Source organism: Pipra filicauda, unplaced genomic scaffold, assembly GCF_003945595.2.
Source record: "Pipra filicauda isolate LSUMZ 115617 unplaced genomic scaffold, ASM394559v2 scaffold86_size2582843_pilon, whole genome shotgun sequence".
Taxonomy (NCBI): Eukaryota; Metazoa; Chordata; class Aves; order Passeriformes; family Pipridae; genus Pipra; species Pipra filicauda.
This window is the reverse complement of record NW_024105053.1, coordinates 392,780-493,754: the sequence shown is the minus strand read 5'-3', so window position 1 is coordinate 493,754 and position 100,975 is coordinate 392,780. Positions and strand designations below refer to the sequence as shown.

At 40.3% G+C, this 100,975-nt stretch overlaps 2 protein-coding genes across 2 annotated transcripts; both read left to right on the top strand.

Annotated features, from left to right (window-relative positions):
* The first annotated feature begins 11,125 nt into the window (after positions 1–11,125).
* On the top strand, positions 11,126–43,593 carry MTMR12 (myotubularin related protein 12). Its single transcript, XM_027745637.2, has 16 exons — positions 11,126–11,317; positions 19,319–19,373; positions 20,275–20,414; positions 22,209–22,281; positions 23,069–23,199; positions 23,851–23,944; positions 26,417–26,540; positions 27,734–27,809; positions 30,092–30,198; positions 32,359–32,483; positions 35,116–35,194; positions 36,816–36,886; positions 37,912–38,084; positions 38,801–38,968; positions 39,742–39,903; positions 40,902–43,593. The coding sequence occupies exons 1-16, from the start codon at positions 11,141–11,143 to the stop codon at positions 41,475–41,477; spliced, it is 2,331 nt and encodes a 776-aa protein (XP_027601438.1). The 5' UTR covers positions 11,126–11,140; the 3' UTR covers positions 41,478–43,593.
* Positions 43,594–59,843: 16,250 nt separating this feature from the next.
* GOLPH3 (golgi phosphoprotein 3) lies at positions 59,844–91,119 on the top strand. The gene is made up of 4 exons (XM_027745657.2): positions 59,844–60,355; positions 78,095–78,226; positions 84,003–84,117; positions 87,302–91,119. The coding sequence occupies exons 1-4, from the start codon at positions 60,137–60,139 to the stop codon at positions 87,724–87,726; spliced, it is 891 nt and encodes a 296-aa protein (XP_027601458.1). The 5' UTR covers positions 59,844–60,136; the 3' UTR covers positions 87,727–91,119.
* Positions 91,120–100,975: the final 9,856 nt, after the last annotated feature.

Sequence of the window (100,975 nt, the reverse complement as noted above, 5' to 3'; positions counted from 1 at the left end):
ATTCACACAATGCTTAATTCTTTTCTTTATGAAACAATTAAGACTGTCCAATTAAGGACTGTCCAAATGGATTTGAATAGCATAGCATTAATAATGGGGGGGAGTAGACACAGTTGGCAGTGTTTTTTTCTACTTTTATGGTAAGTTTACAAAGTACAGTGACAGATTCAACAAAAACATCTGTTTTCCTTCCGTTTGTTGGGGGGTTTTTTTCAATGACGGCTGTAAACCAGAGAGTTTTCTAGCCAAAAAGACTAGCAAATTAAATTTCTTTTGAGAGATTATTTTATAGATCTTCTCAGAAGATCTTTTTTTGCCTTCAGTGTGGTATTTCTCAGGCTTTTAATAATGAAACAGATACTTGGTCTTTTTGAGGAGGAAAAAAAAAATCCAAGGAGTGTTGTCTATAGACTTATCATGATGATTTTGATTTATATGCAAATAAAAATCAGGCTTCATTCTGTAAATATCTGTTAATTGTTATTCTCCCATTTTGTTCCACTTTTTCATTTGGCTTACAAAAATCTGAGAGAAGTTTGCTGTTTGTTGAACTGCTTTCCGATTGTTTACACTTTGCATTTTAAGAAATGCTGCTCTAATAATACTTTACAAGTGTAGAGTTCCTGCCAGGATAAAGGTCACTGTTTCTCAGGGGTACATGACTTGCAGCTCTTGCTGGGGATCTTTACCCTGCACAGAGCACACTTTCCCATATAACATGGCCCTTACACACTTCTCTTAGTAAAGATCATCATTAAGAGTCATCTTCTTTAATACATGTGTCTTCTTCAACTATTTTGCAAGGCCATGGCTGTTAGTATTTATTTATTACAGGGTAGTTTGAAGCCTATCACCTTTTAGAGGCTCAACCTCTAGTTAAATACTTTCCCATATACTCTGCATCAGTCCCACCTGAGGCTGATTTCCTAAACTGAAAGAAACATGGAATGGCATCAAGAAACCTCTGTGGATTTTTTAAGTTTCCTGTACGTAAAAATCTAAGATTGCAGAGTGGAATAGGTGGCCAAGAGAAAATGAATGGCTTTTTCTACAGAAAAAGGTTACTTTAACATTAAAAAGGTGACAGAAAGCCTTTTATTTCTACAAGAGAATCACAAACCTTGCTCCTTACATAAGCTCTTTTCTTTTCTGCATGCTGCATCGTGCTTGTATTAATAGTATGCATACTATTAATCAGGAAATTCTGTCCAGAATATGTAAAGCAGCCTTATCACAGGCTTCACTTCTGGCACACATTTACATTTGCCAGTAATTATCCAGTTATGCAAGTTAATGGACAGCATGGGAGAGATGAAGGTGCCTGAATACAGAAGTTTACTGTCATGTTTTACATGCTTTATGTGCTGCTCCAAGAGAGGGTGGGTTTATCAGAGGTTCAGGCCCAGGGCTGCCAGTCCCACATGGATACCTTGTTGTCATAGGATGTCAAGAATGTCATGGCTTAGGTAACTACCCTATATTTACACACATGAGAGAAAAGTGCAGTAAGTTTAAGAATTGGGAGTCAGAGTGGTCCAGAATGTTGCCAATCTGGTCATGCGAAACTGCAGCCCTGGGAAGGTGGGATAACCATGAAGAAAGCATTGTGGTACCAGCAGCAGAGTGTGTTTGTCACAGGAAAGTGTCTGTGATAATTGTCATCCTGATTTCTACCAAGAACTTAAATAGTTTATCTTAATGTGTAAATAGTGGAAAGGGAAAGGGATATAAGTAGCGGAAATGGATTAAAGTAGAATATAATAGAACAGACTCCTTCAGTTGGAAAGGATCTGCAGTCACTGTCCAGTCCAACTGCTTGACCACTACAGGGCTGACCAAGTTCGAGGATGCTTTTAAGGGCACTATTCAAATACTTTTGAACACTGACAAGCTGGGGAGGCATCGACCCTTTCTCTAGGAAGCCTGTTCCAGTGTTTGACCACCCTCTCAGCAAAGAAATGCTTCCTAATGTCCAGTTTAAATCTCTCCAGGTGTAGCTGTGAACCATTCCTACATGTCCTCTCTCTGGATACCAGAGAGAAGAGCTCAGCACCTCCTCTCCCCTTATCCTCCTCAGGAGGTTGCAGAGGGCAACGAGGTCACACCTCAGCATCCTTTTCTCTGAACTGGACAAACCCAAAGTCCTCCGCTGCTTCTCACAGGAAATCTTTTCCAGCCCTCTCAGCAGCTTTGTTTCCCTCCTCAGGACACATTCCAAACCTTCACATCCTGCTCCACCTGCAGGGCCCAGCACTGCACACGGTGAGGCCGCACAAGGCTGAGCACAGCGGGATCATCTCCTCTCTGGGCCGGGTGGTTGTGCTGTGTTCGAAGGATCCTGGGATGTGTTTTCCCCCTGGGCTGCCAGGCCACACTCTGCTGACCCACATTGAGCTCAGCGCCAGCCAGGCCCCCACATCCCTCTCTGCAGGTGTCCACCCACTCCTGTGCCTGTCATTACTCCATCCCAGAGCACAGAATCCAGCATTTGGACTTTGTTAAATTTCTTTCCATTAGAAAGGGGGAAAAAAACCAAGAAAAATGATTACAGAAGAACAGAAATAATTAAATGGGTCCAATTGAAGAAATGAGGAAGGCCATTAGAGAGCTACAAATTAAAGCTAAATTAAAAAGGGGGGAAAAAAGATCAAGTAGTACAATAATCAACTCCAAAAATAGTGTGGAAAATTGAAAAGAAAGACTTTATTTCATGCAGAAAGAAGACTGGTGCATGGTTTGCCACCCATGCATCAATTGGAGTGCCCTACAAAAACAGAACTAAAAAAGAAGTTCCAGATGATTGAGGAAGTTGAGACCAAAATAATTTAGGCCAGCTGAGTTAAGGTTTTAATAAATGTTACATGTCATGTCACTGCAAGTGAGCTGGGGGAAAAGGTGAAGGGAAATTTGAACAGAAGTGACTGGAATACTGACCTTTCATGCATCTGTCCTACCTCACATACAGAACTGAACATGTAGTGTCCACGCACTGCTCCCTTACACGTGAATGAAGGGTGTTAAAAAGTGTGTGAAGACACTTCTCCAAACACTTGAAACCCAAGTGAATGCTTAACAGCCAAAAAAGAAAGTGCACTTTTATGCAGCAAATCAATGGGTCTGTATTTGTCCCTATGTGCTCCCAGCAGCAGAGAGCGCTGTGTCCTCAGCAGCAGCTCCCACTGGAAAGACAAAGTTCATTCTCACCTTTCTGTGACAAGCAGGTAGGGAAAACTGATCAGTTTCAGCTACTACAGTGTTCCTCTCTATTGCTGAAGAATGCATTTTAAAAGCATTTTAAATAAGTTTTCTTTAAGTTGCCATGGCAGCAAAACCCAAAATAAAATCTCCTGGTGCATTAGAAGAGAGCAGTGGTTACAAACACAATCAGGACTATCTCATGAATAAATTAGAAATAAATACGGAGATAAAGAAATTAAACAATTCAGAGCAGGCAGAAGGGAGGAGAGATTCAATTTGTCCAGAGTCACTGGGAAGCTGCAAAGAAGAAAAGAGGTATGGAAGTTCTGCAAGGTAAGGATAGATTCCCACTGAGGAAGGTGACCTGAGAAAGGTTATAAAGGAAGACTTGATAAAAGCTTGTCAGAACACTGTATCTGGCAAATCACTGATAACAGGAGGAGAGGGACATTTCAGATGTAATTCTTCTGTGAGGAGGTACTGTGCGGTTTTGCTTTCTTACATACATTTCTTAAGAAGTTTCTTGCAGGCTACTACCAGGGTTGATTTCAGGGCAATATATTCAGGATAAACATTCCTCATATCTCAGTTGTAAATCATAAATGAGGATTCTGGATGCTGTAACTAATGTCCCCAGCATGTTCTCCAGCATATCCAAAGGCATAAGATGTGCCAATTTACAAGCTGTGTGACCTGTTCAGAGCTCCAGTTACAGGAGTAGCCTGGCCTGAAGTGTTTCTGAAGAAGCGGTGATACAAAGAAAACAGACCTGAAAACCAAAGGTTTGGGACAAAGTCCACACAATAAACTTCTACCAATCCTCTGCTGGTTTATATATTCTCCCTGAGGAAAAGTGCCTCTACAAATTTCACCCACGCATCAGAAAAAAATAGAAGAATTAAAATAACTTATTTCCTTGGAAAAACACTCTGGAGTTCTATAAGGGCAGGTGAGTTTTAGAGTTATCAAGAAAGATGCCTCCAAATACCCATCTGCGTTCAGACATGCCAAATTCCCCAACAGACATCAGCAGGAATATGTTTTAATTCTAGCACAAATATGTCTTAATTGTAGAAAGCTTGGTCAAAAAACTTTCCAAAGGCCTGAAGCTGAAAACCACAGCAATTCCAGAGAAAAATATTCTAGCAAATCGAAGACAGTTGCTAACAGGGTAGAATATATGAGTTTATGAGATATCTTTTACAAGATTTGCTGCTTCTATAAAGTTTGCTGCTTCAAAGACTCGTTTGTCTTAACCAAATAAAGGCTTACCTTGCTTAGACAAAGGCCTTTTTGGAGTCAGGGACAGAAATGGGAAGTTAGAGCCAGCCTCTAGACTTAAGTTTGTGGTTTTAGTTCCCACTAAAGAGCGTGTCGCTTTCCTGAAGGGGTGGGTTTGTGCCTGTTTCTTAAATTATCTGGGCTGGATTTTTGAGTTGCAGCAGCTATATGGGAGGTGAGGACGACAGCATGAGCATTTATTTAGCTGGATGGCTTCTCTCTTACCCAACATCCATGATCAGTGACACACAAGTGCCTTTTCCATTAGGATATCAAAGCCAAGAGTATGTCAAGGGCCTGGTAGGCAAAGTAAAACAAGCACATTTTTTTACTGCAGTCATGCACTAGATACAATTGTCACACAAGGAAAGAACATGTGAAGTTCTTTACCAAAAGTTCAAGTCTGTATGTGCCCTTCACAAAGAGAAGAGGCTACTGTATAGGCCTTGTATTTCTCCCTAAGGATACTCTGGAACCTGCCTGTCCAGTACCCTGTGACTTGGATGCTGGATGGTTCTCAATAGCTCCCCTTCTCCCACAGCAGAAGTCCTCATGCCCGATAGGAAGAGTCCTGCACAGGAAGAGCTATTTAACTAGATGGACCAGATTCCTAGCTAGTGATGGAGAACTGAAAATCTTTCCCAAGGACTTTACAACCATATTGCATTTGGAGAAGTTACTTGGGCAGAAAGAATCGGGGCTGCCCTAGGATACCTTGGCAGATTTTTCTACCACTCAGCTCAAGGACTGGCATCGAACTGGGAGCTGAATGTTGCTCTTTGGTTTCTTGGGTTCATTCCAAGACAGAAGAGTCAATTCACACCCTTAGATATCATGAGGACCACATAGCTATTTATCATTCTTGTTTTCTAAGAGATCCTTAAGACCTCCCTTTGGTCTGCAGGTTTAGAAGAACCGAAGGTGAGAGGTGATCCCTGATTTAACTTTTCCTGACATCCAGACATGGCATAGGCTTGTCTCCTGATACAGATGGTCTTTGGCTCACTCTTTGGGTACTGTTAAGGGTAAGAAGTCTCCAGCCTGAAGTCATTTGGATTCACAGCTTTTTGAAGAATGAAAGAAAGAGGTTCACTACACAAAGAAGTCTCTGTGTGCCCATGAAAAAGGAATTGTGTTTGCTTTCAAGAGATCAAAAAGAAATGAGGAACTTTTCTAGCTCTTGTATTCTTGTTTGTGACACCCATGCTTTCCTGGGTGAGTAGAGTTAGTAGTTACTCACTTCCTCTTCTCCCACTTGTAGCTAATAAAAGAAGGTGATTTTGCTATTAGGTGTGAGGTGCTGTGTTCCTTCAATTTTCACAAGTCTCATAGCAATACTTTGTTTTCCATCCTCAAGTTTAAAACATGTAATTCCCAGCTCTGTCTCTATGACTAAACACGCTGTTCCGGGGTGTGTTCCCAGCAGTTAATGCCTGTGTCTCATTGCATAATTGTTAATTTGGACCTGCACTCTTCTGCATGCATGTTTTGGCACTATATGCCCCATATGCTCCAAATGGTAGATGAACCTTCCTGGTCATTGATCAGATGTTCCCATGGCCCCTCTCTATGGCCTTTTACCATCTAGATTATTACTTAACCAAGCCTCCAAATTTTAGCTCTGGAAGGCCCTTGTAGAACAAAAATATCCAATAATTAGGGGATGGATACAAAATTGCAATGGTCTGTATTGCTACTGCTGAAGGAATTGCTGTTTGCTGTCTGAGTCATGATGTGGCCATGTGGGACATCCCAGATGGCTTTACTTAAGAAATAAAATGCATCTCTTCAACCACCTTCAGGGAGGAACTGGGCATGTGGCATCCATAGATTGAGACATGGGATGGATTAGGAGTCAGAGCCAGAGTTTTCAGCTGATGAAAGCTAGAATAGGTCTGCTTTCCCTTTACTAGGGGAGATTCACACAAAACCTCCCCAAAGAAATTAGGTTCTCACAACAATGAATAGAAAACGCTACATACAAAATTGAAACACACAATATAGTCAGTAGAGAAAGATCACTGTAACAAAGATGAGAGATAAAGAGTTCATGTAAGACACCATTACACAATCTCTGACCATATACTTTCATAAATGAGGATGGAAACAAATGGTTATACTCCACAGCTCCAGTATTACCTTGGAGTTCACCTGTAATCTGAATCAAGTTTGGAAACTAACTCCCAAAGGACACTGGAAGTACTGACAGATGAAAATGTCAGTGTGAATCCAGTGCTAAAAGCAACATCTTAGAGTAGAGCTTTTCTTTTATTTTTCTTTTTTTTTGGAATTGTCTTAATTTGCATAAAGCTAACATTCATGACTTTTCATAGGAAATTATCTTAACCTGTGTAAAGCAGAGATAGCTATAGACTGATTTGCTGACCTTTTCCCAGGGGACATCACAGTATATTCCTCATTTATGATTTTTTCTCTGATAGTTCCCAGTAATCTGACTGCCATCTTCATCTTAATTCTCCTATATTTCTTGCATACTGATTTCAGCCACTTTAATGTGCTTAATATATTAATCCCTAAACTGAGTTACTTAACTGAACAGTAGAGATAGGGAGTATCAGACCCAGCACGCCTGGCAGATCTGTTTATACTCAGGGTAAATCCAACACTTTAGGGACACCTCCTCCCTTCTTAGCACACGTGACCACGTGTAATGCTCTGGGAAGTGTCAAGAGTAACTCTGCATGTATGACAGAAATACCTAGGTTTGTGCAGTTCTTCTGGAAATGCCCAGACAAGCGTGAAAAAAAGAAAAATCTTCAAATTCTGTCCAGGTAGCTTTTCTGGATAGAAGAGGAGGATTGTGAAACCTTGACAAAGGGTAACTTTGTAAGATTCTCTTTCCAGCTGCTGTGTCAAAATCTTTGCCTGTGCCACCACTGGAGATGCACTTACTAAAAGTAGTGTCCACACCTGGACGTGGCCATGATGGGAGGTCAAAGGGGTGCACAGCCACAGAGTCCTGCCAGTGATTCACCCCTCTGGAATGGAAGCTCTGCCCACCTGTGACTTTGCAGGTCTACAGAAGGGCAAAGGCTCCTTCTATTTTCTTCAGCAAGAGGAAATCGGGAGTAGAAATTCAGTAGTCGCACAAGTTTGCTCAACACCCAGAAGTGGCTTTAAAAATTCGTGACACCTGTGCAACCCATACCAAAGCATCCACAACAACACACACTGACCTGCATCCCACCCGAGTGCACCACAGTGCATCCGAGCACCCTTTGGACTCCCCAAGGCACCGCAATTTACAAAGTCCCAGGCTCAGAAAAGCTGGAATGCGGCACAAAGCTGTGTTCAGTGATCTTTGCCAACTGCACTCCAGATACTGCCTCGGATAATGCCTTATCCAGGCTACTCACTCCCCATGGCCAAGGCAATGCTGATGAGGAGGACTGCCATGAAGGAAAATAGGAGACACAACTTGTAGTTGAGAGGATCCCTGAAAAAAAATTGACAGAAAAGCTGCAAGTGGTTCCTTTCTGTCTCCCCTCCGTCAGCTGTTCCCACCCAGCCTGGGCACAGCTGAGAATTCAGCCCAAAGAATTACTCAAAGTAATGGCACGTAAATTTTTTAAACAAAGCAATCTCTGTTCAGGGGAAGAGCAGAGCTGGTCTGGAGTTTCCCTCTTTTAAAGGTGAATACTGTGATTATGTTTTTAGAGAGTTCAAAGTATCAGGATAAAATAGGGGCAGTAAAATGCTGTATGTTCCTCACCCACCACAGATAAATTAGAACTTGACTTTTAAAAAGTTTTAGTCTTCTACATTTGCATGACTGTCACTGATATAACTGAGAAATGTAAAACTGAACAAAACTAAATTACATAATTTTACACACTTTTTTTTTAATATACTGGAAGTCATTGGCAGAATTAAACAACACTTCCCATTTAGAAGTAACGTGGGAAGACATATCCTGTTAATACACCATCCCAGGAATTTCAATTTGTTGCAAAATTATGTCTTAAAAAGTCTTCACTGGTGAAGAGAATAATCCCAAATGATGCAGGATTCAACTGTCTTATCTCCTCACAGGGAGAAAATTACAAGGGATAATTTGGAACAACACTACAGAGTGAAAATGTGCAGGGAGGGAGCACATAAAAGTGACAGAAAAGTAAATATATAAATACATAAATGAGAGGCAGTAGATGACTATAGTGTAAAGACAAGGAGGGGAAGTAGGGCACTTCAGAAGACCAGCTTCAGTCTGACCAAGCTGATTTCCTGAGGTGCTCTGAGCACTGGGCACTCTCTTGAGGCTGTTTCTTAACAAAGACTATATTTGGGTGCCTTCACAAGGAGCCTATTTCCCTCCACTGTCTGCAGGAGGAATCTATGGAGATCAGGTGGCTGGGTTGAAGTTGGCTTTTGTGGGTACTCCCCACAGACTCCAGATTTTAGAAGAGAAAAGGAGAAGACAGAGGCCTTTCTGAGGAAAGGGAAGATCCCCAAAGGCCTCAGGGCTCTGTAATCTGTTGGGTCACTGTGGGTTGCAGCTGGCCCTTTCAGATGCCAGTGTACTTCTCTGAGGTCGGTTAACCTGCATGTGTGATAGTTTATTTCATTCATTCCAGAAAAGGTGAACACACTGACTGATGAAGGGGATCTGAATCCCACCCTTAAATTCCAGGCAAAAGGCTTCCAATTCCTTCTGCGATTGGTTGAGCCCTGCACATTTGGCAGCCTGGAGAGCAAACCCCAGGAAGGAACACTTCCTGTTCATTACCACGACAGGACACGGATTTTTTGCTCTGGATATTAGCAGTTACATTCCGATTTTTTTGGATGTAGGGCTTTTTTATTATGAGATGTTGAAAAATGAATTCCCATGTGCTGTGTGGGAATTAAAGCTCCTTTTGCACTTCACATCCAAGTTAAGACTCTGGCCTAGTGTCAAAACATCCTTCCTCTTTGAAACGTGTTATGTCAGTAAGTAGCTGATTTTTGCCTTAGTGTGCCTTCATGGCATTCTGAGGTATTCATGCTATTCCCACTGTAAATTCAGATACTTTAAAACTTTTTTTTTTTATAGTGCCGTTCTCTTTCTTTGTGTATTTTAATACACTAGAGAGCACAGAAATGCAGTCTACATTTCCCCTCTCCCTGGACTTACACCAATTTAATCCCATGGGGTGTACTTTTGACCTATGCAGCTGAGGTTAGCTGCAATGTAAGGAATGACAAGGAAGCAGCTGTGGAGTGAAACAAGAGAGCTCTTCTGCGTGGGATCCCATACCAGAATAACCTTTGTTGTAAAACTACTAACGAAACCTAATCTCTGAATTTTCTTTTTTTTCTAACAATTTTCTTGAAGGTGATTAAATCCAAAGACTTCTTTTTCCTTGAGTTTGAAAACAGGGAAATTGTTTTATTTCTGAATTAAAACAGTCACTGTATTTTATTTTTATAAAGGCTGTCTTACACACGTAATCCTTTTCTTCCTCTTTTAGTTTTCCTAGGTCTGGGTTTGGAGCAAGGTAAATAAAGAGTATTGCAATAAAAAGGGAGAGAATGATATCAGAAGTAATTATTATTATTATTTAAGTAGCTATTGATATTCACATCTTATGGTCTACCGAAGTTTGAAAAGTATGTTTTATTTTTAAAAATATTTCCATAAACTCTACTCTGTGTGCAAATTGTTGCCTGGGTTACCATTCATCATTTGAATTGCTGTGTTGTCTTGCTGCATTGCCACAGGCCACTTACAATATTTGCATTGTTCTGTATCCATATAAAAATGGAGCTTTTAAAAGTAACCTAGATACCAGGTAAACCCGGTGTTCGTTTACAGCGTCCAAAGACGACATTCCAGAGAGGCTGTGGTTGTAACACACGAACAGATATTGAGCAGATCTTGGGGTCTATTAGCAGTCAGGTTTTAGAGGATTTAGAGGATTATTTCTCATGGAGAGCTAATTTTATGCCATTTTCCTTGCACTTCTCCTGCCATTACTAAAACTCTACACCTCAGTGCTTTGTTCAGATTTTATTTAATGCTGACTTTTCTTATAAGTTTGCACAGATACAAGACTGGCGTTTTGCAGCTGAGTACAAAACAGTGCAATGGATGACTAAAACAAAGTTTAGATTGGATATTAGGAAGATATTCTTGACTGTGAGGGTGGTGAGGCACTGGTACGGGTTGCCCACAGAAGCTGTGGATGCCCCATCCCTGGAAATGTTCAAGAGTAAGTTGGATGGTGTTCCCAGCAACCTGGTCTGGTGGAAGGTGTCTCTGCCTATAGCAAGGGGGTTTGGAACGAAATGAGCTTTAGGTCCTTTACAACCCAAACCATTCCGTGATTTTATGACTCTCTGGAAGTGACAACGGGACCGAGGCACAGGCAGGGGCAGGCGCTCCTCTCAGCAACGCAAAAAGGGACGCGGTTACCCCGAATTCAAAAAGCCAGCGGAGGAGGGACCCCTGTCAGCCCAAGCCGCGTCCAGCAGATCAAAGCAAGAGCCGCCTGCACCTTCCCGGGACGTGCCGCGGGAGATGCCCAGGGCCGTGCCCTCCCACCCCGGGGACGGTGACTGACAGCGGCCGGGCCCAGTGAGGGCTGTGGGCGGGAGGCGGCGCCCCAGAAATGGCCGTCGCGGGGCCGGGCTGAGGCCGAGTTTGGGGCTGTGGGCGGGCATGGGCGGTGTCGACTCCGTGATGCGGATCCTGGCCGCGCCGCGGCGGGCTCGCTCCTTCCGCTGTCTCCCCGCTCGGGACGAGCCCAGGGAAGCGGTGCGGCCGCCGGCCGGGGCCATGTTGGGCGGCGGGGCCAGGGCGGCCAAGCCGTCCTTCGTGTCCTACATCAGCCCGGAGGTGCGGGGGGCGCGGGGGCGGGCGGGGAAGGGCCGCGGGAGGGGCGGCGGGGCCGCGGCGGACACGGCGGGGGCCGCGGGGAGCGGAGGATCCTGAGGGAGCGGGGACGGTGCCGGGGGTGCCGCCGGAGACTGCGGGGCTGAGCCTCCCGGGGGCTGTCCCGAAGGTGAGGGGGTGGAAAAAAAGCTGAAAAAATATTAAGAAATATCGTTGGCTGGTCAGAGGAGTTGTTTTTATGAGCGGGGACCAGATGTCGGGCTGTGGCTGCTCGTCCCGTAAGGTGGGACTTTCCGAACCTGTTGTTCTTATTGTCCCTGAACATCACTTCGCGCTGTGCCTCGGTGAACTCCTTGCTCTCAGTTCTGCCGCTGGAAAGCTCTGGATATCCCTCCGTAAGAGCTCTTGGCTGTGTGTATCTTTCTGTGTTCAACCTTGATATTGTTCTTCCCTCTTGTCCTTGCACTTACTTATTGAAACTTGTGTTGGCGACTTGATCGAAGTGATCTTAGACTGGGTTTACTGAGGTCATCTTGTTACCAGATGGCATTAGGTCAGTATTATTCTGTATTTCTCCATTCTTATTCCTGGTAAACAGCTGTTTTCTAGTTAAACCAATCCATGAAAATGAGCCATATGTGTTGGGTTTTTTCCCCCACCTCCTAGTTCTTTGTAATGTGTGTCAGACCGGTTCTTCTTAATTGTTTGATTCTCATGAGATCTTCTTAAGGAAGAGATTTTTGTTTATCTTGTTGGTTAGTACAGTCTGTCACTGGTAGGACCTTGGTAAGTCCACTGCTTTTATTTTTTACTGGATCTGAAAACAATGCAGAGTTTTTACAACTAAAGTAGCTGTGCCACTTAAAGCTTAGGTCCTTAGTTTGTGATAGCAAAACTGATTCTATATGTTGTTCAGGCCTAGTGGCTTGTAGTTTCATTGGTTTGCTTTAAAAGTTTTCTCTTTCTTGTATTTCCAAGCGAAAACGGGTGTAAATTATACGTACAAATATTTCTGGAGTCAGCCACTATATCCCTGTGTGACGTCACTGTTTCACCTTAGGAAAGTACCTTGTACAAATATACAAAATTCAGTTCTCAGGGAACTGAATTTTGTGAAGGTCACAACTTGAATTGTTGGACTTACTGGATGATATTTCACCACTTAAATGAGTGAGGTGGATGCCTAGAGCTCGCTAGAAAAAATGGCTGGTCTGGAAAAGTACAAGTCAAATATATATAGTGCAAAATAGTAAAATATCAAATAATAAAGAGTACTTTAGCTTGATTTCAACTGCAGTGATGCAGCACCTCAAATATGATCCTGATGGCTGCAGGAAGAATAACAGAAGTATTTAATATTGGAAGATGAAGCTCTTAATGAAATATCCTGATTCACTCGAGCTTGCAGTCATTAACTCTTGACGTATTCCTGCTGCTTTTAGCCCTCTCCTTTTTAGACTTAAATTTAACAATTTCATGGACTCTTGCAGCAGAAACTTTGTGTTACAGTTGTGACTTCTGCCAAAGAATTAGTGTCTCGCTAGCACCTTCAAAAACTCAGTGAAATTGAGGTCTGATGTGAGTAGCAAGTAAAGCAAGTGTCACTCTGCTCTTGTTGACAACCTATGACTGCCTTAATGGTTACACAGGAAACTGAAGACTTTAGTGGCTTTTTTGAGGATAAAAAAAAAATTAGATATATGTTGAAACCTGTGAGGCTATTTGGGTATCTAGAAAAAGCATGTTGATTAAATATCCTAAAGTAAGCAGAAGTGAGCATCTCTCAAGGAACTGTATTCTGTATGCACCCAAGAAAAATAACTTTCTGAACATGAGTTTCCTGTACAAGTTAACTTTCATGTAGCTGAGTTTTTAAAATGGATCTAGACTGATAGAACAGGGGGAATTCCCAATTCCTTGTATATGGAACATAGTTTGGTTGGCTGGGAAATTTGATCAAGGTAGTGTTAACTTCCAGGTGCTCAGGGAGGAATATTGGCAACAGGTTTATTCAGCATGATGCTTCCTCTGGCAGGTCCTGTCAAAAAATGGGTACCAGCAGTTCAGGGACTTGATGAGTTTGAGTTTACATCATTGGAGTAGCATGGGAGTTAGTGGTGGACTTCTCGCTGAATTTACAGAGCCTTGCCTTGAATCTCTTTGTGCTTCTAACCTGCAGCAAGATTTCCTGTCAACCATGGTGCAACAGAGAGCGATATGCTAGCGTTATGCTGTAGCCTCCCCTTGCTTACAGCCTCCAGGTTCTTTGGGCTTGTCCTTGTTTGCTTGGGAAGTTGTTTAAGACCTTAAGCTTCCCCTTCTGGGTTAGGGGAGCCCTACAATAAGGAAATCAACAGCCAGCACTGAGTTTTGGTTTAGCCCCTCTTATTTATTCTGTCTTCAGATTCTTGAGGGACACACTAGACAATGTTCTGAAAAGTAAAATTTAAGTTAGCTTTAAGCTGTGCTGTGTGTTTGATTAAGAAAAGAAACAGGAACACTATTCATGTTAATATATGACCACATGGAAGTAAGGAGTGAAAAGAAAATGCTCTTTATTAAAGGAACAGAAGTATTTTCTGCTGTGAAACCCCAGAATGTCTGGAAAAGCAGTGTTTTTGACATCTGACTAAATATAACCTAGTTATGCTCTGCTGTATGAAACCACAGATCAATCAATGGTCTGTTGAGAGTGAGACTGTAGGATGTTGATATTAATGACACACTTCCCCTCAGGACAGACTTGGCTACCCTGCAGGAAGTGGGGTGAATGCTGGGGTATAAAGTCAATGTTTTGACATGTCTGATCATAGACTTGGAATATTTGTCTATGGAGACACAGAAACAAGAACCATTGAACTACTTCATGATTTCTAACTTTTCAAACTTTTGAAACTGAGGGGATTTACAGGGCAAACAAGGTAGATCCTATTTTCCTAAAAAAAATCTTAATTTGGATAAAAAAGTAGATATTAAATTTGATTTCAAGCTTAATGTTGATTTTTGTGCACATGCATTCTTTAGAGTTAAATCCTTCATGTTAATTATTATGGAATGCTATTTCATGTGTTAGCCCTTAAACTTTAAAAGAGGTTGTTCTGCTCCATGCTGCTTGTCCCTGAAATCTGGAGTACACCACAGACTGCTGAGGGTAACTTTCATACCTCTTGTGCTTTGTCTCTCAGATCCTGCACATTTTTTAGCTCATAACCACCGCAAATACTTTTTGCTTGTAAATCTTGGTACAGTATTGTGTGTTCTGTAGTAATCACTCTTAAAATAGCACAGTGCTCCTTCAAAGCTGGAATGGTGACATTAAAGGGTTAGTGGTATATGGAATAGGAGTTATTGAAGAGGACAGCTGGGCTGACATGGGGGAAACCAGGAGCTGATGTCAGAGGGGATGGACAGGACAATATAAGGAAAGAGGAAAGGATAAGAGATGAAACGGACATGGAAAACACGCGCTATGATCTAATGGACTGTTGAATAATGGAGTGAAAGGAAGGAAAACAAGCAGTTAGAGATTATTTTCAGCAATGTTATTGAAGTGTGGTAAGTATATTCTCTGGATTGTATGGCATACAACATGGGATTAGGCTTGTGTGACCAATAAAGAAAATACCAAGTACTTAATGTGGTTTGTTTCAGAATACAAAGTATATGCTATGCATTTGCACAGGTATTTCCTTTTTTGCGTGACATTCTGGTGGAATTGTCAGGCACAAGTTTGATTTATTTTACTCAGGAACACTGTACGTTCTTTGTTGGAGCACCACGACTAGCTTGCAAGTATTTCAGTGCAGTTTGACTCTTACAACTGATAACTTTCTTAACTATACATTTATCTTTCACCCCTCTTTTAGTCTTTTGATGAAGTAAATATGAAAAAAAAGCAGATGTTCATAGCAAACCTCACCATGATGTAGAGCTTCCCCATACAGAGCTTACTTTTGGAAAACTATAAAAACACGAAAGTATCCTCTGTCCTCACAGCTCTACTATTTGCTGTCAGCTTTGAAAAAATGTACTTTTCAGCCAACACTCTTGATACCCTGAAAGTGATAACTTTACTGTTTGAATCTCAGAAACATGTTTTCTCAGTATGTTTACTAAAAATCTTATTTTTCATTGTTGGAACTACCTCTAGCACAAATGTCCAGCTATGGGTAAATGGAGGCATTACTGTGGGTAAGGTGGGTTCAGAGTTTACGGCATACAGTTTGCAGTAGCAGACTGTATGCGTGGTCTCTGCCGGGAGTGATGACCAACATCCAGTGTCAACAGACTTGTATCTGTCTCTCTCTCTCTATATATATATATTGCAATACTGATTGAAAAGCAAATATCCAGATTTTCTAACAAGGTCTGTGTTCTAGCATGCAGGTAGTGTTTTTCTCTCTTTACATATCTCCTGTACACAGTTGTTTACCTCCACGTGGAGTGAGAGGAATTGCTCTCAGTTGTAGTGAGGCTGTAGGACAAAAAGCAGGGCTCACTTGGGATTCCTTTCCTGCTCCAGCTGTTAGGACCCTCTTAATGAAGCATAGCTGCTGCTTTACCTTGCTGCCCTGAACTTGATGTTGCCTCACATGTGCCTTCAGCGCTTGGGGAAGACCTCCCCAGACACATGTGGGGAATATACACTAGTCCCTTCAAATACATATGTTTTTGGGAGACCTGAATGTAGTCCCTGGGTGTTGCAAACTGTGCAGTTGTTGCTCATACTCAGGTAAAAACCAAGATGAGAAGAGGTGAGCCTTTCCTTAAGAAAAACAGTTTCTGTATTGTCTTTTCTCCCGTGTTGAGGCAGAGAATCTGTGAGCAGTGTGGTGTCTCCTTTCCCTAGCACTTCATGTTTTTATAGGGCAATCACCTGAAGTTGCTTTGAACTAGCTAGGAGGAGTATGCATTATGAATTAATAAGGTGTCAGCCTTATGTCAGCCTGAAATTGTGGCATGATTTGGTACTCTGCGCTGTTACAACTGATAATTAAAGGGCATTGCTGTAATACCTACCACTTTTCTAGAGCCTGGAAAAAGGACTGTAGCACAAGGTGAGTGCACTAGTGAGAAGCATCTCTGAGAAAGAAGTTTCTAAAACCCTCAGCAAAGTTCAGGTCTTTGTCTCTATAGTATCTGAAGTTAATTTTTGTCATTTCTGTGGTGTCCTATGGGTGTCTGCTTTTAGCTGTGGCTGCTAGTAGGGTTTCCTGTGTTGTATCTTGAGTAAGAAGTGACAAAATGCTGCTTGGGGAATTCAGAACAGGGAAGCTACAGATCTATCTAAATAGATCTATAAGAAGTATCTCTCTACAATCTACATAACTTTCTGTGGTCGCATATGGAAAGTGCTTGCATGCTTAGCTTCAGCAAATGGTCAAAGGGTGAAGATTCCTGAAGTCCAAATGTGTTTAGTAGCTTGTGGAAAAGGACAGATTTACTCCTGCTGCTTCCCTTTCTTTTGTTTCTGTGCTCATTTGACCTGTTGATGAGCCAGTTCTGCTAACAATGGGCACTAACTGCAAAACCAGATGTAGCACAAGTACATACATCCCAGCTGATCTTATGAACCAAATTACCTCACTGTGTATCAGACAAACCCAGGGATAAAAGAACTGGATGGGAGACTATGAACCTGTGACTAATTAAAGGGATGTTGAACAGCATGAATTGTAGTGTCAGCAGGCTCTTAAGTTAGTGGTAGGATCTGTGTTGCCCCAAAACTTAAATACATGTTAAAAAAAATTTGAAACAGAATGGAGATGGTAGCTAAAGATGTGGTTTCCTGCACAACTTGCACAGACTCACGGTGAGTTAACAACATATCTTCCTAAAGATCTTTGCCTTCTCCCTGAAAAGAGCAAATACAAAACGTATCTACAAAATGTTACTAGAATTTAATGTGTTTTAATACCCTCCCTTGGAAAATGAGTGCCACAGTATGGATTCTTCGGCAACATTCGTGGCTTGCAGTCTAGCTATCCCTAGTGTTTAATATGTTCATTAATTCATTATGGGAATATAAATGTTGACTTTCAAATAGAACTGTTCTGTAGGCTTAGCTCTCGAAAGCTGTTGAATGTTACAGGGATTCTGCCTATAGTAACTTCAGTGAGTGGGGTTTTGTCAACAAAGCAAAACTGGATTTTACATGGTGGTCTCACTGTTTGACTGAGGTCTCTAATCTGCTCTGATGGAATCTAATGAAAATTCTTATTCCTTTTAGAAGATAACCAGTTTAACTTGTAACCAACACCGAAAGCACCTGTACAAAATGATTGCCTTGGATACCTGTATAAAATCTTCATTGCATTTTAGCAAATGCGTGTAAGCATAAAGAACTTATTTGAGGTCAATTTTTTTTTCCTCAGGTCTTATCTGCCAACAGTAACATAAAATGGTACTCATGGCAATGAGTTAAAACACTGAAGCAGTGTGTATACAGAAACAGTAGTTATTACATGCCTTATGATATCTCCCAAAGTAAAAGTTACTGGAAAAGCTACCTGGTTAATATACTGCTTTACTGTTCTGTGGCAGTGATTATTGGCATGCAATTTCTGAGCAGTGTTGCATGTAGTTGCACACAAAGAGTGATTGTATAAGGTATGGCTATTAAAGTCACTAGTAAATTCAAAGTTTAGCTTAGGAGTGGTGAGGAGGCAACACTGGAGAAAGAAAAGAGTGTGCGTATCTTCTCTGAATGCAGCGGTGCTTACATTAAGCTACAGTAATTTTTCTAGCTGACAAGTGTGAACTTTGATTAAAATCTACTTGTACAACGCCCACTCTTAGAAGTCAAAGGTAGCAAACTGTGTTTTGCTTTCTGCATTAGCTGCCAGCTGTAGTTATGGATTTCTTTCTTCACCACCATTTTATTTTTATAACCTTTTTCTCTTTCAGCCTGTCGTGAACATCTCTGCTGTTCTCATGACATGATTTCCTGGTGGCTTTAGCTTTGCTGTACAACTTTCAAACTTTGTTTTGAGTCTTCTGAGTGTTGAGGGCAAGTGTTTATATGAAGGGCAGGGGGGTTTATTTTTGTGCTCTCAGGGGCTTTTGTTTCTCTGTACTTAATCCAGCAAAACTATTATTGCTTGTATCTCCCTTTGATTGCTTGCCTTGATTTGCAGTATCTGACTCTGGATGCTGGTGACAAACTAAAATTAGATTGCTTATTGCTGTGGCCCCAGGGGGGTTTCCAGTTAACTAATAGTTTTCCAGAAAGACTCCAATGCGTGTGAAGTGATTGGACTTGGAGGAGGAAGTTCTGAACTGGCTGAGCAGGAAGGGTGTAGCATGTCCTCTAGTTTATTAGTCTTTTGGCTGGAGATTTTAGCCCAACTATCAGTGCCATGAGGCTGGAATAAGTGATACTGAGAACGTTCATTTTATGCAGTTTAGGTCCAAACTAAAGAATATCCTATCACTGGTTTTTACCTCTTGACTCTGAGATCCTGAAGTCCCTTTTACATTGTGTTAGTACTGTTTAAGTAACTTTTTGTGCTTTGATTGAAATAATACATGTAAGAAAATCAGAAACAGGTAGTGATGGATGAACCTTGAAAAACTGTGAAGGATGCATTAGAAAAAATAATAAGTCATATGTGGCAAAGCTGATGAATGAATTCTGGGAGATGGTGTTGTAATACTAAGTTTGTGCTTATTCATTCAGATGTGCTGAGAGAACTTAAAGTGTTTGTAATGCTTTATTTTTGTCTGTTCTTTACACAAATAATGCATTTTTTTGTGTGTGTTCAGAAATGCATGTAACTGTCACTGTGGGTGGCAAACCACTTTAATTATTTAGCTAATAGACTACTGACATTTAGTAGAAGGATCACATTGCAAACTTACTCTCCTTTTGTATAGAAGGTTTTTTCCTTCATTTTAATTTGCCTATTAGCTAGAATGTGAGGTGTGTTAGAGGGGGAGTGTAGTTGTTTACAGCATGTGTTGAAGGTAATAATTCAAAGTAATAATTACTCTTGCTGTCTTTAGGAAATACACATAAAGGAACCCATAGAAAAGGAAGTAAATCCTCGCTTATTACCAGGTAACTGTTGTATGTTACATGTTTTTTTTGTTTGGGAACTGAAGACAAGAACAAGAGGAAACTTACTTTCTAGTTGCTTTGCTTCTACTGCGAGTTACTTAGGCCTTTTGATGCCTAATTTACTGTTAAGACTTTTTTTTTTTTAATTTACAATTATTTCTTTTTAAAAAATGTTTTCCAAGATCAAGAAAGACAAAATATCAGTAAAAGTTTACAATAAACTAGTATTGGTGTATTAAGTTTCTTGCACTTTCTAGGAAAGACCAAGAGTTTGTCTGATTTTACCTGTTAAAACTTTATTTTCTTAAACTTGAAGTTCAGTTCCTGTGAATTCTAAGACTAGATCTTTGTTGACCATTATTTATGCAAACTTGCATTTGAGAACTTTAAAATAGCCCTGGGACCTGCAAAATAAGCAATGTCCTCAGTCAAAGTTATGAAGAATTAACCACGATGAACTTGAAATAATTAACTCAAATGTTTCAGCATTCTTAGAGTTTAACAGAAAGGAAAATTGGAAGAGTTCAATTTGTTTATTGACCGGATACTCTTTGTTGTCGTTTGTTTTTTTTTTTTCAAGTACACACTGGCAAGGTTGTTCTTTGCAACTCTATGTGTTGTTCTTCTGCCACTTAGAGTAGGCCATGACAGAGACACCTCTGGTTACAGAACTCCTAAGCATCTGCAGTTCAGGCTGTCCGGAGTAGTGTGAATAACCTGGAAGGCTCTCAGTGTGCTGATTCAGGAGCTGCCTCTTAGTGGTTTTGTGTCACAGTGATGAAATATTTTCAGATGAGTTCTGAGAAGCTGTCAGGAAGTTAATGCTGAGTTTAAGATAACAACTGAAACAATTAACTTATAAATGTCAGTTATGTTGCAAGTTGGTGTTTCTTTCGTACAGGTGAACTGCTGCTTTGTGAAGCAAGCACAGTGTACAAGTATATGCAAGAAGATGGATCAAATCGTGGCACCTACGGGAAACTCGTGTGCACGAACTTCAAGATTTCTTTCCTTGACGATGATTCTGCTTCAGATGATAATGTAGGAAAGCAAGTTTTCTAATTATGACCAAACAGGCTCTAAAGCATGTAGTGTTTCTGAATAAATAATCATATTTGGGGTTTTTTTGCATCCCTGTGTAAAGGAAAGATAAGTTTATAAATTGTTCTAATGCATGCAGAGTAACTTTAATCTGCATCTGCATCCTCAAGCTCTAATGATTATTTTAACGAAAAACAATGCAAGCTTAATGTGGACACTTACCTTAGACATAGTTTATAACTTTTGTGAGTTGATGAAGCTTAAGTTAAAAGAATCTATTGTTTTGAAAATTAAATCAACAGTTTGTTTAAACCCGATTTCTAACTCCTTGTCTGGTAGCAGTAGTGGAAGTATGAGTGTCAAACATGGCTCTGGTACTGGATAACATCTGTCTGACTTGACTTGGGCTACATCTGCAGAATTACTTCAGGGCTGTACAAGACTGAATAAGCTAGTACTCAGTGGAAGTGCTTCAGATAACTTGTGTGGCTCACTAAGGCTCTGAATTATTCCATTCAAAGTCAGGTGTTACTGAAAAGATTTAAAAATCTAGTGCTGTTGAGCTTGCAAAACAGTGAATAAGCTAAAAGCTCCTCAAATCTTAAAAATTGTTTCCATCTTGTTTCCTTTGGTTTAGGTGCTCAAATTGAGCTGTGAAAGGGGAATGATAATGCCACATCTTTTTTGATATGCTTAAGCATTGAAACACTTTGGTCCATTTAGGTGATAAAAGTGACAGGAGAGCCTGGTATGTGGCTCTTGAGTGCAAGATGATCTCAACAGTGAGAATAATATGATCAGCACACATTGATGGTAGTCAGAAGTTTCTTGGGGTAAAATTTCACAAAGTTTAAGCATTAAAACTAAGGCTTCTGCAGCCAAATACAGATTTTCGGACCTTCTGGAATTAAAACAAATTGTGGAGTTTTTTAGCATAAATTGCAAGTGATGTGGAAGTAGTTGGTAATTAGTGTGGAAAGTTAGTAATGACCATACTACTTTCTGTTCTACCACTGACTTTAGACCTTGGTTTTATAGTATGCCAAGTCAACTATATTTCTTTTAACAAAAGTTCAGTATTAGCCACCTGATGCAGAGTACTGCAGACCTGGAAGTAACGTGAATAAGGATAACTCTGTTCACAGCAAAATATAATTTACTGATGTAGTGTATATCAGCCTTTTGGTAATATTTTACATAACCATGTTTAATTGTAGCATCACTCAAATGCCATTTTTAACTCTGAACCTGTGGAATGATAAAAGTGGAGGGAACTCCAAATCACTTCAAGTTTGGTGACACAGTAATGATTGGTTGTGTGTGTCTTCACTTTACCCAGTGATAAATCTGGCTATGATGTTGGAATATTATTGGGATGCTTGTTCTTTTAAGAGACTTTGTATTTCCTGCCAGGTTCCCATAGCAAGGAAACTTGTCATAAAAGGGCTTGAATTCCATCAAGTTACTGTATTTCCTGTTTACTGGGATGATTCTACTTTGAAAAGTGACTCTCAATAGAAATACATGCTTTGAAGCTATTGGAAAAATAAAATCTCTGTCTACATTTCAAGCATGGCTGAGACTTAAAAAAACTGTATCTGCAGTTTACAAACTATGTCTGTGTAACCTGCATCTGTTTGTATTTTAATAACTATTTTCAGTGTTCTGCCTTACACAGCTTGTAAGAATAAGAAGTGCTGCTGATATTAATGTACTGAATGCATCCTTTACTTGTGAGAAGGTGCTACTGCTTAGCAGTGTGACTTTTCTAAGAATATTTTTTTTATGTTCTAGGAACCAGAATTTAAGAATAAAATTGTAGGAGAAAATGACATAACCCTGCAATGTGTAGATCAAATCTATGGAGGTAGGTCAGCTTTCTCCTCTGAGGTGTTTTGTAGTGCTCCTTTTACATGTACATTGTTTTTAGAAAACTGATAGATTTGTCACTTTGGAAACTAGGATTGGGTAGTCTAGAACAAGCAGCTGCAGTTATATTTCATGATGAAATGACAGATAAAAAATCTCTCAGAACCCAGTCTGATCCTTCAAGCTTGTCAAATTAATTTTAATTTATTTGATTGAATTAATTTGATTAATTATCTTGCTGGGACAAACAGAACAATCCCTTCAAAATACAATGATTCAAACCAGAGAATGTACTGTGAAAAGTCTCTTAAGTTTGGTGCACAAGGATCTTCCAGTGTATCAACTATTCCTGTAAATGTGGAGGTATTCACTTCATTTGAACAGTGGCACTGCAGAGCAGTACAGGTACCAAATTACCAAACAATACTTCTTGTTTGTCTAAGGGAACTTTGTTTTATGAAATCCATGATATCTTCAACATATTAAAGGAGATCTAAAACGAGGTCTTGGTTTTAATTTTCAGGTAAATCAAGGAGTGCTTTGCAGCTGGTTTGCTACAGATTTGTTTTCTACCTTGTATGAAGTAATTTGAGGGGTTTAAAAGAAAAGGTTGAGTATATTAACACAAGAGTGTGCCTACCTGTGTTGTATTATACTTGTTTTCTCTTGCTAAAACTTGGACTTGAAATAGTTTATTGAGAATTCTGAAGAGTCAGACAGGTACAACTATATCAACAGATGGCAAATATATTTTTGATGTTTACTTGGGCTTTTTAATTTTACAGTTTATGATGAGAAAAAGAAACTTCTAACTGGACAGCTGAGAAAATACCCAGAAAGGTTAATTATCTACTGTAAAGATCTTAGAGTATTTAATTTTTGCCTGAGATACACAAAAGAAGAGGAAGTGAAAAGAGTAAGTATAGTAACTTAATTTGTTTTTCTATTTTTAAGCTTAGTGTTGAGTGTTTGTGAGGATGAGAGAAGGGTAAAATTCAGCATGAGAGATCCCTGAAACTTTAAGTATTTTCTGATAATTTAAAAAAACTTACTCTGATCACCTCTGAGAAAGACTGATTTCATTGAATGTCATTATGTGTAGCAGTTAAAAGATCAGATGCACTGGCTCTTTAAAGAAAACTGGAACTTTAGAGTGCTGCAGGAAATCAGCTTCAGCTCAGGCAGACTTGTAAAGCTGTTCTATTTGTGATGTGTAATTTCATTATATTTTAGACTTCATCCTTTTTCTTATGAAAGCTGTTAGCTTCCTGATAACTTCAGTTCTTTTGACAGGTTAATCTGAACTCCAAACTAGATGTCTACTAGTTTTATTTGAATACGAGTAATTCTGGAAGTTGAACATATATAATACTACTTAGGCCAAGTAGATACAGTGTCTTGCAGACAACAGAGAAAGCTTACTAGAAGTCAGTTTTCAGCTGTTGGGGATAGAATCCATGAGTTTTGTTTAAAACCTGGATGGAGTGGGTGGCAAAAAAAAAAATCACATTTTTAACACTGATAGTCTTGGTGTGTGTTTGGGTGTTAATTTTTGGTCCTCTTCTAGATCGTCAGTGGTATAGTTCATCATAGCCAGACTCCTAAGCTGCTTAAACGTTTGTTTCTGTTCTCTTATGCATCAGCTGCCCCAAACAACACAGGTAAATGTTTTTCTATTTTTTTATCTGTTTGTTGCATAGTTCCTTAAGCAGTCTGGGATGTTTAGTATTTGAGTGTGTGCTTGGCTTATGACTCTGTCCTGCTGGCAGATAGCCTCAGAAGATTAATTTTTCCCGTGTTAGACTTGTTCAGAGTCTCTAAATTGTCTGCTGTTGGTGTCTGTGTCCTTTGGGTAGTTGCACAGAAATTTTCCAAGCAAGGGTAGCACCCCTGGATTGAAAACTTACTGTGACCAATATATGCAAATGCTTTTCACGTGGTTCATCTACAAAATACTTTGTGTATTTTATCAATGTGGTTTTTCCTGTACTATTGCTGTGAACGAAACTTCCTGCTCTTAATTCTGAAATTATTGCATTTGCAGTGGCATCGTGTCAAAAAGTATTTCCCTTTTTGCTCTCATTTGCAAGCAATATGCTGCTTCCAGGCAACTGCAAAAAAAGCATAGGTTTGCATAGCAGGATTCTGGAAGACATCTGATTTCCTCATGAAGCTGATTTATTACATAATCTTCCCTCTTGATCAAACTGGGCTGACTAATAAAGTAAGCTGCAAAATTCAAGATAAAAAAGTTATCTTTTTAACATTCTGCAGTTCAGACCTCAATAGTGCTGTTTTGAACTAGGAACCTGATCCTCAGTGCACCAGCAACACCTATTCCTTTCACTAAGGGAAGTTTTTGATGTATGCAAGGAAGTAATCAGACAGTTAGCAAAATATGTCAAGGAATTTCAGAATCACTGAGATTAGAAGAAACCTCTGGAGCAATGTCCATCTGCCCCCCTTCAGAGTAGGGGTAGCTACAGCAACTTACCAGGGTCATGTCCAGTTGGGTTTCACATACATCCATAGCCTTTCTGGACAGTCTGTTTCATTATTTGACCCTCCTTGTAGTGAAAAATTTTATTGCTACATTTAAATGGAATTTCCTGTATTTCAGGTTGTGCATAACTGCCTTTTGTCATGTCACTGAGTCTAGAGTCATCTTCTGTACTCTCCTCCCCTGCTTCCACTCTTAGTCAGATGTTTATACAGGCTGGGAACACTTCTTGCCCCCTCTGTGCCCCTGCTGAGCCTGCTTTTCTGTAGCCTGAATGATCCCAGCTCTGTGTCTCCTCATAGCAGGTGCTTTGAGCCCTTCAGTGAAGACAATGGGCCTTCACTGGGCTTGGCCCAGGAACCCTGTGCCTGCCTTGTGCTGGGGAGCCCAGCGCTGGACACAGCCCTTCAGTTATGGAGGCTGAGAACAATGGTCACTTCATTCAGGTGGTGGGCAGTGGATTTCTGATGCAGCCCAAGAATACACTGTCTGCCTTTGCTGCAAGGGCCTGTTGCTGGCTCGGGTAGTTGCTGCAGACTTTACCTGTAACTGGTGTTCAGTTTCAGCTACAAACATCAGAAAGACTGAGCTTTTCCAGGGAGAGACTGAGAAATCTGGGAGAAGCCTAGTCTTTATAGCAACATTGGAGTGCTGTGCCAGAATTCTTTCATGCTTTAATAACTGTTTTCAATTGTAAGTGTCTAGGTCTCATCCTTTATGAAATTGTTACAGGACAAACCAAGTAAACTTTAGAAATTGATTTTTATGCCTCTTATGGTCTGATACTTTAAAAATTGTAACTTTTCTCTAAGAGCTCATTAATAATGTTCTGTTTCAAGCTGTAAATTTTTCATCAGCCTTATCTTCTTACAGTGGAAAGTTTCAAGTTGCCATTATATCTTCACTGGAAGTTCTAGCTCTGTTTGGCATTTCAGTGTTAGCTGATGTTGCAGGATGTTACTTAACTATGATGTGTGCCTAAAACAATTGACATTACTCCATAAATTATATGGTTATTATACAAGATTTGAGGCTGAATCAAGCTGTTGTCATAACTGTTGCTGGGGTGGCTAAATATAACTACAGGAAAGGTTCTCAGTTGAAATTATTGAGACTGAATTGGTGTAATCAATTTTCTGCTCTTATCGAGTGCCTGAGATGTTCTATTCAATGCAAAACTCCATCATAAAAGAATGAACTTTAAATGAAATGCAGTATCTGAATTTTTGTAGAAAGGTTTTTGATATGATTGTGAATTCTGCATTTAAACCTATATTATTAGATGCCAGTCCAGCAGCATTAGTATAAAATGTTATTTGCTGCACAATATCCTGGATTCTAAGCTGGATATGAGAACAGCCTCAGCTCTCTGGGAGTTCTGTGAGAACTAATTAGTTCCTGTAGGAGAAACTATTCCTGAAGTTATTAGTCACAGCAGTATTTGACAAAAGGTGTCTTATTAAAGATCAAACAGAGACAGCGTGGTGTACAAAAGGCATTTTATCTTTGACTTTCTGCACACAAGAGGTCTTGCTTGCTTACCTTAGTGGCAACCAACTCCATTATTTAGGAATGCTTTTGTGTTAAAAGTTCCTTGTAGTCTGCAAAGTTAACATTATCGAATATCTGACAGATGGAAGAAACCAAACTGTGATGTTTGATACACTCGAGGACTGGCGTGATGAGTTGGAGCGGACCAAAGGGAATGTGAAATACAAAGCAGTGATCACCAATGAAGGCTACAGAGTGTCTGAGAAGTAAGCTTGCCCTAATGAATAGTGAACTTTGGATTTGCAAAAATCAGTGCTGCTTTTGATACTGAGTATTATACAGTTGTTTAGGGCTCTTTTTAGGATCTGGTTTCCATTTTTATTTGTGAAATACTTAACTTTGTGACCTCAGGAGGTGATCTTACACAACCCCCAGCTCAAGCAGGGTTAATTTCAATAGGAGATCAGACTACTCAGGACCTTGGTCAGTCAAGCTTTGTGCAGGACAGGGAGTGGAGAATACCACCTTAAAATGGAATAGGAAATATGTAGGTCTGGGACTTAAACACTGCTATCATACTGGTTAGGTTGACACTTTCTCAATCCTGCACCTTTACTCTGGTAAAATTTCAAGGGAGATGCACTGGAGATTTTTCACTGATTTAGCTGAGGGGGGCTGGATGGGGAAAGAGTACCTGGTTTAAAGTGTATATGCAAAATGTGTCAGTGGAGGTTAAGCTGTGTTGCCTTTAAGAGAAGGTTAGCTGAGTTTAGTTACCAGATTAGCTGAGCAGCATCTATTGGTGAACCCTTTAGAATGTATACAAACCTTTGTATACTACTGCTGTTTTGTTTAATAGTCGAATCTTGAAAGGCTTCACAGATCTTGGAAATGAATACCAACATTCAAACAAGTCTTAACTATTTATTCTACAACTGTTTTGAGAGACCCTAACCAAGTTTAAGAGTACTTACCTTTGTTGCTTCTCTGGGCCTTGAATATAAATAATGTTGGCTAATGCTGGAAATCCATGATATATTACATTACATTCTTGAATTAGGATGTGAACTGCTTAAAAGGCCTGGAAACAGGAGTAGTTATCTAATACTGCAAGGGTATCTTTTGAAACAACAAAACATGAGAAAACCAAGGTGGTCTTTACAATCAGTCTTAGAGGTTACAGTTAAATGTAGTATTTAATTGCAACCTTGGAAAGACAGAGGAAAGTTTCAGGGAAAATAATTAAGAGATCAAGATTGGAAAAAAATACCTTGCTCAGCTGAAAATAAAGGAACAGCATTGAGGAAAATATAATTGTCTGATTGGAAAGATTATTGTAGCAGTAAGAATGAATATATAATTAGCATGTGGGCTAGAATACTCACCATCATTTAAAAAAGGTTGGATATTGTTCTTTGTTTAATTTTTAAGACCAATAAACTCTCCTTTGTTATCTTAGGCTGCCTTTGTATTTTGTTGTTCCCATATGCATTTCTGAAGAGAGTATCTTGAAGTATGAAGGCAGAGGCATTCCTGTAAGTATGTGCATGGCTGAGGGTAAGAAATCTTACTGAGATGGCAAAATTTCAACTAGCATTTCAGATGTGACTGCATATTATTTCAGAACTTGTTTCAACAGCTTACATGTTGAATATACCTGGCCATCTACTCAAGGGAAACAGATGTTGAAAGGAGAGGTGCTCGAAGTATTCTGTATTTCACTAAACCGGGTAATACGTAGCAAAGACATAACAGCAAAATATGTATTTACTATTCACAGTTCCTATTTTCTTACGTCAGATGTCAATGTTCCTATAGACTACAAATACTACTAATCCTTCTGTCCGTCAGCCTGTTTTTCATGAGACTGTACTGACTGGCATCTGGCTGGGGCAGGATGTAGGACTTGAAATACTGTTTGGATATTGAGGTGAAGACCATGCTTGTAAGGTGAAGGTGAATACCTCCAGTTACCTGGCTTGGGTGCTGGTTAATGGTATGGCTGTGATGATGCAGTACTTTTACAAAGTCAAGTAACCCAACTGAAAAACTAGTTCTACCAGTCCAACAGAAAATGAAGTTAAATATACTGGTTTGCACCCTGTAGCAAGCTGGCTTTGGCTTCCTACCTTGTAGTTTAAGAACCAGTAAGACTGAGTAGATGGAAACAAGGAGCAAAGCAATCTCACTTGTAAAGTCTTACCTTAGTTGCTGCATGTCCGTCAGATTTGCCAAGGAAACCCATGTTCATTTCATGCCTTTAAATTATTTGGTCCATAGAGAAGATGGTACTGTGTTGTGCTGACTAAAAGTTCGGTTCAATTTGTCTCAGTGTCAGAGATATATTACACTGGCTGTTACACACAAACAGAAGTGTTTTCGCTTGTTGGTTTGTTTTTTGTTTTTTTTTTTTATTCCATCTTGCATTCATAGAATCACTGAATAGTTTGGGTTGAGATGGGCCCTTTTAAACATCATCTAGTCCAATCCCCCTCTGGAATGAACAGAAACATCTTCTAGATAAGGCTGCACAGAGCTCTGTCCAACCTGACCTTGAATGTTTCCTGGGGCATCTACCATCTCTCTGGGCACCCTGTTCCATCCAGTGTTTCACTGCCTTCATTGTAAAAAGTTTCTTCCCTGTATCTAGTCCTAAATCTACCATCTTTTAGTTTCAAACCATTACCCCTTGTCCTATCACAGCAGGACTTAGGAAAAAGCCTTTCCCAGGTTTTCTTACAATCTCCCTTTAAGTAATGAAAGGCTACAATAAGGTCTTCCAGACCCTTTTCTTCCCCAGATGATCAGAGGGCTGGGGCACCTCTGCTATAGAGACAGGCTGAGATGACCTTTGTGTCTCTCCTCTGGACCTGTTCCAACAGGACGGATGACAGCATTTGTAGCTCTTGTCCACTGTTCAGAGGCCTTGTAGAACTCTTCTCGTTATTTCCAAATTACTTTTGTGAAGGTAGTTTAAAGATAGCTTGACAATATTAAGGTGGTTTGAGAAGGCAGTGAAAGGACAGTATAGTAATTTTTTTCACACTTGATGATTGTGAGTTTCCTGCATCCTTCTGAGTTGCTCCCCTTGCTTACTGTGAGTTGGTAGCAGATCTTCAGCTTCCCAGTTTGCCCTGTGTGATATTCCTGTTCAAAATGATTCTTACTCCTCGCTTCAAAACAAGTTTAAAGATGAGCTCGAGAACTTCAAGGAGTAGGTGTGAGTCAAGAAATTGTGTAAAGAGAAGTAAGAAGCTTTGAGGACTGATTTGCTACAAGGAGTACCTGGGACTAGGCAATCTGATTCAGTTTTGGAGTGTTTAATTTTTATTTCATATGCCTAAATGACCCTTTATGCATAGTTCATGTGGAAAGACATATCAGTGCATCTATTGTGAGTTATCTTAAGGCTGAACTATAAAAAAAAAACCTGCTATCAGTATGGAGAAACTGATGGATGAAATACATAAGTTACTTACAAGTGCTGTCTTGCTGTGGCATATATTCCAATGTATTTTGGCCATGCACTTTTTTTTACCTGTGAGGGCAGTTGAGAAAGTAGGGTTTTTATATAATCTGACATTTTGTTTCCTTGTGTCTGTGTAAGTTTAAAACTTCACTTAAAACTTGCAAGTGGTAACATGGTGTACTGAGGCATGTAATTTTGGTGCAGGTGTAGATTTGCTTCTACTGATGGAGCTTTTGAATACATCAAAAACTCAGTGAAGCACAGCATAGAGAAATTTCTTGTGTAAAGCAAATATCTTGTATGGGACAATTTACTAATTTTTATCACCTGATAAATGTCTTTCTGCAGATTTGGTGTTGGTCTTGCCATAATGGTGCTGCTCTTCTCAAAATGTCTGCATTTCCCAAAGAACAGGATGACAGCACTTCACAAATGCAAAAAGCCTTCTTGGATGGGTCAGTAATAGCTATTCTGTCCACAACACTTTGCTTGGTATGGACCTTGCTTCTCTTTTTCCATATATGCTATATCTTTTAAGCTTTCACACATCAGGAAACAAGTTCTAGATCTGAAAGTAGTTTTCTGTAGTGGAATGTGTTTAAGCCCTTGACTCCACGGCATTGGTCAGTTGTGCAGGACTGGAACTTCACTGAAGGCTTTTTTGTGGAAGTATGTATACATACCTGAGTAATCTCTCTACAAACCATGGTGTGTTATTTAGGACAAGCAGCACCAAAGCCTGTAGGTGTTAAGTACAGTTGAAATATTATTAACTGATGGGCTCAATTCTGTTTGCAAGTGGGAAAAATCTAGACTCCATCTCTAAACATGGATTTGCAAGCTGAGTTTTTAAGACTCCTGCTATCTTCTGAGAACTAGGTTTGTGTTTTTATAGACAAAGTGATCTAAAAATCTCTTGAGACAGCCTAGCAGTTCACTGCTGCAGCTTTCAGATGTGAAGCCAGACAGTGCTTTTTCAGGTGAGGCAGTGAACTGAATTAGTTTAGCAGTTTGAAAAATGCAAAGTTTAATTTAATGGAAGGAGCACAGCTGCCTGACCTGAGAGTTACAGTGATGATTTGTTGCTCTTCGGTCTTGGCTTTTTTAACCTGTTGGGTGTCCTGGAGAGAACTTCTCTTAGCAACCAGCTTTTGATCACTCATATGTACAGTCTGTATGTTCAACATCAGCTCCTTGCTCCTCAAAGATGAAAGGCCTGTTAATCACACAGAACTAACAGAAAATATCTTGATTGGGTTCTTAAAACCCCCTTTGTTTATAAAATTAATGATACTTGCATAGAAAAGGCTTTTGACTCTTCCTGCAGATTCTTTAATGCTTCTCATGTGAAATGGGGAAGATTACAAGGCTTAGAACTCTAATGCTATTTCATGATGCAAAAATAAGTAAAACTATACTAAGCTGTTACAAGGTATTGACTGATACTTTTATCCCTTTTCTGGAGTCATTTGAACTTCGGCTAGTATTGCTGATTTGTTATTTTTTTTTTTTTTGCTGTGGAGTACTGGTGCTTTACTACTCGTATCTAAAAATATATATACAAATTGTCCCTGAGGGTGTGCTAACGTGCTGTTGTAACAGTAGTTGCAACTCAGGCACAAAGCAGGTGTTTACAATTAACAACTTATCTTATTGAAAAAGCTGTTCAGAGCCAGATCTTCCAGCACAAATTGTTTACTCGTTTACTACTTCACTTGGAAGAAGTACTGTATTTAACCAGTGATTGCTTTCCCTCAGTTCTTTGATCTGAGGCATGTTCCAGTAGGTCTAGTAACCTGTGTTTCTGATGTGGATGCCTGTAGTTCTCACTTAAAACAGGTTTCTGTGCTACAGCATACAGGAAACAAAGCACTCTGTCCTGCCTGGAAAAGTGCCCACAAGGCTTCACTTCTGAACTATGAGCTAGAGCAGCTTTTCCCAGGTCTTGACAATAAAAAGCCAGCATGACAGCAGACATATTTACTAAACTGATGTTCATCTGAGCTCTGGAACCTGAGTGAGAGGGGATGTTCTGGGTCCAAACCAAAGCTTCATCTTGTCTGATATTTTTTCCTCTCCTTCAAGGGAAAAAAATAGCAGATACCTAGGGAAGTGCAAGGTATATTGTCTTGTTTGTGTCCAAATTTTCTTTTACTCATATGTTTCATTAGCAGACCTGGCAGCTGGGTATCAGAATGTAATTTGGTTGGTAGAAGTCAAGAGAAATTGTAAGCTTCTACTGGGAGAGTTGAGTGTTTCTATCCATCTTTTCTTTCTGGGTTTGATCTCTAGTAGCCTGCTAGTAAAGTGATTTTGGTGTGTCTGGTGAAGATAATCAAATAGTGCTTACAATGTTTGTAGCTGCACAAATAGGCATGAATGTAATTTTACTGGTGTAACAGTTAAACGCATCAAACCTTGTTATAAGCTTGTAGGCAAGCTTTCAGACAGCACTTACAAATGCATGGATGCCACTAGCTTTCCACGGTGACTATCTCTTGATATTACAGCTCTTTCCCAAACCATGCCTATTAACTTTGTCATCAGTGATAATAGTTGCTGCATTATTTGACTTGTGAAGCAGAAGGCTTTAATCTCTTAATGATTTGATTTAGAATCTATAAGACAATTAGCAAACCTCCCTATGAACTCCTGAAGGTGGATGACTTGTCAAGCAGCCTTCCATCTCTGCAAGATATCCAGACTGCATATACAAGATTTAAACAGCTGTTTTTGATAGGTAAGTTAAATTTTAAAGCAAAGCATAACAAGGCTGTGCCATGTCTCATAAATGCAGTCATTTTTACAGTGTCTTGCTTTTGAGGGTGGTTAAAAGAAGATTTTAAAATATGTAACTGAACACTGTGCTTATGTCTGGCACATTAATGAAGGTTTGTAGTTCTTAGACTTAACTACCTCTTGCTAAGCTGTATCTGAAAATGACTGACTTTTAAAGAGGGTGTCTGTTAGTTGGAATACACCAGCTGGAGTGAAGTTCATAGGAGAGATTTTTCCAGTCTTCTGTGGTCCACTGAAGTTGAATGTTAAGTGTCAACCTTTAGCCTTTGTGCTATGTTAAGAGTTGAGTCTAAATGCTGTTTAATTTTTGCCCTGGCTTTTGTTGTACATTAGTCGCATCTCAAAACATGATGGTGCTTAAATTTCGTCCACTTGAAAGGAGTAAAATGGGATCCATGAGAAAGTGTACTTCAGACTTACAGGCTCTTTTTTTTGAGGCTCTTTAACTCTTCTGCTGTCATGAAACAGTACTTTGACCTCACCTCTTGACATGAAGAAAGTTCCACTCCACTTTGCAATATGAGGTATTTACCAGAGTTTCGCACTGAGGATTTTGTCCAGAATACACTGTCAAATCCGCAGTGAATCTTAAGAGCTAAAAATAAATACCTATCTGTTAATGTAGTTTCTGGTAACTCACACCCTTCTTCTATATCCTCCTATATGAAAAAGGCCAAAGCTTGAATTTAAGTCATTTAACATCTCTCAGGAAATACTGCATGTTTCAGTGATGTAATTGTATTATTGTCTTCTATTGATGCAAAAACACTAAGTGTTTTTGTCTTACGGCTTTTTAAATAAGGTTTGTTAGTAGACTGTACCCTACTGAATATGGCACTATGCACTGACAGTCTGAGAAAAACATTCAGGTAACGTTTTGCAGAAGTACTAAGATCTTACAGAATTTTACTACCTCTTTGCTTACTTTTAAAGTCTGAACATGTTAACCGTTATTCGTGTCCTGTACATGCTCAGCTAATTTGATTTAGGTAACTTGACCTGGCCATGTGCACTCACAGCCCAGAAAGCTAATCCTGTCCTGGGCTGCATCCAAAGCATGGTGAGCAGCAGGTGAGGGAGGGCATTCTGCCCCTCTGCTCTGCTCTAGCGAGACCCACCTGCAGTGCTGCATCCAGCTCTGGGGTCCTCAACATAAGAAGGATGTCAAGCTGTTGGACTGAGTCCAGAGCAGGGCCATGAAGATGATCAGGGGGTTGGAGCCCCTCTCCTATGAGGGCAGGCTGAGAGAGTTGGGGTTGCTAAGCCTGGAGAGGAGAAGACTCCAGGGAGACCTTATAGCACTGTCCAGTACCTAAAACTAGTACTTAAAAGGACCTAAAGGAGACTGGAGAGGGACATTTGACAAGGGCATGTAGTGGCAGGACAAGTGGGAATGGGGAGGTTTAGATTAGGTATTAGGAAGAAATTCTGCAAGGTGGGGAGATAGATCAAAACTGCGTATAATGTGAGGAGAGCTCACTAGGGAGCTTTGAAGGCGCATTCCTATGCGTTTTTGGAGAACTAGTTTCTATGGTCAGGGTGAAAGGAATTGGGGAAAGGAAGACTTTAAGTGTAATGAACAGGGTTGAGGGGCAGAGGCATGGAGGTAGAACAGCTACAGGAACAAAACAGGTATGTGCCTATGTACTTGAGGATCATAGATAAAAGATGCAGAACAGACACAAGTATATATGGGCTGGAATTAAATGTTGGAAGTACACGGAGAGACTTTTGGGAGGTGAGCAGTTGCACAGAAACATGCAGAACCGAAGCTATCCTGGGAAGGGTGGGAAGGAGGGAAGTGTGAGACGTATCAGCGGTTTCTCAGTAGTAGAACTGTCAGACCTTGGGCTTCAAGATTTGGCTTATGCAGGAAAGATAATGTATTCTGGTTTTAATTGACTGTATCAACTTGTGAGAGCTTTCCAATTTCTGTTTACTGGCTTTGATAGAAATAAAAGCAATGGACACTTAGGTTGCATTTAAAAAAACTATAGAAATTCTAGTGAAATTTTTAAGAGTTTAATGAATTTATGGTATGGTAATTTGCTTTCCAGTTTGTTAGCTGTTCCTTTTTATGTATTTTCATGCCTCTTCAGTTGCAGTGAAAACTGTTTAAAACCTTCTTCAGGTAATTTTACATTCCATGAGTTTGTGTTACCTACTTCTAAAACCGATTGACATTTCTGGCTCAGAGGGTAATGACTTTAAAAATCCAGCCTCCTTATGTTAAGCTTTATATAGATCATCATCTCTGAATGAATTTATTTTCTTGTCCTTTCACATTTTGTCAACAGGTTTATTTACCTGGTTTGATTGCTATGAACCTTCAGCATACTTTTTCTAAAAGCTTATGGTGCCATAAAACTTTACTGGTGTTTGTAGGACTACTTCATTTCCTCATTTGAGTTATAAAGTGTCAACTTTAGCAGTGATTGGTACTTGCTGACTCCTTGGTATTGCTTGTTTTGTATTGGTTCATAACTGAAGGGTAATACCGTGGATGGCTGTTAATTAGCACTACATATATGTGAATAAACCAATTTTTGTTTTGTTTTGGGGGTTTTTTGCAGATAACAGTACAGACTTCTGGGCAACTGATGTGAAATGGTTTTCATTACTGGAGAGCACAAACTGGCTAGAGATAATCAGGTTTGCTATATCCTCAGCTTTCTGTGTTTCAAAATTGTTGATAAATGCATTTGTAGTGGATTTTGTAGCTGGTTTCTTGAAATGTAACAACATTCTTTACCACCAGTAGGAAAAAAAAATTAAGACAGACTTATGGTCCCATTTATATATTTTATTTCTGCAACTTGAGACAGTGTTTTTTACAGTGCAGGTTTGTGTAAAGCCTCCCACAGTAAAGGATGTGAGAAGCAGGAGATCATTCCAATTACAATTCTTCCAGCAAACCTATTAAAAATACAGATCCAGTAATTTCTCTCCTGCACTAAGTCACCCTCTTTCCAAACTCAAGAATCCTATTTGTTTCTTGCATGAAACCTGTTCCGTGTCTCTGACTAGCCTTGCCATTCTTCTCTGTACTCTCTACTTCTGCAATATCCTTTAGGACGGGATGAACTGCAGTGTTCAAGATCTTATCCCACCAAAGATTTATAAAATGACAGTTGTTCTCAGTTTTGTCCCCTTCCTGTCCTGATTGTTCCTCAAGTTCTTTTTTCTTCTCTCAGCAGTCCACAGTGAGTAAGTGTTGGAATGGTGTTGGCTAACTGAAGGCTTGTTATAGTGAAATGTTGAGGAGCTTTATTTGTTTTCAGTGTTGCTTTGTGCTAGCTCTTTTGTCTGTCAGTTTATTCTGTGGTCAGCTTGTTACCATGAAGTACTTCTGTAGTCAGCTCCAGTCCCTTCTAGTCTTAATCAATAAATATCAGTAGTTATCAATTCATTAATTTAGAATTTAAATGTATGTTTAATAAGAGATTCTAGCGAAGACCATGTGTTGAGAAACTCATTGACATAACCAAGAGCACAAGTTTAAAGTGTAAGCCAGCCCAAGTTCCTATCCTTAGGCTGTTTTGAGACTGGTCATTTCCATACTTGGATCCAGTTGCTTCCTGGATCAGCCTGGTCTTGGCTCTTGCAGTTTGTAGGAATGCCTGCTCAGCTGTTCTAGATGCTAGAACAAAGAATCTGACAATTCCACTCTTAGGAAATTAACTGTCAGCTTCTACTAGTGACCTAAGCAGTTGCAAGAACCCTAATTTGTGCGCAGGCTTTTGCTAGAAATAACCAACTTGATGAAGATTTAGATCTAGAAACCAACAGTGTTACATCTGGTTTTTGTGATCTTTAATTCCACTCATTTTTCCTTGTGTTATGATAATTCTAAATAAATTTTGTCAGTGCATTTACAAGATCTGATTGCTCATCCTTCCCTCTGCCTCTTAAAACCAGATTATGGAAGAAATGTATTATGTAGTACATTAGAACTTAAATTGTGGTGATGTTGACTCTTTCCAGGGTAAAGATCTGGCCCTTAGCAGTTGTAATACTTCAGTGATGGCTGCTGTTGGTCCAGAATGAAGTGTTTTGTATAACGACTGGAATTGCATGGTCAGTGGACAAATAAGATGCTCTTGAAGCTAAACAGTTCTTCATTTACACAAGCTGAGCGTGGGGTTTGTGTTTTAAAGGAATAGTCAAGTTTCAAGTATGGCACTCTAACCCTGTCTAGGGGAAACTAATGTAAGAGACTTAATTGTAAAAATGCTATGAAAACATTCCCTTAACTTTTCTTGTACCACCACAGGAGAGTCTTGAAGAAAGCAATAGAAGTTGCTGAGTGTCTTGAAAGGCAGCATACAAACGTTCTCCTTATAGGTAAGAACTTAATGAGATTGTCCTATATATTTATTTTTTAAAATTTATTTTGATTCATTTCAGTTACTTAAGCTGTAAGGTTATAATTACGGTAGGGACTTGGTAAAATTCATACAGTATTGAAGCACTAGACCCCTAAATCTCTTATGCTCCTGGAAATGCTTCCTCTAGTTAAAAAAACCTGGTAAGCATAGTTCCAGGCTAAGAGAAATATGATGTGAATGAGAACTGCTGATAAATTTGCAGGAGAGCCATGCATAAAGAAGATGTAGCATTCCTGCTTCCTAATTTATGTTATTGAAGGTCTCCCAGACTCTTTGTTATACTTTGAGGGAGGGGGACCATATCTACACAAAGGACTAGTAATGTGAAAAGTTTGTAAAAGGACTTTTTTGTGTTCTAGATACACACTGAATACTGTGTAGTCTCTTCATGAAAAATAAATGAAAGAATATGCTTACTGTACACATGTTGAGCAGTTTGTTTTCTTAGATTAAATAAAGTAATCACACAGAAAACCAAACCTAATGTTAACCATTAAGTTACTCTTGGATTGGTTTTTTCCCATGTGTTGCCATTTGAGAAACCTGGCACAGAAAAAAGGTGGTTTTGGGAGGCAGCTGAAAGGTGAAGAATGCATGTTGCATGAGGAGGCAGTTTCACACCTTGTGGAAAGACTCATGGAGGATAGGAGGGGTAAGGAGGGATAGCTGGACTGGTGTGTGTGTAGTGTGTGAGACTGCAGAGTGCAGGTGTCTAAGTTATAATAGTAAAAGCTTGGGGTCTGCAGGTTTTATTGTCACAGTATTTTCCTAGTATAAATGTAGAAACAACCTTACATTTTTACAAACAGAAGTACTGGAAACGTGGATTAACTTCTCTGATGGTGTAACACTTGCAAAAAATCCTGTTTCTCTGATCTTGAAATACAATTTTGTTTATGCTAAGATAGCAGTGCATTGCTTTTTTACACAAGATTTTAGGAGTGGCTTAGTAGATAATATGGTTTCTGTTCTCTTCTGCAGAAGAGACTGCTACTGATCTGTGCTGTGTGATATCTAGTCTGGTTCAAGTGATGATGGATTCATACAGCAGAACAAAGTCAGGGTTTCAGAGCCTTATTCAGAAGGAGTGGGTAATTGGAGGACATAGCTTTTTGGATCGCTGTAACCACTTACGCAGAAGTGAAAAAGAGGAGGTATGATTTTATTACATTCCTTGCTTACTATTTACAAGTTTACTCAATGTAAGGAGGAATTTAGCTGTTAGTCCAGAAGTTACAGTTACTCAGGATCTTTTGTGTTTTGTTTTATGGGTTGATAGTTTTACTATTTTTGCTGTTTAGAGGTCAGCAATGTCTTGAACTTAATGGGAAATTTTATATTTGTTCTCTTTAATTTTGTAGCCTTTTGAAAGTCATGTATCTTCTGTCCTTGAAAACTGTGTTAAATGGCAGTAATCTCCATAGAAATAAGTCAAATGAGTTGCCTATTCGTGTTACATCCAAAGATCAACTTCTGCTGTCTTGCTAAATTTTGCAGTCTCACCTCTCCATGTTTGTTTATATCTTGGGATTAGATCAGATGGCTATACAGAATGGAAATAGTAGGTGTAAACTGATCAAGAATTGCTATAAACTAGTTTTGCTTTGCCAACTTTAGTAGGCTGCATAGTGGCATCTTTCAGATTCAGGGTAGGAAGGGCTCATCTTATCTGTCAACAGTTGGCCCAAGGGTAGCTCAGATGATACTTCTTCAGAGCTCAGCCAAATGTATGTGCAGCAGTTCTGGAGTTAACCAGGCTTCTTGCCTTAAGACTTGTATTTGGAGACACTAAATACTGTAAAATAAATAGTCTTCATGGTGGAACAATTTTTTTTTTTTCTGAAACTGATGCAATATTTTCTTTACTTAGGCTCCTGTTTTTCTGCTCCTGCTAAATTGTGTTTGGCAGTTGGTACAACAGTATCCTCCAGCATTTGAGTTCACAGAAACTTACTTAACTGTCCTGTCAGACAGCCTCTATGTGCCTGTTTTTAGCACTTTCTTCTTCAACTCCCAACATCAAAGAGACACCAGTACGGTAAGGGTTTGTTATTTTGTGGATGGAGAGTGTTGAAGAACAAGTTTGACTAAGAAGCAGGGAAAACTCAAAAAAGCTAATTCCCTAGCAGCACCTCTTTTCATACTTATCAAAGTGAGTGAGTGTAACTTTGGCTGTAAGGAGTCGAGTTCAGGACTTAAGAGTTTATGATGACAGAACGGATCTATTACTTCTCCTGTGTGGCTGTAGTTTCATGTTTATTGCTCTTCAATGAAAACAGAGCTCTTTAACTTAAGAGGAATATCTGGCTGTCCTTCAGAATAAGTTATCTATGAAATTCTTGTGTAGTATTTTCAGTCGTATTCCAAAATCAACATTTCCTGAATGCTGATTTTTATATTTGGTTTATGCTTTTCTCCAGCCTAAGAATCTGGAAGCAATGGAAGTATCCTCTGCAAGGCTGCACAGAGACTAAAAAAAAAGGGAACACCGCTGTCTTTCATAAATAAATTGTCGACCACAAAATCTAAATAAGTAGCACTGCATAACTGCAGTGTCTAACATTACCCATGTTTGAAGAATCTGTCTCATGCCCAAGTTTGAAAACTGGGTTTTTTTCTTAGATTATTTAACCTTATTTTCAAATGTGAAAGTCTAATTGCACTGTTGTTCAGTAATTGAACATATAGAAAGAAAAGAGCATTGTTGCAACTCTGTAGCCTCTTCTCTAAAAAGCCAGTTTCTTAATTTCACCTTGACTTGGTCAGAATTCCTTTCTAACAGTATTAATTGTAACCTGTTTGTTTTGGCAGAGTGGTGAAAGCCTCAAGACACAAAGTGGTCCTTTCAGATTTCTTACCGTGTGGGACTGGTCTGTGCAGTTCGACCCCAAGGCCCAAGCTTTTCTGAACAACTCTTTTTATGCAGAGAAACCAAAACCAGATAAAAGTCAACGGAAAACTGCACGATTCAAAGTAAGATATGTGCTGCTTAACTTTTTTTTTTAATGATAGAAATATTTTGCACATCTCCTATTTCAAATTTACTCCCAGTGGAAGTGTTGGTACGAAGGGGGGGGGGGGGTTTAATTGATAAAATACATGTACACCTCAGACTCACCTGGATCTTAAGAACCCACTTTGCATCCACCTCAGTTGTAAATAATTGTTTTACAGCAACTATTCATAGTCATGAAGTTAAGGGCTTTTTCTTCATACTTTTATGCAAGTATAGCGGTAAGTCATGAGATTTAACATTCAGGTTAGTTACACTGGCATGTTTGAAGGGAGTTTATTTTGTTGTTGCACAGACTACCTAACCAAAATACATAGCAGGTTTATAATTGCCTCCCTAATTTTGACTGAGTGTAACCGGAGTGCATGTGTGCACTCAGAGAGGGAGTGCAGCAAAAACTGTCTGGGGTGTGGAAGATTAGGGGTGGGCCACCTCATTACTGGAAAGTAGCACAAACTCAGGAAAAAACTGAGCTTGGAGTTGCCTCTTTCAATTGAAATTTCTCCCTTGGTTAAGTTCTCTACTGTACAAAGCATTCTTGAGTGAGGCGCTGCCAATATGATCTACAGCATTAATCTCTTATGGAGAGAAATGCAATAAGGAACCACTGCATAAGCACAAATCAAGTGCTCTTTGATTTGTGACTAGCTTAAACTAAACAGGGAAGTTTGTAATACTTGAAAGGATTTGGCTTTTTCAGAGAAGATTGCTTTATCAGTGTTACTTCATTGCTACAGTTAGTGCAGGGAAGGTATCTGGCAATACTGAGCGTGCTCTGTGAGGTATTTGGTGTATTAGCCGAAAGAACGGTTTAAACACAGCCACTGCTTTGCCATATGGTTGAAGTGACTGTTGCTTGCAAGTAATTTCTGAATACAAGTTTTTCTTCCTCTTAAAGTTGCTTTCTGAAGTCCCATCAATATTTATCTCAGTATTTCTCTTTTCTTTCCTCTTAAAGCATCAACGGCAACTTTCTTTGCCACTGACGCAGGCAAAGCCTTCCACAAAGAGAGGATTTTTCAGGGAGGAAACAGATCATCTAATTAAAAACATTCTGGGTAGAAGAATTGGCAAGTTCATAAATTCTTCAGACGAGCCTCCCAATAATTTAAGGGAGTTCTATGATAGCTGGCACAGCAAACCTGTTGACTATCATGGCCTTCTGTTACCTCGCATCGATGGCCCTGAAATCAAAGTGTGGGCACAGCGGTATTTACGATGGATCCCTGAAGCCCAGCTTCATGGTGGTGGAACAATAGCTATAACTGCCAAGATTTTGGACTTGATGGAGGAAGTGCAAAGTTTGCAGGTGAAAATAGAAGAAGAACATAGTCAAGCTGTTTCTGGAGATGTACATTCTGTTACCACGCCGAGAAATTCTGCCCGTTTGTCATCCTTGTTTCCATTTGCATTACTCCAGAGACAGTCTGTCAAACCAGCTTTACCCACCAGCACCTGGAAGGACTTGGAAGATGAAGATGACTTGGTCAGGAGGGATGACGAATTTCTTGATCTCAGTGGGGATATGTCATAACATGTATATAGATTACAGTATGGATTGTATGTGGCTAAGCTCTGAGTTTAAATGTTGTGCTGTATCTTCATGTATGGAAGTTGAGCATCTGCAACCTGTTTAATGGGTTTGTGGGGTTAGAAAACCTTGATTGGAAAGAACTACTTGCCATAATTAACTGAGCATGTTTTGAACTTCTGTTTCACTCTGAAGATATTTATTGCTGAAACGTCTTTTTAGCATAGGCGTAATAAAAACAGGAGTCTTGGCTGGTGTAACCCCGTGGCCACCCTGTTTAAAAAAGAAAAACAACAAAAGAATACTTTCTGCTGTAAAGGTGGAATACTAAATGCATACCGCAACAATCATGCCATCTTAACATAACACCTCTTCCCCTTATGCTAAGAGTACTGGGAATGGAAGTACTGTGATGAGGAACTTAATACATCTGCATTTCCCCTCCACATAAAATAAACAGCGAAAGGTGGAACTAACTGCATTCACAGATGAACTTTTGATAGCTGAGGAATAAACCTCTCACAGTGTTTTGTCTGTGTGATATCACAGTCACAGGTTGGCTGCTCTGAGCCTGTGCTTGCAGTCAGCTTAGGGTGAGATGCAAGAGCTTGATGACACATTTCAAGTCTTAGTGCTGCTGTGCTATATGCCCTTGCTGCCTTGGAATATTAAGTTTGCTGGTAATGTTAAAAAAATGACCTGACTATGAGATTCTAATTTGCCACAAGTGGTTTTTCTCCTTTCAGTAGAGTGAGAGTTTCATTTTTAGTTTCCCCCATGGATGCCAGTTGCCTTTAAGGCTTTCTGTAGCTTGCACTGAGACCCTCCACACAGCAGGGAAGACTCTTTTCCTGTAATCCTGCAGTGAAGCAGGATTTGCAGTCTGTTGCCACTTGCCATGGGTTGGTGGTACAGCTTATGAATGTGGCATTTATACCATAGGACATTCGCATCCTGTTGCTGGATGTTATAACAGTACCTCAGTGAAAGAAGCCATAAAGAAATGCCTGTTGACTTGGATCTACTGTGTGTATGTTTATATAAAGTATTTTTACTGCAAATAATTGTCCTTTTTAAAGCTGAATATTATTTGACTGTCAAATCTATTTTGAACCCTTAAATTCTAGAATACACCAAGAATGGATTCAAGTCATAAAATCAGTTACACTGAGAGTTTAGACATTGAATAGTTTCTCTGTTCTCATAGGAGTTTAGAAATCCATTGCTGGAAAACTTAGCTGGTGGTTAAACTGTTGCTTAATTTGATCAGCTCGGTGAAACTGGGGATATTAAACTTTGTTACTGACTTATCACTTCACACTGAGTTGTATTAATGGATAGCAACAATTCATCAGCAGCCCTCTAAAAATAATTTTTCATATGTTAAAGTAAATGTATTAATGGGGAAAGAGGGAGAGCTTGATGCAACTATGCCAAAAAGAAGCTTCCCAAGTCTTGATTGCCTTAAGTCTTAGTGCGAGGACAATACTTGAGTTTGTCGTGTTTTATTTAAAAATACACTAGTACTTACGCTTTCTTCTGTGATATGTATGATCTTACAGCTAGCACTTGCTAGAATGGGCTGTACAGCACATTTCCTTCAGACTTAGTTGTTGTAATTCATGTGACTCATGTATGCAATAATACTTTGCATGTTGAATGAGCAGTGTATTATTATGGTGAAGAAATACTTGTCATTCTAAGGTCATTTGGGTTCAAGGGTGGGTTTTTTTAAACTGCCATTAGGAAAAAAATATTAAAATGATTTTTCTATACTTTTGATCAAACTGTTGTAATATTTCAGTCATAAAGATTACATATTTATATTAAAGAACAGATGTTGGACGTTTATTTGTACATAAGTTATCAGAAGTATATATAGAAGAGAACCATATATCTGGAATTGAACATGGGAACACTTCTAACATAGAGTAAATACCATTGTTACCAGTTTTCTGCACTGAGGGATTGGAAATGTACTTCATATTTTTACTCCAGGCTTCTGTTTATACCTCTAAGTTTTAACACTGAATGCAAGCTAGAAGCTTTACAGGTTTTTACCTTCTTGTTATTTCCAACAGGCTGTTTGAAGAGTGTCAATAAAATATACTTTGAAATACTTGTCCTGAAATAAGAATGTATGTTTAAAGTCCTACTTCGCAAATGATGCGTTAAATCATAGGCAGCTTGACAATCTGCAGTGACAAGGCTTTTCTGGTTATAACCCTGTTTTTACAGACTTTTACAGGAAGGAAGCTGTGCAGTTTTGACCTGGCTGTACTTACTGGAGAGGTGCTGTTGGCACAGGAGAGAGCAAAGTTCAGTGTAGTGAAGTAGGATGGCTGCAGGAAGTTACCAAGGTGATCTAGAAGCTGTCTGCTGAATGTCTGTATTTGGGGAGTTATTAAACAGTGTTTATTTCGGTCTTAGCGAGGTACTCCCCCCATATCCAGAACAAACATTGTTCTTACATTGTTAAACTAAGCAACTTCTTGAAATCGCCACAGTGGGGTGTTTCTGAAACCAAATGCGTGTTTGAGCAGGGACTGACAGGTGGTCACAGCGACCTGTGGAGTACGAATCAAAAAAATTCCACTTTTTTTTCAAGACATTACAGATTACTAGCCCCTGCTCAAAGCCAGCACTTGTGCAAATCACACGTTCAAAAACTGTGCCACTTGGGGTATTTCCTAAAGCCTGTGCCAGGCTTGTTCTTGGAGCCCTGTACAACAATAGCTGGTGCAGCTGCTGCGGGTCATGTTGTAAACATAAGGTGTGCCTTTGCCTCACCCACACCTTCTAAAGAGCAGCGAGTGTACTTTGACCACTTGGCTTTGATTTAAGACTGTATTCACTATTGAAAATGTTCAGCTATTGATGTGTAGCAGATTGGAATGTACTTTATAAAGGTGCTTACAGCCAGTTTGGCCTCTTGGTCTGTTGCTCCAGCTAAGGCTTTTTCTGTTTATGCTCAAAGCATGGAAGCAGAACTTCAGGCGGTAGCATAATACTTTCTGCTGAGGATTTCTTACAATGGATTAGTTTTGTCACACTAGAGGTCACCTTCATTCTAATCCTTAGCTGGAGACCTCATACACAGTATTTACGGCTTGGTACTTCCTTGGAAAGAGCTAGGTTTTGCATAAAACTATTTAAAAATTAAATAGGATGGACTTCATTTTCTGGGACAGGAAGGAGATTTGAATAGTGAACTTAATCTGAGTCTAAAAACACCATTCTACATACAGAACTATACTTGTTCTTCTGCAGTGAATTGGGCAAGGTGGGGGAATGGAACCCTTCTTACCTTTTCCTTGTCTTATAGTAAGGTTGATGTGACAAATGATGTTGTCAGCATTTGCAGGATGAGAGAGCTTGGTGGGATAGTAGAGTTACCTTGGAAAGGAGTGGACACAGAAGGTAAGGAGAGCTGATGTTTGAGCTGGTGAAACACTTCTATGGGGAGGGCACCACTATGCTGAACATAAAGGGAGTAGAAATGGTGTTGTTCAGGCTGTGTTAGAGGAACATGGTAGAGACTACACACAGTTCTGAGTCCCAGAGGACTTCCTCTGCTTGGGAGGTAAGTTTGACTTGAGTCACAGGTTTAAACTTGCTGTGGAGGCTGAGAAGAGGTTAATAGAGGACTGCTAATATCTTGGCAAGTGTTTGTATTGGCAAGGGATGCCCGGTGCTGCCATGTTTTGGGCTGCTGTGGAGCCTTGTGCTCATGTGTGAGCCCTGTGAAACAGTAAACACTGCTGCTTGATTGCAGCATGTTACTCTGCGTTTGGTTTCTCTGTTTATTGTTTCAGCAATCCAGTAGAATGAAGTAGGTACTTCCCTTAACGTTATGCTTAAAGCAGGACGATAACCCATACCTAGGAATGCATTTGGAAACTTAATTTGTGAACACCAGAACTACAAGGTCTGATTTCCCACGGCCTCGTCTTTTCTGGCCATACCACAGTTCCCTCCACTTTGTCCTTTCTTCTGGCATTTCCTACCCTTGTTCATACAATAGCATCTTTAGTCTCCATCTGTCTCCTCTCTGTTCCTGACTCCTGTGCTGTACCAGCACTTTACATGTTTGTCACTGCTGACTTGCTGGACAAGACAAACTCAATGTCTTGCTTCCTTGGGGACCAGGTAAATACCCATGACTTGACCTGGCCAGGCCACATAGCCTTCAGACTGACTGTTGGAATCTAGTAACCCTGGAAATAATACTTTGTCAAAACGCATCAAAATTATCTGCTGGTTTTCAAAGCAGGAGGGTGGAGAGGCTATTGACGAGCTGCCCTGTGTGGTTACTGAGGAAATCAGGGTGGGAGAAAGGAACGAACTCCCCCGTGCCTGCAGCTCAGGCATGATTCAAATCTGCAGTTCTCGGGCTAAAAACAATGCTGCCCTCAAATAGGAAAATCTGCTCATTTACAGCCAGATCAGGTATCCTCGTTTTCTCAATGCAACTTTTTTTTAATGTTGCATATTATCTGGTTTTGTGCTCTGAAATAAAATTTTTGTTACGCTGTAGAAGCCAAAATTCAGGACATAGAACCACTGAGTTTCCTGGAAATCAACTGACATTTCTATGAGTTCTGAAAGGTCACTTACAATCCTCACTGTTATTATTACTCCCATCTGAAGAATATGTCAAATTAAGAACAGCAAACGCTGCTAGAATTAATGTAGAGTTTTGCTAATAAAGAGTGTAAATTTTCAAGTATTTTACAAATACTAGTGAGCTTTTAAATGTCAATGCTTTGTGGGCTCACTTTGCAGTCAGTGGGACTCATTTCCTTTTGTGTTTTAGAGACTTTTTTGAAGTACATTTATGCATGTGATGACAGAGAAGCTAATTTTATGCAGAGGGTGTAAGTGTTCATTGCTTCATGTTTTGGTGATGATGCAAGAAGATATTTCAACTTTAGCCATGACCCCAATTCATAAATCAAAACAGCATGCTCCTTACCAGCCTCCTTGAGTTCACTACACAGATGAACCCAGTTTGTTTCCTACAAGCCATTTCTTGCATTTTCCAGTTTCCCAACCCAGATTTTCCCCTGTGGGTTCGCTCTTAAAGAATATTTGTTGTTTTTCCAATGGCTGTTCATTCAACTTTGGAAAAGACTGGTTTTATACCTGCCAGCTATACTTAGTTTTTCCTGTTGCAAGGGGTGGTGGGAATATCTGAAAGCGAGATGAGGAGTACTACAGATGACTCAACCAGTCTTCTCAAAGCACAAGGTCCCTCTCTTCCTTGCCAATATGGAGCATGGCAGCTCTGAAATTTACCCTGTAATAATAATTATTATTATCTGGAGTAAGTAAAATCCTCCTGGACAGCATTTTTTCCCAAACAAAAACTGCATCAAAGAAAAAGCAGAGTGGTAATCCTGATAATAGATGTATTTTCTAAGGCAGCACATCTCCTGTAGTTTCAGTAGTTTCCTGTGATGGTTTGGGTTTGGGTCTGGGTCACACCCAGTGTGGGGCAAATGCAGACAGGTGCCAAAGGGGGTCCTGCTATGCACTGTTAGCCTCAGGTAGCTGCCAGCTGATTGAATGGAAATAGGCATTTTGCTTTTGTGGATTAGCTTTCTATCAGATCAGCTCATTTACCCAAATCACCCCATGAGGGTGCAGGGGGAAACAAGGGGAGCACATGGTTTAAGGATGCCCCTCTCAACAGTTGGCCCCCAGTCAGAGCAGACGAGGTGGAAGGTGGAACCAGAGGAGCAGAAAATTGCTTTTGATCTGCCATGTTGTTGAAAAAAAGATAAATCCTGGGAACCACGACTGAAGTGTGGCTAGCTGAAATGTTGTAAATAACATGTCCAGCCAACTCCAGCTATTTAACACTTCTGAGGGAAAAAAAACAAACAAACAAACAAAACACCACAACCTGAAACAGCTTTGTTTTGAGGCTGCCTGTAGAAGCCTTACAGGGTGATTTAAAGTATAGTTGTATTGGATCTGGCCTGTTTGCCGTAGTAGGAAGGTAAGTAAGGAAACAAATCCAGTGAATTCAATCTGTGGCCATCCATTTTTGTTGAAAAGCAAAAATCATGTTCTGACTTGTAATCTAAAAACAACAGTCGCTCAGCAAGTGATTTTTTGATTCCTGGGGCCTTCCTGCTTTTCTCTTCTAAGCTCCAGCCACACATAGGTTAGCTGATCGGTTACCCCCCCACCCTCCTTTAGCGTATTTTACTTACTTTTTCTTTAGATTTAATGCAGGTGATCTGCTTTGTCCATATGCCACCCATTATCTCTCTCAGGTGTAGGATATAGTACTCCACCTAATTTTCCATGGAAATTTATCTACCTAGTGTTGTTCCGAAGGCAGTGGCCCTTTTTATGGTTCAGATTGCAGCAGAATAGCTATCTGGCAGAGATGATGATGAAAAGGGCAAGTTACTGAAATGAAATACAGTAATAGTAAAACCACTACTCAACGGCTTGGTATTAAGAGGAGGCTGCATGAATATGCAACCCCCTGGAGTTCTGAAGGTAATAATGAATGCTAGAAACAGCTGAAATACAATTACCAGGGACCCAGGCTGACTTAGGCAGCAGGAAATGACCGAACATAAATGTTTTTTTATAATCTTTGGATCTTATTAAAGTAATAATAGCTCTGCTTATGCTGGCTGCTGACATTAATATTCTGTCTAGGCTGATAGACATCCTTCCCCCTCCTTGAACGTTTTCCCCCTCAGTTATTAATATACAACCTGCTGCCTTCCAGCTCTAGCCTCATGAGGGAAATATCTCCCCAGCTGCAAAACAGAGGGAAAGGTTGACTGACATCTCTGCATTTGTCAGAGGACCGTAGTAAATGGCTGTTCCCTGCCAAGAAATTTCTTTTTAAAAGTTACTTTCAGCTAGTAAAATAATATCTGGGTGTATCAAACCAGAGTTGAAAAAGCTAAATTTAATTACAGAATTGGAAAGGAATTCTTTAATACACCTGAGCTCTTTCAAGTGAGGAAAGGAGGATTAACTCTTTCCATGGACATGTGAGGGAAAGGAAACACTGTCTGGCTGTCCCCCTGCAGTCCACGGAGGTCCATGTGGGAACAGACATCCACCTGAGGACCCCTTGCTGGAGCAGGTGGATGCCCAGAGGAGGTTGTGACCGCTTAGGAAGCTCATTTGTTATATGTTCTGCCCTGCCCTGTTGAGGAGAGGAGTGACAGAGTGGCCTTGGTGGTCACCTGTTCTCCAGCCAAGGTCAACCCACCACAAACACTTAAACAGTTGCGCCCTTCAACAGCATCTGTTCGACTGTGTGGGCTGTTTGAAAGCTTTAATGGTGAGAATTTCAGTCCCTTTAGGTATGGCTGAGTTTAAAAGATGTTGAAAATTTATTTTACACATCTGTACTAGCTTTTGTTCAATTCATTTAACTATTGATCTGCCAGTAGGTGGCCACTCTCACAGGACTTGTTCAGTTAAAACCACCCACTGATTGGTATTTTCCAAGTCTTCTGAATGTCTTCCTGGGCCTGAGAAGATATGTGTTGCATTAATAAGCCAGTTGTCTTGGCGTGGCCATCACCAAATCCTCGCTGCTGAGCCATGGAAGCCCAAGCATTCTGTTTCATACTGGGGCAGGGAATAGCCTGGTGGCTTTGGTGTGCCAACTCAGTCAGATTTCCGAGAGGTATTTGATGGCAGTGAGGAGCATGAAGTGGAGAATTGCTCTGTGGAGAACTGGTCGAGGAGATGCCTTGCAAAAGGGCTCTTGGGTCAGGTGCTGGCAGAAAGAGCTGTGTTTGAAGAAGCTGTCTGCCTCTAGCTCTTTGGCTTATACCGTGCTCAAACAAGAAGGGCTTCTTATATTTTTTTTGCAAACAAACCAAACTGCGTCAAAGATGCTTTATTCCTAACTGAAGCAACTTATTGGACACTGAGCTGGCCAACTGCCCAGATTAAGAAAGATCTCTTCCTGCGGAAGGGAAACTGTCAGATGAAGCAGAACTAGGAATCTTGCTGGGTTTTTTGTCAGCTGTGGTGGAGAGACATAGTAAAAAGCCTACTTTGAAAAAGTTTTATCTATCTATATATTTTCAAATTTCAGAGTTACTTCTGTGCAGCAGCATCTTTCCAATATGATCTTGCCAAAGATGGTAAAAATGGTATCTTCTTCTTTAAACAGTTTTGGTCCTCCGTATTCCATGCCATATTTTGTGATATTAATGGCAAAAAGAAGTCCCTGCTACAGTCAGCCTGGAGTACACCTTCATAAAAATTATTTACTGAAGTTTTCACTTCTGTTGCCGTAGAATAGCTGAGAGCAATGTGGCCTTGTGAAGCACCAAAAATAGTTCCTGCCATAAAACAGGATGTTAAAAACACTTGGCACTTTGTATTAACCTTGTATTAACAAAGACTAACAAACACATGCTCAAATATGACATTCATATCTGAGGCCAATTTACAATCCTGGGGTCATGCAGATGTAAGTAGTGCTTTGGTTTTGACTGCAGGATGTTTAGGAATGATGGTGAGGTGCCAAGTTGGTTCTCCAGTTCCAGGCTGAGTTTGAAGCTAGGAAAACAGAACCTATTTGATTTAAAGAGGAGGGAAAGTCCAAAATTTGTGGGTTGGATTGAGGTTTTTGCTTTTTGGTTTTTTTTTTTTTGTCATTTTTGTTTTGGGGGTTTTTTTTGGGTTTTTGGTTTTTGGTTTTTTTTTACAGAGCTGTGTTTCAGAGTGGGACCATGCTTCCAGGATAGGGAGTGCTTTCTTTGCTTTGGCACAGTGCCTGGTCCTGCTCTCCTGCTCTAAGCAGTGCGAGATCACCTCACTGGATTTCAGCCACAGGTGTGTTTTGACCACTGAGGCCAGTAAAAGCTTAACTGTCTTCTGCTCAAGCATTTGTTCCACAGAAACACAAGACTTGTATTTGTTGTTCCATAACAGGCTATGAAAAACGAGACTGGTTTTAGTCTGGGGGGAGTTTTTAAGGATTTTTTGGTTGGTTGGGTTGTTGTTTGGTTTTGGTTTGGGTGGGGTTTTTTTTAATTTTCTCTCTGAGGGGCTTAACTGTGTAATAAGTAGCTGTTAATTAAAATCACTGTTTTATCCCTTGGCAAAGAGAATTAAGCTGGTGCCTGAGTAAACATTAGGGAAAACATTTAGTGAGAAAAGACCATACATACACACGGAAGTAGGACACCTTGATGCAGATGGCTGACTCATCAGTGCGACATATTCTGTGTTAAATATGGAAAGCTCAGATGTCATTTGCTGTATGTCAGCAAGACAGAAGGAGATTTATTTTTGTTTGTTTCTTCCAAAGATGCCTTGTAAACCAGACAGAGTTCTCGACTGACTGTTTGTGCAGGTGAAAACACTGATACACTGTGCAGCGTCCCTCATTCCCCACTGCAGCCATGGGATGCATCTCTGTTGTTTGGAGGTTTCTGGACCATGCCAGGGCAACCTTCTTAGGCTGCTGGATGTATTTCTATTACCACTCACCAGCTGGGTTTCTCCACTAACTTTATGTTTCTAACTTCCATCTTAATTTGTGACTGGCGATAATTTAGCTGCTAATCCTTTTTCATTTCTCTTCCCTGGGGCAGTCACTGGAGTCCTGAAAGTCTCCTCCTGGCTTCATTGATGCAGCTTATTGCCATGAGGATCAGGCTGCCTCCAGCAGCTGTGGAGGGCAGATTTTTGGGAGGCTCAGGAGATAGGCTCTGATGTGTAGATAGCGCTGCAATCCCATCAGCACAGGATGGTCGCCTGCATTGTCATGGCTTGGAGTTATAATGTACAGTAAATGGATTCAAGAGGAGAGGAAGGCTTCTTCTGGCCTGTTCAAATATAACATTTGCAACAACTTATACCTTTTAAAAAAAAAAAGATAATGCAAATGTAAGTGGCCATTGGCAAGACAGCAGTTCATTAACTGAACAAGTGATGCAAGCACTTTTTCACACTTTCTTTCCTTTTCCTCCCAGATACAGAAAAGACTTGTGGGGAACTAATCTCATGCCAAGTTTTTCAACACAGTTTTTGTCAGGCTCACTGGCTGTCACTTGGTGCTTGCTGCATGCCTGGGCATGCAGAGAAATGTACCCAGCTGCTGGTTCACTCTGGAGTCAGCGAAGCATTTGTCTAGTAAGTCCCTTCCCCATACCAGCATCCCTAGAAAAAGAGTCACATAACATTTCCAGCTCTACTGTGTAATTCTGCTGCTGTTTTAGCTCCTTTTGACTTCAGTAGTGAAGTTTCAAATCCCCCATCTTCTTCCTCAATCTAGTTTTCAGGGAGAAAATATAGTCCACTCACAGGCAGAAAGATGAGCATGCTATAGATGTGTAAGGCTGATGGTAAAATTATCACCTCTTCATGAGTTTTCTGACAGTTCCTGACTACTAATCAGGTTCCTGCTCTCTTTGAATCCACTGTGATTGCTACAAATACTAGTTTTAAAAAACAGGAGACATTCTAGAATCCCCCTCCTTCTGTGTCTCATGGTTATATATTATACACCATCTTGACTTAGTTCTGTGCAGAAAATCTTGTGTTTGGTGCTACATTAGTACACAGAAGGAATTCCTACACATTTGTAGAAAATTAATCAACTCTTAAATGCAGTCAGTGCTTATGAAAATGTACTTATTCGACTGCTCAGCAAGAAGTTTTTAAATAACTGGCTAACCTTAGAAATAACATTGTGTTTTAATGCTAAAATGCTCATCAATTTCTACGATGCAGGTAACATTTTAAACAGCCTTTGTTCCAATCATTCAAATTATTATTTCAATTTGAATTAAGAAGGTGGTGCAGTGTAGATAGGATCCCCTGTGAAGAGGTTTCTGTTTGAATAACAGCTCTTTTGCAGCCCATGTATATATTTGCATAGAAGGTAAAGTGCTTGCCGGTGAAATCTCTTTAAAAGCCATCACATAGAAATGATATAACCATAATACCATTTTTCAATACCGAAGACAGATATTGTTTCACAGATATAATCCAGTGCAGAATTAACCACCCCAAAAAAATCAGTCCACATTTCGCTTGTTTTCACCATTTCTGGACCCATTCACAGGAATAATATTCCCAAACTTTCTGCCTTGCGGTCAGAGGAGGCACCTGGATTACAGATTGAAACAGAGAGGTGGCAGTGCTGTGGAGCTGAGCACTCCATGCTGCTGAGTGGGGAGTCCAACTTCTGAATTTCCCCAGTTAAGAGCAAGTGCATCTCCCCAGAAAAACATCTGGAATTTTCTCCCCTGGTCATAGTCAGCTGTGCAAGGTAGCTCACAGCAAGATGGTGAGACGTGGTGCTCCCAAAGACTTAACTCGGATTTCATTCTTCCATATTTTCAAAGCTAACTTTAGCAACCCAATTAGAAATGCTTCCATCCTGGTTTGACTCTTGAATGAATCAGAGACAAAGGTAATCCAAATACGTCTGTATGTTTAATCTACAAATGTTTATCAATGTTTTTTGCTCCCTGGATAGAAGGTACTGTGGGAGGTATTAACATCTGTGCCAGACTTAAAACTTTCTGGCATTCCCTGTGTTCACAACCTCCTGGCTGCCATCAGGAGTACAAATCATCCAGCACAAGCAGGGTATGCAACTTGTGCCAGGAACAGAACAGACTGCAATGCACTTGGCTGATTTTTTCAGGATCAAAGTAACTTGAAAATGCAGCTTTATCTCCCTTAAACAGGCTTTATAGAGGCTCAGAGCTGGCTGCTGCCAAATATTTCCAGATTGTTCTTCCATTTCCCCAGTCCCAGCTGCTCACACACCTTTTCTGAGCTGATGTGACCACTAGTTCCTGGAATCCATATTTTTCTCCCTCACTGACCCCATGACTCTGTTTGTCTCACATCTGCAGTTCTAAAATTACCACCCGTTATTTGATTCTCTCTGCGTGGGTCTTTGGTCATGACGAGAGGGTGTAAACCTAAACCTACCAAAAGTTATTCTGCACACAATACGAATGCACCCAAGTACTCTCTATTTAGACAACATGAATGCTGCTCTAATCACTATTTATCTTGTAGATTACAACTCTATGGAAACATTTTCTTTGCACCATCTGGCCTGATGTATTTTTTAATGAGCTGATGAGTATTTATATGTGTTAAAAGGAACAGATAGCAAAGCATTTGTTACAGTAGGACGTGAAATAAAGATTTTTCAAAACTGAACTTGCATAAAATTCACCATATTAAATGTTTTAAATTTTGCCAAAATACCAGGGACAGTTTTGGCGAAGGCTTTATGGGACTCATTTTACTCAGTGAACATCTATTAAGGAAACTGCACATTCTTCTTAGTGATGCTGGTTGAACAGGACCCCTGTGTAGAAATGAAAGGCCATCTCAATTACAAACAGCACTTTGACTGATACTTTAGTCCTTATGATTTCTGCACTGTAATTGTAATATTAAAATAACCAGTCCAGGTTCTTGCTGCTGAACAATCTCACTCAGCTACAAGGAGGAAGACGCTATTACAATACAAAGATTTCAGGAACCAGGATGATTTGAACTCCCTAGGAGGTAAGAAAATGAGAGGATCTGGAAATACTCGAAATAAAGAAAACCTTTTTGAAATGAGCAAATGTGCACAGCGCTTCTGCATTTCTGCCTTTGGTCTTTCTAAAATGCCTGTCATTCTTTCTCTAAAAATCCAAAATTTATTGCATTGGTAGGTAAAAAACTTAAAAGCAGCATGCGCTGGTTTTTAATTCAAAGTCATTTGAAGATAAATTCTATTACTAATGTAGAGGCTGCATCTGATTTTATATGAGCTTGCTGTTAAAAACTGGCGCTATGCTGCTGAAAGTAATAACTAATTCTTCAAATTCTTTAGAAGCCTAAAACATTGTCTTTGAATCAGCCTAAGGGACAAGCTTAAAAGAAGGCTTGTTGGAAAAGATACACTTGCAAATTTTACTTTTATAAACTGATAATTTAAACAACGTCTAAACTGCTGGGCATTAAAAGCAATCAAAAAAGAGTTTGTTGCGTGGACAGAAAGAGCCATATCAGTAAGGGTTTTTTACTTAGAAAAATTTGCTGTTAGTGTTGGAAAGTTCATTCCAAAACCAAGAAGAAAAACCCACCTGGTTTGCACTGGCTGGTGAAGGATTTATTTAGTAACCAAAACAACAGTAGGAGTAAAACAGGTGCAGCTGAAACTGAAAGAGAGAATATTACATGACCACCGTGTACCAGACACGATTTCTATGGCCAGTTGATCATTGTCTCTAGTTTCTTCCCACACACAGTGTTACACATTAGTCTGCCCATGTCCCATATCTCTGATCTCCTTCTCTCATAACTCTGTTCCTTTCAGCCTCTCAATTCTTATTGGAAGTGAAAATCCTGTTCTTGGAGATCCTGCTGATAATAATGGATAGAACAAACCTCAAGATAGTTTGTTTCCAGTTCTTTTCTGGCATTAATGTCTACTCAAGCACTCAAGCAGCATATCTGCAATCAGCATGGTTTTAAAGACCATTTGGCCTTAGGAAATTTGTCTCCCTTTGCTTCTAGCCCTTGGGCTTTCATACTTCATGCTTCTTCAGTAATGATACGGTGCCTATATGTGAGGCTGCCCTGTCAACAGATCCCTGAAATTATATAGGGGAATATGGCCTTTTTCTTGACTGTTGTTTTTAAGTCAGACTCTTACAGGGATTCAGGTCACAGCTGCACCTGACACTTGTTTTTAATGGCGTAATTGGGAGTGTCAAACTTTCACTGGGAGGGGATGGAAGACACAGGCAGGAATGTAAACAAGCTTGACTGGCGAAACTGCTGGATGGCAAAGCTCTGTTAGCCAGCAGCCATCTTCTAGAAAACATCTCCTGTTTTCTTGCTGTCAGCTTCAAAACATGCACATCCTATTCATCTAATTGTCCTTCAGGGGGAAAATCTGCCCAGCAGTACCTTGTTATGGTGCTGCTGCAGCACTAGGATTCATCCACTATGTCTGAAATTCCATAGCCTGGCATGTCTCTTAGGTTGAAACTTCCACAACTTCTTGCTTTACCCAGCTCTGCCTTGTGCTCCTGATGTTAAGGTTGTTCATTTGTCTGTAGTTAAGAGCATGCAAGCCCCTACTTCAGGTGTTACTCTTTGCCCGACCTGCTGTCCCAACACATGCTTGCATTTAGCTTGTCACTCACTTTTCCTGCTGGCATGACTGTGGTAATCCCCTGCTCCTACAGGGAAGAAAGTCATGGCAACTGCAACTACCACAACACAAAGTAAGGCTCTAGGACCTACACATTTGCTATTTTCCCTTTTAATTCAACTCCCCAGTTGGCTAGCAGCAATTCAAAAACCCTAGCTCCTTCAGAGGTCTACTGCATTCTGCCAGGTATGGGCTGAATAAACAAGGATGAGTTACAAGGGCTATTTACTGCAAGATGAACAAAATTGTTTCTAGATTACAGCCTGTACTCTTGCGGTATTTCTTCCTAACAGAACGCTCTGAAGATTTCGGGCTTCAGCTCTTGGGCTGGATGCCACTGGCATTGGAATGGGGGAGGAAGGGGTTCCTGTCCCCGGCAAGATGCCCAGTGACAACCCAAATGACATGAACCACACATTGCAGTGTCAGGGGCTACAGCATTCTGAACTCCTGGTGGAGCCATGGAGGACTCAGAAATATTTTTCTAGTGCTGCTTGGTACTGTAAAATAAATTGCAGGTAAAAAGGTCGTGACACAGGATCTCCTGGGTGGGTATCTGCCAAGCTTCGTGGCCCTCGGTAACACACCAGATCTCAGCTGTGTAGAAGGGATGAACACTGACAAAATCATGTGCTGAATGAAGTGCGTCCTCTTTGCCACCCTTTTCACTCAGATTTGGGTTTTCTCTGTCAATGTTGCACTGGTGTAAAAAAATAATTTAATTGGCTCAAAATTCAACCATATGTGTTCTTAATTTGGTTTGCACTGAACTTATTAGCTTAGGTTCAGCAGATGAGTCAGAACTGAAATTAATAATGAAGAAATAAATTTCTTTGAAATTACACCGTTCAATTTGTGCAAACATCTGAGTTACTAAATCACAGAAGTGACTGTCAAGTATAAGGAACTTCATAGTACACCTCATCCTAATAAAAATGAAATTGATCAACAAATCTAAAAATTATTAACCTACAAGTGATCCTAATTTGTCCCGTTTTGTAACAAAATACAGAAAAGTGGGCAAATTAATAATATGATTAGCAACTATTTTTAAAAACTGATTTTTACAAAACTGAAAAAAACAATGAGTCCTTTGATGCCCCTGAGGAAAGGATCCAAATAAAAAAAAAATAAAACTAAGAGTTGCTGATAAACATTCCATCAATTAACCTTTAAAAGGCAATCAGGACTAAACCCATAAGTACTTAAATGTCACAGTAGTCCAGTGGGACAGCTAAAATAATTGTAACAGCCCAAACAGTTATTCTATTGGTAAGAAAGGAGAAGATAAAATCGCTTCATTAATTAAAGATAGGAATTAGAGAAAATAGAAATGATGTTGAGAAATGTTCTCTTTTTTTTCCCAAGGGAAAGAAACAGGGAATTGAATGTAGGTGCAAGGCAAATTATAACAATGATATTACTAAAGTGAAATGTGAGAATTTTGCTAATAGTGCTTTTAAGAAGATGTGTTCAACAAAGAGCTTTGCATTCTGGGGAAATAGGTAAATATTATCAGATGGGGTAAAGATTAAATTCTTTCTACTAACAGTATACTTTAAGAAAAATTTTAGCAGCAGTACTAAAGTTAGGTAATTCCTATCAGTGAGCCAGGATAGCTTGCATACAGTTTTCTGAACTAGCTTTTTGGAACCTCTTTTTGATCTCTAATAAACCTTGGGAGTTCCAAAGAACAGGAAGAAAGCTAACATAGTGACTATGTTAAAAGAAGGCCCAGGTAACGACCCAAGTTAATTATATGCCTGTCATCTTGATTGTAATCCTCAGCAAAATATCCAAGTTGCTCACAGAGGACTAAATTAATAAATATTTGAGTTTAATTACAACTCAGAAAAGACATTTCCGTAAAACAGATCTTTTAATGCTATCGTGGCGTCTCTTCTTTAAGCAAATGCTTATTTGATAAAAATAACACTCATGTTATATCCTTAAGCTTCAGTTTGGCATTTGAGCTGGTACAGCAAGACACTTTAATTAAAAAAAAAATAAATTAGAAGGATTAAAAAAACCTAGAACGTCATACAGTAAGTGGACTGTGAATAATTAGCAGGCTTCAAAAAACAGAAGAGGAACAATCAGCAAACACTTGTGAGAGCAATCCAGATCCTCTGGGGATCACTGTTGTCCATCTGCTATTCTTTCTCAAGCTGTACCAAATTGTCACCAAGTCACAATAGCAGGGGATGCAAGGAATGGGGGTGTGGGAAACAACTGAGGCTACAGTCGGAGCTCTCAGTAAACAGAGTCCAGTTAAAAAAAACCTAAACCAACAACTCACTAAAGGTAACTCTTTATTAACATATTTTATTTATATATTAAATATATGGTTTATATATGTTTATATGTATGTATTGCAGTATGGTGAAATGCAATATTCAAACTGTGAACTAAAAAGTGTAGGCCATCCTTGCACCACAAGCACCTTTATTCTGCAATAAAACACACTGCCTGGAAACTTACATAGGGTTTAGCCTTGACAAGAATTATTTTGAGTTTTTGGTGTGCCATTTACAAAAAGGCTAAAGGTTTGAAAAGGTGCTTGTTGACACCAGAGCTGAGGGACTCCATCTTTGTGGTTTGAAGTCAAAACTGTTGAGAGCTCACCTGAATTCATTCGACAGGTATATGTGTGTGTGTATATATATACATATATATACACATATATACACACCTTTAATCATGGAATCACAGAATGGTTTGGGTTGGAAGACACCTTAAAGACCATTTTGTTCCAACCCATCTGCCATGGGCAGTGACACAGAATCATGGAATCAATTAGGCTAGAAAAGACCACTGAGATCACTGAGTACAGCCTTTGAACTGAAAGAGAAATCTCTCTTTCGAATTTAGAAAGACAGCAAAAACCCGTGAGACAAAGGAAGCACAACGGAAGGTTTTATTTGCAGCACACTGGGTGTCCAGGCCACTAGGGTCTGGAAGCACACTACCCGTTTGAAAATCCCACCTTTTGTAGTTCTTTTGGTTACATAAACTGTTACATATTCATTAAATGCAGTTTTTACCTCGAAAGATTACTTTCTGACCAGGGAGAGGGTGTTACCCTTGTTTTTGATTGATTGTGATGTCCCCGGTACACAATAGGCTACCACATGGCAGAGAAGGTCTTTGTTTAGATACATCTTTACTTTTTGTATTTTTCCCTATTCCCAGCCGCAAAAGTTCCCCGGTGTCAGGTGCAGACAGAACCATTCACCTTACAACTCCGCGACACGCCTATTTTAATTAAAAAAGAAAAAAAAGGACCCCTCTTTGGTTAATAAAAGCCACCCCCTTCCACTTTTCTACTCAGTTCATTTGCTTGTAATAAAATCAGGTTATTTATTTCTCCTATCACCATGTCAACTAAAGCATGGCACTAAGTTTAGTGCCAACTAAACACCTCCAGGGACAGTGACTCCACCACCTCCCTGGCCAGTCCAGTCCAATGTCTAAACACCCTTTTAGTGAAAAAATTCTTTCTAATGTCCAACCTGAACGTCCTCTGGTGCAGCTTAAGACCATGTCTTTTTGCCCCGTTGCCAGTTGCCCAGAAGAGACTGATCCCCACCTGGCTATAACCTCCTTCCAGATTGCTGTGGAGAGTGTTGAGGTGCCCCCTGAGCCTTCTCTTCTCCAGGCTAAACACCCCCCAGCTCCCTCAGCCTCTCCTCACAGGACCTGTGCTCCAGACCCTTCCCCAGCTACACTGTCCTTTTCTGGACTCACTCCAGCATCTCAATGTCCCTCCTGAACTGAGGGGCCCAGAACTGGACACAGCATTCGAGGTGTGGCCTCACCAGTGCCTAGTACAGGGCGACAATCACTTCCCTGGTCCTGCCGCCCACACACCTTCCAGCAGCCCAGGTTGCTCAGCGTCCCATCCTGGCCTTGAACGCTTCCCATATGGAGGGAATGAGGCTGGAAGGGGCTGCGCCAGCAACCGGACACGGCCTTCTGGCTAAACATGAATGGCCAGGCATCGGAATAGGTTGTCCAGGGAGATGGTGGAGCCACCACCCCTGGATGTGGCGCTGGGCGACGCGGTTTAGTGGTTCTGGGGTTACAGCGGCAGCGCTGGGCAGGCGGTTGGACTGGACGTTCCCGAAGGTCTCCTTCAGCCTTGACGGTTCTACGATTCCATGAAAGCAATCGGACTTGAGGCAGCAAAAGAGGCACCTTTAGCAGGACACCCGCCGCCCGCACGGAGGGCAGTGCCCGCCCCGGGTCACGGCCGCGCTCCCTCAGCCGCGGGCCCTTTCCGGCGCCGCCCCCGCCCGGCGCTGCCACATCCTCCGCTGACATCAGCCCGCGCCGCCATATTGAGCCGCCGCCGCCGCCAGCGCGGCCGACCCGCTCCGGACCCGCTGCCCATGTCTGCCCCCGGCCGGAGCGCGTAGGGCGGAGCGGCCCCCGGCCCTTCTCATCCCGGAGCCCCGCTCTCCCCCCGCCAGCCATGACTTCCCTGACCCAGCGCAGCTCCGGGCTGGTGCAGCGCCGGACCGAGGCCTCCCGCAGCGCCGCCGCCGCCGCCGACAAGGAGCGGGGCGCCGGCGGTGGCTCCGACGATGAAGGGCGCCGGGATGAGCCCGGCGACGACGAGAAGGGCGATTCCAAGGAGACGCGGCTCACCCTCATGGAGGAGGTGCTGCTGCTGGGCCTCAAGGACCGCGAGGTGCGGCCGCGGGGGGTGCCCGGAGGAACACCGGTTTTTTGAGGGTGGTGGGGAAGGGGAGGCGGGTGCGATGGGGCCAAGGGCGCTGCAGGGTGAGGGTGGCCGCGGTTTGGGGGCAGAGGGGACGGGGAGGTGATGTTGCTGGAACGGGCTCGGTGTTTTGGATGAGGTGAGGGAAAGGCGCTCGGATTTTGGCAGAGTTTGGATCGCCTTTGGGGTGCGGGGTTCGCGGAGGGGCTGTCCTATATAAATATATATGATGGGACATATACAGGGCTTGGGGCAAGACGGGGACCTGGATATGGGGGCCAGGACCTCAGGCCAGCGTTGGACTTGGAGGCCTGAGGTGGATCTGGCACATTTATACCCCTTCTGCTTCAACTTAGCTACGGCTCTAATGTGGGAGACCCTTTACTCCTGTGGGTTTTGTCAGGCGGAACTCCGTGATAGTTACGGGGTTCTCAGGTGCTCTGGGTTGCTGAGCAGCCCTTTCTACTAAGACTTTCCAGAGTAATGCATGTGAAAAATGTCTTACAGGGTTATATGACAAAAATGGGCCCTGAGTAACGAGAAGCGTGTCAAAATGAGGAAATGGCATTACTGTATAATTCTGTGTTTCTGCTGGTTTCACAGCTCAATAGTTTGCTGTGAGACTGTGAATAAGTTATTGAGGAGGGTATACTTCTACCAGTGCGTTGGATTTTTGTTTCATTTGAAAGAGGCAATCAATATGGAAAGCACACACCCTGCAGAAAGCCAGTTCTATCGAGGAAGCAGTTTACTTTGATGTGGTGTATGACGAAGTGTAATACACCTTTATTTTAGATATGAAATATATTACAGATTTGATTAAGCAACCTGCCTTTTTTTTTTTCTTTTTCCTTATGTGATAAGGAAATTAATGAATCCAGTTCATTGATTTGGGTGGAAGTCTCTTGAAACTGTTCATGTTCCTGAGGACAGAATAATGGGGGAGGGAAGCTGCTAGGTGATATGTTCTTTGACATTGCATTGCATCCAAAACAGGCTTGCTGGTTAATAGTGAATAAAGAGTAGTTTTCCTGGTTAACACATGTAGATGTCTTGGTGTACGTACCTGCTGCAATAACATTTCTCTCTCAGACTGTGTGTTTTGGGCCATATTCTTGTAGCCCTGTTTTTCCAGGTGGACCTTGCCATGGCATCCTCATAGACTCAGTAGATGCTCAGTGGTGTGGGCTTCCACCGCTTGAAGACTTGTGCATTTCTCTTTCTACACACCTGAGCGATAGGGGGAAAGTAAGTCAGGGGGGGCAAGAGAGATTCCTGGCAGGGTTGCCTAGGAGGTCTTACCTTGAAGAAGGTGGGATAAACTGAGTGATCTTTCAGCTCTTATTTTTTTTCAAAAGGATTGTGTGCTAAACCTGCTGAATCTGTGGGCCTTATGTTGTAAATATTTCAAGATAAGGGAGCATTATGTCTGCCTAGGAAAGAATATATGGCGCAAATCTTGGTGGTATATCAAAAGGTGATAGTTGACATTGGGCCCAAAAATCAAGCTTTGCAGTGGTGTGCATCAAAGTTATAAATTATCTGACTTTGCTAAGTGCAGCGGTGACAAACGTTGCAGATGTAATATTCCTTTGTATGGAAAAAGGAACTGAGTGATTACAGTGGCCTGGATATCCATAATTCCCTTGGGATTTTGCAGTGGAGACATCAGACAAAAAGAATGATAATGTTGTCTCTAGAGCAGGGGATTTATGTGCAGGAACTGTAGCACAACCTGTTTGTGAGCTTTGTTAGGCATGAAGTACTGGGATTCGGACTTTGGGTTTGTACCCCTGTGTACAGGCTACACTATATAAATCACTTGTCTTATTTTCTCCTTTCGAAACTGGAAATAAAACTACAAGCTCACTTTCCAAGAGGAATATTTTTTTTGTTCTCTTTTGTTCTAATGATAACTAAGCAGAACTAACTTACTTTACACATCTGGAAATGCTTTTTACAAAGTCTTTACTTCCAATAGAATGGATTTACTAGAATATTTGTGTGAGACTTTCTCAAGACAGCAGGCAGAGAAAAGCAGTATAGGGTCTGTAAAGTGTAACTATGGAAAGTCTAAGGGACAGGCTAAGGCAGGTTTATGAAGTACAAGCACAGTTGAAAGCCAGTTAATTTAAAGCTGATAACATCCTTCCTTTTTAGTCCAGCAGGATGAAGCAAAAGTAGTCTGCATTGGCCAAAGAATATATAGGTAAGAACTATAAAAACGAGGACTCTCATTTGGCCAGAGAACATGTTTCCCTAAAAATAGCTTCTCTCTCAGAAGAGTCACTGATACATGCACTGATAACTTTGTTTGCAGATTTTTAGGTAATTTTTTTTACAAAGTTAAACACTAGTGAGTATGGCTTAACTTCATATAAATTTTATACAAAATACCTCACATGTACAGAGCTACCATTTATGATTTGTGAGTGTAGGTGGAAGAGTATTTATGATTAGGAGACAGTTTTTCAGGAAGATCTATTCAGTGATGGATTGATGAGTTCAGTGTTCATAGACTGTTAGATATTTATGTGAATCCTGCTTTCAGGAGAGAGTGATGGTCGTAAACAGCCACAGCAAAACTTTTTGAGTTGTTGCCCGGTTGCTGCTACAGAACGGGTTAGGTGATGGGAATGTCTGGCAGCTGTAAAACAAACACACCGCCCCTCAAACCCATTCCTAATGTGTTAACACAATTAAATGCATTTGAACACGGTTCTTGGACATGGCCTTTTTGTATGTTAATGCTGTGCCCCCCCAGCAGTTTGGCCTAATTAAGTTAATACTTGATGTATATGTGTTTTCGTTGCTCTATTCCACTTGTGGTTCCTCTTCCATGTGTATCTTCTGTGTATATGTAACTGTTTCTGTATTCCAAAGTCAAGACAAGGGATATGTGCTGAGATATGCATCTTACATAACATGACAGATGCTGTGTCCTTGGAGGAGCAGGTAATAAACTGGAAGAAAATGCATTACTAAAATTTTTCAGGGAAGCGTCACAAGAACACCTACATGTATTTGGAAACCCTTCAGAAACACGTCTGGGAAAGGGAGTCTTGTTCATCCATTAAAAGCAGAGCAGTAGCCTGTTGCTATAGGAATAGAAAACACTCACTGAAGTAAACCACTTTGCTGTATTAGGTGAAAAAAGTGTTATGTGTGGTATGATAGGTCAAAGCCGCAGCAAAAGGGAGTTATTGTGTAGAACTACTGAAGCATCTGAGGGCATTGCTCCCAAAAGAAGGGAGTGGTAAATGTTAAAAGTTAGATTATAGCTTATTAAAAAATGATAGCTAAGAGATGAGTGGAGGGTAGTTTGTTCATTACAGGTCCCCCAGACATCTCGTAATTCAGTCCCATAAAAACTTAGAGGTTGCCAGATGGCTGTGCCATGTAACTGTTGCTCCACTGAAGTTCTTTTAAGTTTTTTGTACGTGTGCAGGTTTTTTTTTCCCCTGCTTTTTGGAATTCTCTCTTAGTACTAGTCAGGAATCTATTCTAGCACTGTGCTGCTTCTATCCTGTACACAATTGCCAGAGCTAAAGAAATTGAAGCAGCTAGAGAGACCTGGCACCTACTAATATAAAATATTTATTTGTTCTGTAACTAATTCCTTATTTGCTGAAAGAATACTCATGTAAAGTATGCTGAAATAATAGCTGGGTGCTGCAGTCTACTGCAACAGTAAATATTTCCTGGGGTTTTTACCCTTCCTTAGCTGAAGACTGAAATGTCATTTGTAGGAGTGAAATAATGTTAAATCTCTTCGTTAGGGCCAGAAATTACCTTGGATCTTTGTTACTTATGTTTGGCCATAAGAAACTTGATTTGTTGCTGAAGGTTTGGTTTTGCAGCGTAGCTTTATGTCCAAATAGTTTGTGTGAAGGTCTACTGCTTACAATATTTTTCATTTTATTGAAATAAGATTTTAGGAAGCTAGTCTGCCTGCTTGAGATGGGCTATTTTGTGTTGATCAGAATAGGGCTGACTGTAGTTTACTTATTCTTCCTAAAAATATGAGGTTCTGGATTTGTTTCTGATTTTTATATTTTAATTCCTAAAGATATTTTTGTTAAAGGTGAAATAGGAATTTTGAAAACATTCAAAATGTAGTTGGCATTTTTCCTGCTCTTAAGATTTGACTTTGTGAAACTCGTATTATGATGCAGAAACCTGAGGTTTTTTGCCTGTGTAACAAGTGATCAGTTTTTAAAAGGTCGTCTTCCTGTCCTTTCAGTGTTTTTTTTTCTCCTCATTAAAAAAAGTTTCAGCAACAGACTGAACGTCAACTCAGAAGCGCCCAAGTTTTGCTGGAAAATTTCTGAGACAAACAAGTGTAACATGAAGAGGCGTCTACTGGGAATTCATTTGCATTGAAGTTGAAGAATGATGTATGAATGTGTTGAAACTTGGACAAAGACGTGCTTTTTCTCAAATGTTCAGGGCCTAGTAACAACAAACTGTGTAATGTCTGTGGTGAAAAATCCTTTCTTTCGTAGTTACCCACCTTTTTGATCTTTTTTTCATTTCATGTCCATACACAAGTTACAGGCTAGGAGAAGACAGGAGGTGTGAGAGGAGGAGTACCCCAGTTCTGGTTGCTACAACATGCAACCAGAAAAAAGAAGTGCCTCTTTACTGTGCTGCTGAGTAAATAAATCCTGCTTTGGGGCTCTTTGGAGGATATGTTGATTTCAGAGCAGCTGCATGCAGTTTGTGTGGTTATCCCTGCGCTTATAGCATGGCTAATCTGTAATCTGTATTATTTTTCTAAGGATAACTTTAAGTGCAGTGTAGTCCCTTCTTTCATGTCAAGCTGCAGGGCAAAAGTATTGTCAAAGCCTTTCTAGTGATGCTTTCCAGTTTTTTGAAGTGCTCTTAAAAAACAAAGCTTGAACTCTAGAGTGCTGATAAAAGCACACCATAACTCTTCTTCCTCTGCCTATAGGAAGCTCCTTAAATTGAAAGTTTTGCTTGAAGTATAGATAAAAAAGTATTGCTGTTTATTGCCAGAATGGAAATAATAATGAAACTGAAAACCAGTATTTTATATTAAAGAAGTAGTGGTATTTTTTCAGGTGTTCTTTGATCCTGATGTAGTTAGAGTACCGCAGCATTTTTATCTCAATTAGTCAAGCTCCACGTAATGGGACTTCCTTACAAGGCTAAATTGACCAGACTGAGTGCTACAGGCTGTATATTTAAGAATGACTTTCTTATTCACAGAACAAAGAATTACTACAGCACATATTCACTTCTGTGTTGCATTATTGGAGAAATGGCAAGCTAGTCTGGAGTAAATGTGTGGCTTGATTTCCTCTGCACAGACAATATTCTCAATAAGTTTTCTCATAACTCTTAGTAAAGAAAGAAAAAAATCAGCGGCTTGCCACATGCCACTTTTAGCTGGGTTTTTCTTGGCTTGCAAACAGGTCTTAGATAAATGTCAGTAACTTACTTTCCTTCAGCAATATTCATAAAATGTTACTGCAGAGTGATTTCACATACATTTTCAGACATAAAAGTTATGAGGTTACACATAAAATAGTGCGTGTCGTTCTCTTCCTCTGAGTGCACTGTATGTAAGCCTGGATGAGTAGGAGTCCAAAGGTGTGTGGTATTATCACTGGTGTTATCACTCGACACTGCCATGTCGAGTCTTTTGCACCACCCCCCAGTATATCCTACACTAAACTACTGCATTTCACCAATTTTTTTTTTTGTTTTCCTCGACCCCCTTTTTATGATGGACCATTGAATTAATAAAATACTATTCCTTGTGAGCTAGATCTTTATAATTGGAGAGGTGTTACACTCAAAGTTCCTTTGTTATTTGTGGATGCTACAGGATTTATTCATCACACCAGGAAATTAGTCTGTCGGGCTTTTTGCATATCTCTCTGTTGCTGATACTCTTAAGCACTTGTAAGCTGCTTTTTTGCTGTACACTTTCTAGTCATCTGCCTTTATGGTCTTGCTAGATAGCATCATGTGGTTGTGTTATTTACAGAGTCCTTGGCTGCCAGGCTTTTGTACATGGGTTGTACCAGGAGCTTTGTATTTAGCCTGTCATTCTTGTACAGAACAGCACATTGCACTTTCATTTTTTAATTTCGGCAGACACTTGACTTTACTGTGGCACTTCCACATGGGACAGTCTCTACCAGAAGAGAAGCATTCCATATGTATTGTGTTGTAATTTCAGTATGTCTTCTGTATTGTGCAGTGGAGAAGGCAGGTGTATAACACTTATTGTCTAGGTTGAGGTAAATGCCAGGTGGATGTTCTGCCTACGTTAATCCCTTAGGAAGGGCTAACAACAACTACTTTGCCTGTGCTGGATAATTAAATGGGACTTCTGCTTTAGCAGCTTCTGCAGACTGTGGCTGAGATTTTCAGTTCACAGTTAGTATGTGTTAAGTACTAACTGGAAGAACTTGTTCTTTTGAGTGTGAGAACAGTGCAATAAGAGGATTTTCCTTTTTTTTTTTTTTAATCTCATAATGAAAATGTCGACATGGCATTATTATGAGATACTCTGTTTATTAAAAATTGTTTGCACCTGTACAAGTGAAACAAGTGAGAAACCTGTTTGGAAGAGAACAAACTGAAAGGAAACTAGGAGAGGTTTAGACAAAGAAAAGAGGACTCTCTATCCCTTATGTACATTTTTTTTTTTTGAGACCCAAGACATGACTCTAGAAGTTCATCCATGTTGATGGCCAGATGTAGATTCCTCAAAACAGCTCCCCAGATTTGTAATAACACAGTGCTTTACACAGTGTTTTAAATTGTGACTGCTGTAGAAGAACAGATGGAAGAGAGGGGCAGCTGTTTTATTTGAGGACAGATATACTGTATGTGTAAGCCTGGAGAAGGGAATTTTAGTTTTAATTACTGTGGCCTAGTTAGTCAAAGTTAGTGAAACCTCCCCCTGTTACTTAGTCAGCCAGTAATAGACCTGCTTTGTCTGTATTAGAAGGACATACCAGATTTAGGTTTCTCCTATGCTTATTAAGAGAAGTACGCTGGACCTGGCTGGAATAGAGTTAATTTTTGTCATAGGGCAGCCAATATGGTGCTGTGGTTTTGATTTTTGGCTGAAACAGTGTTGATAACATACCCCTTGTTTTTTCTGTGGCTGAACAGTGTTATACAGTGTTAAGGCCACCTCTGTTTTTCACTCTGCCCACCCCCCAAGTGTCAGGAGGTTGCGTTGTAGAGAGGGGGGCAGCCAGGACAGCAGACCCCAAATGACCAGAGGGGTACCCTGGCCGTAGGTGGTCATAGCTTGGGGACTGCCTGGACATCAGTCTGGTTGTGGGAGGCGGTGAGCAAGTGTTTTGCATCACTTAGTTTTGCATTTTCAGTTCTGCTCTTCCTTTTCTCTCCCCCCATCCTACTGAGGTGATTGAGGGAGCAGTTATGTGGGACTCAGCTGCAGCCATGGTCAGCCCACCGGTAGGAGACACTAAATATGCACAAGGTGTGTGCTGTAAGCTTCTGGGTTGTTAGCAGGATCTGATCCTGCTCTGTTTGCTTACTTTTGTGGGAAGACTTGGTTTTTTGAGTGAAATATCTGGAGTGGAGTATTTAGGCACTAGTTCTAATTAAACATTTCTTTCAAATAAATGTCAGATTTTGCACTCAGTGACAATAGCTGGCAGACTAGAAATCGGTTTGTAGAAGTAGAAGGTTATTGAACAAACTAATTACATCTTTATTTTGCTCCAATATGGAGAACAGAGGTTGGACCCCTGATGGAAGGTGGATTTGCAAGAGCCATGCAAATATTTGAAGTCATTATCTGCTTGTGTATGCACTTAATCATGATAAAAGTTGGGCTTCAAAGTTTGTCTTTTGATTTCTAAATTAACAGTCAGACTCTTAAGTGTTGATTTAATCAGAGATCTCATAAGGGTTCAGCAGTGTGCATGTGTTAGTTTGCCTTGTCCTCAGCAAAGTTAGGTGTTTTTATTATCTTCATTTTAATGAGAGATGTGTCATTGTAACATATGCCTATGTATGTGCTTGAAAAAGTGGGCAATAGCATTTGGCTTTGGTGCTTTCAGCAGTTGACAGCAGTTGCTATTTGTTATTTGTTCTTAAATGCAGTGGCAAGTTAATCAAATACCTGACAAGTTTCTTATCAACAGTACTGTGCTTTGTAGAATCTGTATGCGTGCTTTCCTGAAGGATTTCTAGTGTTTGACTGTCAGAACACTTCAGAGATTTCCCTCAGTAACTTATCTTCTATTTATAACTGGAGTACAACTTATGTTCCAGTAAAATGGCTAATGATTTCATTTGCATCCAAAGAGGAAATTGAGAGGGACTAGAGTCAGACGTCAGAGCTCTCACATTGTAGTATTCCAGTAATAAACACTGATGCACTCTGGCTTGCATTTTTTTCTTAAACAGATACTAATTTTCAAAAGTTTCATAGGTTCCTGCAAGCTTCTGTGTTGAGAAGGTGATGTCTTACTTAATAGGCCAGATTTGCAGTAAAGAGCTAGTTAGGTATAGTTTGGCAAATACCTGTAATCTCATGTGAAGAGGATTCCAGTTTATTTTAGTTGCAAATGACTTGAAGTTTGAGTATTTTTCCTTTGACACATGAGAAAATCCAGAGTATTCCTGAGGCATCACTCTAGTAGATATTTTACTTGAGCATTTTTTTTATCATTCACAAGTTTTGGGCATCTTGTTTTTATCTTTTTATTGTTTTTATCTTTTATTATTAAGTTTGCTGGTGACACTAAATGAGGAGGAGCAGTTGGCTGCCTGAAAGTCAGAGAGATCTTGCAGAGAGACCTTAACAAATTAGACCAACTGTATGAAGATTAATGAGGGCAAGTGCCAGGTTTGCTTATTGTTATGTTGTGAAGCTGCTTGCATCAATGTGCTGGAAGAAAAGACTTCACATTTTTTTTAAGTGTACCTTATTTTTAAGGTATAATCTAATAATTATGTGATTGAAGCTTTTAGGTTTGACAGAAAAAGTCAGGTGTCAGATTTGTTGGACAAATACTTTGTGAAATATGCTCAATATTAAATTAAGTATCTGTGGCATCAATTTTGCTGACTCTCACCCCATTCAAGAGATTCAAAAATGTGTGTTAGTTGTTTCTTATAGAACTATGATGTTCCTAAACTACTAACTTTTAAGAGTTTTTTCTATCTAAAGAATCCCTAAACTTATTGCAGTAACTCAGTTACTGATTTTGATTTGCCTGAGATTTCTGCTCATAGTTGTGTTATCACGAAGAAGAGATTTACTTACTTGCAACAATATCAGGCAGTTTTTCTTTCAGCAATCAGCGGTTCCAACCAGCAGTTTTACTTTCTAAAAAGGATAGGAATGACAGAATCATGTGCAGGTGTTGGAAGCCAGTGTTCACTTACTGTTCTTTGTCCTCTCCTACCACTGTCAGCTGTTATCTCCATTTAATTCAAGAGGACGTAGTGTTTCTGTCATAGAGGAGTGCTGGTGATAGATGCATTTGGAATTCTTGAAATTAAGCTTTTGGATCAGCAGAAAGGATTGAAATTCTATGCTAAAACATAATTTATAATAAACCCTTTTGTTACATTTTCCCTATTCTTTCTGCTTATGTATTTTGCCTGTTTGGATTTGGGAATAGCTTTAAGGAGATGTGTTGTAGAAGTTCTTCAGGTGATGTAAATGCTTTCAAAAATCCAAAGTAATACTAGTTGTTGTAGAGAGACTACATGAAGGAAACAGTATATTTAGATGGTTCTTGTCTTTTTTGGGAATATGATAACCCTGTGCTTTTCAGTCTCTTCATTAAAATCAAAACTGTTAGAGAGTGTTTGTTATCAGCAGTCATAGCTGTGAAGCAGATTAGAGTTATAAAGTTGCTTGCTACCCACTCTTAGGTTGGAGATAGGATGCAAGGGGAAGGAAGCAGACATCTGACTTGAAAACTGGGGCAGGTCAGAGTTCCTAATAACTCTTAACCTGCTGCAGTGCACCTGGACAGTGTGTGCTGTTAGTCCTTTCCCTTCTGTCCTCACCAGCTGTCTTTCTCTAGATAACAAAACTACTATTTCAGAGAGGAACTCCTTGACTAAAAAAGAGACTGTTCTTTTGCAATTGTAAGTCCTTTGTGAAATTCAACTTGCCACAGCACATATGTCGAGATAAATTGTCTCTGCCTGCCTTTTGCAGTAGGTTTCAAATGGGTGACAGATGATGATTTTAGATTATTATGTTCTGTCTGTGCTTTGTGTTAGCTAATAATAGGCTTGAAAGAACTTGCTATTGCTTCTGAGAATTGGAAAGGGATGCTATTGCTGTCCTGTCAGATTTAAATAATATAACTTTTTGGTCATCAGGTTAATCACTGTCGAGGTCCAAAGCAGGGATCTGAAAGTAATGATGAATATAGCGCATGATACCTTAAACTTTATGCTTTTTGTATTTTCTGAGCAGATTTTGCCCACGAATGGCTTCAGTACAGGTACACCAATAGCGTACAATTATTTTTTTCTTGCCTCCAGTTCGTTATCCCAAAGACTAAGCGAATAGTTTTATCTGTAAGGATTCAGGTTGTGAAAACTATTCAGGTTTTGCATGCAGTTTGTCCATTGAAATGTGGGTTGTCACTGAAAGGGGTGCTCTTGCCTTTTGCTATCTGTCCCAGCCACATTCCTTCCCTTTCCCCTGTGTCTGAAATTTGTTCACCAGTGTGGTGCATCAGGTGAGGGAACTGACCATTAAGGTCTCAGACATGAACACTTTCACATCTGACTGACAACACAAATGCTGCTGTGGGCTCGAGAGAGAACAGCAATGTGCTTCCACGGAGTGAAAAAATACTTTGTCTTCAGCAGCAGCTCAGGCTTTGTTGGAGCTGTCTTGGGTTTAGTCCTCAAAGGGCTAAAAATGAAGACACGGAGGAGGACGTACCTTCTCTAATTACGTGGTTTTGTGTGTGGATAAAATGAGATGTGGTGACATCGACTGGAAAGGTCACTAAAACTGAACTTAATCTCTCCAAGGAAAAAAGCAATATTTCAAAAGAGATGCTTGTGCTGGCAAAACAATTAAACACTGGATATAGTTTTGTCCTCAGTTTCTTCTCCTGCTTTTTCCCCCCCGATGTTTCTCTCTGCCACTTTTGGTACCTCTGAGAAAAGGTATCTAATTTACGTATGTACAAAACGTGTCTTTCTCAGAATTGAGATAACTATGCAAAGTAAGTATGCGGGCACATTCACCCTTCATGACACATGCTGTGTAAATGCTAGCCATAAGTAGGCTCTTTGTGCTATTCAACATGAAAATCAGGTCATATATAATTTATACCAGCAGATGACTCAATTTACCTTGTCTAATCCAACAGATGGCCTGAAATGACTTTGAAAGGTTTTTTTTCTTAGTTCCACATTCACTTTAATTAGTCTATCTCAGATGATACATCTCTTGAAAACAAGATTCTTCTTGTTTTCATTTGAACAGTAGAACTGGACCTTGTGTGTTTTACAGAGCTCCAAAATGTATTTTTGTTATACTGGCATGTGTGTTTGGCGAGGGCAACTAACTGGACCTGGAGATAATTGTCCTCAGTAAGTTCCCATGATACCAGCAAGCACAGAATACTTTCTAGTCTGTTTGTCATCTGTGTTTTTTGAGAACATACCATAAAATTAGTCTGCCACGAATTGGAAAGAAGAGATAGCAAGAAACCCTCGTTTGGGAAAGCTCAGCACTTTTTTCGTATATAAACAAACCACTAGTTTTATGTTTCAGAGCTTTTATATTGCTACTCCAACACAGTGTTTGAATGCCATCTAATGCAGAAGTAATAAAAGTAATAACAAAGTCCAGCGAGTTTGAGAAGTCTTATTTTTCTTATCTTGCATCATGCAAGTAGAGTCTGTTGAATTTTTTTTCTCTGAAATGCTCTTCTAATGGAGAACAGGGTACCTGTAAATTCAGAATTTAGTTTGCTAATGCGAAAGCTTTCTTTAACCTAGATTGTGCCTCCTAGCTGAGAAACTCTGAAGTTAGGGATTTCATGTCTGTTGCCTAGACTGTGAGATGTATTGCCTCAGAGCTGGGACTTCCAAACTTCTAAGGAGCAGTGATGGTTTATCTTTGCTTTCTCTTAATTTCCAGGTTGGCCCAGCTGCCATGGCTGGAAAGGGTTAAAACATTTTATTTCTTCTATCTCTACATGAAGTTTCAGAAATGGCATTATTTACCAAATTTCAAGTCTTTCTTTTTTGTGTCTTTCATAAAAGAAGAATTTGGAATTTCCTGAGAACAGGAATTCAGGGTTTTGAGTAGCTGTAGTGATGTTCCTCCTTTAAGAGGTTCCTTTCAATTGTTTGGTTTATTTCAGTTTGTTTATCATAGGTCTTTTATTTTGCTTTTTAAGTAGAGGGTACTAGGTGAGGGTCTAAGGAATATTATCAAGTTTTAACATAAAACGAAAAGGCTTTTGGTAAGAGAAGTAGACTGGGCAGTGTTACCAGTGTTATCCCAGGGAAGCTGTTCTGTTGTGGTTCTTTGTAAATGTAAACTGAGTCTGAGTCAGGGCCAAAACTTTGACCTAACACTGACCTGTGACACTGAATACAAGTCCGGGTCTGAGAACAGGCCTGAGGGGCCTGCTGTGCTAAAATAAAGAAATACTTTATTTTTTTTTTTTTTTTAGTGAGTAGGCTGCTGTAACCCACAAGTTATCTTCACAGACTATTATGTGACTTTTGATGCTTTTTTGGGAGACTAACAAAGCTGATTTCCATTTGCAATGGCTCTGTGGTCTGCAAAGTAATCTGTAATAGCAGGAGACTCATTGAATTAGAATGCATTGGCTACAGTCAGTGTTCTGTAAACAGGTGGCCTTAACCAAGTAAGTTAAACACCTCATATTTATTTAAGTTATCATGTGTGTATTTTGAAGCCTCACGGTTGTATTCTGCAAGCATTTTTCTTTTCCTTTCTCTTGAATCTGAGAGATTTTCATGGGTTTTTCACTCTTCCCTCCTCTTGCCTGATCTGTACCAGGTATAGTGGAATTGCAGCTCACCTATTCTGAGTTAACTGAAGAAGCGGAGAGAGGATTTGTATCTCTTCTCTCTGGGAAGATTTTTAGTAACTGATGCATAAAACAATGAAACTAAAAGATTACCTAAGATTCCTAAACCAACAAAGATTCCTAAATCTTTGTTCGCAAAGCCTAGCCATGATGATGAAAAGATTACCTGGCCTTTTGTACTCTATTTTATTAAGAAAGTTTTCTTTTTTTTTTTTTATTAACTTCACTCTGTAATACAAGATTACATGATTATATTCTCTCATGATTATATTACAAGATTATATTCTCTTATAAATATAGTCAATATAAATGTAAAATGGCATCTGCAATTTAGTTGCATTTTTTGCACTGTTACTGCTGGGTGGCTTTTAATTGGGAAACAGAAAATAGTGATGTTTCTGTGGGTTTGGTGGGGTTTTTTGTTGTTGTTGTTTTTCTTTGTTTGTTTCAAATATAGCTAGTGTAACAGTGGCCTGGATGCTGAGTAGAGCAATGTGAGAGTGATGGCTCTGTGAAGGTTGGCTGTTCTGTGCTTATGTGAAACGATTTTTGAAGTTTCTTGCAAGTCTTAAAGTAGCCTTGATCGTATAAAAATCAATAACATGCTTGGCACCGAATACCTTCAGGCACATCTGGTCACGTTAGTCTTGTCATTCTGATTTTTTACATACTTATTAAATTATAGTGGTTATTGCTGCAGTGCCTTACTGGGTCAGAGATAAAGAATTAGCCCTTTTTTAAGGGAAAAAAAATAATTTAAAAATAATCTTTGAATTACAAAATCTCTCGAGTAACTTATGGATTTAAAGAGGCAAGGTAAAAGCAGGAAGTGGAAGGGAAGGTAGTTTGGGTAATTCCAAGGCACAGAGCCTTCATTAGGCAACCGACTATTTTAATATGTGAGAGTTTCAAGTGGTTAATGGATAACTGAACAGGAAGACCTGTGTGAGCTGGAAGTTGGGTAAAAGGAATGGGAATAGGAGGCAGTGAATAAATGCCACAGGAGGTGGTGGGAAGGAAATGGCCTAGTGAGCATGGATTTTTAATAACTTGTTCTTAAAACAGAAGGAGGATCTTAATCTTTAGCTCTGTGCTTTGCCATGCCTGTGTGGAAAGTCTGAACTTTCAAAGTTAATATGGTAGAAAGGTTTTGATGTAAACTTTATTCTTATTTCCTTTTATGCTTGTCTAGCAAAACTAGTTTTTATCTGAAAGTTTCTAGGTCAGATCTGATGAAAAATGCTGTGTTTGTGTAAATAAACATGACAGTTGTAAACATTCTTTTGATCTTTGAGTCATTGTAGATTTAAAATTTTGTCTTGCAAGCTATTCATAGCTTAAAGTGCTATTCTGGTGTGATTGCTGTCAGATAAAAATAATTTCCTGCTTTGTAAGACTTTCCCCCTGCTGCTTAGCAACTTTAATGAAATAAGTATTTCTTTGAGTTAGGAAGTTTATAAAACTATATAACTTGAAAGAAGATGGATAAAGTAAAAATATTCAGTGTTATATTTGTGAGAAAACTACTGCCGTTTAAAAGCATTAAATAGTGGAATGAGTTGCATTTATGAATAGTGGTCAAGTGTTTTGAGACTGTTAGGTGTTTGGAATAACAGAACAGTGTTAAAAATCACATCCCTGTCTTATTCCATAAGCTGTAATGAGCAATGGCCGGGTGGTGTTCAGGGAATGACAATTCCTCCAGTGTACACCTACTTCAGCTGAGTGGGAGCTTCCTGATCCATGTGTGGTTTGCAGATCAGATCCATTGCTGTCAAACTTTATTATCAATCTCAGTTTTTAAAGGATTTTAAAAAAACTTTTAGCTCCCTGTAAAAACAGTTGAATAGAAACAGAGAAAAGAAATTGGCCACTGACTTTTCTAACCTGTGAGCTGACTTCATTTACTACCTTTTAGACCTTGTTTGCTTTACAAATAATAAAGTGCATTATTCTATACTGCCATTCTGACCCTCCATTTAATGTTATTATTATTATCATCCACCTCTTTGTTTCTCTTTTGTGCACCTTTTTGTAGTTATGCTGTATGCCATTTAAAGTAGGTGTCAAGAGGGTGTTTGCAGTGTTGAAGATAAGTGTCTCCTATTCAGTTCCATGTAATTCAAGAAGTATGAGTTAAAGGATGAGTTAGACTGTTGTGTCCAAAACTGATGTTCTGTGAAGATTCCTTTGATTATCTGGTATCTTTGCAGTAGGTGTCAAAAACAATCAGTTCATCTACCTGAACAATCTGGAAAGATAAGTTTAATTGATTAAAGAATGCTCAGGATTACACAGACTGTTATAAAATATCTCCTTCCTAACTCTGTTAGTAGCAGTGCAATCTCTGTATATGGAAATAAGATGTTCCTTCTCTAGAGGATCACCTGCAAACTCATTTTAGCAAGAAAAAAAAAGGGAAAAAAAGAAGATGGTGACACAATATGTATTCTCATGACTTTAATGTCATCTAACCCACCAGAGCAAGTGGTTACATTTATGAAGAATATAATCTCCTTGAGCTGTTTTTCAGGATCACTTGATTAGAAACTGTTGAGTGGTTGTGCAGTCTCCATTCTTGGAGGTTTCCAAGTCTTGCTTGAATAGAACCCTGAGCAACTTGACCTGAGTGCAGCAGGATGGACTAGAGATCTCCTGTGGTCACTTTGAACCTGAATTATTTTATAATCCTGTATTTCTCAACAACCCACAGCCTATGGCCATCTGTGTTGATTAACCACTGGGGTAGAGGAATTTACATCTGGTAATTACTGCAGGGAGTGGTGTAGTTAATGTCACTTCATTGAAAACTAGTAATTTAAAAAATCAGTTTTCATGACTAAACAAAGAGGAAGAAACATCAGTACTTCGTTTGTTTGCATAATAGTATAATCCTTCCTGTGAATAGAAAGAAGTATAAATTTATTGTGCCTGTGAGTTTGTGCAGTAGATTTTTAGTTTGCGTATGTGTTGTCTGATTTCGCAAATTATTATGTAAAGAATCTGATTGGAAATAGAATGTGGGAGTCATATCTCTTCCCCCTCAAGCAAATACTGCACTTTATCATGTATGTTATTTGGCGAAGAAACGTCTGGTGCCAACCAGAATCTTAATTACAGTATGGCAGTGCAGGAGTAGCTGATACTTGCCAAGTGTCAACACTCGAGTGGAAGGCTGATTAGATAACTTCTCAAATGCCTCTCCAACCTTATATTTATGACATTTTAAATAAATATCTGTGGCATATTTCAGCAATTACTTTAGAGATTGAGGGCTTTTGTAGACTTTTCAGAAGTATTGGTCATCTATATAATACAACTCTTGAAAATAGGTAAGTGGGAAGTGGAAGCAAGTATTACCACATTCCTGGAAACGTGTACTTGACGGCATTAGTTAGGGACTGGTTTGTAAGTTGAGTGCACTTAGGATGTGTGTGTCTTGTATCTCTGTGTTGGCAGCTTTTATCTGCAAATAGAATAAAGTTGAATTGCTCCTGATTTAAGCTCATTTTTCTTATTGGTTAGGATAAATTTTATGAAAGGGAGAGCTCTCTTCCCCCCCATCCCCCTACCCCTTCTCTTGTTTACAGCACCTTTCTCTGAAGTATCTCAGATATTTCAGAATATTTTCAGAAGTGCATCACTAGAGGAGTTTTGAAAGCGCTTTATGGATCATAACAAGTGTTTCTGCAGACATTTCTCAAAAGACAAAACATGTCTCAATGATTTTGTTTTGTCTTAGATACTCAAGTATTAAAAAATGTGCAAGAACACTGTTGGCTAATCTATAGATAAAATAGAATTCTTTTAAAAAGATTTTTGGGGTCATAAGTGTTGAGCAATGGAGTACAAAAGTCAATGCATGTATTTTCCTAGATACTGATTAGTAAATGTAGTGGATTAAATCCTCTCTTCTGCCATTTAAGCAGACAGCTATCAGTGCAGAAATAGAGATAAAAAAGCATGGTAGGTGTGACGTGCTTCATAGAATAAATGTGTTTTGCAGTTTGTATAAGAACTATATGCTTCAAGCTTTAAAATTACATGTTTTCGAAGGATTTAAATGATGGAGTAGCTATTCCAATTATTTCTTTAAAAACTTTTGTCTTTACAAGCTAAAAAAAAAAATCAGTTCTGTGATTTGTGCTCATTGCTACATTTCTGTTTCCAGTATACTCTGTAGTTTACTTAATATCCATTTTCAGGTTATTGTTGCTTTATCGCTGCCGTGGTCTTTATGCGTTTAAAATCATGTTAATGTTTCTCATTAAACTCAGGTGAGTCTGTGATGCCAGTAAAGCCAAATACTCGATGTCTTAAAAATGCAGTAAGTTCATTTTGAGCATGTATAAACTACACTTCATACCTCATAGTTCTTGGTATCACCCTCTTTTGTTCTGTATCATTTTCCTGATGTTTTCCTGTTCTTCAAACAGCAGAGACTTGAGTGTCAAAACTAATAGGGAGTGAGTCTGTTCCTCCTTCATGTTTTCAGGGCAGGAACTGGTGACTAGTGATGCCACTTCAAAAGTATATGAAGACAGGAGAACTGCTTAGAGAACTCAGTGAGCCCCTTCTGCTGTTTGCTTTCAGGTGGAGATGGAGATATCTTACTGCGTTTCATTCTTCACAGGGTTACACATCTTTCTGGAATGATTGCATCTCCTCAGGATTGCGTGGCTGCATGTTAATCGAATTGGCATTGCGGGGGCGTCTTCAGCTGGAGGCTTGTGGAATGAGGCGTAAAAGTCTGTTAACAAGAAAGGTAAGTGGAGGAAAATGATCACATTTACTTGTGTCACGCTTCAGGCAATACAGGAGCTCTAAATTGCAGCTGGTTCTAAGAAAAAGATTTTATTTTTTTTTACTTTACACGAGAATAATGATTCTGAGTAGTGACATAAGTTGGATGTCCAAAGTTGGAAAATGTTTCAGCAGTGAGATAAAGTGCCTCGGAAAATCTCTGATTTAAGCTCATTGTTCTCACTTGTTCTGTGCTCCTGTTTGTTCCTAGTAGTGTTGGGAATCTTGCACCAAGAGATTCCTGTTGGCAGTGGCTCTGGCCGGGGTGAGGTGGCAGCAGTTACTGTGGGGAGCCAGAAGCACCAGCTGTGAACTGCTGTAGAACTGGGTTTCGCAATGCCGGTGGGATGTGGGCTGATGCTAAAAGGAAGGGATAACTGACAGCCTGCCAGATGTGTCCTGCAAGCCAGCAGTTCTGGTCTACACAATGCTGCAGTTTATGCCTGCAATGCATGGGAAGGAAGCCATCCTTGTACCTGGGGCCCCTGAGAACACAAAAATATACGCAGTTTAAACATGTGACTGGTGTGTTAAATTGGTTGTGCTCCCTGACTGTTAAAATGGCCACATTTCTAAGGTCCTTTATTTAATTGGGCTGAATATTTGAGGCCTTTATATATTACTTTTACCACTGGGTTTTTTCCTTTGTACAGAATGTGCAAACTGACAGTCTTTGAAGAATTTTTACTTCATCAGCATTAGAGGATACTTGTAAAATAAGTTTATTGAAAACGTGGTCAAATGTTGCCTGTCCACGACAAATAAATTCTCTTATGGCACATGTCCCGGTCAATATTATCTTTTGCTAAATTTAAAGGAAAGCTTATGCATTCCCCAACCTTCTCCCAGCTTCCTCCACTTCAGAAAAATTGAAGCTCTGTTCAGACAAACAGCACCTTCTTCTTTTAGCCCCATTTAAGCATATTCAGCATTGATTAGTTTGCATGTTTTTTTTCCTCCAGAGCTTTTGGCTTCTTAGGCATTCAGTAATGTTCTTTAGGAGTTATTTTTGGTCTGTGCAAACCTTGTCAGTTCTGCCTACTTGAAATATTAACTGTGGAGTTGTTGGGATTTTTAGGAAAATGGAAAAATAACCTGTGTGTATATTCACTAAAGAATACAGGCAAAATTATTTGCTCCTTTTGTGATGGTCCAGGTTGTGTTTGGGTTTTGTTTGTGGTTGGGTGTTTTTTATTAAAATTTTATCATGTGGTTTTGTGGTTGGGTAGATGTGTTTGTTTAAAGCGATCTCAAAGCTACCTAATATTGGAGGTTTTCTTCTTTCTGCTGTTGTAAGGCATTAGAGATATCTTTTTTTTTTTTTTTGCAGGCAGAAGGATTCTGTAAAAAAGTTGTTAATTAAAAATGTAAATGAAGACTGCTCCAGTATTTTCCTGCAAATAGAATCCCTAATTGCACCACCGCCCTCAATTTAGAAATAATTCTTGTGAATGACTTGTGTTGTTTTGTACTTTATTTGAAGTTTTCCATTAACACCAAATTTCAGTCTTGTTTCTCTGTTGGCTGGACTTAAGTGCCTCAACTCTGTCCTCCTTGTCCTGCTTCTGCAGGCTTTGCTCCACTTGCCCTTGGCTTTGGCTGTGAATTAAATACTGTGCTTAGTAAGTGGAATGAGCTGTCTGATAATATATCTGAGGTTGTGATTCCCTGGCAGTACTGTTTTCTGTAGCTTCTGCCTCTCAGGAGATCCCTCTTTCTCCTTGCCCCAGGTCTGTCTTTTGATTTAGTGGGAAGATGAAACCTTAAAACTCAAAGCTTTGATTTGTGAATCAAAACCCTGCATCTTCAAGCCATGGTCTGAAGGCAGGATTTTAGGCTTGGGTCACTTCAGCCCATGCTGCAGCTGGGAAGGGTAGCCCTGTCCGTGTGAAGAGACTTATTGGAGTCTCTCTCAAGTTGTTATTATTCTGCACAGCCTTGCCAGGTAACACCTCTGGCTGAAAACAAGTTTACTTTGATCAGTTTAGTTTTTACTTGAAGTACTCTCTTGACCTTGTCATCAGGCACAGGTGACACTGCTGGCATGGGAGATGAGGTGCAGGCAAAAAGAGGGTAGAACCAGTTCTTTGGACAGTAGTGTGGATTTATAACCAGCCAGCTGTGGCCTTGATCATACAATTAACTTACAAGAATGGTAATGATTTCCACTTCAGGCCTTACAGCAAGTTGATCTTTGCTCATTATATTTTGCAGTGTTTAAGACAGAACTTCAGAGTGGATTGAGATGCGTTAAACCCGTGATGGAATGCCATAGAGAGACAAATAAGACTGAGAAAAGAGTCCGTAAGGACCTGGTGGGCATTAGTGAAACTTTGAAAGTGGATAAGATATCTTATACATTGCAACATCCTTATAAATTTGGTTTAGGAGTATGTAGACACTACATCATTTTGGGGTTCTATCTACTGGGATCAGTTTTAGAAACAAATAATTGAATGTTGAGGTTTGCAAATGAAAAATGGAAAATGGTACTCTACATTGCCTCACAGCTTCAGAAAGCAAACCAAATCAACAGTTATTAAAAGCAAAAGGAATCCCAATCCTTGGCAAATTTACCTAAGTATTTTATTGCTAACAATTATGAGCAATTCACGTGTGAGTGAATTTTTGTATTAAAACTAAACAATGAAGTTAACTTAAAAATCAACACAAAAAGGGCTTAATCTTTAGCTTTGCTGAATTGCCAAACTGCATTGTGAAAAACACAAATTAAATATTCTGTATAATCGAAATTTTCTCAGTAGATGAATACCAGGGAAATCTAGTACCTGATAAATCACTGAAAAATATGAATAAAGAGATTTTTTTTGAAGTCAGGCTGCATCATCTCTGAAGAACAAGGATCTTTGCTTCTTTCTCTACTTTAGCCCCCCTTGTGGATGCTTAATCTTCTGTGGTGGTTCAGTTCATGAGACCCCCCAGACCCACTTTATTTCCCGCTCTGAAGAGAGTTAGTCAGGAGGGATTCATCACTAAATCCTTCAAGAAAGAGCAGATCAGTGAAGACAAACAGGTGTCTGGGCTGCAGCTGCTGTTGCCTGTCTCCATGTGCTGGAAAGGAGAGGGAACAGAAATATTATGGAGGTGAACTGAAATACTTTTATATGAGGGGAAGGATAATCAGAAGTGTGGATATTCAGTGTAGCAGAGGAGTGAGGAGAAACAGTGTTTGGCTGCAGAGAACTTGGTAAACTTGGAAACAAAATAGCTGTGTGGTGTGGCTTCAGAAGAGCTAATGGAGTCAGTCCTGAATCGAATCGAGGCCCCTGTACTCCTTACAGCTCTTTCCTATAAATTCCTGTATATTTAGGCTCCTATTGTCATGGTGCATTATATTCATGCTGGCTTCTTAAATTTCTTTGCAGTGGTAGAAAAAAGTATTTTAACTCCCAATAAGCAAGGGAAGCTGTTTTCTAAACTTTAAAAAAAAAATATCTTTTTCTTATGTCCTAGACTTTATTTTACTTTATTTATTTATTTATTTTTTAAAAAACCAAAACAAAACATTTTTAATCTTTTCAGTGAGGTTGGTTGGTTTGTTTTTAAGAATAAATCAGGTTAAAAAGATGACTTCACATTTTACCTGTTAAAATGAGATGGTGAGTACCAGGTACCAACTGCAGAAGGATGGAGAGATCCAGTGTAACAGAGGTTACCGTGAAACTAATCATATGAGACACTTCAAAGAAACTAAAATACTGCTGGAACATCAGCTTTGAAAAGAAGTAAAGATGGCTAAATTGGCTGGTTTTAGGCTAATTATTAAAGGAATATCTGAAAAGTGCCTGTTAATATCTACAGTCTTGCAGCTTAAAATCCTAGCTTGAAGCGTGCTCCTGAAGAAAGAACAGGCACTTCCAAAAGTTTGAAATCTTGGTACAAAACTGAAGATGTGTAATATAATTATATGTGGTTAATAAAGGTTTCGAGTGGTGCTGTGCATGCTTGTAAATCAGAAAGATAAATATGTGTTGTTGTGTGCTTAGTTTCAAATAGGGGTTGTGTGGATTTAAATGCTGATGTGTTCTTAAAACAGAATATCTGAAGTCGGTGTTGGAGTGATCTCCAGCTCCCCAAAATGGAGACCTGAACAGTATCTCATGAGTCCATCTAATCTGGATGCAGTAACAGAAAGTGAGGTTTCTCTGGTCCCTCCTTGGCAGATGTTTAGCCTTAAAATTCTCCGTTGCTGAATGCAGTTCAACAACCAGGTTGTTTTAATTGCCTGATGAAGTTTTTGAGAGTATGTCCTGCATCTTCTGTATTTCCAGACTAATCTGGTATCTTTTCTATTTGCCAAAGTAGGCTCCCTAAACTTCTGTTTGTTTCTCTCTTTGTAAAAGTAACTCTCTCTTTAGATCTAAATAAACTTCATTCATTTTAGCTTGGCATTGTGGACTCGTTCATTCTTGCTGATTTTTATTGAAAATCTTAGTTTCTTGCTTTATATAGACCGCCTAAATTGGAAATAGCATTCCAACTATGACCTGTTAGGTAGTCACAAACATCTCTTCATCAATTTTATTTTCATCCTGTTCACTTTGTACACTTTTGTACATCAACTGGGGATCGTCTTGCTGGGCTTGAAGTTGTCTTACCATTGCTACTCATTTCGATGTCATCAACAGACCCTAAGAAAATGCATTGCATTCCTCTATTGTTTGTAGTAAGGATTGTTGATGTATTAGTTTTTCTGTCAGTGACCTGTTATCTTTTACCTGATGCTTATGAAGTGCTAACTTGTAAAACTACTTCAGTTGCCAGATTATAATTATTTTAGTAAGTGCTTTGAAATGGTAGTAATTCTTCTGTTAATAACGAAAGATAGATTTGATTTAAACATGTTGACCTGGGCTAGCTTAATCTGTAAGTTTTCATTTAGTGCTCTTAATTTTCCCACGAGAAAAGAAATTTTATTTTGGCTGGTTTATAATACGACGTATACTGATAAACAAGCAGTTACTCAAATTCTTAAATTTTATTGTATTATTCTGAATAAATTTTTTGGTTGTTCTCTTGTGCTTTCTTGAGGGAACTCCCAAATAATTTTAGAAGTTATGAAATAACATTTATTGTTGCATATTAAGAGGTTTATTAGTACATATGTATTTCCCCTAATACAAATAGTTTTACTGTTAATGAGTGGAACAGTGTTATGGGGCAGTATGTTCTTCAGAGTTGTAAAACTTGCAGATGTTGCCTTGAACCTATTTTTATCCATTAATATCCGGAAGCAGAAAAATAATTTTTGTGCTTTTCCAGTTTGTAATTTTTTTATTTCCACAAGACCTCATTGTTTAGCTGAAGTATTTTGAATAACTTGACTTGAAGCAGTAAAATAGACTGCCATCAGAGACTAATTTAAGAGTGTGTAGTGTACTTTGTTTTGAGGAGCTAGCAAATGACCTGCCTGGGTAAGTGGTTTATTTTCCTTAAAAAAATTAGGTTTTAAGTGTGTTATTAATATTATAGTTTTAGTCCATTACGGTTAATTTAAGTTACAGATAATGTCACACTTAATATATCTTTGAATTAGAGCCTTATTTTTTTTAACAACTAGGGTTTGGGGTTTTTTTAAGTTGTATATTCTTAAGAGATAGCTCCTTATTTTTTAAAAATGTCCTTGCTTTTCGTAACAGATTTTTTTTTTAATCGATGAGTGCTTTTGTCATATATGAATTAAGTCAAAATACTGACTGCATTTTATTCTATCCTAGGTGATTTGCAAGTCAGATGCTCCTACAGGGGATGTTCTGCTTGATGAAGCTCTGAAACACATAAAAGAGACCCAACCTCCTGAAACAGTACAAAATTGGATTGAACTGCTTAGTGGTAAGCCTTGGACATAACGTATTTGCTTTTTTTATCCCAATAAAGCTAATTATCTGGCATCACTAGAGATTATATTGTAAGGTTTTTCAAGAGAAAGTATGCAAAAAAGTTAATTAGTCTGTCCTCTAGGGTAGTCTCTTGTTGATTGTAACCTTTAATCAAATATAAGTAACTGTTGCTTTTGACTTAACTTGGTACAGAAAGGATCTGTATGGAAGTGTCAGAGGACATCTCAACTGTGGAAGAGGTACCTTCCACTGACTAAAGTAAATCAGGACTGCACCCTGGAGATGTAACTGCCTTTCTCTGTATTTGGAAGTGAGGGTTAGTGGAAGTTTGGAGCCTAAGTGTGTGGATTCAGTATTCGGATCTTTGGATAAAGAAGGGAGATAAGGAGCTCATAGCTCAGACATAAAAACTGAGGGTGATTTGGCCATTAGTCATAAAGAAACAGTAGTCAGGAGTTCTGTTTTTTCATTAACTGAAGAAATTTAATAAATATTTTAAAATGTTAGGCACTTCTTGATGATCAAAACAAAGTCTTCAAGGTGAGTACTTTGCACAAAGCTCTTCCTGTAAAGCTGGTAAGTTGTTGCACAAAAAATGAAATGCCAATTATCATAGAATAATTCAGGTTTGGGTTGGAAGGGACCTTTACAGGCCATTTAGTCCAACCTCCCTGTAATTAGCTTGGACACCTTCCACTAGGCCGGGACACTCAGAGCCCCATCGAGCCTGACCTTGGATGTTTCCAGGGATGGGGCATCCACCACCTCTCTGGACAATCCGTTCTAGTGTTTAGTGCTCTCGTTGTAAAAAACTTCTTCCTTGTATCCAATCTCAGTGACCTCCTTCACTTTAAAACCATTATCTCATGTCCCAGGCCATGCTTAAGTGTCTGTAGGCCCCCTTTAAGCACTGAAAGGCCTGCAGTAAGGTTTCCTTAGAGCCTTCTCTTCTCCAGGCTGAACTGTAGACAGAATTGATCACCAGTGTTCATCTACTTTCACAAAACATGTGAAATGCAGCTTCCTTGGAGTAGATAAGAGCTGTGCTTCAGTTGTGCAAACAGGAAAACAAACATCTTTTGTCAGCGATGGAACTGGGAGGTCTGGGGTAATGAGATTTGGGAATTTGCCCATTTAAATCTGTCACTTCTTACAAGCAGTAAGTAAGAGCTGCAAAGATGAGCAAAATCTTTCCACCTTGCTCTGCTTTCTTGTTTTCTTTGTTCTTTCCGTTTGTCCTGCACCACCTTGAACAGCTTTCCTTGAGCACCAGTTCATTCTCAGGTCCTTGCCATCCATCCTCTCCTGCTCCTTGGCTGTCAGGCAGTGGGGAGACAGGACTACAAAGCAGCCCTTGTCAGGAGCGGGCATGGCTGCTGCAGAGCCTTGCAGTTCAGTTCTCACTCAGCTCCCCTTCACTTTTACAGCCTGCAAAACCAATTCATTTTTCTTGTCCAAAATATGTAATTTGTGCTGACATTTCACCCTCTTTCCCAGTGCAGAGCACATCAAGTTAGTACTAATTCAAAAAAGGTCAGCTAATTAATGAACAGCGTTGTAGGCTTTCTTTGAGCTAAGCTAAGGTTTTTCTGACCCCTCTGAGCTTTGGCTCTGGGAAGACAGTTATCATCAGTGCTGTGGCTAAGGCTTGAATCAATCATTTTTACTTATATATGGTTATTAATTACTAATTCTTGAATGGCATTAGTGTTCTTTGCATTTCCTGTGGTTTAGAGGACTGTCCTTTGAAGAAAAATATTTCAGTGTGGGGTTTTTTTGCTTGTTAGTTTGTTTTGGGGGTTTTTTGTTCGTTCATTTATTTGGTTTTGTTTTCTTTTATTTAATAAATTTATAAACTCTCTTAGATTTTTGCTTTACGGCCCAGGTCCGTCCTGGAAAATAGCTACTTTATCTGTGATTATCAGCAATGTGGAGAGTGCTGCTTGAAGTTACGGTGCAAATGAGTTCAAAGCCATCACGGAAGTATTTATATGGACGTGTAAGGTGAAGTTTGCCAGGCCCATGTTTATAAGATAGCCTCTAAGGGAAGCAAGTGTAGGGAATACAGAAGCTGGGATCAGAATGTCACATTTCCTCTAGATGTAGTAAACATCTGTCTGTGTCGGGACAAGTGTCTGTGTAATTGAGGAGCTTGGTCACAAGGTGTCACCACAGCACTGACTGTAGTCCACATGACAAATGTAGAAAATCTAGGAAATAGTCTTTGCCATGTGGAAGGTAGTAAGGAAACTACTTTTTTGTGTTTGGATGATCCAGCTAAGGAATCACATTCAGTGACATGTGGGATATATAGGGACTTGTGTAGTCTGGGCCTGGGTGGGTTCTCTGCCTATCACTCTGCAGTTGGAATCACCTCATGTGTTTATTTAACTTGGCTGTTACTTGAATACAGTGTATGTCACCCTCCATCACCTTGAAGTCATCTGTGGTTTATGCTTACTGTTGTTGTTGTAATTGTTACTGTATGTTAACCAATAAATTTTTTAAAAGCTTGGTGTAGAAATTCTCATATCATTTGTAGAAAACCTCCGTCTGTGTAAGAAATACTTAATGCTCTTTCTTACCTCCTAAAATGCATAGTGCACACACCCACTGCACACATACTCACACAGTGCATGTTCACTGTTTCATCTGGTAGAGGTAGGAAGGGGGAGAAGAGTGGAAACCTGAAGAAATAAAGAAATGCACAGGGTGGGTGTGCATGATCCTACCTGTGTGGCAAAAGAAAGGCAATGACACTTCTTCCAGTCTCTGAAATGGTAAAAGGCTGGATACAGACAAATGCACAAGACTGTAGGGGGATGCTTGGTTTTATTTTTATTATTAAAAGTAAGCGCTTTCTTTGTGACAGGTTTGGGTTTTGTTTTATGAGACTGCTTTCTCATATCTTTAATCAAGACATGGCTTAGCCAGCGTTTCATCCAAACTTTAAATGTACCCCAGAGTTCCTCCAAGGAGGCCCTCCTGGTTTCTGTCTCTGTGCCTTTTTCTGGGTAGGTCAGGGCTCAGAGAAATGCTGACAGGAGCACAGCGATGTAGTGTAATACTCAGCTTGTATGAATTTGACAGCTCCTCCTGCACCACAGAGTGGGGAAAAAAAATCACTGCAATAGTACAAACCTTGTCTGACTGTTGTGGGTTTTTTGCCTTTTTAGGTGAAACATGGAACCCACTGAAGTTGCACTACCAGCTACGAAATGTTCGTGAACGGTTAGCCAAAAATCTAGTGGAAAAAGGTGTACTGACAACAGAGAAACAGAACTTCCTTCTTTTTGACATGACTACCCACCCTCTCACCAACAACAACATCAAACAGCGCCTCATCAAGAAGGTTCAAGAAGCAGTTCTTGACAAATGGGTGAACGACCCCCACCGCATGGACAAGCGCCTGCTGGCACTGGTGTACTTAGCCCACGCCTCGGATGTCCTGGAGAACGCTTTTGCCCCCCTCCTGGATGAGCAGTATGATTTAGCCACAAAGAGAGTGCGGCAGCTTCTGGATTTAGACCCTGAGGTTGAATGTATGAAAACCAACACGAATGAGGTTCTCTGGGCTGTTGTAGCAGCTTTCACAAAGTAACTGCGTTCAGACTGAAGTGTTCTCTCTTCTTTCATGTAAACCAGTTGTTTCTCTTCTATTGACTATTCATGTTTTCTGTCATTTGTACCTTCTCACATGATAAATTGACTTTTGTTTAATGGGAACTATAAGTTGGTGTATTCCCTACTTCTCTGTCTATCTGTATACAGGATTCTGCTGGTACAAGAGACTTTCCTGTTTGAAAACAACAGAAAAAGGGTTAACTGCCATATTGGCATTCCATTTCCTATTCAGTTTGAATTTTCTTAAATACTCTGTTTAATTTTTCACCTTGTTATTGAGATGGTTTAAGTCACCAAAGCTCCATGTTGAAGTGTCTGTCAGGACATTTTATATACAGATGTTTTCAATTATATCTAACAAAATTACTTTAAAAGCAGAAATGCCATTAAGCAGCTTTGTCAATAGTTCCTGTAAAATGCCCCATACATTTTACTTTCCATGCAAGTCTCTTGTGTACTTATATTTTCATTAGAACAGTAGCTGAGTCATAAGGCTAGTATAGAAAGGTCCAATTGTTTCATTAACCAGTTTTGTGAGGGGATACATTCCATTATATTGTATATATAGTTCAAATTGTATATTAACAACTGCCCCATCTTAGTATTTTGCAAGACCTACTTACCTGTACACCTGGTGCCCCTTATTTGCTGTCAGCCATTGCCATTTCATGCAAAGAAAGGCCTCCTGCAAAGGTCTTGTATGTGAAAGCTGTTTGTTTCCAGAGTCTCCAGAGTTTGCCATCCAGGTATTCTCAGTCTATGCATTGCCTTTGAAAATTAGTGAAGGGAAAGAGACCTCTTTCTATTGTTGTTTGTACTTTTTTCTTTCCTTCCCCCTCTCTATGGAAGAGGCTCGTGACCAGTACCATTCTTAAGTGCAGTTTTAGATTTGTACACAAATTAATGTTTGTCTCTTAAGCCTCAAACTATTTTACACTTTAAAGACAAAAAGTCAGTCCTAGCAGGTGTTGCATGTAAATGGTTAGCAAGTAATGACTGCAGTTCAGACAATTCAGATTTCTGTAATGGGACGCTCTGCTATATTTTAATTTTTATATATACAATTATGCTGATTAGCACACTACTGTAAAAGAAAACCAAAACCTATATAAAACTTTGGCTTTTTAAAATCTGCTGCCTCTTTGCTACTGCTTGTTATTTCCCATTGATTTCACAGTGTAAATATTATGCATTGAAAAAGTTAGGCATTGATTTATATTTTTTTTTTTCTCATAACAGTGCAGATTTATAGTGGGGCTTACAGGTGTTTAGAAAAATTTTTGGTTAATATTCAGAGCAAGAATACTAGATGGTGTATAACTATAGAGTTGAAATTTAAGGGATCCCTTAATCTGTATACTAGCTTTTTACCTACAGTAAATAAACTATGATCTTGAAAGTGCCTGAAACAGAGTAAGCATGTCACTTTTATTTTTTGTTGCTGATTAGAAAGGTTTTATTGCCTAACTGAAAGCTGTAGTTAATATCCTTCTTATTAGAAAGGGAGAATTTACATTAAGTAGTTCAGACTGACTTAATCAGTGGTGTCGCTCGGATCTGCAGGATTCATGGCTGGGGCAGACTTGAGTTAATTTGTGAGTGTGCAGCTCTGCCTGCCATGGGTAGATCTCTTCTGTCTTGAGCACAACTCTACAGCCTCATCTGTGACTGGACTTCCAGATTTGCACTTCATTTTCAATCATTTAGATGCTTAAGTAGTTGACACTAAAACACAACTTATATTCATCATACCTATATAACCTTTTTTAATAAAGGTTTTTACAACAGGTCCTTAACACTTAATGGCACACTGTTCTTTCAGTTCTTAATGCTGTTTCTTTAGAAAAATGAAATTAAAATATATTGTAAGATATTTCAAATTCTGGTTTACAAATAAAAAGACAGACAGTGTTCTCTCACTTGTAAGATGCTGTGTTTAAAACTTTGAGGAGTTTGGGCATGAACTGGGGATGTTGTTTTTTAAACATTTCAAACCATGATTGCTTTAAGTGGAGGTAAAATGAAAATTGCAATGTTGCTCTTATCTTGGACAGCTTACAGCAGCTTACTTTCTGTACTTGGTATTATATGCTAACTCACTGCTTTCATTGTCTCTTTCTCCTGTGATCCACTTTCTTATTTTCTGTTGCTCTTTGAGAGAAGAAAAAAGTCTTTAGGTGGAAAGGTCAGAAAGATAGTGGAGTATGCAGGAGCAAGTTCCGTGCACAAAACTTTTAAAATGGCTTTGAAAATCGAAGCTACTTGAAACATGCTTCAGACTGAAAGTATCATTCATAGTCCTTTTCCTGGCCTCTCATCTTCCTTCTTGAGTATTTTCCATGTTCCTGCTGATTTCAAGTTTCGTTGTGGGGGATATTGGAGTTTTATCACCCTTACAGGGCGATAAACCAATATGGTTTAAAAGAAGTCATGCTTTAATCCCCCCTCTCAAAAGATGATTTGGGATTTTTTGACTTTTTTTATTTCCACATAGGGGATAACTGCACACAGTATTTATCAGCTTTATTTTGCTTAAAGATAGTACCTCTGACCATGATGGGGAGAGTTGGTGCTGGACATGTCAAAGAAATGTGATGTAAGCAACAACGGGTTTGTGAAGAGCAACAGTGTCTTTTGCTGAACCCCCTGTTGTAAGCCTGGATGTGGGAAATAGATGAGCTTTTGGAGTCTTAAGTCCTATGTAGTGCTTCAAAAAGCCCAAAGCCTCAAGGAAGGTAAGTTTGGTAGGTTGACAGGAACTGATTTAGCTGACATGGTTGCCTTCATTCCTATTTCAGGATCCAATAAAATGGTTAAACATGGGAGACTGCTTTGTTCTGCTGAAATTCAGGTGCCCTTCTACCTGTTAGCTGCTACTGCAGCTCGTGGAAACCTGGTTTCCAGACAGCTGTCTGCTCCAAATCCTCAGCTCTCAGTGGCTGCTTGAAGTGAAGACTGTTATCCATAGCCTGAACTTGAACATGTGCCTCAAGGAAAAACATATATTATTCAGGGACATGTTATTTTAAAACAAACTTTCAAGTCGAAACCAGGATTTTGAAAGTTAAATCCCCAAGCAGTGCATATATATCCATAGTTTCACAGTCCTTGAGGTTTACATCCTCCTCTCCTGTGTCTCTAGAGCTGATGTTGCAGTGCTATTACATGGAATTCTGGTGAAACCTGTGTGCCATAAATGATGCTTTTGAGGCAAAACGTGCATAAAGTGGTGATACAAGGCTGGTGACTGAGTGCTCACGTGTTCATGCCCATTTCTCCTACAAAGTGAAGATATGTATTGACTGATGTGTTCTCTGTGAACTGGACTGAATCTGTACTGTAATAAAATAAAGACCCTTTCATGCTACGAGCTGCAGGTGGTTAATGTGTTATCACATGCATGCAATACCTAAAGGTTTGGGGTTTTTTTTTCATTTGCTCAGTACTTTCCAGTGACTCTGGTATTCACCAGTTTGGGAAACAGAACTCAAGATTTTCATCAAAGCCTCAGTTCTGCCTCAGCTGGGCTTCAAGCACTTCAGGTAGCCCAAGCCTGCTATGTCCCACTTTCCCGTCTTGGCCATCTGTCTTTCTCTATGGGGGGGATGTTTCCAGTTTCAGAGAAGTATGAATTTCTTGAAAAAGGAACTTGTTTATTTTATAGCAATGCTTAATATATATAACAGCCTAATAACTTGGTGTGTGAGGAAAGACTGTATGTGGCACTTGGTGCCATGGACTAGTTGACAGTTTGTTGTTTGATCATAGGTTGGACTTGATGATCTGAGAGGTCTTTTCCAACCTAATTGATTATGTGATTCTGTAAAATGAGATGCTTTCAGGTGCTTTGTAAGTATCAAATATGAAGTGATTTCAGGTACGTGCAGGGGGCAGCTGCCTTGGACTGGAGTGAGAGAGGGTCTTTGGATGGGGAAGAAGCATGGTCAGGGCTGCTGCCCATGTTCATCTCTGAATAACATCTGGATTTTCCTCCCAAAGGGTCTTGTTTTCTCCTGCTTCCAGAGCAGCAACATGAAGCCTGTGGAAAGTAAGAAATGCCTTCTGACCCAGGAGGAGAAACCTTCTGTGGGAACACAGGAAAACCTGGCTCCTAGAACAGCAGAAAAGAATAGGAAAATAAATGCTGATAAATAGTAGCCTTTGGCTCTCTCCCCTGCCCCCACATTTCTGTGCTTCCAAACAATTTGCTGCTTCAGCTGAGGGAGCTGGAGGTGTTTATCCTGGAGAAGAGAAGGCTCAGGAGAGACCTTATCATTCTCTACAACCACCTGAAATGAGTTTGCAGCCTTGTGGGGGTCAGTCTCTTCTCCCAGGGAACCAGTGATGAGAGGAAATGGCCTTAAGCTGTGCCAGGGTGTCATGGTTTGAGAGCCTCAAAATCCAATTCCCTAGTCCAAACCCCCTCCCACATCTCAACCCAGTGTGAGATGGTTTCCAGACACCACACAAGACTCAGAATGGGGGAAAGGGAATATATTACAATGACTGTACAAATAAATACTACAATACATTATATACAATCTTAGCTATCTTTACCATGACATAAAAGTATTTACAATGGATCAAATCTCTTCTCCCCTCCAAATAAAAAGTCCAGGAGGGAAGATGGAAAGATCCTTTCCAGTCTCAGAGCAGTAGTGTCTCTAAAACAGCAGGCATCTCTTCTTCTCATGCAGCAGCTGTAGCTGGATCTCTGTCAGTACACACGAGGGGGTATCCAATCCCCTCAGCCCATCGTCTAAAGTGAGGGTCTTCCGTGGGCTGCGTAGCAGGGACAAAACTCGCATCACCACGTCATATCATGGGGTGTAAGACCCCCATGAAGGTCCCTTCCTCAGAGGCTTCACCCCTGAGTCAGAACATCTCGGGCAGCTTTCGGTTGAAGGCCTTTGCCTCAAGAGTTCTACCAGAGCTCCTGTGCTCTGATCTCAGGCTGCTAGCTTAGCTTGGCAGCAGCGGCGAGGGGGGCCAAGGTCCCCCCCTCTGCATTCTTTCTCTGAGCTTTTCAGCTCCTTTCTGCAGTGCTGTAGCACTCCATGACTCTTTCAAGTAAGAGTCCATCATCCTCCTTTCTCTCTCAGAGGGGTTTGGGGTGTTTTGGTGCAGTTCTTACCCCAAAACTCTGTCTCTGTCTGTAGAACTTAGTTGTCTCTCTGCTGCTGGCTCTCTTTCTCTTGGACAACTCTGTGTCTTCCTACTCGGCTGCATGTTTGTTTCTGCTGCTTCTTCAGTTCTTATCTCCTTCTGGCTCTCTGCCACCGTTTCTCCAGACGCTGCTCCTGCTGCTTCTTACAGTGGAGAAAACTTCTTTAGCTCTCAGCCACAGGTACTTAGCCCAGCCTTACGCTGTTCCAAGTCCCTGCAGCCCCCCCCGCTGGGGGCTGGGGGGCCAGAGCCCCTAAGGCGCTCCTGCCCCTTCTCCTCGTGGCCTCAGAACATGGCTCCTTCTTCAACAACAACTACAACTACCTTCTCTTCTGTTCTGCTTGTGATATGTTTATATTTTGCAAAAGCGCAAAAACCTCAAGGGTCACCACCCCCTGGGGTTTTACCATTTTATAGCTTCAGGGGGGAAAACTGTTTCCCTCCACCACACAGAGGAGGTTCAGGTGGGATATCAGGAAGAATTTCTTCACTGAAAGGATGATGAAGCATTGGAATGGATTGCCCAGGGATGTGATGGAGTCACCTCCCCTGGAAGTGTTCAAGAACCAATGGAATGTGGCACTGGGTGCTATGGCTTAGGTGACATGGTGATGTTCAGTCAAAGGTTGGACTTGATGAACTTGGAAGTCTTTTCCAGCTTAAATGATTCTATGAGTCTGTGATTCTGGAATGTCCCCCTCTTGCTAATTTTTTTAAATTAATTTTTTTTTTTCTCTCAGTTTTACTGTCAACTTGAGCTTGACTCTCCATTGCCTTGTCCTCAGAGTCGCTTTCCCTTCTGGTTTGATTCCCTGACAGTGCCTCAAGGAACCTCTCCTTTGTCAGCAAACGAGTTTGTCAATACAACCTGCCTTGGTGGCTGGACTGAAGCAGCTGGCTGCCTGCTGCAGCTCACAACATGTGATTTGTTAAGGTCAACAAAACCTGTTCATTTACCTTGAAACTGCTCTTTGCCTGCTTTAAAAGCAAGTTATTGTCCATACAGTGGGGAGAACTTGCAGCTGAAGATCGTGATTTTTCCAGTTCTCTAAGTACGTCTTATGCCTGAGCCAGTGCTTCAAGGACTTGCTTTCTCCCAAGCTTTTCCTACAGTGAGAGCTTTATAAAGAAGAGTAATTTTCCCTTTTGTGCTCTCTGCTTGTTGAAAGAGTTGAGTTTGTGTTGCAGGTCAAAAAAGCATCTCTATTTGGCTATTATTTTTACAGAGTTGTAGACACACAAACTGTTTGGCAGGTTTCTTTTATTGAATTTGATTAAAAAGGACAAGTGGGAGAAGAAAGAGGCATCGATACACTTACATTGTGATCACATAAGCCATTTTCCTATCAAAATAAACCAAAATATTTTTGTCTTTCTATTTGCTTGACTACCAATACATCATTCAATTCATTCACATCTATTACATCTGATGTTGGCTCGGAAAGGATTTGCCATCATCTAATGCTCTAGTCCTTCAGGACTATGTGCAGTCACATGGCACATACAGGATGGACGGGGGATCAGTCCCAGCCAGCATGGATTTAGGAGGAGTGGGTCCTACCTGACCAACCTGATCTCCTCTAGAGTGACCAGGTGACCCGCCTGGTGGATGAGGGAAGGCTGTGGATGTGTCCACTTGGACTTCAGCAAAGCCTTTGACACCGTCTCCCACAGCATACTCCTGAAAAAGCTGCAGCCCACAGCTTGGACAGGGGCACTCTGTGCTGGGTTAGGAACTGGCTGGAGGGCCGGGCCCAGAGAGTGGTGGTGAACGGGGCTGCATCCAGTTGGGATCTGGTCACTAGTGGTGTCCCCAGGGATCAGTGTTGGACCGGTCCTGTTTAACATCTTTATTGATGATCTGGATGAGGGGGTTGAGTTCACCATTAGCAAATTTGTGGATGACACCAAACTGGGGGGGGGGGGAATGTCAATTTGCTGGAGGATAGGAGGGCTCTGCAGAGCTGGATAGATGGGCTAAATCCAACAGTAGGAGGTTCAACAAGGCCAAGGACTGGGTCCTGCAGTTTGGCCACGACAACCCTCTGTAGCGCTACAGGCTGGGGACAGAGTGGCTGGAGAGCAGCCAGGCAGAAAGGGATGTGGGGGTTCTGGTTGACAGGAGGCTGAACATGAGCCAGAGTGTGCCCAGGTGGCCAAGAAGGCCAATGGCATCCTGGCCTGGATCAGGAATAGTGTGGCCAGCAGGACCAGGGAAGTGATTCTTGCCCTGTACTCAGCGCTGGTGAGGCCACACCTGGAGTGCTGTGTCCAGCTCTGGGACCCTCAATTTAGGAAGGATGTTGAGGTGCTGGAGCAGGTCCAGAGAAGAGCAACAAGGCTGGTGAAGGGACTCGAGCACAAGTCCTATGAGGAGAGGCTGAGGGAGCTGGGGTTGTTTAGCCTGGAGAAAAGGAGGCTCAGGAGGGACCTCATCACTCTCTACAACTCCCTGAAAGGAGGTTGTAGCCAGGTGGGGGTCGGTCTCTACTCCCAGGCAACCGGCAGGAGGACAAGAGGACATAGTGTTAATCTGTTTCAAAGGAGGTTCAGATTGGACATTAGGAAGAAGTTCTACACAGAAAGAGTGATTGGGCATTGGAATGGGCTGCCCAGGGAGGTGTTAGAGTCACCATCGCTGGAGGTGATGGTGATGCAAGGAAAGACTGGATGTGGCACTTAATGCTCTGGTCCAGCTGACAAGGTGGTGTGCAGTCATAGGTTGGATTTGATGATCTCAGAAGTCTTTTCCACCCTAGTTGATTCTGTGATTCATATTCTGTTGTCCCTTCTTTTTTCACATTTATTCAAATCTTGGATTTTTTTTTCTCCCTTTGAAGTTAGGTGTTAGGAGAAGACTTTGGTGGTTGTAAAGTGCAATGACAGGCAGTTTATAAGCTTTCTTTGCCATGCCAGGGCGTCTTTATAGGTTCTTTTTCTTTTCTGACTGTTCAAATGAAGCCAAATCATGTCTCAACCAGCTTTTAAAAGGCTGCTCTGATTCCTTAAGCTCCTGAGGGCCTCAGACACTTCTGAAAACAAGATTTAGCTAAAAAAGGGTTTGCAGTGCTGAACAGACCACTAAAAATCTCAAACCTTGTGTTTTCAGAGGACTTGCAGAAGAAATTTATCAAAGCCAGATCATTTCTCCAAACAGCAATCTCATGGTAACCCACCTCAGCAGGGGCAGTGAGCAGAGTCCTTTGCAGAGAAGTCACACTGGTGCCTGAACAAAAATTGGTGCAAGGGAGCTTCCTGTCCTGGAAAGGTCTGGGATTCCTCAGGCCACTGTTTTCTCAGTGAAGATCTTTTATGGATACAAGCTTCAGTACTCTTCACCTACAGTGAAAACGAAGTTGGCCGTGGGCCAGAGGCCAGGGACATTTGGTGCCTCTCAGGTAATGTGGGAGCTGGTCTCCGTCCAGGCTGGCCGTGAGTCTCACAGACAGTCTGCGAGAGAGCGTCTGACAGACCTGAGCATCTTCCCCAAGAGGCCGTTCTCCCAGTGGTCCCCACTCTGTGTGTGCCAGGGAGACCTTTGGAGTCAAAGATTTTCCTCTGGGCACAGCAGAGGAGGTGGAGGTGGAGGTGCAGTGAGAGGTCTGTGCCCACCAGTCAATACACTGCAGATGTGTTTGGGGCTGTGCTTGTGCCTGCGTGGGAGGGGAATAGAAGCTGCTCACAGAAGTTCCAGTCATCCAGGAAAACACCACATCATGTGGGTGAGCGGTTGTGCCTGAAACGAGGGAGTGCGTGTGACCTTCCTTAAGCTGGAGTACGTACAAATAAAACAGGCCTGAAACAAAATGCAATTATAAACACATTTGGAATAACAACTGAAGTCTGTTTTTTGGATACGTTGCAAACAGGAAATGGAGCTTAAATTCATTGCATTAATAGGTGCTTTGCTGCAAGGATGTTGCCTGATGTTCGGCTTTAGCTATTGAGAGCTTCCTTCTGAGATCCAGCTGAAGATTTGCACACATACCCAAATCTGAGATGCTCAGCCAAAGACATCAGGATCCCTTCTGTACGAGCAGCACTGATATGCAGAGAAATGTGCACACAGCATTTAAAGACTTTTGAACCAACTTCTTACATTGTCTTTTAAGAGGAAACAAAGTCGCATTTTGATTGTACTGAAGTAACTTTTTTTTTTTTTTAGTTCTTTCTTCTGTGTGGAATGGACAGGACCTGCTCCCAGGATCACATATGGCTGACAGTCAGCACAAGGGTTAAGGATTTGTGAGCCATGAACAGCAGAAATGTCTGGCACATTTTCAATTTCTCTGCATGGCAATAGAAGAGGCAGCCTTAACTGAAGTGTAGCTTCAGAACGTAATTGCTTAGGAGAAAACTAGAGGTACGAGCAGGTTGGTGACTTCCTGCTCTTAGTGTGCCTTGCAGTTTATGTTCATCAGAAAGGAGATCAGAAACCCTGTGGGGTTGCAGTAATGAATGAGGTTTGATTCTCCTTGGTCCTTAGTTCTTCGGTTGTGCAGTCGAATGAGTCCCAGCTCTCCCACGTCAGTGTCTCTGAGCTGCTCAGGGCTTTGTAGATTTGCCACTTGCCTGTTTCAGATCTGCAGCCAATTGCCAAAGCTGCTGTGGGAGCTTCTCTGCTCCCAGGCTCTTCCCTTCTCCAAGGCTAGGAGCCTCGTGCCCATAGGCTTCCCACACTAAGCACTGGAGATCCAGCGGGTTCACAAGGCAGCGTCACATATGTCGTTCCCAGATGATGCAGCACACAGTGAACACTGTGGGTCCACCAGGGAATGAGGAAGACAACCAAGTGAAATGAAAGATGAGAAAATGCTGATGTACTCTTCTCTGTCTGAACCAGAGCTTGTTGTGTGCCCCAGCAGTGAGCTTCAGGGACTGCTCAGAGAGGCTGGATGTACACAGGTCCATATGGCTGGATGGGATTCACCCCAAGGAGCTGAGAGGGATAGACAGCTTCAGCTAGGAATAATCATGGTAACTCAGAGAAGTGCTTGGGGACTGGACCAGTGTTGTGCCTGTCTTTGAGACGGAGAAGAGGGTACAGTCAGCCTTGTTTCAGGTCTTGGGGAGGTGCAGGAAGCGCAGCCTCCTGATTCCACTCCAAACATGTAACAGGGCAGGAATGTACTAGGGAATGGTCAAAGATTCATCAAGTGCAAACTTGACCAATAAAACTGCCTTCTCTGATGAAATGCCTGGCCATGGGGGTTGAAGGGGAGTAACAGTGCATGTAAGTCTACAGGAAGGCTTTCAACACCATGTCTACAGCATTTTTGGAAAGGAGCTGTCGGAGATCTTATCAACATCAACAGTACCATGTCACATGTAGTTTCAGGTCTCCTGGTTCAGAAAGGATGTTCCTGACCACCCAGCAAAGGGTGGTCAGAATTGTCTTGAGCCTGTGGGGCATGAGGTAGAAAAGTAGAAGAGGTAGAAAGAGCTGGGACTCTTTAATCTGGGGAAGACAAGGGCCTCAGGAAGAGAAAAAGGCTAATATCACTTCAGAAATGAACAGTCAGAGCACCTACCCTAACAACCCACAACTACATGGTGGGGGAGTTACAAAAATAACGGGGACCAACTCATCTCAGTAGAAGCAGATAATACAGTAGTGAGTGATAGCATCAAACTGCACTTTTGAAGTTCCAGTTTGAATGTCAGGAAAATTTCTTCACTAGGAGGGTGCTACAGCCCAGAACAGACTAACCAGAGATGTTGTGGTGTCTTCATCCTTGGAGGTCTTATACTCTGGTCTAGACAAAGCCACAGCTGACCGGATCCAGTGTTGGCAAAAACCCCACTCCAAGTGGGAGGTTGGGCTGGATGACCTCCAAAGGTCCTTCTCAGCTAATATTCCTGTAATCCTGTGATCAGCTTCATTGCTCTGACTGTGACTGCTAAGTTGGATACTCCAAGTTTCCTGCACAACAGGCTGGTCAAATAGCAGAGGGAGGGACTGGGAAATGGAGGGTGGTCTGCTCTTGTTTTCTTTGAGCAGCAGAAATGCAGTCCTCACAATGTTATTGAGCTTTGTCCTGAATGCCCCCAGTGTCCCAAAATTTTACGTGTGCCAGAAACATTGCTCAATTCTTTTATGGGACTGAATCTAGATGCAGATTTTCGATGTCTAATGTGACAGATAAACTGGAGGTATTGCCAACCAAACTGCCAGAATCAACACTTCTTTTGCAAGATGATGACAACGTCAGGCAGATAATGCCCCAAGGGGTCTCATCCAGGCAGCAAACCCCAAGGAAGGCACCAGACCCACCTGTAGCATGGCATGAGGGATGTGTGGAGCAGGAGAAATTCTGCACCTCTGCTTAGTACTGTCAGAGTAGCATGAGCTGAGAAGTTTTTTGAGCTTTTTCAAAGTCCTGTGAGTCCATGGGTGTTATTTATAAAGTTATTTCCCTACTTCAAACATTAAGGAGAAGATCCTTATTGTAGATACTTCTGTTAAACAGAACCTGTCACTTTTTTCAAAAACAGAGTAACATACCTGCACTAGTGAAATACCTGCCTTTCCTAATTAATGCACATCCATATTTATGAATGAATGTCAAGGAACTTAGTGATGCAGCATGAACCTGTATTCCCTGCAGGGATCTCTCCTACTGTACTGGTCTGCACACAGAGAGACTCTCTCATTTACACCATAGTGTTCATCATAAGTTCTTCTTGTCTCCTGTTTTTCAATTCAAAATCATTTAAGTCCAATAAACAAATTGCCATCTTCGCCCAACTTGCCCTAGGAAGAGAAAAAGGCTAATATAACTTCAGAAATGAACAGCCAGAGCACCTACCCTGACAAACTGTCTTTTGTTATTTTGTCATAAGGAGAAACATCAGCCCAGATCCTTTACACAGAATCAACAACAACAAAAAAGAGTTAAAAAGCAAGCTCAGCTGCAATTCCAGTTTGCTACTGCAATTCCAGTTTGTACTCATATCATAAATTGTGGTAATTGTTTTTTAATTAAATTAAGTGTGCACATAGCTATATAATTAAAAGGCATGTAGGCGTTCCAGATTTCTTTAAAAACTACCCACCACTTTGAGTTTTATTATCTGTCTGCTTTAAGGCACAGGGATGTGAACCAACCTTTCTGAAGAGCATTAAAATCTTTGGAAAAAGAAAGGGGAAGTTTTAAAGCAGGTGTTCCGTGTTATCAGAAAGAATGGTTTACTGCTGCCACTCGAAACTGGATCTCTGGGTACACAGTGGGATGCACCAGAGACAGGATGGAGCAGAAAGGAAGGGACAGAGCTGTGAACTGAACTCACTGAAAGCACAGCCTGACCCCAGTGCCCAGGGAAATCAATGGCCCTGCAAGCATTTGTTGCCTTTGGAAGACAGTTTGTTCTGTATAGGTGATTGTAAGAATGTTACATCAGTGCAATTCTTATTCTTGTTGCCTTTCTTTTTAAGTGATTGTAAGAATGTTATATTGGTTCAGTTCTTGTCCTTGTTGCATTTGTTTATGTGGATGCAAGGTCTCTAGCTTTTATCACAGGACAAACCATCTGTGTGTCAGTGAGCACCTCACGTTTAAGTTGCTGAGTTCTGTAATGCATGAACTGGACTTCTTAAGTTTCTATGTAAAATGAACCTTACTTAGGTACCTCTTCTAGGACTGAAGGGACAATTCTTAATCTCTCACCCATGTTTTATCTAAATGAGTCAGTTTGCTTTCTTGTTAGTTTTCCTTCATGACCTGTTATATTGCATCGTTCCTAAAAAAAAAAAAACAAACCAAAAAACCACCAAAATGCAAGTCAAGTATTCCAAGTTGCAGAGAGTCATTGAGATATTTCTATATATCTACATCTTCACTTTGCTCGCTCTGAGATGGCCAAGTTTCTCCTTGAAGCTGCAGGAACTTGTGCAGTGGTGACTTTGAAGGTAAGGAGAGACTGACAGTAAATCTAGTCCCATCTCCTGACCAAAAGCTGTATCTGTTTCCCACTGTGCATCATGGGTTTTGGCTAAGTCAGATTTTCTGGTAAGACATCATACCATAGTGTAAGGATAACAAGAGACTTACACTTCTTTT

Coding starts and splice junctions, on each gene's coding strand:
- MTMR12 (XM_027745637.2), top strand. CDS start 11,141: ATGGGCGGTGTCGACTCCGTGATGCGGATCCTGGCCGCGCCGCGGCGG. Junction 22,282..23,068: donor TGTAGATCAAATCTATGGAG/GTAGGTCAGCTT, acceptor TTAATTTTACAG/TTTATGATGAGAAAAAGAAA. Junction 23,200..23,850: donor AAGAAGAGGAAGTGAAAAGA/GTAAGTATAGTA, acceptor GTCCTCTTCTAG/ATCGTCAGTGGTATAGTTCA.
- GOLPH3 (XM_027745657.2), top strand. CDS start 60,137: ATGACTTCCCTGACCCAGCGCAGCTCCGGGCTGGTGCAGCGCCGGACC. Junction 60,356..78,094: donor TGGGCCTCAAGGACCGCGAG/GTGCGGCCGCGG, acceptor CATTCTTCACAG/GGTTACACATCTTTCTGGAA. Junction 84,118..87,301: donor TTGGATTGAACTGCTTAGTG/GTAAGCCTTGGA, acceptor TTGCCTTTTTAG/GTGAAACATGGAACCCACTG.